At 35.7% G+C, this 131995-nt stretch overlaps 4 protein-coding genes and 1 long non-coding RNA gene across 8 annotated transcripts; 3 read left to right on the forward strand and 2 right to left on the reverse strand.

Annotated features, from left to right (window-relative positions):
• The first annotated feature begins 10032 nt into the window (after positions 1 to 10032).
• LOC129271782 (VWFA and cache domain-containing protein 1-like) lies at positions 10033 to 53117 on the forward strand. The gene is made up of 27 exons (XM_064106781.1): positions 10033 to 10098; positions 11965 to 12113; positions 12724 to 12830; positions 18271 to 18415; positions 22123 to 22267; positions 23115 to 23250; positions 25801 to 25890; positions 26831 to 26965; positions 27306 to 27412; positions 29362 to 29497; positions 30005 to 30154; positions 30784 to 30907; positions 31301 to 31373; positions 31934 to 32012; positions 32958 to 33047; positions 33491 to 33633; positions 35125 to 35222; positions 36637 to 36720; positions 37284 to 37394; positions 37896 to 38018; positions 43205 to 43304; positions 44260 to 44514; positions 45120 to 45238; positions 45564 to 45680; positions 46481 to 46623; positions 47105 to 47386; positions 47813 to 53117. The coding sequence occupies exons 2-27, from the start codon at positions 11971 to 11973 to the stop codon at positions 48244 to 48246; spliced, it is 3669 nt and encodes a 1222-aa protein (XP_063962851.1). The 5' UTR covers positions 10033 to 10098; positions 11965 to 11970; the 3' UTR covers positions 48247 to 53117.
• Positions 53118 to 53840: 723 nt separating this feature from the next.
• Positions 53841 to 85209, reverse strand: LOC129270828 (general transcription factor 3C polypeptide 3-like). Of its 4 annotated transcripts, XR_010295130.1 has the most exons (20): positions 85021 to 85207; positions 83041 to 83200; positions 82229 to 82303; positions 81396 to 81676; positions 80498 to 80612; positions 79021 to 79187; positions 78288 to 78375; positions 73962 to 74085; positions 73593 to 73786; positions 72003 to 72064; positions 71172 to 71352; positions 70128 to 70289; positions 68993 to 69153; positions 67895 to 67987; positions 66657 to 66755; positions 64534 to 64612; positions 62964 to 63088; positions 56224 to 56311; positions 54337 to 55354; positions 53841 to 54274 (listed from the first exon to the last, which is right to left on the reverse strand). XR_010295130.1 is itself a non-coding variant. In XM_064106782.1 (19 exons), exons 1-19 carry the CDS (start codon positions 85105 to 85107, stop codon positions 55176 to 55178), a joined length of 2520 nt encoding a protein of 839 aa, XP_063962852.1. In that variant the 5' UTR covers positions 85108 to 85209; the 3' UTR covers positions 53841 to 55175. The 4 variants fall into 4 exon arrangements, 3 of the variants coding, with proteins under 3 accessions (XP_063962852.1, XP_063962853.1, XP_063962854.1); XM_064106782.1 differs by having other exon boundaries at positions 53841 to 55354; positions 85021 to 85209; XM_064106783.1 differs by having other exon boundaries at positions 53841 to 55354; positions 81396 to 81673.
• Positions 57042 to 62233, reverse strand: LOC135155999 (uncharacterized protein K02A2.6-like). The gene has a single exon (XM_064106780.1). It carries the CDS (start codon positions 61989 to 61991, stop codon positions 57948 to 57950), a length of 4044 nt encoding a protein of 1347 aa, XP_063962850.1. The 5' UTR covers positions 61992 to 62233; the 3' UTR covers positions 57042 to 57947.
• Positions 85210 to 88157: 2948 nt separating the features above from the next.
• On the forward strand, positions 88158 to 89527 carry LOC135155895 (uncharacterized). The gene is made up of 3 exons (XR_010295012.1): positions 88158 to 88339; positions 88477 to 88651; positions 88904 to 89527. It is a non-coding gene; the product is annotated as an uncharacterized LOC135155895 (long non-coding RNA).
• Positions 89528 to 93577: 4050 nt separating this feature from the next.
• Positions 93578 to 113957, forward strand: LOC129270829 (EF-hand calcium-binding domain-containing protein 7-like). The gene is made up of 14 exons (XM_054908161.2): positions 93578 to 93669; positions 95042 to 95241; positions 96012 to 96077; positions 97068 to 97213; positions 98121 to 98207; positions 98710 to 98827; positions 100126 to 100377; positions 101930 to 102036; positions 102569 to 102726; positions 103291 to 103463; positions 104272 to 104390; positions 104628 to 104837; positions 110287 to 110394; positions 110954 to 113957. Exons 2-14 carry the CDS (start codon positions 95079 to 95081, stop codon positions 111029 to 111031), a joined length of 1785 nt encoding a protein of 594 aa, XP_054764136.2. The 5' UTR covers positions 93578 to 93669; positions 95042 to 95078; the 3' UTR covers positions 111032 to 113957.
• The last annotated feature ends 18038 nt before the right edge of the window (positions 113958 to 131995 follow it).

Raw genomic sequence — 131995 nt, forward strand, 5'->3', positions numbered from 1 at the left:
ATTAGCAAAATAAGCATGAAATTCTCGTGATTTGTCAGGTCTTTTTTCAATTAATAATAATACAATGTCCCACATGTACTTATCTGTGTTGGAGATCTCCTGTGTGATTGGTTTTCACGTTAGATTTCACGATTTCATAAAGATTTAGATCTATGATGATAATAGTTATGATTTTCCTTGGTTGTACAGACTTTCTCATAAAATCAGTGTTAACTGCATTGTCTGCATAGAGCTACTTTCATTTATCTTTTAACTCTGGTTTATTTGTTGTGGTTTATGGATAGCCAATTAAATTATTTATAATTGTCCAGAAATAATTAGTAAAATAGTTGTCTTTACCATTTACATGTAGGCATAAGGAGAAAGCATGACAGTAAACGTAAGAAACCTTCAGTGTTATTAATATTTTTGACATTAAAAAAAATATTAATAGTCAATAGTGTGTACACCCCATGCTGTTATCTTCTACCCAAAGTTATTAATCTTCATTTCAGTGCGTGACCGATCATTAGCAAAATTAACATTGACTTATAATTGGGGCAGTTATTGACTTTCTAGCGCTTAATGGCATGACTCTAATGATTAACCCTGCAATTCTGCTACACAAACACCTCCAAGTCAATAAATGGTTTAGTTGGAGCAAGAAAGGCATTAGGTCATATTTGTTGATAGAAATGTTGCAACCTTCTAGCGTTAAATAGTCAATATCATCAAGGCGATTATGAAGCATATAGTGTTCACCCTGTTGCAAGCTCTGTGTCAAGGACCATTTTATATTGCTGGAGGTTAATATACAAATATACAATGACACTCGAGGATCTGGCTAAAACTATTCGCATCTGAAGGAACATCACATAGTACTATTCTCCCGAGGGCCATCGGCCTGAGGGAGAATAGTTCTATGTGATGTTCCTGAGTGCGAATAGTTTTAGCCTGTTCCGAGAATGGGTCATTGTATATTTTTTTTATATCCCTTCGGCTTCCACTCATACCATTTTACAGCGAAACGATTTTTAATAAGTCGATATAGAACAATCGTTGAGAAGTTGAGAAAAGAATGGGTCATTGTATATTTGTTTTATATCCCTTCCACTCATACCATTTTACAGCGAAACAATTTTTTATAATAATAAGTCGATATAGAACAATCGTTGAGAAGTTGAGAAAATAATAAGTCTTGCCGTATGGATCGTCTGTTCAGCGAGCGCACCTGGTTAGTGCAGCTCGCCGAAAGTTTCCCGTGGCATGCAGTGGAGAGTGCCATTTGGCTGAGCAGCGCTCTGCTCGCATCGCGCCGCACAGCTCGCGAATCGCGAGGTAGGGGGGGGGGTCAAAAAACGTATAGTACACTTTTTCCCTAGGGAAAAAATGGACTATGCGTGACGTCAGCAAGGAAAATGAACTATTTCACGGCAAACGTTTTCCGTAGTAAAGCTATTCTTTTTATCCTTGTGTACACTCTCAATACAACAATCTTAAGTAAGGGATATAAATCTTACTATGCACTTGATATAGAAATTGATATTGAAAGAGTCCCGATATATTCGTTTATTTTCGATTGGTCTTATGCCAATTCGTCCAATTATTATAAACTCGCCTACTATCATTCGGTCTACCATCAGTTCATCCACTATCCACATGGTCTAATTGCCATTTCGTCCACTCACCATTTCGTCAAATAACCAGTTGGTCCAATAGCCATAGTCCATATACCATTTGGTCTAATTGGACTAAGTGTTAATTTGGCAAAATGAATGAAAATAAAATGGATATTACATGTACATGTACATGTAGTCCATTTGACTATGAGACGAATGTTCATAGACCAACTGGTGATTAGACAAAGTGAGGATTGGACCAAATGGTTGTTAGAAGAAATGTTGATGGACAGAATGGCATTAGACTAAATGAAGGTAGACCATGTGGTGAGTGGACGAGTTGGCAGAAGACGAATTGGCAATTTACCCTATACTCTACCTCATTAACCTCAGCACTCATGTCCTTTGGCATTGCATTCATCTACAATTTACCACTCTCTACCCAGGTGTAGTATAATAGGTACCCAGTATGAAGTAACTCTTGATTGCTTGAGCACCTCAATATTAAAGTCATCAAGGAAGCCATGTTGAAGCTGGGGTAATGACATGCAGCACTTCGCTATACATGTTGCATATTATTATTACTTTTTTTTTATATTTTATTTATTTATTTACCACTTGTGGGATGGAACACCCTATCAGCAAATGCTGTTTTTCGTAGGGGTCCATACACACAACAATAAAAAATGTACAATATACAATCAATACTGTATACAGTATGTGGTTTTGCTACCATGGTATTTATAAAAGAAATTCTTAATTTCAATCAACTGCCTAGTCACGTTGTTATTAAAGTATAATTACATGTACAGTATGATTGCAAAGTTTTGAAAGTTTTTATGTGACAATGCCAGCAAGTCACATTTATATAGTTAGAATATTGTGCAGCTATAATACATGTCTGTTATTGAGATGTGCTTTTATATATTTTCACTTTTTGTAATACATGTAGTTTTACAACATTGTAACATACAGTACATACCCCTGGAGGTGGCCTTGGTTCCTGGCATGTTAAAAGTAACTGAAATACTGCAATTTAATTGGTCAAGAGCACCTGCAGAATTTCAGCATTTCTTAAAGGAGAATGAAACTCTTGGAGCAAGTTAGCATGTGTGAAAGCAGAAAAATCAAAGAATAAGATCAACAAAAGTTTGAGTAAAATAGGACTAGCAATAGAAGAGTTATGCGCATTTGAATGTCGAGATCACTAATGCTATGGAGATCCTCCCATTGGCAATGCGACCAAGATCGATGATGTCACAGATGAACAACTCTCCCCTTTTGGACACTGAAAATACATGTATACCCCAAAACATCTCTTTTTGCTCATTCTAATCATATGACAAACGATTCATCAATGATATAATGTTGTGAAACCTCTGTACTTGTCCTCTCATAAAGAGAACACCTCACCTTGTGATAGACTCTATAAAAGTGAGAATATAAGTGAAATAAGTACTAAAGTAATGAGGGAGTTGTACGTGTGTGACTGACATCACAGATCTTTGTCGCATTGCCAATGGGAGGATCTACATGTACATGGCATTAGTGATCTCAATATTCAAATGCTCATAACTTTCTTATTATTATTCATTCAATCTTCCTCAAACTTTCAACAATATGTTTCTTTGATTGTTCTCTTTGATATGGATTCAGCTGGTTTCAAGGGTTTCATTCTCCTTTAATAGTCATGGCAATTTTCATAACACATGATCATGGAGGAAGACGTTCCCATGAAACAAACTATTTTACTATGTTATTTGGTGTGATCGTGCACAGTTAATGTGCAATATCAAATGTTCAATAGCCCCACTTCACATGTATGTTGTATGCATAACCTTGTATATGGATTCATACTTTTATTACATTGCATTTGTTATTTTATCCTGATAAAGCAGTCTCTCTAGCTTGTTACACGCTAGAAGGCCATGCGACTGAATAAAACGACACAAATTGAAATGGCCTTTCCTTCATATTACCTACATCGATCCTACAGAATTACTACCGGTTCCCACTGCATTTCCACTTAATACATCTCTCAATGTTATAAAAACAAATTGTGTACATTTTTATGCATGCACTTGTTGAAGGACAGGCATTAAATCCTCGAAGTGTACTGCATTACAGTGTGATTACAGAGTCAGTAAAATACACTTTATTAAAATGTGATTAAAGAGGGGGTGGGGAAGGAATAATAATTTCGAAAATTTGAATATGTATAAAATATTCAAGGGCGAAGCACCGAGATGAAAGAAATAAAGCCACCAATGAAATTTTAATACATCATGGACACCTTGAACATGACATGGCCCCCAAGGTTGGGTCATATGAACAAAAAAAAAAAGGCCATTAAATTATACAATTTTGTTGTCATTTTGAAATACAGGAGAGGACAGTTGTACATGAGGCTGTTCTCATTACGCTTTCTAAAACTAGTTTACTGGAAACCCGATTCAGGAAACCAGTTTGGAAGATCATTTTGCTAGCGTTCCCACTTGATCACACGAAAGTGGTTATCAAAATCACTTCACGTTAAGCGCTCTTGTTGCTATGGAAACCCTTTCAGTGGGGTGACAGGTTTCGCGCGAAATTCGAAACCGCAGCATAGGCATTCTACACCTGTCATGTGGAGTAGCGCGCTTTTCCAACTTAAATTCCAAGTGTGCTTTATATCCCTGTTGGGAAGAACACTGTGTCACACAGTAGCACATACATGTAGTGTGTTAACTGTGCTTATGAATCAAAACATGCACTCATCAATGTTAAAAAAAGTTTAACACTGTATCACAAATTCTTAGGCCCTTATTGTGAAGTCAGGTTTAACCTAGACCACATTCTAACTCTCTGCTAAAATTATGGGGAGCCAAAAATTCAAAATTTCTGTTTATATTGTATATTTTTTATGTTTACTATTTTGGTTCCTTTTGCTTTCATAATTGAAAAAATACTTCAACATACTTCAGTTATCATTCCCAGACAATTACGAACTATTTGAGTGTCAAATGAGTGTATAAATTGGATGTGCACCGTTAGGGATTTGTGCCCAATTGGCTCTCCATAGTTAAACCACAACTTTAAACCAGGGCACAATTTAAACCCGAGTTCAGAATACAGGCCTTAGAGTCCATTACATGAGCACAACGAACATTCACACTAGAGTTATCCACAGTGTAAAAATTATCTTCACATAGTTGAATTTGATCGTTATCATTGTGAATCACACCACCACATAGTCCACAGTGAGCACACTTTGTTGCACTGTTCTGTCAAGAAGGAAAAGTCTCGAGATGTATCGCAGTAATTTCATGTGCTAAAACTAAGAGAAATCAAAAGTAGTTCTTTTATACTTCATGCATTTCACAAGATGATAGTGCAAAGCAAATATTAGCTTGTTTTTATTTCAAGAGCAATTAATCAATAACAAAGACACAGACAAACAAAATCAGGGACAGTCGCTGAATAAATAACAAGACACTGCGGCTTTAGTTGTGACACCCTGCTATGTGTACTTATCGTTATTAAATTCTCATTATTGATTCAGTATGACATTTGTGAATCCCGGGCTCTCGCATGATTGATTTCGATTAGAGAGCGAGCTTTCCAAACGTGACTTCTCCTCATCTCAATATTTATTTCATTTGGGTACATGCATGCATGCATCTCAGTAGGTTGCTTTGATATTCAAGTAATGCAATGAAGAGGAACGAACAGTCATGAATTATTCTTCAAAACTTTCTTGGTATATTTCCAGAGAAAGGCATCATATTTTTTATTTTCAGAAATCAAAGCAAAATAGAGGTTGCATACTCTAAAAGGAACTTTATATAAAAGGAAAAAATAAAATTGTAAAAAAAACAAAACATGTTTGAATTTAAGAAAGATTAAAGTGAAATCTTAATCCAGAGTTGGCTGGATTGTTTTAAATCCATAGAATTTAGAGGTTAATGCAATGTAGCAGGATTTATACGTCTGATTTTATTTTCTCTTGTGTAAATATCGTCATGACAAGAATCTACAATGTTGTGCACACAATGGATGTTTGCAAAGAAACAAATATCACTGTCATATTACAGGAATATTACTGCCATTTTCACTTGGTTATTCAGAAATTGAAACTGACATTACCTGGGACTCTGGGAGTGTTTCATGAAACATCTTTCCATTGATTTTCACTGACAAAGTGCTTTGAGCCAATCAGATGCAAGGATTTCAGTAGCTTATAACAGTTGTCAATGAAAATCACTGACTATATATTCATGAAATTCTCCCCTGTTGTGGACCATTCTTTATCTGTCATACAAGGAAGATTTTTTTTCTTCATATTATAGGTAAATGCTTTATCGTCTTCTGCAGTGCATTTTTTTGCCAATTGGATAAGGAAAGCTTGGTCATTTTGTTTTTTGTTATCCAGTGACCAAGTCTAATAAAGGATTGATTTGGAACAAGATGCCCTTTGGAGAACTCAATTGCTGCCCTATGTATAAGGCTGCTTGTTAGAAGACTGTTCATTATTAAACTTCATTGGATTAAAAATCAGCCAATTACTGCTCATTAAAGGAAAATGAAACCAGCTGAATCCATATCAAAGAGAAAAATCAAAGAAACATATTGTTGAAAGTTTGAGGAAGATTGAATGAATAATAAAAAGTTATGAGCATTTGAATATTGAGATCACTAATCCCATGTAGATCCTCCAATTGGCAATGCGACCAAGATCTGTGATGTCACACACGTACAACTCCCTCATTACTTTAGTTCTTATTTCACTTATATTCTCACTTTTATAGAGTCTATCACAAGGTGAGGTGTTCTCTTTATGAGAGGACAAGTACAGAGGTTTCACAACATTATATCATTGATGAATCGTTTGTCATATGATTAGAATGAGCAAAAAGAGATGTTTTGGGGTATATTTTCAGTGTCCAAAAAAGGAGAGTTGTTCATCTGTGACATCATAGATCTTGGTCGCATTGCCAATGGGAGGATCTCCATAGCATTAGTGATCTCGACATTCAAATGCGCATAACTCTTGTATTGCTAGTCCTATTTTACTCAAACTTTTGTTGATCTTATTCTTTGATTTTTCTGCTTTCACAAAAGCTAACTTGCTCCAAGAGTTTCATTCTCCTTTAAAAAGTCTATTAGATGGGTGAAAGCATATTAAAGCAAATGTTACTGTAAGGTTCTCCTCAACTTCAATAGTACATGTAGCTCTTCTATTTTGGTGAAGAAGTTGTGTCACAGATATAAAGTTGCCTTATACAGGCATTTGGCACAAAGGGTTTTACTTGTTCAAACAGTTACCATTGCTGTAAAGTACTTTCAAAGACTAGATTTGTTGATTTCAATATCCAGTTGATTTGATAGTTGATACCATAATCTTCCCTGAATCGCATCCATCCATCGCCACAACACGGGATTCTACAAATTGAAATTGTCCGAATGCTTTGCTGGAAAGGAAAGAAAATGTATTATTCATCTTTTGATCCTCTGAGGTGATAGAAGCATGTGAGATTCATCATCATCGTTCATAGGTTGGCAAAGGGATACTTCGAGAGTCATTCTGAATACTCCTCATGTGTAATTATGTTCACATTCCACATCAGGGGAAAAACTTAGAGGCCGTTCTCATTACGCTTTCTAAAACTAGTTTACTGGAAACCGATTCAGGAAACCACTTTGGAAAATCGCTTTGCTAGCGTTCCCACTTGATCACACGAAAGTGGTTTTCAAAATCACTTCACGTAAAGCGCTCTTGTTGCTGTGGAAACGCTCTCAGTGGGTTGACACGTTTTGCGCGAAACTCGAAACCGCAGCATAGGCATTCTACACCTGTCGTGTGGAGTAGCGCGCTCAAAATGTGCAAAGATTGCTTCCCGAAGAACTGTTGTGTCCTCACTTACGCTAAGACCAGTTTAACGAGGCAAAGTGATCTTGAAAACTACATCGCGGGGTGGTTTTCCAAACTGGTTTGGAAGATCGCTTCCAAGATCGCTTCGACCGTTCTCCCTACACGTTAAACTAGTTTCCACTAAACTAGTTTCCAGTAAACTAGTTTTAGGAACGTAGTGAGAACAGCCTCTTACACAGGGGGCTAGGGGCGATATAGCCCCGGAGTCCTGGAAACTAAAAAAAAAAGGAGCCTCCAAAATCCCCATTCACCGCAATATTAAAGCTTATCCAATGTTGCAGTTTTAGGCAGTAAGTGAAAAGTAGCCTCCAATATTTTTTTCAAAAAATTGCCTGTTCCACGTGCATGAGTTTTGAAATTAATACCGAGTTGAATGCTGTCTTGGAAGACTACGTCCATATGAGGGCATTTCATTAAAGCTTTGATAGCTCTGCTGGGGTTAGTTTATTTGACTGATGATCACATCTTATCCGGCCGAGGCTTAGCTCATCTTCACACCTCCGGGGTGACAACAACCAACCATTCCATCAAGCCATTTCCCATTCGCTGCGTTTATAAGCTACTGAAATCCTTGCATCTGATTGGCTGAGGGGAGATTTGTTAGTGACAAGGTGGTTCATGAAAGACTGTCCTGAAATCTTTTCTTCAGGGTTTAGACTGATGACGGTGGAGCCTCTGTTTCTCACACCTTCTAAAAACCATATTTATGATTGGAAAATCAAAGTAATGCCCGACAAGGGAAATGATATAGTTAACCCAAACGTGACTGCATTGCTAATGAAGATATTCTGGTCAAGGATCGTGGTCCAATGGTTTATTTAGTAATCATTTTGATGATAGCTATTTAAGTAAAGTGTGTTTATTTTGGATTTCTTTTTCCATATCATGTGGAAGGAACCTGTTTTTCAAATTTCATATTTTATTGTACGTGTAGATTCACATTATGAATATATTCCAAAATGGTCATTATCAATAATGGACTTCAAATCCCTCACTCTGCATTTGAAATTCAAAAACGCTATATACTCAAATGGTTGTTATATATACTAAATGCAGATATATTTATTGAATAATCCAAAAACGGTTAATCACTGGGGTTTTTGCACTACATGTATCTTTAAATGTAATGAAATCATATACATGTAGTTGATGCTGCCATACCATCAATCATGACTTGGATAGCATTAAAAATGTACTTTATGTGAATTATATGAATAATAATTTTTTGTTGGGGGGATTTTGAGCTTTTGATATTCACCTCATTTTCAGCTCTTTAATTTTGGTCAGTCAAATTAATCAGATTTTCTCAGAAAAGGTTATTTCCTATATAGAAAGATGAAACTTATAAGCGCAACATGACTTCCAGGTATTGTATAAATGATTAAATGCATGATAAGATTCTGATCATAAAGTTGTTAATTTCCTATTTCAAAGCGAAATCAGGAAATGTTTTGTACACCCATATGCAAAATATATGTAAGAAGAATACATGTTTGGGAATGGACTCAATAGAGAGATGAACATTAATAGCAAAATAGCTCCAGGAAAACAAGGAAAAAAGAGGAACGGAGGAGGAGTTAGTCACATGTCGGAAGGAAGGGAGGAAGAGAGAGGTAGATTGCCATAATGCAGGACCATGCTATACCACGGGATGTGGAATAGTAAATTACTATCGCACCGTGCAGTGCTGTCAGCGGTAGATAGTAAGATATATTCTGATGATATAGCCAGGGGATGTATCTTCATGGGTTGCATCTGGGAATCAAGGGAAGATAAATTGGATAATGCTGACAGAAAAGAAAACAGGGTTTTAATAACACTCAGCTTTAGATCCCCCGGAACCCGTCACTGTCGTGAAGAACGAACGTGAATGTTCTCCGAGAGTCGATCCTCTGATTAAGAGAACATTAATAATTCGCACACGTCATGCAACATATAATGCTTTAATACCTTGTTGTTTGTTTTTCCATGTTACAGTGAAATGTCTTGTAAAGACATTTGCCCAGTGCATAACCAGTCATGCATGTTTATAGGGAATTGAAAAGTACTGTACATGTATGTATTAAACAACATTTTCATGTAGTTTGGCTTAATTACAATTTAATTGGCTTTCACTGATTTGCGTCATGTTCCATAGTTTTATATGCCTTTTGGGTCTTATTATTAAAAATCTCTATTTTGTTTTTGTATCTGATCTGTGTTGCAAAATTTTGTTGGTTCAGGTATGAACTTTGAAGTACATTTATAATTGTATTTTGAAGTATATTAATTATTATACTTCCTGTACATGTATGGTGAATTTAGTTTTCATTTCATCGGATCATGGGTTGAGTGCCATTCATTTAAAATTGTGTTCATCAAAACTTTTATCCACTGGTGCAAATGTGTATGTATCGCATACCTTGTTCAATTTGAAAGATTAAACAAATAAGGAAAACCAAACAATTCTATCATATCTGAAGGAGATTAGATATAAATTGTTAACAATTTGCTTTGTCTCATTTTTATTTCTCCAAACAGAAACTGTTGGACTCGCAGAATTACCAACAAGCTGAGCAGACATCCAGTGACGATTATCAAGTTCAAAGGGTAAGTTGATATGAGTAGTCATTTGTCAAGAAATTATTCCTTTCATTTTCCTTCGTCTGTGATGGAGAGAGAGAGAGAAAAGAACAGTAATAACAGAAGGGATTGCATGGCAAATCTACTGTATGTCTGAGGAATAGTAGTAGTAGTAGTAGAAGAAGAAGAAGTAGTAGTAGTAGTAGTAGTAGTAGTAGTAGAAGTAGTAGAAGAAGTAGTAGTGGTAGTCGTCATTGTGGTCGTCGTTGTAGTAATAGTAGTATGGTAGTAGTAGCAGTAGTATCAGCAGCAGCAGCAGCAGCAGCAGTAGTAGTAGAAGTAGTAGTAGTAGTAGTAAGTGGTAGTAGTAGTAGTAGCTGTAGTAGAAGTAGTAGTAGTAGTTTTGGTGTTAGTTATAGTAGTGGTAGTAGTGCTAGCAGTGTTAGCAGTGGTAGCAGTGGTAGCAATGGTAGCAGTGGTAGTAGTGGTAGTAGTAGTAGTAGTAGTAGTAGTAGTAATTGTAGTAGCAGTAGAAGAAGAAAAAGAAATAGTATAGCAGCAGCAGCAGTAGCAGCAGTAGTAGTTGTAGTAGTAGTAGTATAAAGAGGTTGTGGGAGAAGGAGAGAGAAGAACAAGTAATGATATAGGGAACAGGACGATAGTCAGGAGGTCCTTGTAGTGTAGTAAAAAGAACATTAATCGCATGTTCCTCATTATGGTTATCACCCTTATGCCCTTCTGCCTCTCAGATAGACCTGTTATGCCAATGACTTAGTGAGTGTATGATGTCAAGGGGAAGCATTAGATGATAGACAGAAGATGGTAGAGATGAGAGGATAGACTATTAGTGAGGAGGCTTGAATGCTTCCGAGGGTTATTAGGCTCGCATGTCAGAATGGATATCTACTTGATGGTGATAGTCGTTTCCCATTAATAACATTGTGCAGATCTTGGAGATTTAGGCCTGTCTATTTGAGATTGTACATACTATTGCATATCTTCTGAGAACAGTTTGCTATAATGCACTTAGTTAATGGCATTACAAGGTCCGATTCATTCTCTGGTCGGAAGGAAAGGACATAACATCTTTATGACGACAGAGGACATATGATTCTCTGACAGTTGCAATCAGATGTGGGAAGTAGTCCTGAAGTAATCAGTGTAGTCATATTAACATTCTGAAAATCAAGTGCTCTAGCCTAAAGTACAAGAAAAACCAGTGGGGCAAAATTACTCCTTAGAAGACATAAAAATAAGGGGACTACCTTTTACGCGCGTAATTCTGGTGCACAATGAAACTAATTCTGGATGTTTTTCTTTCAGTGTTCTCAATTGTAATTAATATCAAATATATTATGCTGGTCACAGCTTCTCTGTACCCTTAAAGCAAGAATTTCCACATTATTTGGAATTGATGATGATTATAATGATGATCATCATGATGATCATGAAGAAGAAGAAAATGATGATGATAATGATGATGATGATGATGGTAATGATGATGATGATGATGATGATGATGATGATGATATTGATTACTGATGATAGTAATGTTAGTGATGATGGTGGTAATGATGATGATGATGAGGATGATGATGTTGATGATGATGATGATGATGTTGATGATGATGATGATGAAAATGATGATGATGATGATGGTGGTAATAATGATGATGAGATGATGATGATGATGATGATGAAAATGATGATGTGATGAAACTGGTGGTAATAATGATGAGATGACGTTGATGATAGTAATGATGATGATGATAAAAATCATAATAATAGGATAATATCATGTACATGTTTATGAGGCTTTGTAATTATTCTCAACTTCACTGTTATTCAAAGTTCTACATTTTTTGTTATTTTTAAAAATCTTTTTCTTCCTAGATATCAATGAAGATCAGATTAAAATTCAGGAAGTTTCAGAATGTCCTCAATACAAACCGTCGCACTATAGAATCCTTGTACAGACAGCACAGGACATCACCTATTTCATCCAGCGTAGATTGTTGTACGCTTTCAAAGTCTAAACACAGGTAAGCAGTTGGTGAAGACATTCTGCTGACAGCTTAATAGTCAAAATGTTTAAATGGCGTTCAAACGACTGTTAAAAGCATTAACATATTCCTATTTTGACAAATATTTGACCATTTAAAAAAAAACCTCCCCCAAAAGTTGTTGATACTTCACATTTCACATCTTTACATCCATAAAATGACAATTTACTTTCAATATTTCCTTGGAATTGTTTTGATTTAGCTGGAAACCATCAAGAAAATATTGAATATTCCCTGCTTTTTCAGTTGATGTCATGCCAGATCTACTAACATGAAAGTCTAGATGTGGGACTGCAATTATGTAGTCTTACATGTTTTTACCATCTTATGTTCTCTATCTTGTTGTGTCATTGTATTTTTCATCAAATCAAATTGGAATCCTTAATCGTTGATTTCTCATCTTATCCAAATGGAGGGGAACATTGCATTTATTAGTTTTATCTGACAGTTTTCTGGTAACAGTCAAAACTTCTGTGCTTCTCAGCCAATCAGAATGAAGAAAAGTGACCAGATCAGACAACTCTTTATTTTGATGAAATGCTTGCAAGTTTTGTAATGATTGTTGAAATTTGATTGTGAATTCTTTCAGGTACAACTCGAATTTTGGTGCGAATATCTCCCGGGATACTGCGTGTGAAATCTCCTCTCTATCGACTCCCCCAGGGGCTTTCATACCTACAAAGAACCTAACACAAGGTAAATATCTCATCATATTATGGATATCATGTAGCCCGACCATCAAGGTCTTTCAAGGATATATGCAGTAGGCACCATCCCGCTCCCTGGGGAATATTGCAAGGGGAAAATTACAGATATCATGCTCTGTCCCCGAGGGGAATATTACAGATATAATGTTGTCTAATCAGTCTTTCAAGCATGTATGAAGTATGCACCATCACACTCCCTAGGGATTATTAAATATATGTAGTACACACCATTTCACCCCCTGGGGAAAAGGAGATACCATAAAGTCTGATCAGTAGAGTCTGTCAAGTGTGCATGTGGTGTGGACCATCCCACTCCCTGGGGAATATTAAGAATATCATGTAGTCTGATCATCAGGTATTCAAGCAAACATTCCGTATGCACATTCCACTCCCTCGGGCATATTACAGATACATGTATGTAGTTTGATCATTAGTCATGCAAGCATACATAAAGTTTGCACCATTTCACTCCCTTGGGCATATTACAGATACATGTATGCAGTCTGATCATCAGTCATGCAAGCATACATGAAGTGTGCACCATTTCACTCCCTGGGGTATATTCAAGATACACTTATGTTGTCTGATCATCAGTCATGCAAGCATATATGAAGTACGCACCACCCCCAATTCTAGAGAAATACTACATACATGTATATCATGTATCATGATCACCAGAGTCTTCAAAGTATATATGTAGTATGCACCATCCCACTCCCTGGGGAATATTTTATTTACCATATATTTCACATACAGATATTTCTGCTATGATTAGAAAATTGTGCACGGAGTCAATAATAGGATATCTATAAAGTTATTAAGGGCATTATAAATATGCATTCCACATTTTGTTAAGGTGACAAAATTCTACTTCATTTGTTTCTACATCCTATTAAACATATAGGCCCGTATCATGAAGCCGGGTTTAACTTAAACTCAGGTTAAAGTTGTGGTTTAATTATGGATAGCCAATTGTTGCATAAATCACTAACAGTAGAGATATCATATTTCAGCTCATTTGGCTCTCAAATCATTCATAATTGTCTATGAAGTATAAATATATGATTGTCTTCACCATTGATGAATCAGGAAAGAGCACAGTAAACATAAGAAACATACAACTTAGTAAAATTGTTGTCACTTTTGTCTTCCCCTAATTTTAGCACAGAGTTAGACCATAGTCTAAGTTTAACCTGACTTCAGAATACGGGCCACAAAGTTTTACACTGTACTGGGTCTACATTTTGCTGGAAAACTGAATGAATACGAAATAACTTAACTTTCCCCCATGCGATGCATATGTTTGTTTTCCAAACATCAAATGGCGCATATTTCGTGCATGCTTGAATGACTAGTATAATTCAAAATAATGATCATGGTTCTGTCTCTTTAATTTTCAATCTGTTATTGAAACCAATATCACAACATACATGTACACTCTAGCAAGATACAATATTGGAACACACCACAAGATACAATATCCTCCTTACACACATTTGCCACCATGAAATAATCTTGTAATGAAAAGCTGTCCGCCATATTGTGTCTGAGGGTAATAAATGTTACCTCATTGGGTAGAGGCCCATTCATTCTAATTTTACAAATGACAAACAGAAAGAAACTCACTCCCTTGCCTGCAGTCTGGATGAATGGTTTTGAAAAACCACAAAGACTTTTATGTTCCTGTTTATCCCTCAACCATTCAAAATCTTTACTTTTATATTTTGTTTTTTTCTCAATTTTCTCGTAACCACGTAAAGTGCATTAATCAAATATACAGTGCGTGTAATTACCTAGAATTAAGGGGATACTTGCTGGTGTTTTTCATATTTGTAGAATTAAAAGTTCATTTTACAGGCCTATTATCTTACTTTTTGTTAGCAAATATCATTCAGACAAATCCAGTGAATAAACCCCACTCTACCTTGATTTGAAAAATAATCCAGATAGGCTATGGGTGGTGAATAGGTCAAACTGTAGATGCAGATTTGAATGTTGTAAGATTTGAATTCATATTATTTGACGCTTAAAAATTTAATCTAGGATATAACTCAACTCTAAATCCTCGGATTGACTGGTCACTATCGACAGCAGAGTTTGATTGATTAAAATCAATTTTAGAGTGATAGATGATTTACCAAGGGATGACGAGTGACAAGACAAGTCTAGTTTCTTTGAAAATTATATATCCTGGGCCGTTTTTCTTGTCTAACATGTAGGCATACGCTCTTGGAAAGATTTTAAAAAATATATATTTTTTAACATGCAGCAACATGAGATGAATGTATTCCCACATGCACAATTAACACTTAGTCCAATTAGAAAAAATGATATATGGACTAGATGGCTATTGGACCAACTGGTTATTAGGTGAAATGGTGAGTGGACGAATTGGCAATTAGACCATGTGGATAGTGGACGAACCGATGGTAGACCAAATGATAGTAGACGAGTTGGCAATTGGACAAATTGGCATTAGATGAATTGGAAATAAACCTTCATAAATCCATTATTCTATAGTGGATTTTCATCAAACCTTCACCACTATCTTTTTTTCCTGCCTTTTCTAAAACCAACTATAATTATCAGGTTTAACTTCACCTTTAAAGCCCAACAAATTTGCCCTTAATCTAAATTCTTCCTGAATTGCTTTTTAAGAAGCTGTGTTGAAGCAGCTAGGTTAAAAGACTTGGCAGTATACATGTAGTTCAAGAGATAGGAAGAAGGGTATACTCTTGTAGTATAAAGGGGAAGCTTTATTTATCTTGCCGAAAGGGAAAGGACGAAAGGGAAAGGACGTTCATTCTTGACATCTTACTCCCAGTCTTGGTTATTCATGAGAGGCCTGTACAGTGATAGGGGGGTCGCTGTATCTAGGTAGTTGAGATGGAATCTTCTTCATTGACGGAGGTATCTATAGGTCGATATCTTGTTCAGTAGGCCCCTCTTCATCAACCCAAGTTTGCAAACTAGCACCTTGTTATTTTTGTTGCGCAAACAGAGTTGCCAACTTGTACTGATTTTCAGTATTTAGTACTGGAAAATTCGAAGAAAACTGATGGTTTCATGCAAAAAATTGATTTCCAAAGTTTCAATGCTATGTGTTCTACAATATTTCTTTGACAATACTGATTTTAAGTTTTTAAAATACTGAAATGTTCTTGTTGAGCAGGGAATAATTTTCCTGGTATCGCATCACAATTTGCTCCACATTTTTGAAAGACTGCTACGCATAAAGTCTTTTGTATAGCATATTTTTACATAGGACTGTACATTACTTAGTTGAGAGCTTTTCACTTATGACCAAAAATGCTATTCAAATTTGTAAAGCAAAATTATTCCCTGTTGAGGCTGCCAGCCATGTTTAAATACCAAAGAGCTATATGCTATTACTCAAAGATAATTCCTTGTCAGTATGTAATTCCGATTTTTGTAAAGCCATTTCTCATACAATAAAGAATGCAAGAAGTTTGCCAATTAAATAACTTCTAGTACATTACCAATTCTTTTGTTGTGTAGTAAGGGAAACGATGAAAAGATCATATGTATGGATTGTCAAATGCACTGTATTTCCAGAATAAAAGACACTTAGTTTTACTTGTAGGAAACACAAAACAGTCCGCCATCATTTTTATCCTGTTTAATCCATTCAATAAAATAGCACTTCTGTATCAGAGCGATTGGTGGATTGCTCTCTATTGAATATGATGTGCGGATAGATTTGTGCTATTCAAGCGTAATTAATTGAAATGGTACAAGAGTAATGATTTTAAGATAAGTGAGTTGAGTAAAGGCAGCGATCAGTATGATTTGAGAATGCAGATATGACCAGAAAAATCAATTAATTCAATAATCCTCTTATTGACAACATATATTGCTCACTCCAAAGTGAAATATTATATATTGTCTCATTTTCATTTCATACATGTTTCAGAAGTATTGGCGTACTATTTGCCTTTGAAGTAGCAAATAGGATTCATTCAAGGTGTATGTGAATAATGAAATTCTAAGACATATTTTTTAAAGCGGAATATTGTTGACAAAATTGTCAATGTTTGTTTTGTATTTTATAAACGACATCTCTGAAAAACGGCCATTGGCTGATCAAGGTTCATTTTACCAAGATTAAATGGAATTAAATTAATCAAATCAAATCAAATGATTTTAAATAAAATACATGTACATGTAAATCAAATTAAATGTTTTCATGAATGTCATGACAAATATACATTTTGAAAATTATGTTAACCATTTACATCCATCCAATGTACTCTTGTATGTTTGCTGATAGATACATTTTGTTTGCAAATATTTGTGGTTTGTAAATATTTAACCATGAATGATAAAATAATAGTCATCTCCTGTTTAAACAACATTCCTTTTTTTACTGCACTGCTAATCATCACTTTAAAATACAACCCTTCACCCAATTATGGACCCTCTTTGTATACCAAATACCCACAATCCTCGGCTGGGGTGTGAAAATATTGGTTTGTTTGAAAGGCGGTGGGATGATTGATGCATAAACACAGAGGAACAGTGACCATGTGAAATACAGCATGTCAGTGTAAATAAACATGCATCTCGTACATCATGTTTAAATTGGGTGATGTAGTCTTCATGCCTCTGGTATTACCTTTTTGTTTCTCGTTTTGAACCACATAGTTTTAGCTTATGATATAAACGTTGCCTTGGTTTAATAGCTGACACTTATATGCTTGTGTAATTTTTTTTTCTGTAATTAATCGAAGTTCACATGATCATCCTTATACAAATAAGACCATAAAGCTGACTGGTTTCAAACAATATGATATTTGAACCCCTATTAATTCACAATTATTAGAATTACATGGATCATATTCATAATTACAATATTGGGGGAATAGGGGGGGGGGTGCCCCTTCAATTTCAGAATTTCATACTGTCCTGAGCCTACATGTATTGGAGAAGCTCATCTTGCCCTTCGAAATGACCAAACATCTCATATGATAGCTGCCTAGGATTACAATTCTTTCCTGTTGACTTTAATTTGTTTCACTAGTTTAGTGTATTTTCTGCCACAGAAAATAAAACATAATTCTTCATCGCTATTTCCATTTTCTTGAATTTATTGAACATTAGAATATTGCATGCATTTTGTATGTATACAATGCTACCCATATCAAGAGATTTAATTTTTGTTTTGTTGACAATATATGTTTTATTATTAATTTCATTGATTACAAACTAACAAACTTACAAAAGATAACCAAAATAAACATCAAGCATAAGTTGTTAAGTTGTTCAAAAAGTTGCTGTTCAAAACAAGTTGAAGCGTGTTTTCTAATGATATTTGTTCACTTATTTGTGCTAGATTTTTATTTTGTGAAAAGAAAGTGTGTGAATGTGCTATTGACCCTTTGTTTTTGTATGATTTATCCTCTCCGAAGCCTTCAAGCGCCAGCTGCTGAGCAACCCGACCCTCAAATGGCAGTATTTCAGTTCGGAGGCCGGCATCCACGCCATCTTCCCCGCTACACCGTACCTGGAAACACACAAGTACGCCGATCAGTGCACGGTGGATGTCCGCAGCAAGTAAGTGACATGTAACGTGAGAAGGGGGGTATCCTAGAGGGTGGAAGGCATCAAGATGGACAGGTTACTCTTAACTTTGAAGAGGAACGGGGGTGGAAGATGAGGATAGAGAGAGATAGGGAGGGCAAAGAGAGGGGAAGAAGATGGGAGGCAAAGAGAAATAGTATGTTTGGGAGAGAAGGGGAGGGAGGGGGAAGGGGATGGTGAAAATAGAAAACATAGATGTGATAACTTCTCATTTTTGGTCAGGAACATAAAAAAAAATTATTTACATTTTTCTTTTAACTTGAGAAAAGGGGATGGTTAAAATAGAAAACACTTGATGTGATAACTTCTCATTATTTTTGTCAGGAACATTAAAAAAGAAATTATTTACATTTTTCTTTTAACTTGAGAATCCTCGAAAAGGGGTGGGCGAATTGAGAATAAGATAAAAGGAAGTTGAAAGATGGTTAGCTAGATGGATATATACATGTATATATAGCTAGTTACATGTAGCTGTGTTGAAAGAAAGGGGGAATAGAAAGTTATCATATGGAGAGAGAGATACAGCCTGACTGACACGCATTTAAAGAGAGATAAAAAAATAAAGCAAGGAAACTGCTAAATGACAGACTGAGAGAATCGTTGATAAATGATAACAGGGCAGACTTGTATTAACAAAGAAAAGAGAGAAAGGGAAAGTCCGTGTAGGAAGGAGAGAGACGGAGTGATAAAGGTGACACTGAAGGATATATATAGCTGTATTCCTATCTTGGTTAGATATGAATACACTAGTCTAAACTTGTCAGGAACATGAAAAGAAAAAAAAAAGCTTTGATTTTCCATTAACATTTTTCAGTCAATTACTCTTTTAATGTGAGAATCCCCAAGGGAGGGGGTATTGAGAAAGATTAATGAAATAAAATTGATACAGTGTGCTTTTAAGCTTCTTGAAAATTTGAAAATAGTTAAGTCCTACCAACAAAATATTGAAACAATTGATGTTTAAATCCCCCCATGAGCCCGAAATCAAAGAGTGATATGCTCTCACCAGTCTCTACCCATACAATGTATGCTCATTAAATATTCATCACAGGTGTATCGCACCTCCACCCCCGTACATGTCACCGTCGTCGTCGTACCGGTGATAGAAAGGTTTGCTAGGTACAAGAAAAGCCCTGTTTACGCTTGAGGAGTAGCATTCCTGATGTAGTATCCTGTCGTACCTGATGGTTTTTCCAGGCCCCCTGACGTTTTTTGCTAATTTGAGGATCATTCGCTCTGTGCCCTGCCAGAGCTCTTGATGCAGGGCACAGAGTAACGTTCCCACTGCCGACAGTATAGTTGGTTCTTGTTTTTAAGAGTGTGAATGACGTCTCATATTGAGATGCTGTCTCTTTTTCATAATACAACATTAAAAAGTTTAGTTTAATCAAATAACAGAAATAGTTTGCAATTGATTTGAGGATTATGAATTACTTAAAGTTGTTCAGAGATCAAAAATTGCTTCTAATTCATTCGAAAATAAAAATGACCTATAGGCTATAGTTGGTTTGTGGATCAAAAATGAATCTGCAATTGATTTTAGGGTCAGGAATGACCCTAATTCATTTGGGGATTTAAAGAATAAGCTGCAATTGATTTAAGAATTAAAAAAATTACTATAATTGATTTGGGGATAAAAATTACCTGCAATAGATTTGAGTAAAAAAAAAAGACCTATTATTGATTTGAGGACAATTGATTCGAGGATCAGAAATGACCAGCATTACATGTTTTACATGTAGATTTGAATCTATAATAATAATAATAATTGGGGTAAAAAAATGACCTGCAATTGATTTGAGTTAACACAAGATTTGATTAATTTTGGGACCAGAAATTATTTGCAATTGATTTGGGAATTAAAAAAAAAAATTACCCGCAATTCATTTTAGGACAAAAATAACATGCGATCGATTTGTGGGATCAGAAATGACTTGCATTTGATTCAGATATCAAAACTGACCTGCAAATGCTTCGAGAATCAGAAATGGCTTGCGATCGATTGAAAATGCGTTTCGCTGCCCCCCCTAGAGTCCTGTCAGTGTGAAGTGAGTCTGATGTTGAGCTAATCAAGCTGAGTAGCAGCAGACTGTGTTTCACATCACCTACTCACACGCAAACAAGAAATGGAACAGGGTAATATACATGTAGGATACTTGGCTGCTAGGATGGGAGACATGTAGCAGTACTTGTTTGTTTGTTCGTTTTATTTCAGTCATAAAAATATACATAATATATATACATGTAAAGAGATACAAGGAGTAACATATACATACATAATGAAATAAATTCTAAACATTGGTTAAAAAAGAAAATAAAAATTAATTATTGAAACATGTTAAGAAAGTTAAAAAGATCAAACTTAAGACGAAAAAGACGGTTGGATAACCCATATTCAGCTGCACCAATTATATGTGCGGCTGGTCTTCCATGGGGACCAAGTAAAAAGAGAGTCATAGGGAGCGGAAAATGAGAACAGAAAAGAAAAGACAAAAGAGGGAAAGGAAGGAAGAAAGAAAAGGTAGAAAAAAATGAGAGAAAGAAGGAAAGGAGAAAAAAATCACTATCAGTTTGCTTACTCCTACCCTACTACCCCCTCCCCCCAAAAAAAAAGTTTTAGAGACGAAGGCAATAGCCCGTATTCTGAAGTCAGGTTTAACTTAGACTATGGTCTAACTCTGCGAAAATTATTGGGAGCCAAAAACTCAAAAAATTCTGCTTCTATTTTCTATTTCTGATATTTACTATTTGGTTTCCTTTTTGCTTTCATAATGAAGAAAATTTTCAGTTATCATTCCGTGACAGTTAAAAATGATTTGAGTGTCATAATAGTTAATAAATTGAACATGTACTAATAGAGATTTGTGCCCCAATTGGCTCTCCATAGTTAAACAACAACTTTAAACCAGGGCTTTATTGAGTTCAGAATACGGGCCTTTGAGTAGAGTAGAGATAGAAGGCAGGTATAATAAATGTGACTTATAAAGCACCAAATCCTCTCTGTAGAGTGCTCAAGGCGCATAAAAGAAATTAAGAACTAACAAGAAAGGTTTTTAAGAACATGTTTTTTAAAGACTCAACAGAGATACAATTTTTGATGTTTTAAGAAAGTCTGTTCCGTAGTATGGGGCATGCATGAGCAAAGGATCCCCCCCCCCCCCCCGATAGATGGCTCAAAGGGTCAACTACTTTTTTTCAACACACTTGTACAAACACGTAAAAATTACCATTTTGATTGTATTTTCCTATTAATGCTTGCAAATCCAAAGAAATAGAGAAATTTACTTTCTTGCAAATCTAAAGAAATAGAGAAATTTACTTTCAAGTAAGTACATGTACCAATTTCCAGCAAATCAGTTATTTGCTTTCTATTTTCTTCACTTCATTATTTCAGATATGAATATGGTTATTGAAAATGAATAAATAAATAATTAATTCTTAACTTAAAAAAAAAATAATCACCATCACTGAGCACTATTTTTTTTCATTACATAATGCAAGACATCTTGCATGGATCATGCGAGAAAATAGAATATAAATACAGACACAAAAAAAAATGAAATCAGTAAATGCAAAAATAATAGACTGAAGAGGGAAAGTGATTTATTTTGAAACTTCTTCTTTGTTAATTTGAGGTATTTGCATCATTCGATAATTTATTTTATTATCATTTCTTTCAGGAATCTGTATGCGTCAACTGTTAGACCAGCGTCTATAAATGTCGTAATCATCTTAGATCACGGTTCATCAATCAGTCCCGTATCACTTGACATAGCACAGAAAGCTGCCAAGACTGCCCTTGGAGCACTCTCACGCAAAGATAAGGTAAGAATTTTTCTTCAAGTCCATTCATTTCCAGTTTATTGTGTGAAAGGCAATGTAAAATAGTCCGGAGACTGACACATACCAAGTTTCTAGAGGACAGAAAAATCCATAAATTAATAAGTACTTGCGAATTCACAAAGTAAAATCATATAAGAGCTATAAAAATTATGAAAAAAAATATTGCACTTCAAGTTTATATACCATAACATAAAAATTCACCCCCAAAATAAAGTTAATCATTTAACATCTTGGGTGGAGAGTGGCAACGTATGGACTGATGCCTTGCCAAAGGACGCTAGGCCATGGTGGGATTCGAACACAAGACCAACTGATTTGAAGTTGTATAAGATACCGTTCTCACTACCTTCCTAAAACTAGTTTACTGGAAACTAGTTTAACGTGTAATGAGAACCGTCGAAGCGAACTTAGAAGCGATCTTCCGAACCGGTTCAGAAAACCACCTCGCGATGTAGTTTTCAAGATCGCTTTGCCTCGTCAAAGTGGATTTAGCGTAAGTGAGGACACAACTTTTCTTCGGGAAGCGATCTTTGCACGTTTTGAGTGCGCTACTCCACACGACAGGTGTAGAGTGCCTACGCTGCGGTTTCAAATTTTGCATGGAATGTGTCGCCCCACTGAGAATGTTTCCATAGTAACAAGATCGCTTTACATGAAGTGATTTTTAAAACCACTGTCGTGTGATCAAATGGGAACGCTAGCAAAGCGATCTTCTAAACTTGTTTCCCGAACCAGTTTCCAGTAAACTAGTTTTAGAAAGCGTAATGAGAACGGTGTCTGAGAAGATGTTTGCTGTCGGTATTAGTAATATCATCTTTCTCTCATGAAGGTTGGTGTCCTGAGCATGGGCTCTGAAGTTACAATCAGCCAACCTGGGAGTTGCTATGACGACATACTGGCTCCGGCCTCGGCGGAAGTCAAAGAGCATTTGATCAAGTTTATTAATGGCATCAAGGCTATAAATGGTAAGTGGTTTATGCTTCGCTTCGTTGGCTTCCCCCCCCCCCCCTCTGCCAACACTTCTCCATGACTTGTGTATTTCATTTCCACTTTCATATTTCTTTCCTGAGGTGAGGGGCTTCGTCTGTTTTCCTTAAGAGAGGGTTTAACTCATGAACTAGATTGATTTTTACTCATATTGAAATTCGGTGTGCCCTATGTCATTTATGTCGCCCCTCTTTTGTTAAACAATAGCAATACCCTTAATTTGAGTCTCTTTAAAAGATTGGTGTATCAATTTTTGCTTGCCACTTTACATGGTCATGTGCACGTTTCAATTCAGTTGAATTGATAAAGCTATAAAACTAAGTGGCTATATGATTGTTTTGTATTGTATGTATATTTTCATGCTCTCGTTTTCTTGCTTTCAGCTTTTTGGGGTGTTTTTCCCCTTCAATATTTATCTCTTCTTTCCCAAATTTCTGAAGTGTCATCTTCCCATCTTTCTGCTTCATTTTCTCATTTTCTTTCATCCTGTCATTTAATTCAATATACCAGGCCTGCAATATACTGTTTGCCGTGATCACATACATATTCACTTGCATTGTATGATGGCAAATATTTGCCTTCTGTTATTTCCTTGTTTGGAGAAGTGGTGATACATTGTGGTCCAAATCGCCTTTGAAATGTTGAAACTTTTTATCTTATTTGCTAGGGATTTTTATGGTACTGCATTTCCATTCACGCACTCAGTTCTGTGCATTATCTGTATACGGGTATTATCTCTTCAACAATGGTGTTTTTTTTTTTGCAAATGAACTTACCCATGGTGTTGTACATGAGTATCATATCAGAGAGTTTCATTTTGAAAATTAAATTTTTTACTTCTTTTATATCAGATGGAAGGAAATGAATGATTTTCATCTTAAGTGAACATTTCTCATGGCATATTCATAGAAACTCGTTTTAACAAACTTTTCTCTACATATGAATAAAACGATTTCAATAGCTTATAACATATTTGGCAGTTTTCCTATGAGGCCCTGAAATAGCACAAACCATTTTGCATCAAAAAATCTCAATTTGTTCTGGACAACCCTCAATAAAAAGTGTCTGCATCATGACCATTTTTTTTTTATTGTATGTTGAACATTCCCTTTTGGCTCATGTCATTTCGTTAAATTGGCCAGGCTCCTGGTTTCTCAGCCTCTATTTATACTGAACTCACATACAACTCGAGGTTATTTTGAGAGTGAATTTGTTTCATTTCGAAAGAATGAGCACAGCGCAGGAATATGGCAAGATCCCCTTCATTGGGAGCTAAACAGTGAATTCTATTCCTCCAACCATATGGGCGTATGAAACAGTATAAAATACAGTGATTTTGTGTTTTTAATTTGCTTTATGTATATAGAATATTGCATAGTATGCTAACAAACAAAGCAATATTAATAGATTATGAAACACTTAGCTTCATCTAGTTTCCCCCAACATGTTGCCATTTCATTTTAAAAATCTACATATTGTCCTGCTCCTTTGCTTGTCTATCCTTCTCCTCTTCCTCTCTCTCTCCTTTTCTCTCTATCCTTTTTCGTTCCCTGCGTCTAACCCTATTTCCTCCCAAGCCCTCTCTTTCCTGGTTTAATTTAGGAATTAAGCAGTATATTATTGAATAAAAAATGGGACAAGATTTCTATTGTATACATCAATTTAAAAAGATAAAACAGTTTAAACTCAACTTTAAATACTACCATTTAAAGCTTTCATGGGCATGCCTCATACAGTGTGTATTCAACTGAATTTAAAAAGTAGCTTTTAAAAGAAGCTTTTACATGAATTGAAAGATTCTGTAATTTCCTCAAACATCTTATAACCTCTGACCATGACATGCCCACAAAGGCTATACACCTCAGTATTTCATTTTGAGTAACTGTTCTATATCTTTTTAAATTGATGTATACATTAAATCTTTTCAAATGAAGATACATGTTTTTTAGATTCTTTCACATGATAATATAACCTTTGAAATATTGGACTCTGTGAAATATGTTCACTCTTGGGTGGTTTGGGTATGACACATCATTGAAAATCAATGTCATGAGGCCTTCTACATCTACTGAACCATGTGAGCTAATCACTTCGAGTTACCGGGGGGGGGGGGGGGGTGGGGGGAGAGAAACAGGAACATAACTGTCATTTGAGTTGTCTTTTTGAAGAATGTGACTCATTTTTAATATAGATGCCTTTCCCATTTTGCTTTTATGTATCCTTGAATTTATTTGAAATGGTAGAAAGAGAAGTGGTAATCTTTTGGCATAGTTTTATTGTGTTTTTTGTCTTCGCTAAGAAGCTACACGTCCACTTAAGTGATATATATGTCACAATTGGCAATCCATAGTTTAACCACAACTTTAGACCAGAGTTTAAATCAAACCCGACTTAAGAATACAGACCATAGATCTATATCATTGAAGTAATTAAATGTTTCAGCTCCAGTTATTCAGCATTTTGGGTTATTACATGTACATGTATTAATCAAATCATGATATGTCTTCATATTTCTTGTCTTTCATTAGGTCCTTCCAATCACACCTCAGCTCTCAGGATAGCATTTGATCTGATACAAAGAACAACGTCTCCTGTACCGGTCAATGAATCTAAACCAGGTAAGTTAACCCATAATCTCAGTCACTGGTTATAGATGGAGGGGGGGGGGGGGGGTCATTGTCCCCCCAAAAAAAGATACATGATAGTAATCTTAATAATATAATAATAGTCTGTTTTATATACCGTTGAATACATGTACATTGAAACATAAAGTGCTTTCAATAAAGATATATAATCACCCCAGTCATCAATTTTTTTTAATAACTGGGTCTGGAATAAAGTCTGCATGTTATACTCATGTTTATTTCAGGGTTGCAGCTTTGAACAAATTCAACAAAATATCCCTTCAATTTTTTTGTAATTTGTGGGAACAGTCATTAATTAGGACATTTGTTGGTGATCATTTTTTTAAATTTACATTTGTGGGTGTGATAGGGTTTGGTCTGAGGAATTGAGACTAATAACATTTTCTGTGCTATACATGTATACTGTGCTATTCCATAAGAATCTGCGTCCAACCCCTTTTGTATCGGAACTTCAGAAAAAAAATTGTTTCTGTTTCCTTATGAAAATGAAAAATTGTAATGCTCTTTATTTAGTATGGCTTGAGCATTTCATGAAGTGAAGTTAGAATTGAGAGAATAGGAGTCTGGTATACAAGTAGGTCGATTATTTCATGGAATTGAACTGGGCATGGTGGCTCAGTGGTAGAGCATCCGCTTCATGAACGGTAGGTCGTGGGTTCGATACTCGGCCGAGTCATACCAAAGATTTATAAAAATGGGACCTTCTGCCTTCTCAAAAGGCACTCGGCATTTAGATTGGAGAAGGGTAGTAGTAACATAATATGTTATGCAGGGCCCACTGGTAGAGCAGTTTCCTAACTGAAGTGGCTACCCTGGGTGAATAAAAAGTTATGATTGTTATTATCATTATTATTATTATTACTTGATAATTGATGAATTTTCTCTTTTCTCTTTTTCTCCTTTCTAATCATAGACTCGGTAATCCTGTACATAAGTACCGGCCATGCTAGCAATCAGGAGGAGGTCAAAACAGCCATTAATATCGCCATCTCAGAGAATAGGAGATTTAATAACAGAGTGGCCATCATGACATATGCCTTGGTAGAAGGTAAGAATCATTCCAGGGGGCGGTTTCATTAAGCTATTTGTATGTTATGTATGATTTTCTGAATGATTTGTGATCCTTTCCTGTTCTAAATAAGAGTCCAATATTTCTTGTTTTAATCAAATTTTGAAAAAACATCTATACTCTATAATATGAGCTGGAGAAGTCCACCCCTACAAAAACTTGAGTTTAATGAAAAGTAAAGTCAATCCAGAACAACACTGAAAATTATATCAATTTGATGTAACAAAGATAGTTTTAGCATTTTGAAATTTCACTTATTTTTCACAAAGCTGTTAATGCACAATACAATGATATGCAAATTCCTTTATTTCTTGAACAGAGGGTAGAACTGGTTTGGAAGAGCTGGCCTTCTTACGTGACCTAGCTGAACAAGACAACGGAACCTACCGAGCTGTGTCTAGTGATTCCGATCTCCCACCTGTACAGGTAGGCAAACCTTGGCATCATTGGGTTTACTGGTGGGATTCCAGGACATTTGCTCTGGCGACAATTGCTCGGCTCTAAATTCCACACATTCATAGAATGACTAGTTAACTTCAACCCTGGATTTAGGCCGTTACCCTACCCTAAACGTAACATAAGTATATTGCAACTCTAACCCTATATCTTACACAGAATAAAGCCTAGAGCAATTATTGCAGGTGCAAATGTCTTGTCACTACTGATAGGCTACATAGCCTCCCTACATAGAACCATAAAACCCTGACACATTTACTATATTATCTATATGGCAGGGTTGAAAATATTTTAATTTTTAGGGGCAATTTTCATTTTCCACATTGTGGCGATTGCTTAAATTTAAGGGCTATTTTAATGGCTATGTTGTAAAATCATATCTCATTATTCTACTGTATGTCGAGAATTTATTTTCTAAACTCTCTTGAATATTATTCGTGATAAATCTTTGGGCGAGTTAAGAAAGATGGTCACCCCAATGCATTCAATTTCGGGAATTTCATGGGAAATTTGGGTTGTCACAAGGGCGAAATCGACTGTTGCCCTCATTTTTGTCTCACCTGCATAGCAGAGTGAGACTATAGGCGCCGCTTTTCCGACGGCGACGGCGGCGGCGACGGCGGCGGCGTCAACACCAAATCTTAACCTGAGGTTAAGTTTTTGAAATGACAGCATAACTTAGAAAGTATATGGACCTAGTTCATGAAACTTGGCCATAAGGTTAATCAAGTATTACTGAACATCCTACCTGAGTTTCATGTCACATGACCAAGGTCAAAGGTCATTTAGGGTCAATGAACTTAGACCATGTTGGGGGAATCAACATCAAAATCTTAACCTAAGGTTAAGTTTTTGAAATGTCATCATAACTTAGAAAATATATGGACCTAGTTCATGAAACTTATACATAAGGTTAATCAAGTATCACTGAACATCCTGCATGAGTTTCACATCACATGACCAAGGTCAAAGGTCATTTAGGGTCAATGAACTTTGGCCGAATTGGGGGTATCTGTTGAATTACCATCATAACTTTGAAAGTTTATGGATCTGATTCGTGAAACTTGGACATAATAGTAATCAAGTATTACTGAACATCTGTGCAAGTTTCAGGTCACATGATCAAGGTCAAAGGTCATTTAGGGTCAATGAACTTTGGCCAAATTGGGGTATTTGTTGAATTACAGCCATAAATTTGAAAGTGTGTTGGTCTAGTTCATAAAACTTGGACATAATAGTAATCAAGTATCACTGAACATCCTGTGCGAGTTTCAGGTCACATGATCAAGGTCAAAGGTCATGTAAGGTCAAAGAACTTTGGCCACGTTGGGGGTATTTGTTGAATTGCCATCATATCTCTATAAGTGTATTGGTCTAGTTCATAAAACGTGGAAATAAGAGTAACCAAGTATCACTGAACATCTTGTGCGAGTTATAGTAGTTTTCAAAATCAGCACTGCTGCTATATTGAATCGCGTGATGCAGGTGAGACGGCCAGAGGCATTCCACTTGTTATCTTACGCAGCTATGTGGAAATGGCAGTGTGACATGAAAAATAAAATATGTAATAATTAAAATGATGAAAAAAATAAAAAGATTAATACAACATACTTAGGAACATCTACATGATCCAGGTCAGTTATAATGATATTGATTGAGACTGAAACAAATGACTATATTATGAGTAGGATTCACAGTTATCACAAGAAAATGATGAAATTACAAGGTGATAATATATGCCTTATGTAAGTTTTGAATGAAGAGACAGAGGAACCCTAGCAGAGAGGGGGTGGTGTGGGGAAAGCCATGCTAAGACAAGAGTACTGGGATCTCGTGTCTTTGACTTGTGAAGAGTGTAACTATCATAGTTGGTAAGCTACTTGTACTAACATTTATTTTGTATGATTCTTACATTTTAGATTGGCATGATGACGGTCCTGAACCAACTGAGTCACCTAGCGTCTACTGTTGGTAGATTCTATACAGTACTACCAGAGGAACCTTCTCAAGCACCGGTATCATTCTCTCTACCTTACATGGATTCCACAGGAACAGGTGAGGCCATCTCTCAACACATCTAAGTCATAAATATGATGATCTTGTGAGAAATGCAAGGATTCATCATTTACAAGTGGAGTGTATAGTAAAAATGTTAAGAGGAATAGGGAAATTAGTTTTTAACAAAATAATTTTTATTGGTTAAAATTCAACATTGAGGCTAGTTTAGAGGTTTGGGTGAGATGATCTTTGAAGTTTGTCTTGGTGGTACTGAGAAAATTTATGTAGGGTATCTGTATCTTCAATTGTTATTTTCCTCACCCTTAAGAACTACATTCCAGCTCGCAAAAATAGTTCATGGTTGTGTGATATATTGTTATCACATGAACTTCAATTAGATAATGAGTGTCCTTTGAAGGGCTTAAAACCCTCAATTTTATCTAACGCTCTTGAATTTAATTCCATTGTACTAGCATGATTATACTGGTTTGAATATTTTCATCTCTATATTTACATTTCAATCTCATTTAGCTTCATGATCTATTTTCTTCTCTTTTCATTTAGGATTGATAATGAGTCTGACAAGACCATGCTATGCCAATGATCAGGTCCTGGGTATTGTTGGCCTGGATATCAACATGGCTGACATCTTAGAAGACGTAACATACTTTGAAGAGGGAGATCGCTCTTATGCCTTCCTGATAGACCATAATGGTAAGAATCTGTCATATGCATTCCTTATGGGCCATAACGGTGAGAATTAATCATATGCATTTCTTAAAGACCATAGTGGTAAGAATTGGTCATATGCATTCCATATAGATCATAACGGTGAGAATTAATCATATGCATTCCTTATAAACCATAATGGTAAGAATCGGATCATATTCATTCCCAATGGACCATAATGGTAATAATTGATCATAAGCATTACTTATTGACCAAGAATTGATCATAAGCATTCCGTATTGACTATAAGGGTAAGGATTGGTCGTATGCATTTCTTATTGACCACAACCGTAAGCATCACTCAAACATCTTTTATTTCATTGTTTCTCATGACAACTTTCCTGCTTAAAATTAAACCAAATGGAATATATTTTATACACTTGCAAATAACAAGACTTACCTTTAGACAGAGATGAAAATAAACCCTTACTTCTATAGTAAGTTCTTTTGAAACTGTTTCTTTGATTTTTACTTATTTGTTTTTAAGAAATAAGCTACATGTATTTATAATTCATATAATTTTTTAATTTTTTTTATACTGATAAGGGGCAATATATTTGTATGTTTATACAGAAATTTGAAATATTTTTTCATTGTTTCCCTTTTTCTTGCAGGTCTTGCCGTCATGCATCCATCACTACCAAAGCCCTCTCTTGTCACAGAACAACCAATCTTTACCAGCATCAAACATTTTGAACAATCTGTTGGGTTTGACAAGCTCCAAGAAGTCATGCTCAGGTGTGTAGCTTCTCTTAAGTGTCATGTACCATATATATTATTTATTTATGCAAATTTTGTATGTTTTATATTCTATCCTAATGCATGGTCCAGTAAAGTATGTACAAAAAAAATTATAGTCATCAATATCATGATCATTTTAGATGATGATAGTTGAGTAAATATATAACGATGGTGATGTCTTATGTTGAAAATGGTTGAATGTTCAATTTTTTTTTTAGATCATTCCATCTATTACATTAAAGTACATTTACAAATCTTTTGATACAAGACATGATATAATTCATGAATAGGGAGACAACGTAATGAGGTATAAGATATGAAGAGAAAATGTGATCAATCCCTTTTAAGTTTTATTGTCATATAATTCTTTCATATTTTATATTTTCACAGGGAGGAAACAGGAAGCGCCGTCCTTCCCATCTCAGAGAATTGCACAACACAAGCCAAGTATTCCTGGAAACATGTAAGTGCATCATAGATGTAGTGTCAATTGAGTATGGGTTTTTTCAAGTGTGATATAATTGTGATTATTATTGCTGATGTTTCTCATGGCAGCCTGTCTCTCATATGCAATTAATAGGCTTATTCCAAAGAATATGTAGAAATATATAATGTAATGTACATTTAAATAGCGCTCATTACATTCTGTTTCTAAGCGCTTTGAATTGCAATTATCATGACTCTGGTCATTGGATCCTGGCATGTACGCAAACAATGTATGCACTTTCTCCACTCCCTGGGGAGCATTCCAACAAGAGTTCTAACACTTGTTTTTCTAGTAGACGATTATGCTTTCTGATTATTGTATTATGATATGAAAAATTATGATAGTAATATTTGTTGTTTGTTTAGATAAAGCAATCCATTAATTACCAAAATATTAGGTATATTTCCACTGTAATGCATACTGCATCTATGGCAACATAGTAAATTTTGTATTATAGTAATTTTATCTTCTTTGTAAACACTCAGTCTGCTCTAAATCCAAATTGATCATTTTCTTATCCTTTTTTTTCCGTACAGATTGAAGGAACTCCATTTACAGTGTGTACTGTGATCTTATCACAGTACAAAGATATACTCAACCTCAGGCATACTAATGGTAAGATATAAATCTAAAATAGTTTTCTTAATTTTTAGTGATTTCCTATGATCGTTCCAGAAGATAGTGTAATCATGACAATGCTGATAAAAGATGTTGTATTTAATTTCTATTTGTAAAGGATAGGAACTGTTCAACAATGTCCTGAACAATATTATTATTGGGTAAATGACCTTTTCAGGTGGTAATATTGATTGGTTTTATAAAGCGCCTTTTCCTGAGGAGATTTATATTAATGTTGAGGGCTCAAAAAGACGAAACGTGAAATTGTAGGTCTACTTGTTATAGGAACATTTATTAGTCAAATCAAAGCTGCCCCGAGAATTTAGTGTATACAGTCCTGAAACAATCTGGAACTAAGTCTAATCTATCGGTGACGATACTTTTGGCAAACAAGCAGTCAGTAAGCCGTTGTAAAACTGTCTTTTTCCAACATAACAATTCAAATAATATTCAGATGATAAATGGTCGTTGATCAGCACAAGAAAATAAGTTACACCTGCTTTCGAGAGGAAATCTATTTCTCTGACAAAACAAACTTGAAAAAGAAAATATGTTGACATCGCAACGCATCTAACAGGTTGATGCAAAATGCGCGCAACTCTATGCAACCAGCGAAGTTACGTAACAATCGCATTACCACATTAACAAATACTATGGAGAGAATCCCCACTGAGAAACCATGACAATATAATGTTATCCTGCAAAGAAGCATTGATAAAAAGAATTATCAGTGAAATTGCTCTGGATCCAAACCTTACCCACAAAATTGTTTGATCCTTTGTTTTTTATTTTACAATGCCTCAATTAAACACGACTTTAATACACACATTCCGAATGATCTGCCTTATCTTTTTTAACATTAATAAAGTGGGTAACATTGTTATATATTGTTCTGCAATGATATGGTGCATCATATATTTTTCATTAATTATTTTGAAACAGTGCCCTCTGGAGACAGTCTGATGTATCATCGTTTAGATCTGCTGCCCTCTTCCAATATGTGTATGCACCTCAAACAACTTGCTACAATGGGTAAGTTTTACGAGTCATATTCCTTTATATTTTTTTGTGTGTTGGCCTCAGTGTATATAGCATGTTCCTCCTTATTGAGGTCAGAGCTTTCATATTGTAGTATGTTTCTTATTATAAAGAGTAGGTACCTTATGAAATGATCTTTGCAGAGTAATTTTCAAAGAATGGTTTGTTATCAGGAAACTATCATAATTGAATTAAAACTAAAATACATATTAAACGAACACAGGGTGACTTGGGTAATGTATGCTGTAAATTATTTGCTATTTCTTAAACATGTAATTCTGTTGTTCGATTTTGAATGTTTTGGCCTGATCCGACCAAATGAAATCTTAGAGATGGATAAATGCTCCATAATATTGGGTATTATCTTGATTTTGATTTCTTCGCTTCTACAAATGACATTCAAGGAATTGTGTTATTTGTCTGTCCATGTTTTCTAGATGGCACAAGTCTATTGCTATCAGCTGGCAGCTTTGCCTCTCCCTATGAACACTTGAGTCAAGAAGAAACAAAGCTAGTAGTCCAGGCCTACGTGGCCTACCTCAGTGATAACACAAGACTCATTGCTAATCCTGGTCTAAAGGTAAGAGAGATATATATGCCACTTGCTTTTTTGTCAATCATTTGTCTAATTAATAACGTTTGTCTGCCACAAAGTGGATGATTTAGATAGAGAAAACCTAAAGGTAGGTGAAGAAAACGTCCTTCCAAGTTAATCTCACATTTCAAGTGTAGACATGGGAGTAATTCTCGCTACCCCAAATAGCGATTTCGCCGAGATCCGGGAAAATCCCTGTAACGCGCATTGCATTATGGGATAGCTTTTCGGTATTACAACTTCCTGTTCGGAAGTCCAATGCACTGTTTTGCCATTCAGATCAACAGTGCTGTCATGCACAACAACACAACGTCGCTTTCGCTCGGAAAGTTCGTGATCACAACCCTCTCTTTCACGATTCAGTTTAACGGCCTTTTCTGCTTAAGTCACTAATTCTGGCCGACGCTTTCCATTGCACGGTATTCCTCTGTCAGTTAAGATTTTTTTAAGTTTCGAAACTGATTTCTTATCCATTTTGTGGTCGACGAAAAATTGAACGGAATGAATGCTGTATATATTTAGCGTCTAGTCGAATAAGATCGTGATGTCAGGCCGGTCGCTAAATGCAAAATTTTAAGATATTCATTTTTTGTTTACTTTTTTTATAACCAAATAAAACATGAATAAAAATTATTTTCACGTGAAATATATTTTTTATTTTTATTTATAATTCAAATGGAATCAAAACTGACCAAATTAAATAAAAAGTATTATAATCTGTACATATTACGCTGATTGGCATCGATTTCAGCGTGGTGGAAAACTCAGTATCGCGAACCTCGCGCGAGCATGACTCTGAACCGGAAGTGGTGATGATGACCCGACGGAGTGAAAATTATCTCGTCTCGCGCATTATGAGATTTTTGTTCCTATTTGGGGTAGCGAGAATTGTCTTCTGTCCATGAAACAAACACTAAATTCTAAATAATTATGGAATTGTAGGTTAGAAAATAGAAGGTCGATGCATTAGAGAAACTTTTTAAGATATACCTGTTCCATTGCATTGTAACACATCAAAGCCGTAAAGCAAATATGAATATTTGGAGCAAAGGTTGTACTTGTTTTGACACATGTGATGGTATTCTTGCATCGATACAGACAACTGCAAATCATTCTTCATTCAAGTTAGTGACACGAAAAGGTAGATAATACCAACCATGGTACGTGTATACCCTCATGGATGTGTTGATCAATAAGCTTAACTTGGTATACAGCTTCCTGAGGAACAAACGCTTGGTGGTCATGATAAATCAGATATATCGTGATGTCTTATCTATTCTTTGATTATTGTTTGAGTTCTAGAAAATGTTTTTGGTGAAGAGCTGCTCTGAAAAGTGGATGACTTGTGATCAGTGTACTCACTCCTGTTGGATACCGCTTGTTAGAACATGAAGATCATTCTGTATAAATGGTGCCTAAAGTTGCTGGTAGTTTATGTGGAACACTGACATTTCTTTTGTGATCTTCTTATTACAGCCGACAATAAAGAATGATGTAGCAGCGACCAGAGCCATAGAGAAGACCTGGCTGAAACAGATCCTAAAGAGTGACATCAATGAATACATTATAAGACGGTATGATAACAACTGACATTTATGTCCTGCCCCCTTTCTGTTTCTCTTGATCCCTTCTAGATTATGATACCATGAAATATCTTAATAAAATATGTGTACACAATGTAGCAAATGAAAGGGAATTAAGCCTTTGGAACAAGTGTGCTTGTGTGGAAACAGAAATATCAAAGAATAAGATCAAAGAAAGTTTGAAAAAATTGGACAAATAATGAGAAAGTTATGAGCATTTGAATGTTGCGAACTTGCGATCACTAATGCTATGGAGATCCTCCTACTGGCAATGCGACAAAGATTTGTGATTTCACATGTGAACAACTTTTCCTTTGATGGACTATAAAACACCCGCAAAATGTCTCTTTTTGCTTGCTCTTATACAAACTCTTCATCCATAATATATTCTTTGAAAATCTACATTGCATGTCCTCTTATAGAAAGAAAACATAGTCTACTGATAGATGTGATATAAGAGGCAGATTAAGTGAAATATATTGAAAAGTAATGGGAAAGTTGATCACATGTGACATCACACATCTTTGTCGCATTGCCAATGGGAGGATCTACATTACAATAATGGCCTAAACTTCAAATGCTCGTAACTTTCTTATTATCTATTCAATTTTTCTCAAACTTTCGTGGATCTGTTTCTTTGATTTTTCTGTTTTTGCCCAAGCTATCTTGTTCCAGAGACTTTATTTTCTTTTAAGAAGTGCTTATACACAACAAATTACATCCCATTTCATGTTTATAAATGACTTTGTGTTGTACGGATTAGCAGGGGATCATTCACTTTAAATTCATACTGTGCTCAATACAATGTTCCTTAGCACTGTACTCTATTACCCAGCTTTAGCTTGGCTACCCTGATTTTAGCACCAAGGCATTGAAGGAATTCCATCCTACCGGGAGCCCATTTAGTACACCTGGGCCTCGTCTTACAAAGAGTTGCGATTTATCCAATCAATCGCAACTATGGAAAGCCAGCAAAGTCAACATATAAAATGCATCTTTATTTGAAAAAAATACTAGATATAAATTCCATAAATTCATTGATTTCTTGACAATTTGGTGTGATCTCCTTTGTTTGCAAAGGACATTTTGCAAATTTCCTGTAGAAAAAATTATGACACTGATGGATTTCTATAGAGTTACGATGGGGCCCTGGGGCCTGTTGGGTAATACTATTGACACAAAAAAAACTCTTGCAAACAAAATTATGCCATTGACACTTAACACATTGGAAAACTCTGGCAAGCCACCGTTTTTCTTTAAAGCAACAGGCCTCTGGGTGGAAGTGGGAAAATGTAAATAAATGTCTTGCCAAAGGACGTGAGTGAATTCTATGGGATTTGAACTCCAGACCTTGTGGTTCTTAGTTCTTAGTATCTATACACTTTTTCAATCTTTTCAATTACAGGTATGTTGCTACTACAAGTGGTGCTGTCTGGATATATCCGGGTACATTGATGCCTAAGACCTTTGACCCTGCTCGAAAACCATGGTGAGTTAGTCTTTCTACAAGGTTTCCAGTGATTTTGTCTGGATTAAAATGAGTAGTTTTATCTGAGATTTTCATTTGGTTGGATGTTTCAAAGGTGTAGGGTTGACCACTATGCTAAATCAAAACCAGAATCATAATTAAATAATTTGTGTATGATGATGAGTAGGTTTCTAAAAAGAATATTTAGAAAAATCTGTATGCAATTTTAGGAAATGATAGACAGGACTACTTTAAAACATAAAACTAAAGTAGTGAATTTGATAGATCATTATTTGTTAGATGTTTAATAGAATGAATGACTGATTGAATCTGATGCCCGAGGTAATAATATATCTGTAAAGCGCTTAGACATGTCGTTCAGATGTATTAAGCGCTTTATAAAAGCGGATTATTTTTATTATTATTAGATTATTTTTTAATTGACTTTGTCATTTGAAAAAGGTCTTTCAAATAAATGAGTATTATAAGCATGTACGTAATTTGTTGTAATTTCATCATTTTCATTATAGATTATCCTTTTCTCATGTATTCAACTGCAATATAAATCCTGTTCACTTTACTAGGTATAAGAGAGCCCTTGAGAACCCAGGTCGCATCACGCTATCCTCACCATACCTTGACAATGGGGGCGCTGGTTACATTGTCACACTCAGTCGAGTCATCTTCGAAGGAAGGTCAGTGATTGTGACACTGGATGATACCTTTGATCTGGATAGTAGTACAGTAGTTGAACTACATAATGACTAACATGTTCTTGAATGTTCTGAAATAAGATAATGTAGTTCTTTCAAGAAGCAGCATTGACCCAATAAAGACATTTGTCATTTAACTTTGAACTAATATAAATACATGTTCAAGGTAGAGATGAAAACTGTTCATGAATATTCATAATTGTGTGGCCAGAATACATGAAGTATAGTCAATGTATTTTCTTACGTTTGAATTTGTATAAGAGTATTATTAATGATGCAGATAATATGATATTAGTTGGAAGTTTTTTTGGTAGATAGATTAAGGATGTTAAACATTGAGTTAGAATACATACTTGACAGAGTGGTTTGGAAAACTTTTTATTCTCCATAATGTAGGGTGTAAGCATTGGTGAATTGATCCACTTCAAACATTTTACTCTTCTGCACTTGTTTCAAGACCAAGTTGATATTTTTTCCCCACAGGTCCAGCGGTTACCACACTGAGACTGATCATGTTGTAGCCGTCATGGGTATTGATATCACCTTGCCGTATTTCTATCAGCTTCTACTGGATACTTTACCTGTTTGTGAAGAGGAACATATCAGGTAATGATTGCAAGCACGTACTGTACAATGGTGACCAATTCATCTAACTATCTAGACTACAGATTATTATGTGTTCAAAATTAACCATGTATCATGAGATAGCCTGTATCCCCTGGTTAATTGTAGAAAGAAGTAATGCACATTATTTTCTCAATTTGGTACTACATGTAAAACATGGATTGTGAATCTGTTAATCTGTATTCTATTTTTTTAATCAATTAATTTACTTATTTGTTCATGACTTATTAATGTATTTATTTATTTTATTTATATATCTATATATTTATTCAGGGTTTTTTCTGTTTATTTCTTTACAATTTTTTCTCTGTTTATTTTTTGTGATTGTTGTAGTCTGTATTTTTGCATAAAACTATGTTGGAACACTAATTTCATTTATGATCTTAGTGATGATTTCATTTCCTTCTGTGGCTTTTCTGTATAATATTTCTCACATCTGTCATTTGATTTAATTCATTTGCATCTGCAGGGATGCCACTTTTCCGTATTTATACGGAATTCCGGCTTTTTTCCTGCTATCTGTCTTATTTCCGTATTTCCGACTTTTCCTGTTTTCTGTGTATTAAAAAAAACCGGAAAGTCCTCCTTTCTTTCCCCCTATTTCTTCCGATTGTGATGCATGTCGATCGACCGAGTGAGAGATATTTCCCCGAGATATTTGCTTTTATACAGTACATAAATTATAAACGCGCGCACTGCCTACTACGTTCATTGAGTTATGCTTTTATCAAGGCTTTCTGATTAGAATTATCGATATCCTGGCCAATCAATGCGAGCGACAAGTTCCAAACGCACGCACATAGACAAGCGCAAAGCAGCGGCACGAATCGCGGTATAATAGCGACTGGTAAATACGTCTGTACAGATGATGACGTCATCCAAGATGGCAACTTACGATGACCAACGAAGGAATCGAGGATGACTAAGTTTTGATCATCATTTGAAAGGAATTAGCGGTAACTGCGGTCCAAGGTACAATGTTTCTTAATTTTATATATTTTCTCGTAAGTTTGGATGTAATTATTTTTTTATAATGTGACATTTTATGTACCAAAAACGATCCGAAAATCGGGTTTCCGCCGAATGTTAATCTAACGTTACTGCTGCATGCTGATACGGAGCTCCTTGGGTTACGTATCAGCTAGCTCCGGCCCGCGCGTTTCCGTTTTACACCCTGGCGAAGGCATTTTCCGGAAAAATAGCCACAAAGCGACTAGTGAAGAGTCTACGTCTACGTTTGTTTACATAATCAGCTGGGCGCGCGATCCAAAAGTCCGCACCGAAGATATCCGCAGAACATACGTGCAAATGCAGCTGAGCAGACCAAAAGCTTCAGTCTCTGTATTTTGGTTGTTCCGCTGAACTATATACGTTGGCTTCATGATTTTTTTTACTTTATCGCACATGATCGTTTATATGAATGAAAACGAATAATAGCTAAAATGTTGAAAAATAAAACACATAATTACTTTTTTTCATATTATATCTATCCTTATATCTATCATATCTGTCTATCCACTATCTATGTTATAAATCAATCTATGGTACTACATGATATATCTATCTGTTAATTTGTCTATCTACTCTGTCTCTCTCATTCTCTATCTACCTATCTATCTGTCTATCTATCTATCCATCTAACATCTATCTCTCAAATTCTCTATCTATCCATCTGTCTCTCTTTTATTTCTCTCTATCCATCTGTTAATCTACTCATGTGCAATATCAACACTGCTTCGACTTCCTTCGGGAGTCTATTTCCTCAGCTCTACTTTTCCCTTTTTTGTGCTCGATTTGATTCAATTACTACTTTATTTACTTGTTACCATTGTTAAATGTCTTGTATTGCATAATGAGTTTTTTTCTTCTGAAGGTTGCCTCCTATTCTCTTTCAAATTCCACCTCTTGCTTTCCCTTATTTTTGTCTTATCCCAATTTCTTTCCCTTTTCTCATCTTTTTCTTCTTAATCTTTCATTCCGCTTTTTTCTTCTTTGGTGACACTTTACTTTTAGCCTTTTGTAATTATTTATGATACATTTCTTTTTTATCTGTATGAATTTGTATTGTATTTGATATTTATTTATAATGTTTACTTTATATTTTGTTATGATTCTATTTGTATGTAAACATTCACTTATTTCAGTCTTTGACTGCTTGTGATTGTATTTTGATAGTTTTTATTGCAATAAAATCCAATACACATATATATATATATATATATATATATATCAAATTCTCTCTATCTATCCATCTGTCTGTCTTTTTCTCTCTCTCTGTTTCTCTCTATCCGTCTATCTATCTCTCGAATTCTCTCTATCCATCTGTCTGTCTGTCTCTCAAATTCTCTCTCCCTATCTATCTATCCATCTGTCTGTCTTTTTCTCTCTATCCGTCTATGTATCCATCTCTCAAATTATATATCTATCTATCTATGTATTAACTACAGTATCTATCTATTAATCTTCTCTTTCTCTCTCTCTCTATCTATCAATCTGTCTTTCTCTAGTTCTCTCTCTCTCTCTATCAATCTATCTATCTATCTTCTATCTATCTATCTATATGTAACTGCAGTATCTATCGATCTGTTAATTTGTCGCTCTTCTCTGTCTCTCTCATTCTTTATCTATCTAACATCTATCTATCTCTCAAATTCTCTCTCTCTCTCTCCCCCTCTCTCTATCTATCTATCCATCTTTCTGTCTTTCTCTCTCTATCTATCTTCTATCTATTTATTAAAGGAGAATGAAACTCTTGGAGCAAGTTAGCTTTTGTGAAAGCAGAAAAATCAAAGAATAAGATCAACAAAAGTTTGAGTAAAATAGGACTAGCAATAGAAGAGTTATGAGCATTTGAATGTCGAGATCACTAATGCTATGGAGATCCTCCCATTGGCAATGCGACCAAGATCTGTGATGTCACACACGTACAACTCTCCCATTTGGACACTGAAAATATACCCCAAAACATCTCTTTTTGCTCATTCTAATCATATGACAAACGATTCATCAATGATATAATGTTGTGAAACCTCTGTACTTGTCATCTCATAAAGAGAACACCTCACCTTGTGATAGACTCTATAAAAGTGAGAATATAAGTGAAATAAGTACTAAAGTAATGAGGGAGTTGTACGTGTGTGATATCACAGATCTTGGTCGCATTGCCGTTGGGAGGATCTACATGGCACTAGTGATCTCAATATTCAAATGCTCATAACTTTCTTATTATTCATTCAATCTTCCTCAAACTTTCAACAATATGTTTCTTTGATTTTTCTCTTTGATATGGATTCAGCTGGTTTCAAGGGTTTCATTCTCCTTTAATCTATCTCTATCTATCTATGTAACTACAGTATCTATCTATCTGTTATTCTTCTCTGTCTCTCTCATTCTTTATCTATCTAACATCTATATATCTCTCTCTATCTCTCTCCCTCTATCTATCTGTCTATCTATCTATCCATCTGTCTTGTTTTCTCTCTTTCTCTTTTTCCGTCCATATATATCTATCTATCTATAACATCTCTCCCTCTCTCAAGTTCTCTCCCCCATCTATCTATCTATCTTTTATCTATGTATCTATCTATGTAACTACAGTATCTATCTATCTGTTAATTTATCTATCTTCTCTGTCTCTCTCATTCTTTATCTATCTATCTATCTATATAACATGAACCTATCTCTCAAATTCTCTATCTCTCTCTCCCCCCTCTATCTATCTATTCATCTGGCTGTCTTTCTCTATTTCTCTATTTCTCTCTATCTTCTATCTATCAATTTATCTAGCTATCTATGTAACTACAGTTTCTATTTATCTGTTAATTTGTCTATCTTCTCTGTCTCTCTCATTCTTTATCTATCTATCTAACATATATCTATCTCTCAGATTCTCTATCTCTCTCTCTCTCTTTCTCTCTCTATCTATCCATCTGTCTGTCTTTTTTTCTCTCTCTCTATTTTTCTTTATCCGTCCATATATCTATCTATCTATCTATAACATCTCTCCATCTCTCAAGTTCTCTCCCCCATCTATCTATCTATCTATCTATCTATCCATCTCTCTGTCTTTTTCTCTCTCTCTCTCTACTTCTATCTATCTATTTATCTATCTATCTATCTATCTATCTATCTATGTCTCTATCTATTTATCAGTCTTCTATATCTATCTTTCGGCATCTAAGTGTATCAATCCATCAAACTTCAATTTTCTTTCTATTATATGTATCTGTTTATTTTTATTTTGTCTGTCATTCTATTCATTTAGTTAATAATTTATATTTAGAAAAAAAACTTTTTCATAACTATTCATAAAAAAAACGTAACTGCAAAAGCATGTTCGGATTTCACCCATATGACTGCTCTCTGTACATGAAGTGCCGAGGAACTCTATGCTCTGATCAGTAACTGTCCAGATTGCATGCGGTGGTGTGGGACTCGGCTGTGTCGCACGCTGCAACCAGCGACGTGTATAGACTCTTCACTAGTCGCTTTGTGGCTATTTTTGCGGAAAATGCCTTCGCCAGGGTGTAAAACGGAAACGCGCCTCCGGCCCGCTTTGCGTGCCGGAGCTCCCTGGGTTAGCTGATACGTTGTCTTTATTGTACGGGCCAACAACTCTTCAGTCTATGTATTGGTGAGTGGAGCCAACGCGGTTCAGCTGAACAACCAAAATACAGAGACTGAAGCTTTTGGTCTAGCGTTCTATGAGAAACATACAACTAACTACCGTCAGTTTTTCAAACCTAATTGACTTCAAAGTCATCGATCACAACAAGGTAAGAAACCACTTGGTCCTCCCCCCCTCCCCTAAATTTGAGGTGGGGGCGGACCCCCCCCCCCTATTTTTTTTTTTTTTTTTTTTTTTTTTTGCTTGTCCAATTTTTTACCTGTGAGTGTGACATGTGTCCATCCCAAAATTAAAGGTGGACCCCCCCCTAAAAAAAAAATTCTTGGACACTATCCCGGCCCGCGATAAGTTTCAGTATTTTTGGAGGACACCTAGTGGCATCCCTGCATCTGAGATAACTTGAAAACATTCTAAAAAAATGTCTTTTGAAAGATGTTTGTATAAGATTTAAATCTGAAATCAAAATACTTGAAAGTGTGAGCAATGCATTTCATCCTATTTTCTGAATTAAAATTAAATGTATTATTTGTTTTATTTTCAGATGTTTTGTGATGGATGAAAGGGGATACCTAGTTGCCCATCCTTACTTCGTTGAACCTCTAGGAAGAGGGCCTATGGAGAAACAACACATAACACATCAGGTAGGAATGGTTGGATGGAAACTGAAATTAAAGGAAATTCAAACCGGCAGGCTTGCATAGCAACACCAAAGTCCTCAATTAATCAAATCTGGCCAGGCTGGTAACCCATAATGCAACATTCTCATCAATGTAATATTGAATCTTGATAATTTTCTCAATCTTAAAGGGGGAGTGAACTGTGTGTGGTCTCTCATTGACTGTGTGTTATAAATACATAGTCTTAAAATATACATAATCAGATATCTACTATTACTACAGAGAATAAATTGACCTATAATTGTATTTGTATAGAGAAACAAAAATGTTTTTAAAGGAAAAGAAATTGTTTTGCTACTTGGTAACATAATTATTGCGGTATAAAAATATTGATTTGTTAATTCGCATGTTATCATTCAAGTGGGTCTATATTACTAGACTACACTAGCATTATGAGTCAGGAAACTGGCCAGGTATGAGTAGTTGAGGACTCGAGATGGCGCTATTGGTTTGTATCTGCTTTAATAATTTGATATACAATCGCCTGGTGTGGTTATGCCATTCATTTCAGGCAGCAAATGCATGAAAGTTGAAAGTATACTTCAATTTATTAGAGTCTTTTCCTTGGAATTCTTGGTATTGACATCAGGAACATGTTTATTTTGTTTTATGCATTAAGGAGGAAAAACATTGGGGCAATTCCATAAAATATGTACGTCCGACCCCCTATATGTGGGACCTTCATGCATGACATTTTTCTGTCTCCGATTTCTAGTTATTTTGACAGTCTGTAATGTTTTCAAATGACCAATACTTGGTCAGGTTATGAAGTGAAGTAAAACTTGAGAAAATTGGGGGTCGGATGTACAAAAGGTTGATCATTTTAGGGAATTGCCAATTTATATCTTTCTTTGAAGTCCAAATTTAGAAATATAATGATTCCTGACCCTCCAGTCCTCATTTTTCCTCACCCAAACAGGAGATCCTGATATCCAACGATGTCCTCTACCACACCGACTTTGTCCAGAAGCTACGTTGCAACCGCTTCGGCAACCGCACCGTCCAGCGCTACTACTCCTTCAACACCAGCTACCAGGACGGTGTGGTGGCCAATAAGTTCCACTCGGAGCATTGCATCCAGTATAAGATGACCCCTATACCGTTCAGCAACACCTTTGTGGGTGTGGTCAACGAGACATGTGACTTTGTGACTGCGTTCTGCCCTTGTAGCATGGTGAGAATATATTTTAGCTGTCATTTAGTCCCTGAAATCAAATGTATTATTCAATCATTCAGTTAAAGTCATTTTGATGTAATAATGATATTAGCTGTATGTATAAAGCATTTTTTCCAGAGGATATTTTATTGTGTAAAATCTGTAGCTAGGCTTTTAAGGAACATTCGGTCTGAATTGGGAGATGAGCTGATTATTATATTCACCAAGGTGGTAATATGTGCCACCCTGCAAAAATATCAGAAATAGATAGATATATAGATAGCTTTAATTCCATTCTGTGTTATTTCATAAATGATCAATTAAGTAGAATTGTTTTACTACTATCTTAATTTTTCAGTGATTTTTTACTGACATATTTCTTCATGAAATGCTATACCCACGTATTTACTCCTGTGCTATCATATGAGTATTTATACGTTTTAGAAATTGAAAGCCAAAACAAAGCACATGGAGAGCAAGTAATGATTGTAAATGAATATTGATCCTTTTCCATTTCCCTTTAAAAAAATAATTATATTTCTCTGTCAATTCATTACAATCATAACACTTGGTATGTTGCTTAACGTATGCTTATAGTATGATTTATTATTATTTTATTTCAGACTGATAGGCTTTGTCTAAACTGTCATCGAATGGAGCAAGAGGAATGTGAATGCCCGTGCGAATGTGCACTCGGTTTGGATGCGTGCACAGGAGATATACTGAACAAAGAAGATGATAGGTAAGATGGTCTACATGCTTTCACTTTGGTAGTACTAATAATGATGACAGTGATCAAATAAGTGCTTTTGCTTTTGCCCTTGTTGCTCGACTACTCTGCAGAAAAATGTATCAGTTGAAATATTGGGCAGCTGCATAGATATCACAGATATTGAGTTTACTTAACACCCCTCAGACTCGGTTGGTAAAGGGAAGTGTTTCTAAAACGATTTAATGAAATGAATTATAATTAGGTTCTAACAGTTTGGGTGAAAATCAAGAAAGTCATTTAAAAATACTAACCTTTCATTCAATAATTACTCTTTTCTTATTCTTTGTTTTTTCAGTAACCCAAGTTGCCCAGGAATGGAAGAGAATTCAGGATTACCAGAGCTAGATGAAGACATGACCAAAGACCTTCCTCAGTGCTTGGACTTCCAGTGTGGCCTGAGAACTACCTTAGGGTAAGTTGGTTTTCTCATCATGAATGCATCCCTTGAAAACTAAGACTGTCATTTGAAGTCATTTTCAGGTATTTCGGCTTTCGAAATCACCGTGATCTCTTGAGGACTATTCCTCAAGATAGGATTTCTCCCCAGAGCATGGGGTGTCTTGAGAACAGCTACATGTACTATGACATCAAACTCTTTCCTGAATGAAAAGTTCACTTGTCCCAGGAGGAGTTGTCCTCGGAGAGTTGTGCATGAATCGGTTCACGTTTTACAAATAGGATCATTGATTTTTTTATTTTTTTTATTCGTTGTTTATAACAGACATTAATATGCAGTAGAGAAGCGAAAATGGTACAATAGGTATTCTTTTGTGGACATGAATTTGCTCCTGAAAAGGACCACCCGGACTTGACGTTTCAATATGTATATTCTATTCATCTTCAGGAGAAGACTGATGTAATAATAATAATACCAACATGCTTATATAGTGCATATCACTGCCAAATGCGTCCCGATGCGCTTCATTGGATATTATTACCCTGGCTTTAGCCCCGCAGCCATTTACAGCGCGGTGTTACAGCCGAAGGAAATTATGCCATGGCTGGGATTCGAACCCACGACCCTCTGTTTCAAAGTCCATGTATGCCTAAATTTGTTTGTAGTTAAGTAGATTACGTTTTCACTTCTTTGTGTTCAGGTAGAAAAAATGAAGAAAAAATAAGGCAGATCTTAACACTATCGGTCTTTACCAGGAACAAAGTTTCCTTCATGAAGTCTATATTATCTTTTTTGTTTGTTTTGATTGATTGCAGGACATGCCGTGGAGTGTTAGATTGTGAATGGTGTGAGTACAGTCAAGATGGGAGTTCACTTCTCAAAGATCCATACTGCGCTACTCAAAGAGAGTGTTTCGGTGGAGTGCTAGGTGCTCCTACACCGTATGGTGATCAGATTGGTAAGTGTTGGTCTAGGAGTACAATACGGTGGCGTAACAAATAAAGAAAAGAAGCAAGTTCATTCCAGTTAAAGTCCATTGTATTTAATCAAATAAATAACATCTCTCTAAATCGTTGATATATCAGTGTTCAGTTGAATATCGGAAATAAAGCTTGAGAAGATATATCTTTTTAAGAAGGAGGCTTGGCGAGCCATGGATTTAAAACTAGAAAGCGCACATAAAATAGTCGCCCACTTAGGAAAAGACAACATCCCCTTTAACATTAACCAATGAGCGTAATTTAGATCCAAGAAAAAGAGGCGGAGCTAAGGACCCCGAAAGAATGTTGTAGAGCCCTGGTGAATTGCAGATGCATAGTTCAGGACATTCAGGTGTACATTGCCATAAGTGTATTTTGGTGGAGTGTTAGGTGTTTGTTGTAAATTAATCTTGTGGAATTCTAGCCACCACTGTGATTTTGATTTGATCTCGAATCCAGTGGTTGCACGTCGTTCCTACACCTTCGAGACCAACGCCAATGCCCACGTGGGTCCCGTCGCCGGAGCCCTCCTAGCCGTCATCCTCTCCTTGGCCCTTGTCATCTACATTTACCGGCATCACGTTCACAATCAGGAGAGAAGGAGACGTGAGATGGCCCAGCAAGGATCCGATACCTCCGTCAGGATGACTCAGGGGGATGGAGATGGAGCTGATGGGGTGGAGCCGGATGCAGGAGCTGGAGGGAGCAATTCACCTGATAATCAGCCTCCTCCAGGAGCATGTGAGTTGCCATTCCATTCTACCTCTGGTTTTTATTTGATAAACCAAAGATTATTGCCAATATAAGCAATATTTGTGTCATGAGTTTCCTAATCTTAATGGTTGTCCAGACAGATTTGGAAGTGTTTCATTCGATTGATAGTTATGAGGATTAGTCCTTGAGGATCCCTGTTTGGAACTCAATTTTCCATGTTTTTTTTTTTTTTAGATGGAATGAATTGATGTCTATGTGTGACATCAAAATCTACCTAGGCACTTATCAGAGGAAGAAGTATTAATAATGGAAACGTTAAAGAAGTGCTATTAACAAATTATTAAGCATCTTGTTTTAAAAGTTTCATTCAGATCTCTCCAGGAAAGAGTTAGTGCCATGAAAAAATTATGCAAAACAAATCAATTGATATCATTATTTTTACCCAATTTTCAGATGGCCAGGGTAATATCATACTTGCTGCCTTGCATCACCCAAGCCCGTACCATCAGCGGATACGCCATGGCATCCGTATCTGGCGCCGACAAGGTCAAGCACCAAGTGAAAGTGACCACGGGTACAGCACCATGACGCCGCACGAGGACAGTGAATACCAGTACGTGGAACCGGATCCCGTGGTGGCATCGCCGGAAAGAAACATTGTGGATCCTCCTCCGGGAATGTTGCACGTGGATAGGTCGTCCGAACTTCCCAGTGTCACTTGTAGAACTGCGCTTCTAGAGCGGGATTGCAGCCCGCCCTCCTGTGACAACCCCCTGTCGCAATCAATAGTGCCAAAGATCGAACCTCCCCCTCAAACAGTATTACCGCGGAGATCTCATCACATGCGCACGAGAGCACAGGTCCATTCTGTCGATACGACCTGTTAGCGGTGACTCCGAAAGCATCGACTTCTTGAAGACTTGTAAAATCTAGAAGAGTATAAGCGTTATTGTATATTTATCTTGTATTTTGTAAATACAAACCCACCCCGTGTGAGGAGGAGGAGGTGATTGCCAAAGTATTATCTCGTGAGAGACTTGGATGGATCATATTGACTGGATTAGACCATTGTTGGATCATTGTTATAGCGTCGTAGCTTGCTGACATAGCATCATCTGTTGTTACGGCTCGAGAAGCAGCAGTGTGTTGACAATTTCGACAGTGACTTCAGTAGCATTGACGTGAATCCTGAAAGTTTATAAATAATAGGAATTGTGGAGTTTATATTTATGCAGTCATACCGGTGCTTGCTAGACCTACGTAATTTTAGTATGCAGCATGGGCGAAATCAACAGGACATTGTGACTTGATGCTTTTAGGATTGTCTGTCATTTGTTTGATGCCATGTTTTTTTCTATTTCTGCCATACAAATGCTTTGTTTCATCATTTTTGTTATTGTCATTGCCATTTTCATCATCGTCATCCTCGCCATTGTCATAATCATCAACATCATCATTGTCATCAACATCGTCATCAACATCAAATTCATCATGGTCATCATCATCACTATCATCGTCATCAACATCATCAACATCGTCATCAACATCGTCAACATCATCATCATTGTCATCATAATCATGGACATCATCATTGCCATTGACATCACCATTGTCTAATTGGGATTTCCTTTGAAAGTATCTTGATGCTCTTGTTTGTAGACCACCTTGCAAATTGGAAATAACCTACAACCAAAGTAGATTGTAGAATTTAGAATCCTTTTTAAAAATAATACTTTGATTAAACTAGAGGCAACATCAATTTGAAAATCATGTTACTTCATATTAATGTATTCATTCATATTTCTTAATTCAGCCATGAAATCGTATCAAAATATTTAATGATTTTTTTTTTCAATTCTAATTTATACCGTACGTTTGGGATGTTGGTGATTGGTGGATGTGTTCCAAGCTTGGGTAAATTTGGAATGAGATATGGCCAAATAACATCCACCTTGCAGTATATAACAGATGAACTATGAAAGAACGTTTGAAATTTAGGTTTAGCCTCAGCGTTTCCTTTAATAATTTACTGACCAAATGATCCATCTCATTTCATAATAGCCATGTAATAACAGTGTACGTGTAGATAGTTGCCAAAAAGGACCAAATCTTTTATTCATCATTTTTTTTTATATCTTCAAATTGCCAACTGTGAATTGCAAAAGGGAAGGAGATGCACATATAATAATAAAAGGAAATTAAGTGGGGTGTGTCAGGTACTCGAGTGCATGAATTCCTGCCATTAGAATACTACCGTGTCAAACCTCACAAGCATAATCTATTTGATCATAAACCTAATGGAATTTGGTTAAGATATTCATTGGTTCCAGCCAATTGGCTTGTATTTATTGAAAGAACTTATGAATTAGATTGCTTATTATCAATAAAAGGCGTAGGATCGTTTTTTAACCGGTTTGATCTATATTGTTTTTAGTGGGGAGAAAGAAATTATCCAGGCTTCCAAAAGCAAATAATTAGTGAGGTGATAAGAACTTGTATCTCATTGAAATAAAAGAAGTTAGTGTTTGTTCTTGAATAGGCAATATGTCAGGCAATGTCATGTTATTGGCAAAAATCCTGGCTGTCTAGATCCAAGAGAAAGCCATTTTGCCACGCTTTAGGGGAGACGATGTCGTTTATTGTACGAGTGTTAGAACAACCATACTTTTTCACTCTCCTAAAAAGAAGAATTATTTCGAGATACAAGATCTTATTACCTCAGTTTCCAGACTGCTTGATACGTTCTCAAAACTGTTCACAAAGATCAGGGTCCCGTAACACAAAGGTTGGCGATTGATCGTACGCTTGATTTTTACGATTGATTGATTGTACATTGTTGCTAAAATCAATCGTAGAAAAATTGTTCTACGATCATTGCTAAGTTTTGTGTTACGGGCCCCAGCACAGCCCAGTTACTTGGTTTTCTTGTAATGAAATATATTTTTAAGTCGAAACTTGTTCAGTGCTCATAATAACAGATAATTTGAAATATGTAATCTCATGTATCTCCATTCTTCCATATTGCTATGCATTTTTTGTTTGCAATATTTGTTTTCACTCACTCTCAAAATAGTCATCAAACCTGCCAAAATAAGCAGTTATTCTTTTTTGCTATTTTTGTACAGTTTATTTAATACATGTCTATATTTTGTATATTTTTTTTGTCTTTGGTCATTTTGAAAATCGCATGCTGTTGAGCAGTACGGTGATTTTTCAGTCGCTCCATGTACTATCTACCTAATACAATGCTATGTACGTGCTAGATCATAGAAACTTATTTTGCCAAATTTGTGTCATGTTTTTGTATGTTAAATTATGGTTGTACATAATATTTGTATAAAAAAAAGGGAGATAGAAAATAGAAATTTCTCATAGTTATGTAATCCCACCGTGAGATGAGTAGTAAAGTTTGTAATTCTATTGATTATACTTTGCCAAATACTTGTACTGTTTATGGAATGTAACCAACATTGACATGTGATAAATACAAACTCATCCTAACAAAGAAATATAAACTGGGTTCCAAAAGAAACTTATCGAACTTCACAAGCGCACTACACAAATTCCACTGAGTCAAAATGAACAAAATTTTTACACAGGCTAGCTTCAATAATCTTTACTAAGCCCATGTCTATAATCAAGAGATTGGTTTAATAACAGGCTGTAGCCCCTCAAATCAATTGGTTCCGGAATCCAAAGTCACAAAATGGCAAAAGAAAGACCAATGAAAATGAGATGGGATTAAACCGAATGGTCATTCTTTGCTTGACTGCTATTCATGCAATATGCTACCCCAAAAGGTGGGTTTAAAATGTTAATTTTAACTTTGTGTAACTTCTTAGTTATTGAGGTAATCAATTAAACATGCTGATGGTCATACTGTGAACTTTCATAAACTGGTAATTTTGATAATTTTCTTTTGGAACCCAATTTAGTTATGAACTGCACTGTTAAATATCTTTACATTGATTTTGCTCTCTCTTCATGTACCCAGTCAAGATTTGTCCTTGCTTCAGTATTTTGTCGCCATGATGATTCTACATCTAACAAAAAATTCCAGTAAAACAACTAGTCCAGTTAAAATATGAAAAATAGTGGGTAAACCCAAAACAAATTCCAACAGAAACAATTTTTTCGGCATTGATCTATTAAAGTTTCTGAAAAAAATTGTGTTGCAATTTGTTTTGGGTTATTTCATATTTTTACTGGACTTATAGAGGGCTCATACAATACCTGGAAAGCCCAAAGTCTTTGTAAAGATAGTTAGAAACCTTTGGTAGTATAAATTGAACAAATTGTAAAAATATGAATGTAGTCCCATGTACCCAACTTGATGATGTTACTAAAAACAGTTATTTCAATCTCTCTCTTAAACCTGAACATTTGTATTATTAATGCAAGAATTCTAAAATGTGGTTTTGTATTGAAAAAAAAAACGAAATAGAAAATGTCCAGCTTACTACCTTGAATTGAAACTAATTGTACTCTTTTTGAAAGAAATATACTTCTGCCATATTTTTCATTAAAAAATCCTGTATTCAAAATATCCAAGTGCTTGATGCTAGGCAGAATAGTCGGTCTCAATGTTCTGAGATTTTTAAAAATTGTATTTTACTCTCCAAGACAGTACTACTTTTGTCCAATTTCACAGAACTACAATTGAAATTAGTTACTAATTTGTTGCATCAATTGTATTTTAATGAAATGTTCCACATTCTGTTGTAATAGTGTGTATTCTTACTCATTTTGGAACAATTTGGCACATTGACCCGACTAATATTCTTATTCATTTTGATGATTTCTTGTTGAATTTGTTAAATCAAATGAAATTTAATTTGACGTTGATGAACAAAAAAATGATTTTATGAGAAATTCATGTTCTTTCATTGTTAATTTGAAATATCTTTTAGTGCCAACAAGTACCAATCAAAATGAAGAGTTTTGTAGATTTGTGTGAGAAATTTCTCGCAGAATATAAACAGGATAGTTCGAAATATGTAAGAATCATCGGCAGTAAATGAGGTAGATAATTCAGAAAGGAAAGAAATAATCCACTAGGAGGTTCTCATATCACATTGAATGGATTTGTATTTTGATATATGAGATCTTAGCACAATTAAACTAAACAGTAAACAAAGAAGGTTTTTAATGTTATGGTACCTTAGAATAATTCTGGTTAATCTCAATGAATATGCATGGATTCAATAAAAACTGTTACAAGCCACTGAAATCCTAGTATCTGATTGGTTGAAAGCAAGAATATCAGTAAAGAAGTAATCGCTTGCAAAGTATTTCATTAAACTCTCGCCAAATGGCACAAGGAAAAATATAATCTCATCACACCCAGTTATAACAGCTGAAAGCAACATTGATTTTATTGAAGATTTGAAGTTGTGTTTTATGGACACTCTAATTATGGTATTCATACCATGTATGCCTGAATCCTTCCATATATCCTCTCTAAAAACCCTCTCACAGTCAATCAAAAATAGGCTTTCAGTGGCTTACTATAATTCATAAACCATATTACTGATAACGAGTTTTGTGAAGCTTGACCCATGCCTGTGATCAGTGTAACGAGATCTTGGTTCCAGATGGAAGGTGTTCATATTTTGTTTGCATTCAATCGGTCCTTGGGGTGTGTAGATGCCTGATATTGGTCTACGCCTACCATTAGATTTAGAGTGACATTAACTGTCAGTTCATATTATTGTATACAAGAATAATGAATAAATGCAACGGCTATTTCATGATTGGATGAGATGTTCTTAAGTGTCTTGCTTCAATGGCAGTGATGCTGTATCAAAGTTTGATTCCCGGCGCATACTAGTCTGCTGTGCAAACTCTTCACTGGAGTTAAGGGTCTGAATGTGCAGCCTACTCATGCCTTGTGTACTGAAGGCCCTCTCGTCTGTATTGGAACAGCAAGTTTTGTATGTGCTAGTCTTTGCGTGGAGGCACACTTGTTGATCAAAGTTCCAATCAGGGTCTGTGCCTGCAGACTAGCGCATACTACATGATACGTTGCTACACAATTTTCAAAGAATTTGTGAGCATTCTGATCTAAAGCAATTTTACTTCTAGGCACTTACAAATTTAATGCAGAATGCAATTCGTTAGAAAATTGCTTTGTATCGGAACGTGTTGTGCGGAGGGCTTAAGCGGTTATGTTGTATGTGAGAATTCTGTTACCCATTCACCATACACACATTACGTGCTCTCTGAAATAGAAAAATTTGGGGAAAATGCTTCATATACATTTCACACAAAAACATTCAACATGATTCAATTCCAGGCAAGCTCATTACTGTATAAACAACACATATTGCTGCAAAAGGGATTTACAGGTAAAAGGGAACTTCAGAAAGTTTCAAAGCAAAACATGTCAAAATGTATAGTATTTAATATTCAAGCAGCTCTTGCTGAATTTATCAGACACATTTAACAGTCATTAAAAATTAATTGAACAGATGTAAAAAAAAAAGCACTCATTCTGAAGGTAAGAAACAACATTACATGTCGTGTCCGTAATGCTCATTTTTCCTGGAACTATCCAATGAAATTTTGTAAAATTAATTATGTATGCATTGAATGTTAAGTATGTCTGATAAAATCAACAAGAAATGCGTGAATAATGTAGGTTTATAAGTGTGCTTTGAAACTGTTTGAAATTAAATGTCCACTTCATGGAATCGCCATAGGCAGAGAAAAAGGTGGATCCAAAAGCAAAGACTGACATAAGATATAACATAGTATTCTCTATCAATTCCAGGGCCATTTTACTGTTCCCATTGGCCTTGTAGTAGACATGCCTTGATCTCAGCCTTTTTTCTGCCAATTGATCAACGCAGTGCTGGTCATATTTATCCAACAACTCCAGGGGCTCATTTCATAAAGGAATTACAACTATTGTAACTTTGCCATTATGGCAACTACCATGGTAACCTGGATTATGATTGGCTGCTGAGCCCTGTTACCATGGTAGTTGCCATTATGGCAAAGTTACAACAGTTGCAAGTCCTTTATGAAACGGGCCCCAGAGCCATTTTAATGGCCCCACTGGTCTTGTAGATGACGTTCCTAGATGCGAGCCTCTTTCCTCATCAAGAACATCGACATGACTTTGTTCATGTAAAACAGTAGGTCTGCATAACGCCAGAGCCATTTTATCAGTGCTGCCATTACCCTTATCGATACAGTAAAATTTTACTGAGATTTGAGCCAGTTTCCTCATCAAGACAAAGCATGACCTCGCTCATATAACACAGCAAGTCTCTAGTAATTTTAGGGCCATGTCAAGGCTGCCATTAGCCTTGCAGATTACCAAGATTTGTGCCTTTCCTCTTCAAGACAACATTATCTCGCTCATATAACAGAGTAAGTCTCTAGTAACTCCAGAGCCATTCCAGTGCTGCAATTAGCAATGTAGATGACGTCCCTTTCCTGTTCCAGATGATCAACATAATCTAGCTCATACATCACAGAGCAATTTCATCGCTGCCATTATCTTTGTCAGTCAGGTAAAACTCTACTGAGATTTGAGCCTTTTTCCTCATAGAGACAAAAACATGACCTCGCTCATCATATAACACAGTAAGTCTCTATCAATTCCATGGCCATTTTATTGTTCCCATTGGTCTTGTGGATGACGTCCCTAGATTCTGAGCCTTTTTCCTCATAAAGAACATCGACATGACCTTGCTCATGTAACACAGTAGATCTGCAGTAACTTCAGAGCCATTATAGCGCTGCCATCATCCTTGTTGATAGGGTCAATCTCTGAGATCTGAGCCTATTTCCTCTTCAAGAAACTTGCTCATATAACACAGTAAGTCTCAAGTAGTTCCAGGGCCATTTCAGTGTTCCCATTGGCCCGGTAGATAAGGGAAAGGTTAAAGGCTATCTGAGGTCGAAGATCATATCTATCATCGTAAGGAATGATGGGAGGCAGACCAAGAGCCTTGTGGTAGTAGTGCACTGCAAGGTGATCGATAGCTGAAACAAAATCAAACATGAAGAATGATTAAATACTTAGGATAACTATAAGAGTGCTTGACAGATAAACTTCAAACTTGACTTGCATGTATAGGTGTGCCAATGAAGAAGAGCAAACATCAATGAGCTGATTGAAAATATGAAAACAATAGCTCTTCTTAAGGAGCAAACTTACAAACATACGGTAGGCAATGCTATAAAATATATAAAAATAATAATAATGCAACTTATAAAGCGCCAAATCCACTCTGTAGAGTGCTCAAGGCGCATAAAGAGCTAAGAGTTCAATAAAAGAGTTTTGAGAAGATTTTTAAAAGTCTCGACTGAGGTACATTTTTTGATGTCTTCAGGAAGGCTATTCCACAAAGTGGGGCATGCATAAGCAAATGATCTTTCCCCCCAAGTTTTTGAAACTTTTGGAATAACAAGGTAGCCAGAAGTGGATGAGCGCAAAGACCTACTTGGTCTGTAGTAATTGATAAAGGAAATACTGTATTGTGGTGCTGATCCATAAGCTATGAAAAGCACGCAACAAAATCTTATTGCATCCGAACCCCTTTATGTGGCACCTATCTAAGATAATTTCTCTAAATTTTGTACTCACATTATCATGGCTTGAGTATTTCATACAGTGAATGAAGAGTGGAGAAAAATAAGGGTCAGACGTACCGCAAGGTTGATGATTTCATGGAAATTGTCATATTAAGCAATTTGCAATTTATCATTATCAATAGAGGTGATTTTTCAAGTAGTCTTTTCTTAAACATACAGTTTGATTGTCATAATGTTGGATTCTTTTTTTTTTCCCCAATGCCAATTTCTTTTTAAACATGAATATTAATATTCTACGTTAGCATCACTATACTCACCAACTTGTTGTAGTGCTCTTCCGATATTGTAATTGGTTTCTTGTGTATCTCCCCTCAGCTTCTGGTATAACCGAAGGCATGCATACCCCTGAGTGAAAAATACATTATCACAGAAATAAATACAAGGTGTAGATTTACTACTCAAAGCTCTATGGAATGATTATAACCGAAGGCATGCATACCCCTGAGCGAAAGATACATTATCACAGAAATAAATACAAGGTGTAGATTTACTACTCAAAGGTCTATGGAATGAATATGACCGAAGGCATGCATACCCCTGAGTGAAAGATACATTATCACAGAAATAAATACAAGGTGTAAATTTACTACTCAAAGGTCTATGGAATGAATATGACCGAAGGCATGCATACCCCTGAGTGAAAGATACATTATCACAGAAATAGATACAAGGTGTAGATTTACTACTCAAAGGTCTATGGAATGAATATGACCGAAGGCATGCATACCCCCGAGTGAAAAATACATTATCACAGAAATAAATACAAGGTGTAGATTTACTACTCAAAGCTCTATGGAATGATTATAACCGAAGGCATGCATACCCCTGAGCGAAAGATACATTATCACAGAAATAAATACAAGGTGTAGATTTACTACTCAAAGGTCTATGGAATGAATATGACCGAAGGCATGCATACCCCTGAGTGAAAGATACATTATCACAGAAATAAATACAAGGTGTAGATTTACTACTCAACTCTATGGAATGATTATGACCGAAGGCATGCATACCCCTGTGTAGCGTTGACACTCCATACAACAAGTAATCAGGATCGAGTCCAATGTTTGTGGGTTCTCATGTCTTTATTCAAAAAGATATTTGCCAGATATTAGATCGTTCACAACTGTGATGACTACCCCACGACGTCCATATTTGCCAGCCTCTTTCCAGCCTAATACCATAATCCATAGTCTTATCTCAAGACACTACATCTCCTCCCTTTCTAAGATCTAAACATCCACGAAGTGAAAACTTATTTTGAAGTTGTTCACAATGTCATATAGTATTCCAACCCAACTGTATATACATTTTTTTTTTTAAAGACAAACACTATTTTAACTTTGAACTAACTAAACACCTGTTTGTAAGCAAAGTGTTATCAACTACATATCAGTTTATGTACATCTATATACAAAATAATATCCAAGGCCTCTGTCATTAGAAACCTGTTTGCAACTGCGACCAATACCAAAACATAGTACAAGAGTCTAGGAATATGTTTTGAATGAAACGAATTTACTGCTTTTGTTTGAAGAATGTAATAGTGAATGAATAGTAATATCCAGTACTAATTTACTTTCACCTTAATGTAAATGTGTAAAAACTTCCAGGTTTTTTCGAGTAATCATTGAAAATACTGTTTTTGCTCGTGAGTTTTGTTTAGAAACTCATACATATACCCATTTATAACTCAATTAACACTTAAATGACTGAAACATTTATGCTTCAACTTCATGTTTCTTTCAACAGAAGATTGTATGTATCTATTATAACATAATAAAACCTTTTTATGTCAAACTGTTACTTAGCAGTATAACATTACATAACCATACATAATTGTACACAGGTGATGAAGATACATACCCAAACTTCAACTCTTCAAAATTTGCAATTTCTCCTTTGTTTGATTTCTTTTGCTTGAATTGACAACTATAAAGCTAAACAAATCATGACAATGCATGAATCTGCATTAAAGACATTAACGGTATAACACAAAATCATCTAGCCTTTTGGGGCACCTTTTCTCTCGCACTGGCCTACTGATAGCTACAGAAGCATTACCTACTTCTTTGTCTTGTGTCATTTCTGTTGGTGTTTTTGAGTTGTCTTCATGTTCATCTTTCTCTGAATCAGGTCTGTTGTATTTTTGAATGTGCGTGCTGTTCCTTTTGTACCTTACCCCCTCTGAGGATTCTACCACTACACTGTTCCCACTTTTCTCTATCAGTTTGTACGGTTCTGTGTGGAATGGTGTACTAGTTTTGTCAATCTTTGTCTGTTTCAACAACACTTCTTCTCCCACATGAAATTCTCTCTCTTTTGCACCTCTCTTCTGGTCAATGTACACTTTATTCCTTTGCTTTCCTGTTGCATCCCTGTCTCTGACTTCTTCATCCAACCTCACTTTCTCTTCCATTTCAGGTAGTCTGGTTCTCAATTTACGCTGAAACATCATTTCCGCTGGTGTAACTCCAGTTACACTATGTGGTGTAGTGCGGTACGCGAACATGTACTGTCTGACCTCTCTTTTCCAGTCCTTTTTCTCAGCTTGTGCAATGCGAACTCTCTTCATGATTGACCTATTCTGCCTCTCAACTTCTCCGTTAGCTGCTGGATGTAGAGGCGTAACCTTCCTATGCTCTACTCCATTCTTGCAGAGAAATTCTTCGAACTTCTGGGAAATGAACTGAGGTCCATTGTCAGAAGTGATACTGATAGGGAGACCATGCTGTAAGAACATCTTCTCTAACGACTCAATGATCCTATCACTTGAGGTATCTTTCATGATATCAATCTCATAATAGCGACTATAATAGTCCACCACAACAAAGATATAATCCTTCGATGGCAACGGACCCAACAGATCAATAGCAACAGCTTGCCAAGGTCCCGTTGGCAATGGCGTAGGGCAAAGTGGCTCTGGAGAAGGCATCGCTGCTGTTATTTGGCATCCATGGCATGCCTTGACATAGCGTTCTACTTCCTTCTCCATCTGTGGCCACCAAACCTTTGTACGAAGCCTTTGCTTCGTCCCTACCACGCCTAAGTGACCTTGGTGTGCTAAAGCTACGCACTGCTTACGTAACTTCTTCGGAATGACAATCCTGGTTCCTCTGAGCAAGAGGTATCCTATGCAACTGAATTCATTCCTGAACGCAGCAAATGGAACCACTTCTTTTCCCCACTCATTGTTCTCCAAGCTTTCTCGGACCAACTTCAGTTCCTCATCGTCCTTGGAGGCTTCTTCAACTTCCCGAGTTGACAAAGCATTGGGTGTAGCTTCCTCTGCCAGCCATCTGACGTACATGTCTGCATCTCTTTGAAGACTAGAAATTCTAGATTCGTCACCCTGTGACATCACAGGTTGCCGCGACAAAATGTCAGCAATATTCTGTCTACCAGGCAAATACTTCACAGAGAACGTGTAAGACATCAACTTCGTAACCCAACGTTCAATCCTAGCGTTAGGTCGAGACTTCGGTCCATACAGAACTTCCAAAGGTTTGTGATCCGTTAACAGCTCAAAGTGTACTCCATACAGGTAGTTATGAAATTTCTGGCATGCCCAGACAACTCCAAGAGCCTCCTTCTCGGTAGTAGAATACCGTTTCTCAGCATCCGTGAGGGATCTACTTGCGTAACTGATGACTCGAGTTTCATTTTGATAGGTTTGCAACAACACGGCCCCAAGACCAACGTTACTGGCATCCGTCACCAACTGAGTATTGTCCGCATCAAGTCGGAAATAGCCTAATGCCTCTCCCTCAGTCAAGGCCATGGTCAACTGAGTGAAGCTCTCATCTTGTTCTGGTCCCCAAACAAAAGGCTCATTCTTCCTGACTAATCTGCGCAAAGGTTCAGCAATTGTTGCCAAGTTAGCAATGTATCTAGCAGAAAAGTTCACTAGCCCAAGAAAACTTCGAACCTCAGCAGACGTCTTCGGCTTTCCGGCATTCCTCAATGCGTCAACTCTGTCATGGGTTGGCTGGACTCCCTTAGCACTCAGAGTGTGACCCATGAAGGTAATCCTCTCCGACCCAAATGTACACTTTTCCTTATTCAAGGTCAAATTCTTCTCTCTCAGCCGTGACAATACCTGATGAAGCCTCAAATCATGCTCTTCTCTGGTGCGACCATACACGACTATATCATCTGAGATATTGGCCACGCCATCACAACCGCTCAGCACATGACTCATAACATTCTGATACTTCTCAGGAGCAGCATTGATGCCAAACATCAACCTCTTGTATCTATATAGCCCTTTATGTGTGACAAATGTAGTTATCTCACGTGACTGACTATCAAGCTCTATCTGGTGATACCCATATTTCAGATCTAACTTCGAAAAGACTGTACTACCATTCATCTGATAAAGAACCTCATCTACTGTAGGAATCGGGTGACGTTCCCTCTGGATTGCGCGATTCGCCTGCCGCATATCCACGCAGAGACGAATATCTCCATTTGGCTTGGGTACTACTATGACCGGACTCACCCACTCACTCGGGCTCTCTACTCTCTCAATAATATCAAGAGACTCTAACTCGTCTAACTTCTCACTCACTTTGTCTCTAAGACTGTAGGGAATACGATACATGTTCTGTGTCACAGGTTCTACTTCTGTATCTATGTGTAGGTGCAGCTTGTATTCCTTCAACTTACCTATTCCCTCAAACAGGTTACCATAATTATCAAGTTCTACCATACCAACATTCTGACTTGGTATCTGAAATTTGAGAATACCCAGCTTTTCTGCTGTTTGCTTGCTAAGCAAACAATGACCTGTACCATCTAACACATAGAAGTTTGTGTCATGCACCTCCATACCTGTAACAGCGACATTAGCTACGAACTTCCCTTTTAACTTCAAGGGCACCTCTGAACCATAGGCATATAACTTTTGAGAGGTTAATTCCGATCTACATTCAACATTATTTTTTTTCATATTCTCCCATGTACCAGAATCAATGATATTCACCTCTGTCCCACTGTCAATAATCATATTCTTGACCACAACACCTCCTATGTTTACATCTACCTTTGCACATTTACTTGCATTGATACTATTGACATAAAATGCATAAACATCATCAGAATCTTCCTCATTCCTTGACCTACCAGTATTGTTACATGTACCATGATTACAGGAACACTGTTTCTTTTCAACATTACGAATGTGTCCTTTAGATTTCTTTGATTTCTTCTTGAAATGTCCAGTTTTCCCATCATTCTTCCTTCTATCTTGTGCTTCCGTATCTGCAACTGACTTACAGCAAATAGCGAAATGTCCAGTTTTACCACATTTATTGCATTGCTGTTTCCTCGCTGGGCAATTGTCGTCTTTCGCGAAGTGTCCTGTTTTCCCGCATCGGTAACATGACTTCCCCGTCTTACTCGATGGACGATCACTTGCAGCATGTCGCGCCCGACCTAGACCTCCAGCCTGAACAGCCCGGACCTCAGCTGATGCTCTACTGGTACTGCGATCCATCATGTGTTGGCTTTGCGTCTGGGTTGCTTCAAATGTAGATGCAATCACTCTTAACTCTCGTAGAGATAAACCAGCACCTCTCTCCAATAATTTTGTTCTGAGTTTATGTGAACTGCATTTTTCCACCACTTGATCCCTGATTTGTTCGTCCGAATCATGGAACTCGCACAACATTGCCTGCTGCCTCAACCTCACAACAAACTCATCTACAGTTTCATTGGCATCTTGCTTCAGTTGCCGAAAGCAATATCTCTCATAAGGCACATTCACCTGTCTCTTAAAATGATTATCAAGCGTTTTCTTTGTTTGCTCATACTCATCAGCTCCCTGTTGTAGTTCTAGCGTGAAGAAAATGTCTTGCACTGCTGGCCCTGCACTGTGCAACAACAGAGCCCTTTTTTGCCCCACATCAGTAATTCCTTTCCCCGCAACGTACAGCTCAAACCCACGGATCCATTTACGCCACTGCGTACTCGCTGCCGTCCCATGCGGGTCGAATTGCGACACTGGAGCAATTTCATGAGCCATACTCACAATCGACGTCTTTTCTGACCTGGCTTCCACTATCTCGTCGCCAAATGTAGCGTTGACACTCCATACAACAAGTAATCAGGATCGAGTCCAATGTTTGTGGGTTCTCATGTCTTTATTCAAAAAGATATTTGCCAGATATTAGATCGTTCACAACTGTGATGACTACCCCACGACGTCCATATTTGCCAGCCTCTTTCCAGCCTAATACCATAATCCATAGTCTTATCTCAAGACACTACACCCTGAGTGAAAGATACATTATCACAGAAATAAATACAAGGTGTAAATTTACTACTCAAACTCTATGGAATGATGATGAACGAAGGCATGCATACCCCTGAGTGAAAGATACATTATCACAGAAATAAATACAAGGAGTAGATTTACTACTCAAAGGTCTATGGAATGATTATGACCGAAGGCATGCATACCCCTGAGTGAAAAATACATTATCACAGAAATAAATACAAGGTGTAGATTTACTACTCAAAGGTCTATGGAATGATTATTAACGAAGGCATGCATACCCCTGAGTGAAAGATACATTATCACAGAAATAAATACAAGGTGTAAATCTACTACTCAAACTCTATGGAATGATTATGACCGAAGGCATGCATACCCCTGAGTGAAAAATACATTATCACAGAAATTACCCCTGAGTGAAAGATACATTATCACACAAATAAATACAAGTTGTAAATTTACTACTCAAACTCTATGGAATGATTATGACAGAAGGCATGCATACCCCCCCCCTCAAAGATGAAATAATACAGCAATGAATAAAAAATGTTAATTTAATCAAATTGAGTGCCTCCAAGCTTAAGTGGCTTCTGACTTGCCTAGGCTGTCGAACCACTTTAGTGGCTCAATGACAAACAAATTCACTCATATACATAGCAGAAGAAATGGATTAGAATTGAAAAAGTTGGTAGTCAGTGAGTTAACCAGAGCTCTTCTTACCTGCGTTATGATGGAGTCTTTATTGACCGTGAATCTCTGTGCAGCCAGTGCAAATAAACTCACACCAATACAAAGCGGTAGGAATGGGTTTGAAAGATCGTGATGGTATGCCCTCACATACTCTCCTAGGAATACGAACATTCAAAGAAAAGAATTAATATCACGTAAGATCTAAAACTTGACACAATCAATGTCCTTGAAGTGATCCAGACACATCAGGCAGAAATCACTGGAGCTTAGTAAATAGTTTAATAATGTTATCAATATGTAAACTACTGTATTTAAAAAATGAGACTAGTTATATAATTCAAATCCAATGCAACCAAACCTTTTCTTATAATGCATTAAATACATTTCTCCACACATTTGGGCCACTTCAAACAACCATAAATCCATTCTTAAAAAATAGGGAAAAACCGAGATTGTTCCATTTATCTGAGTGTACATTTCAGTGTATCTCAGAATCCAATACACTCAACAAGTCTTTCATTTGCACTTTAAGATCAACAAACCAATGCCTGCCAATAGCTGCTGAATAGAGTAGTCACGGTTTTTTATTAAATTGAAGAAAAAAAATCAAATAATATCAATTTTTACCACTGTCCTTGACTTTATTACTGACAATTGACTAGTGCACTTATTCAATGAAGTGATTTCTGTAGAACAATACATCAGGGCCCCATCTCACCAAGAGTTGCGATTAATGTGGGCGCTTCGTGGTCTAGTGGTTCTGACTCTTGTCTTTCAAACAGAGGGTCGTGGGTTCAAATGCTAGCCATGGCGTGTTTTCCTTCGGCAAGGAATTTATCCACCCTGTGCTGCACTCGACCCAGGTGAGGTGAATGGGTACCCAGCAGGATTAATTCCTTGAATGCTCGAGCGCCTAGGCAGCCCAGCTAAAGCTGGGGTAATAATAGCAGGGCCCGCTGGGAGAACAGTTTTCGGAACTGAAGTGGCTACTCTGGGTAAATATACCGCTATTATTATTATTATTATTATTATTATTATTATTATTAATGCAATCAATCATAACTATGGCAAGCCAGGAACACCACTACCTAAAATGCATACATGTATGTCCATTCAAATTATTTTATGAATATGATGTACAGTCATGCATGCATCACTGTCTGGGCAATTCAGAGTGTTCCTTGCGTTTTCAGAGGTGTGTAGCAAGAAATTTGCTATCAATCACAGACTAATTTTAGGTCCCAAAATCAATCATAAGTCTTGCAATTAACTGCAAATTTGCAACTGATCAATAGTTTGCTTCTTGTATCAACAACTATAAACTGATTTGCTTCAGTTAAAATCGTTCTATCACTTGTAAATTTGCACGTGAAATTTACCATTGATTGCAAATATTTTATTTGGCTACCCCCCCCCCCCCCCGCCCTTCCTCCCAGAGGGAAGGTGCATATATTTGCTACATTAAGAATTATTACATTGATGAATTTCCATAGTTGATCTTGATCAGAACAATCACAAGATTATGTACATGTAAGATGGGGCCTACTATGAAGAGAATAATAAGGAATCAAATAATTTTCAATACAAATGATATCCTTACCTATGGCATGTTTATAGCTGCTTGTTTGTAATGCATTGTGGCCATTGATGATAGACAGAGCAGTACTATCAGGATAAAACTGTCAAGAAAAATAAACACATTTCACTTCAATTTCATTTGCTTTGAGTTCAATTAATTCAATTCAATTCACTTTGATTTGGTTATATAAAACAAAATTCAATTCAACTCAATTTGAGTTCAATTCAATTCAATATGACTTGGTTCAATTTCATGCAAATCACCTAGACATGGTTCAATTCCATTCACTTTCATTTCTTCAATTCAATTTTATTCACTTTGATTCCTTCAATTCAATTCACTTTCATTTCTTCAATTCAATTTTATTCACTTTGATTCCTTCAATTCAATTCACTTTCATTTCTTCAATTCAATTTTATTCACTTTGATTCCTTCAATTCAATTCACTTTCATTTCTTCAATTCAATTTTATTCACTTTCATTCCTTCAATTCAATTCACTTTCATTTCTTCAATTCAATTTTATTCACTTTGATTCCTTCAATTCAATTCACTTTCATTTCTTCAATTCAATTTTATTCACTTTCATTCCTTCAATTCAATTCACTTTCATTTCTTCAATTCAATTTTATTCACTTTCATTCCTTCAATTCAATTCACTTTGATTTCTTCAATTCAATTTTATTCACTTTCATTCCTTCAATTCAATTCACTTTCATTTCTTTAATTCAATTTTATTCACTTTCATTCCTTCAATTCAATTCACTTTGATTTCTTCAATTCAATTTTATTCACTTTGATTCCTTCAATTCAATTCACTTTCATTTCTTCAATTCAATTTTATTCACTTTGATTCCTTCAATTCAATTCACTTTCATTTCTTCAATTCAATTTTATTCACTTTCATTCCTTCAATTCAATTTGATTCACTTTGATTTCTTCAATTCAATTTTATTCACTTTGATTTCTTCAATTCAATTTACTTTAATTTGGTTGATTAAAATAAAATGTGATTCAACTCATTTTAAGTTCGATTCAGTTCAATTTGATTTGGTTCATTTCAATGCAAAACACATTGATTTGGTTCAATAAAATAAAATTCAATCCAACTCACTTTGAGTTAATTCAATTCCATTCACTTTGATTTGGTTTAATGAAATAAAATTCAATTCAACTCACTTTAGTTCAATTCGAGTTGGTTCAATTCACTTACCAGTATACTTGGTTCAATGCACTTCTCTTCATTTTGATTTTAGTTCAATTCAATTCAACTCAATTTAATTTGATTTGGTTCAAATAAATTTAATTCAACTAATCAATTCAGTTCAGTTCCTTTTGATTTGGTTCACTTCAATTCAATTAACTTTAATTTGATTCAATTCAATCGATTACTCTGCATGTGAGGGGAATCTGATCACCCCAATCAAACAGGGACAAAACCAGATTTAAGGGTCTGTGGACTTACCACTGACTGACTGAAATTAATTTTTTAAACATAGCAGCATAAAGTAAAATGATACATGTATGCTTAAAGGACAAGTCCACCCCAACGAAAAGTGGATTAGAATAAAAAGAAAAAAAATCCAACAAGCACAACACTAAAAATTCCATCAAAATTAGTTGTGAAATAAGAAAGTTATGACAATTTTAAGTTTCGCTTAATTTCACAAAATAGTTATATTCACATCCTGGTCGGTATGCAAATGAGGGAACTGATGACATCACTCACTCACTATTTCTTTTGTATTTTATTATGTAGAATATTCTACTTTCTCCTCATTGTCCTGTGAAACAAAGTTTTATTTCGCCCTGAACATATGGAATTACCATTGTTTAACATTTTATGTTTCAGTCAAGTTGGTCTTTATTGTCAAATCTGTAATAATTTAAACATTGTATAATCCAAACAATAAAAAACAAAAGAAATAAAGTGAGTGAGGGACATCATCGATTCTCTCATTTGCATGTGATTAAATTGTGAATATAACTATTTTGTGAAAAATAAGCAAAACTTTAAAATTCAGCATTATGCTTGTCTGATTTTTCTCTATTGATTCAAATCAACATTTTTCTGAGGTGGACTTGGCCTTTAAAGAAAGATGTTACTGTAAAACTTGAGAAGTAGAAGACATTAAAGTAACTGACCTTTATAGTAAGTCTCATGCAGTACTTGTGATGTCTTGATCCCAGAGTGTTGTTTACTATCAAGCTAAATAGGTTCATCAGATTAATCTTCTCTCCCCACTGACAAGAAATTAAAAAGAACATTAATCAGCGGAGCAATTCAGGAAACACATAGGCCCATATACTGAAGTTGGGTTTAACTTAAACTCAGATTTAAAGTTGTGGTTTAAGTATGGATAGCCAATTCTTGCATAAATCACTAATAGTAGAGATATCATATTTCATCTCATTTGGCTCTCAAATCATTCATAATTGTCTAGGAAGTATAAATAGATGATTGTCTTCACCATTGAAGAATCAGGAAAGAGCACAGCAGATATAAGAAACGTATAACTTAATAAAAATTTTGACACTTTTGGCTTCCGATAATTTTAGCACAGAGTTAGACCGTGGTCTAAGTTAAACCTGACTTCAGTATACGGGCCATAAATATTAATTTTCACAGACTATCGTTGTAGGCTACTGCAAATCCTTGCATCGAAGCAGCTGAGAGCAAATTAGTTCTATGTAATTTTTTGTATTAAAACTTTTTCATAAAAGCTCCCCAAGTATTAAAGCAAACATACTAAGAGCCTTTTCTAGTAATACTGTTATATGATTTACTACTTAATTGGACAATGGTTGCAAAACTAGCAGAAATCTAAAATATGCACATGGTTATCACATATCATTTAACATAATCATAATTTTATATATCATTTTGATATGAAACGACATTCATAATACATCAAGAATGAATTTAGGCATTTCAAATTATATATTCCATCATGCTTAGATATGAAATCATATATATATTTCTATTAAAATAAATCCAAGAAACTGTAAAGAATTTATAATTAATCCTAGAAACTGATTAATTCAAAATCAAATGTGGAAAATGTGAAGAATTAAAAATATATCCTTGTCAACTTTGAGAATTAAAAATCAATCCCAGAAACTGTGAAGAATTCAAAATCGATTGAATCCTAGAAAATGGGAGGAATTTAAAATCAATCCTATAAACTATGAAGAATTGAAAATCAATCCTATAAACTATGAAGAATTGAAAATCAATCCTATAAACTATGAAGAATTTAAAATCAATCCTATAAACTATGAAGAATTTAAAATCAATCCTCCAAATTGTGAAGAATCCAAACTCAACACTAGAAACTGGGAAGAATTTAAGATCAATCCTAAAAAATGTGAAATATGGATACCTGATTGACAAACTCCCTGATAGATGAAAAAGCATCGTCATAATTCTCATGATGATAAGATGCGCAGACCAACATGAATTTCAGCTTCTGTATCTATACAACAAACGGCAATTAACAATATAATATCATGAATGTTTCCATAAAGATTTTCTTTGGCACAAAGCAACTCAAAGTATACACTGTGTCATCAAGAATTGACACTGGGTATACTTACAGCTCATTAAACAGGCAATTTCAGTGACAACTTCTGCCATATTCATCTTTTCAAAAATCTCATGACGTCAGAATTTGCACGCAGTCAAACTTGCTAAGTTGAATGCTTGGGGGATTCAGCTCTATTCGCGGCGGATTTATCCCGAAGAATGTTGAGGTGGGGCTGAATCAGCCCCCCCAATTTTATTAGAGTTTAAAAGCACTTAATGGGGAAGTTCACCCTGAAGAAAAGTTTGTTGTAAAAATAGCAGAAAAAAATTATAGAAAAAAATGGTGAAGGTTTGAGAAATATCCATTGAAGATTTAAAAAGTTATTAGAAATTACAGTTTTGGATTTGTGACGTCATTAACAAGCAAATGCCCCATATGTTATGTAATATAAAATGCATGAATTTCTATTTTTCAATGGTTCATGATGACTTATTTTTGTTTTCTTTTTAGGAATGGGTGTGAAATGATTTGTCTATTGATATACTATAAAAGGTACAGTAAAAACCATTTTCAATTTTCTAAAAAAATGACATCTTTAATTTATTTTTTACCATACAATACGTAGGAAAGCTGCTCGCACATGACGTTACAAATCAAATAATTAAAATTCTAATAACTTTTTTATTCTTTGATGGATTTTTTTCAAGCCTTTGGCATTATTTTTTCTACTATTTTTACTATAAAACTCTCTGTGAGGGTGAACTTCCCCTTAAAAATTTTGACTGGATAAATAAATCATCCCATTCATGATTTTCTTTGTGAAGCAGCAGCAAAGGTATTTAAAAAAAATCAACAGTCCGACTGAACCAACTTTCTGATTTTCGGCTCATGAGGGCAACATGACAATTTTGGGGGGCCTAACTACTGGAACAAATATATATACATAATACGTACCCATGGTTTATCGATGTCTCTGTCATATATATTGTAATTAAGAGCGTCTTTGATGAGATTGCACGCCTGACCGTATCGCTTCATCTTCCCATATGATACGCACATTTTCTGAATCAAACTTAACCATTCCCCTTTGGTAATTACGTTGTAATCTGCGTGATCTGTAGAAAAAAAAAGAAAATATCATCACCTTCACTTACTAGTAAATACTGCATGTTTCTTTTCAATGGAATGGAAGAGACAAACGTTAATATACTCAATTGATTTGAATATCTATGGGCAATACCATCAAATATGTACTGTGGAGTGTTGTGGTCTGGTGGTTCCGACTCTTGCCTTGGAATACTTTTCTTCAGCACAAACCAGTTTCGCCAAGCAAATAACAACTAAATAACAATTAAATTCTTTTAGACTTTAAAGAATACATTTTAGGCTAATGAATAGGCCATTAATAAGTTATTCATATTATATATGCCTTTGGGGCTTCTTTCCTTAACTTCAAAGAAAATTCATCACCTTCATTCAAGATGAAGGAAGTCATAAGTCAGATCAATGAACTTTTGCTCTACCCATAATCAGAGCTGCCAAGTTGTATTTTGCATTTTCAGTATTCTTATCCCCCAAAATCAGTATTTTGACCCAAAAATCAGTATTTTTACCGTGTGCGATAAATATTTTGTATTTTTCCCCAAAAAAGTGTATTTCATAATAAAATGCTTGGCGCACTCGTCCATCACGGCGCTCAAGCTGCATGCAAGCTAATATGTGCACTGCACTTGCAGATGAAAAAAAAACAACATTGAAACTTGTGTATATCTCACCCTGGTTTTTACAAAATGATTGAAAAAAAAAAACAAGTTACCTGAAATTATATTGATCTAATAACCATATTTGTGTACGTTTTATGAAATAGAGACATATAGAGATGATTTTTCTCAATAAATTTCGATTTTGTAAAAAAAAAAACACATATTTTTTAAAGAAAAAACGTACTGCCGTATGTTGGTTGCAAAAACGTTCTAAATACGGAAAAATCGTACTACTTGGCAGCTCTGCATAATGCACTACAAATCCATCTTGAAGGGGATATATTTCTTTATTTCATCCTCATCTTCCTTTGCTGATATTGTTTTACCTTCATTATCCTTATGGATGAACTTTGAGAGGAGATAGTTTCCTTTCTCCAGAAACTCATCAAAGTGGCCTTGGGTGTACATCAATATGCCCTGTCTGTATAGAATCTGAATGTCTTGCTTGGATAGAATGTAATCGCCATCATCGTCATCATCTAATGGATCTATTGCATAAATAAGAAAAGATAATTTTCACTGGTTTGCGTGATCATCGTGATCATCATCGCAATCACCATTATCATTATAACTATTATCATTAATATCATTTTTATCGGTATTACCATTATGAGTATTATTATTATTGTCGACTCCGTCGTCATTATCAACATCGTCAACATCACATCATCACCATCGTATCTTCATCATCTTTATTATTATTATTATAACTATTATCATTAATATCATTATCAATATCATTATTATCAGTACTATTATCATTGTCATTGTCAATGTTATCCTCATCGTCGTCACCATCGTCATTGCCGCCATTATCATCGCCCTCCTCCTTCATCATCACCATAATCATTATCATCATCATCAGCAGCAGCAGCAGCAGCATCATCATGTTATCATCAACACCAACATTAGTATCATCATTATCATCATCACCACCATCACTATCATAATTTTATTATCATCATTACCACCACCACCATCATCATCATCATCATGCTTACTCCTCCTCCTTCATCACCATAATCATTATCATCATAATCTTCATCATCATCATCAGCAGCAGCATCATCATGTTATCATCAACACCAACATTAGTATCATCATCATCATCATCACCACCATCACTATCATAATTTTATTATCATCATTACCACCACCACCATCATCATCATCATCATGCTTACTCCTCCTCCTTCATCATCACCATAATCATTACCATCATAATCTTCATCATCAGCAGCAGCAGCATCATCATGTTATCATCAACACCAACATAAGTATCATCATTATCATCATCACCACCATCACTATCATAATTTCATTATCATCATCATTACCACCACCACCACCATCATCATCATCATGCTTACCCAGAGAAAGTGTTTGTAATGCTGATTCGGCCCTTCCTAGCTGTTGTTCAATGGCTGCTAGGGCAAGCCTTGCATCAAGATGTCTAGGAGCCTGTTTGAGTACCTCGCTGTATGCTTTGCTGGAAGCTGCTAGCTCGCCCAAAGAGCTCAAGCATTCTGCATACCTCAGCCACACTGCGGGCTGGAAATACAAAGGGAATTTTCAAAGTAGAATGTTTTTTTTCGCAAACACCATGGTCCGTACTCTAAAGTCAGGTTTATTTTGGACCATGGTCTAACTCTGTGCTAAAAGTATGGGAAGCCAAAAGAGTCAAAATTTGTATTAAGTTGTATGTTTCTTATGTTTACTGTGCTCTTTCCTGATTCATCAATGGTGAAGACAATCATCTATTTATACTTCCTAGACAATTATGAATAATTTGAAAGTCAAATGAGTTGAAATATTATATCTCTACTGTTAGTGATTTATGTAACAATTGGCTTTCCATACTTAAACCACAACTTTAAACCTGAGTTTAAGTTAAACCCAACTTCAGAATACGGGCCCATGTCATCATCTGAATTTAAACCAATCATGTTTAAGTTGTAGTTTAGCCCTGTAAGGAAGTATTCAATGTTAGCAACCTTTTACTATAAAAAAAAATCAAAGTTTCCGAACTAAAGCACTACTCCTACCAAAAAGAAAAATAAATTATACCCTCATATTGATGGCCTACTTTTCCATGATGAATTCTCTATATCAGTATTTGACTGCAATTTGGTAAACAATAGTAGAAAGTAAAATCATAATCTATTATTCAAATCATAATTGTAATGTCATACAATCCTTACCAGATTATAGTTCTTAGCTTTAAGAAGAGCTGCTAATATCGGCTTTGCTGACTGGTGATCATCTAAAAAGAAACAAGAAAAGCAATTCAATTTCAATTCAATTCAAAGTTTATTTCAATCAATCAATCAATCATCAAAATACAAATATATACAAATTTTGATAAAAACATGGGATTCAGAGCCCCTGGAAGTTTAAAAAAAGTGGGAGGGGCACCACCATGATACAAGTAAATACAAATCAATATAAACATACAGAATATAGTAAACAACAAATAGAAACATTGAAATACAGTACAAAGACACTGGACTAATTAAAGGAAATGAACAATCAAACAAACAAGAAATAATAATTTAAATTCATAGGGACCTACAGTGTGCTATTCATTACCTAATTTTGCAAGATTTTCATATTGAGAGAACATTTAATTCATCTCTCAGAAGTTTTTTTTTTTAATCCATGAAGAGTTTTGCTTTGTTTAATATCCTTATTCAAATCGTTCCATAGCTTGATTACTCTACAACGTACAGAATTTGGGGTAATTTTAGTTTTAGGAAGATATTGGTGAAGATCTGCTGAATGATTCGTGAAATATGAGTGGTAAGAGGCATTTGTGTTGAAAAGACTATTAAAAATATTTGGATTTGAATGGTAATTTTACATAAATATATAAGTATACTTTGGAGATTGAACACACTAACCTCTATTCTAAAACTGGTTTTTATTTAAACTGAGGTGTAAAGTTGTGGTTAAAACTATGGAAAGCCAATAGTGACATAAATCTCTGTCTGGACAGGTTCGAGTTATTACACGTAACTCATCTGTTAATCAGATCATTCATAACTGTCGGGGAATAATAACTGAATTAGCTTTCATCGCCATTATAGCAAGATGAAAAGAGCAAAGTGAACACAAGAAAGATACAATGTTAACAAAACTTTTCAACATGTTTGGCTTCCCATAATTTTAGCACACTCTCAGGGGGTGTTGCAAGAAAATATTTGCAATCAATCGCAAATATTCTGTTGCAATTTCACAATTGATTGACCAATTGTAGCTATAGCAGATCAGGGCCCCGTCTTACAAAGAGTTACGATTGATCCAATCAATCGCAACTATGGAAGGCCAGCAATGTCAACATATAAAATACATGTCTGCTCAAAATTATTACTAGAAATGATGTATACTCATATATTATCTGATTTCTTGACAATTCAGTATGCTTCTTTTTGTTTTCAAAGGACATCAAACAAATCTCAGAAAGAAAAAAATTATGACATTGTTGGATTTCCATAGAGTTACGATTGATTGGATCAACCGTAACTCTTTGTAAGACGGGGCCCAGATTACACTCCTTGTTTCATGGAGCAGATTAGCAGCAATCAATCGCAAATTTACAATTAATTGCAGGGCATATGCTTGATTTTGGGAACAAAAATAGACTTGCAATTGATCGCAAGTTTCTTGCAAGGCCCCATTAGACCATGTCCTAAATTAAAATCAAAATGGACTTCAGAATACATGGCCACGTGTGAAATGCCTAAGTATATAGATCGTTAGATTACAACTCTATACAATCCACATATACTTACTGATATCTATGTATGCTTCCGCTACGTCGAGGTAGAGGTCACCAAAGTCTTCTGGGTCCTCGGAGAAGAGTGGTTTGGTTACCATGGGAACAGGAGTGAGATGTTTGGAATGGATGAGGCAGATTGCTAGCTTGACCCTCAGGTCAATGGGAAGTCCGTCGGGAATAACGACATTCACTGCTTCTGAATCTCCTCTAATGACAAAAAAAAAACATAGAGCAGAATTAAGAACTGCCAAATGGCTTTGAATGAATTATTTCATAAAAGCTATATTACAAGAATAGAGGGAAGTGCATACAAATACCTGCTAACACTGACATCAATGACATTGGAACAAATTACAAGTTACAAATCACAAGTAGTTCTTACCCTTGAAACGTTGAAAGGTCCATCTCATTGTATTCAACTATCACTCCGCAATGACGAGACATCACCTGTATAGCCTTCTCGTACTGTAAACTGGAGATATACAACTCAGCCAGGTTATTCACCTCTGAACGAATGAAGTAGAGATAAAAGATATATATCAGATAAATAGTCTTGAGATACATTACCTAGCTAAGTTATTCACCTCTGAACAAATGAAGTAGAAATAGAAGATACATAGCAGATAGTCAGTTTTGAGATACATTACTTAATAGCCAAGTTATTCACCTCTGAACGAATGAAGTAGAAATAAAAGATTTAAAACAGATAAACAGTATTGAGATGTAGGCTAGTAGCCCATTTTTACTGACCACTTGAGATGTATTACTCGGCCAATTAATTCATTTCTGAGCAAAGGAAATAGAAATGAAAGATACATAACAGATAAACTGTAAACAGTATTGAGATGTAACCCATTTGTACTGACCACTCAAGATATATTACTCGGCTGAGTTATTCAGAACTGAGCACAGGAAGTAGAAACAGAAGATATATTACAGCTAGAAATATAATTGAAATATGGCTTGTTTGTAACGGCCTCTTGAGATGTATAAATCAGTCAAGTTATTCATCTCTAAGCAAAGGAAGTGGAAACAGAAGATGCATTGTTGAGATATAGCTTGCTTGTACTGGCTACTTGAGAAAAACACAATACACACAAACAACAACATTGTGCATTACTAAAATGATACCTCATTCAAATTGTAAAGCTTTTTCCCATGCACAATGTCCTCAACATGACAAAAAAAATTCATGATTGTCGAATCATGATGATATTCCAAAAGCCTCAAAATCTGTAGGAGTTTCTATCTATCATTATAAAATCTGTTCATGAAAAGCCCTTAAATAGAATGCAGGCACTTTGAATAAAGACGTTTGCCCTGATTTTGTTATGTCTGGGATTCTACTCCGTTAGCCTAATTGTTCAGAATCGTGTATGGGTTGCACAGCTGGTACTAATCAAAACGCCACAAATCATCATCATCTGGTACGGGATGAAGGCGCGAGCCTGTAACTCCCGGCCGCTTCTTGTAGGATTAATATTGCTGAAAACTACTACTTCATGAGCTGCGTGCGGAGTCATGGAAGCTCAAAGTGCTTACTTTGCCAATATGTATATATACCGTATATCTATCTATCAATACTTCTTTCAATTTGTCTGTTGCTGGCATTTGTATGAAGTCTTTAGAAAGACTATTCCAGTCATTGATTACTCTTCTACTAAAAGACTTATTTCTCACATCCAGTTTGCTATGGGATTTCAATATTTTCAAGGAGTGACCTCTTGTAGAGTTACTACCAGACATGGAGAAGAAATGGTGTGGAGAAATATTGACCAATCCTAAAAAGCATGATGCCTCCAGCAACCACATATGGTGGATGGAAGCACATAAAAGTGGATGTATGAAGTACTCCACCCAAAGCAACAAAATCTAAATGCAATTTCGCACCACCATGAGAAGCACGCTAATTCACCAATGTACTTCTGCGTGCAGATCGATGCCAAGCTTTACGATGCCGAACCTTTCTCAGGAACTTTTTAAATTGTTCAATGGGCCCTGCCCTTTGCTGAGTACGGAGCTATCTGCTGCTCAACCACAGCAAGAAGCCCTGTGTATGGTAACCAAGCCCCCCCCCCCCCCGACACTGCCCCGTCAGGTGCCTGGGAAGCAGAAAAAGATGCCAACAATACGCCTAGCATCATGCAGCTAGCCGAGGAGGTCTCGACCAGGTAGTGGACCGTGCTTTCCCTAATTCAATCAGCAGGGAAATGTGCACGATGACAATGAGAGGATCGTCTCCAAGCAGTCCTCAATATAGGACCCTGGCCCGGTGTCTTTAGGGGAATTCTGTTTAGTCGGTGGAGAAGGCAAATGGGGTGGTTGCTGCTCATATGTCTTGAGAAACTAACCAAAGAGGACAATATAAATTGATGCATACAGGCCTAAAGGAAGACATACTAAAAAGAAAGCTAGAGGCATTCTCCCAGCCTGAAAACTGCAAGAATTGGTTTGGTATATTTGCCACAAAAAAGGAAAAATTAATATCTGTGCGATGTAAAATATATCTTCTGTGAAATAGACATGAACAATTGAGTGGTATTGATTGTGGGAGATTTCAAGTATAACATTTCATGTGATAGTGATAAATACAAAATAGATGACTTGTGTTGTGAATATCAGCTCTCTCAATGGTAAATTCACACACCAGTCACTGGTGGATTGAGCACTTGTATTTGTACGGTATTGGTGTCCTGTCCAGAATGTGTGATATTAGTTCCTTATAATGGTTATGGTGTCATTGATCATTTTAAAGTATTCTTGAATAGGAAAATGTAAAATAGAATGGCAAGGATGCTCCTGGGGACCATCCCTTGAACTCACATCTGTGACTTATTTTCTGCCCTAAAATGGAAACATCTCATTTTCCGAAGGGATTTTGACAGGATGTATGTTTTTTGTATTGCTCCCTCTTATGTAAGTTATTGATTTGATAAACTACAATAAGACAGAGACAAGATCAAAGTCCAATGCCTCGCTGCGGGTAAGCAGAGCTCCTCTATATCATGATATATTGTGTTGATATAATGATATATACGTATAAATAATATACTATTATAATAAATTTAATGACCTATAATGCACCTCGATCATCTTACTTTATCCGATTCAATGACCAAGTCACGCTCAATGACACTTACAGTATCTCACAAAAGACACCTAACACACAACAAAGAATACACACACCAGCCTGGGAGACCCATGTAAAATTACTTCAAATTGAGATATATATATATATATATATATATATATATTATATACCACATTTTTATGTCTGTTATCATATCTGTACATACACATAATCCTATCTGCTGTTCCCTTTGGACTATTTATATGTTTCAATTGATTTGTTTGTATAGAACCAATGAAGGCTTGAAGCCGAAAGCTTGGGATAAATTGTGGTCTACAATTATCAGCAACGTCCAATCGTCTTGTCATTTTTTTTTCCACGTATTTGGTACAAGTCACAGAGTCATGTTAAGGAGTAGGTGCCTGTTGACATAAAATGTATTATAAAAAATATATAAATGATATACATATATATATATATATATATATATATGTATATCACGACAAAGGAATGGAATAATCTCAGGCAAAATCAAGCCAGACAATGTCCCTAAATTCATTTCAGGCTTAGGCTTTTACTTTTAGAGGTTGAACATTGATTTATTTATACTTTGTCTTATCATTACAACATTTGATTTTTAACAAATTTGAACAATAATTGAACAATGTGCAGTTCCCTGATATTCTTTGTCTTTTATTACATTGTAAATTCTTTGTTTTATGTCTTATTTCTTAGTTTTTAATTGCATCAACCCTTGACTTCTTGTTGTATATCATCATACATTTTCTCTTTTCTTTGTTAAGGGAATGTATTTAAGGGACAGTATTTAAATTTGAAATATAGCGACTTTACAAACCTTGCCTCTCAGCTCAATGATTTTGGGCCAGTCGCGCATACCGCTCGATCATCATGAAATGGTTTGAAAGACTCGCGATGCAATATCTCCTCCCATCAGTACCAGTCTTCTTGATGTCTTCATGTATATAGTTTTATATCAACACAATAAATTCTCAGTGTTATGGTGGTAGAGGGGGTCAGTTTCAGTAGTTTAAGTTGTTAGTGAAGCAGATGACAGCAAGGTCACCAGACAACTCTCGCGGGAACTGCACTTGACACAAGCATAAAGACGTCACGTAGCTGATACTAAGATTCTATACACAACCTCCGGTGGTGGTGGACGTGTGCAAGTGAGGAAGAGCTGCAGCTGGTAACCAGTACAAGTGTTTAAGGTACGATATATTTGATGTGTATATGACTGCATGCCAGTGTATGATTGAATCGGCCTCTCCACAATAGTGTAAACAACTTTCCAGTGCCCTTGTAAAGAGTGTTTTTTTTTTTAAAGAAGCATGTGTAATGATATATTTTTTTATGTATTTTTATTGACCAAGCCGCATTTTCATGTCATTATGGATGGATAAATAAAGCAATTGAATTGAATTGAAGTGTGCTCAGTAATCCAACAACTTTTTTATCATTGAATTCAAATCATAGACATACTGTATACCTCTTTGCATATTTTTTTAAATGTTTTCAGATGTTGTATTTGCCATTATTCATCTGTGTCACATTCAACCCAACACAACCGGATGGTAAAAAAAGAGAGTTTATTTTAATACAGATTTTGCTTTTACTCACCTTCTGAGCTGATGTGTTCAGGATACCTTTTAACTAACGTCTCCATTGCCTCAATAGCAAGATTCACTTCTCCCAGCTTATGACATCTCTGATTGGAAAATAAATTGAACAAGAAAATTCATAAAGGAAATTGATTTCATTCAGTGGGTGATTTTAAAGACAGAAATGTATAATATTCACTCACCTCTAAGAGTAAAGAACAACAAACACAACTTTTGGGCTGTTAATGATTGAATATTGAATGGAATTGAAATAGAGAACTTGCAGAACATAAAAACAAATTATTAAAAAAAAATGAATTGCATTGAATTTAGTAGGTGAAGGTCATGAGGCCATTCACCTGGACAAAGTCTCTAGCTACATGTAGCTGATGACCTTGCTGCCATTCATCTTGAGGTGGCTGCTTGATGATAGTATGGTGGGATTTAGTAGGTGAAGGTCATGAGAATGTTACTCACCTGGACAAGTTCTCTAGCTAGCTTAATAACTTGCTGCCATTCATCTTAAGGTAGATGCTTGATGATAGTACGATAGGATTAAGAAAGTTAAGGTCTTGAGAATGTTACTCACCTGGACAAGTTCTCCACCAAGAAGACCTTGCGACCACTCCTCTTGAGGTAGATGTTTGATGATAGTATAATAATAGGCATTCATATAGCACCATCTATCTAGAAATATTATATTCCGAGTATGAAAGGGTTTAGAAGGCGAAGGTCAAAAGAACGTTACTCACCTGGACAAGTTCTCTAGCAAGAAGAACACCTTGAGACCACTCATCTTGAGGTAGATGCTTGATGATAGTATGGTAGGATTCCATTGCCTTCTTGTTCTCCCCGAGTCTGATGTACAGCCTAGCACGTGCATGGAGGGTTGGTATGTGATGGCTATTGGTCCTCAGTACTGTAAGAGGAATTGCACGAAAGCTCATCTCATGAAGCAAACAATGATTTTTATTTGCAAGAAGTTGCAAGCGGTTAAATTTACAAACGGCTGGTGGCCCTTTGATAAATAATATTCACCAGATTTTCATTGGTGTAGTAGTCAGGGTTCCCACAGAAATTTGAAAACAGAATTCCATGACTTTTCCAGGACAAAATTGCTGCTTTCCAGGGCTTCCCGTGACGTCGCGGGAGTTATGTAGAATTTGGGATGTCACAAATTTGGGAAAAATGGAAATCATGAACACCAATTATAATAGCAGAGTATGAGAGTTGTTAGACACACAAAAATGGAAAGCTGCCATAGCCAAGAGGTAAATGCAATTCCATGACTTTTCACAAATTTTCCTAATTCCCTGACTACAAATTTTGCCAGGATTTTCCATGACTGTGGTAACCCTGAGTAGTTCCTAAGAAAGGATCACCAGTCATTCGTGAAGTCAGTTGCAACTTACAAACAACTTTATGAAACACCACCCTGAAACAGTTACATAAGCTTAAGCTGAAAATGATTGCACTAAGATAGCCATGACAGATAAAGCAGTGAGTTATCATTGCTTGGAAAATTATCCTTCACAGAACTGGAATGCCATTTTTATTTTGCTAACTGCTCACTAATGACACATTTTCTAATGGAATTCATTCATTGGCACATATTGCTTATCTATACATCCAAATATATGGGCGGTCATTTTATCTGATTCTGTTCTGACTCATTTTGAGATCATGACCAAATCTATCATTAATGTTCAAGATTTTATTCAGGCTACCATTCTGAAATAAATGGTTTATCTCTCAGAGAGATGGATCACAATTAAAATCAAAGAGCAAAAATTGTTTTGTTTTTCCATCAAGATTTGTAAACAGTTTCACAGAGGTTCACTTTTTGTTTCATTTATCGCAAAAACAAACATATCCTTTAATGCCAAGAAATATCAAGGCTTCAACAGTTGAGGATTGTAATCCCTTTACATAGGGATGCATGCTATGCTGGCTAGATCAGTGAAAGCAAAATCAGTTCATAACAAGTCCAGTTTTCAGCCCTATCACATGGAAACCTGTAAAGACATTGGACTCGGGTTAAGGGTATGAATGGAGTTATCTTTCTCTTTCTATTTTATATTTTGTATAAGGTTTCACCCATCAGTAGTAAGGAACTGGTTTTCTTGAAGGTAAAGTATGATCCACATATATGATAATTAAGTTTGTCTTCAGGCATTTTCGTATTTAAATAAACCCTACACAATGTCAGAGTTATCTTAAAGCAATCACCTTTAGAATAGCAATAAATGGCCTTCTCCAAGTCATTTCTCTCCAAGCACACCTCAGCAAGCTGGTGCCATTGTTCTGTATCCCTCGGGGAAAGATGAGCTGCTATCAGTTGAAACTAACAAGAAAACCATAAGATACATCATCAAATGGGATATCTACATGGGGTGCCACTTAAAGTGTGATAAAAAGCCTGAAAATCATCTAAAACTAACCCTCTCCTTCATGAAAAAGGTGCTTTCTATGGCCGAAAGTCTGAACTCAGACTTAGGTCTGAAGAGTGGCATCCCCGTATCTAAAAAGATGCTTCAGTGAAACAATGATTTTTCTAATGAAACTCACTTACTTGAATCATGTACACTAAAAGAACGATGCTTTTAGATCAAACAGAGCAATAGAGTTAGTTTCTTCCCAACATTTTGTTTTTCCAGTTATGTTGAAACAAGCATGTAAAGACTATTTGATTGAAATAAAAGATCTACTTCATAAAAATATAAAACACATCATTTTGCTTTGGCATTAAAATCATTACCCATCCAAAATGGCCTTGGCTATTAACTGTTCCAATGGTACCTCATGCGTATAATTCTAACTATTGCCAGCAATCACCGACTACTAGGCCCTGTCTTACAAAGAGTTACGATTGATCCAATCAATCGTAACTCTGTGGATATCCATCAGTGTCATAATTTTTTCTACAGGAAATTTGCAAAATGTCCTTTGTAAACAAAGGAGAACACACCAAATTGTCAAGAAATCAATGAATTTATGGATATTCATTCATATCTAGAATTTTTTTAACAAACATGCATTTATATGCTTGCTTTGCTGGCTTTCCATAGTTGTGATTGATTAATATCATCAATCGCAACTCTTTGTAAGACGGACCCCCTGTTCTCACCTGCATAGATTTCTCCATATCACCCAGGTCCTCATAGATCATACCAAGTAACTGAAAGGGTTCTACACCCTTCGGAGCTTGGCGAATGATCTCCATACACATCTTTGTGGCTTGATCATGTTCCCTACGGGCAAAGCAGAGATGGGCTTGACCCATTAAACCTCGTAGACGCTTCGGAACCCTGTTACGACGCCGACGACGGCTGCGGAACTCAGGCGGATCAACGGGACCTCTCCGTCTACCACGTTTTACCTGCATCTCGATATTCAATGCACTATCTTCTGTACGGAAATCAAGCAGTACATGTAGGGAAAGAATATTCAACATCATTCATTACTAAAATGGTGAAATGGAGAATTGTTCATCTAGGACACTTTTCCTTTCAAATTTCAAAGTTCAACAGGGTTTTCAACTTCCAATTTGGGAAGGTTAAGACTGGACACAGTAGGTAGACACTTGCATTGCCTTTAGATGAGCTATCTAGTTTATATCATGCTGAACACAGATTCATTATAAATGCCAACAATTAAATTCCTAAGGAAATGCAATGGAGAATGGAAAGCTAGCATTCTAAATAGTCATATAACAGGATATCAATAATGAAAGAATCTTGTTAAAATACATGGAATTCTGATCAAGTTGGTATTTCCATGAAAATATTTCGTCACTTTTTCTGGTGCGGAAGAATGAAAAGGTTTGTGACCAATTGCAAATTTGAAAAAAAAAAACTTAACTGATAGGTTTTTATCTGTCCTTTTAAAAAAATGGCCATAACAACGATCTTTATTTTTCATGGGTATTGATTGCAGGCATTTATATAACAAGATTCTTACCTGCTGTGTTTTGTAAATCTTCATCTCCAGCATTGCTCTCTATCTCCATCTCATGGATCGGAGAATAACCTTGACCTAGAAAAAATAAAACATTATCAAAAGCATATGTAATCAATCATGGATTTTTAATTGGAATAAGTATATTCAATTCAGGAGTCACCAAGGTATCAGAAGAAGTGGTGTTGAATGCAACTCAAGAAATAATATCAAAGTCCAAAATATCTACCTCAGATCGATTGAAACTTGAAAGGGGCAAAAAAAGTTTTGATTTACGTTTGATTGACAACTCTTTCTTCAATAGCCCAAGATTTGTACAATTTACTTGGCAATCAGGCAAGGCATCTCTGATAAAAATCAGAGGGCTTTCAAAGGTAATTTGTTCCTATTTGATTGTGACCAAGCCATGAACCAGTAATGATCTGATGTTAGTGTTGCTGCCCAAAAAGCAGTAGATGAATGATTCAAATGACGCTGCTTCCAAGATTTTTTTTTCTAAAATACACATATTTTTTAAATTTTGAACATTTAGTCTAATTCACTTGGATAACAGCCAGAAATGTCTCAACATTTTTTTCTACTATTCATAAAAAATGTTGATGTTGGTATTAAAATGTTTAAAAATACTAGTCTGAATTAAAAATTACTTAGGAAGAATATACAGTACAAGATAAATACCTGAGATTTCTTTTCTAAAATACATATATTTCGAACATATAGTCTAATTCACTTGGATAACAGCCAGAAATGTCTTAACATTTTTTTCTACTATTCATAAAAAGTGTTGATGTTGGTATCAAAATGTTTGAAAATACCTGAGTATGTGCTAGGTCCTGCTTCTTCTTCTCCTTTGCCTCCTTCATCCTCCTCCTCATCATCGTCATCATCTTCGTCTTCATCATCCTGCCTCTCTTGTGGTTGAGATGGTAGGGGCAAATCAGTGTTCAAAGCAAACTGATGGCTTTGTTCATATATCTGGAAAAAAAACAATACACATCAATTCAGGTTTATTCTTGTTCTGTGAAAGAGCATCATTTGAAAGAGATCATTTTAGGTGTGAGAAACATAGCCCCCCCCCTCTCCCATTTTATATTGCATTGACATTGTTTTTTAAAAGTGCATTATCGCCAATGTGCATTGAGGAGGAAGCTCTGTCAATCCAGAATACGGAAATGCTCCTGCTTTTTGTAAAGCATGATCCAGAGAGTATTTCTAGACTCAATTTTATCATTTATAAATTAAATGGCATTGATAGAGTTTATTCTGTAGTGTGTATCAAAAAGGTTCACACTTTCAATGAAGCAGTTTAACTTTACAAGAACTTAAGCATTGTCTTGTCATTGCAAAAGTCATCTTTTGCTTTCTTCATTGATCAAGAACTGTCAAGATGCTGAAGAATGGGCTGAGGAAATACGAGAGTGAGTCATCTTGGAGAAGAAGAACCTAAAGTTATAGCTGAATATAATACAGAGGCATGTGTTCACAATCTTCTCCAAATTAAAACTTGGGAGTCGGGCATCTTCCATAAATTTATGGTGGTGTGACCTTAATTTGCTGGGGTGACTTTGGACACAACAGAGAGGAGTGTTGTTTCGTCTAATTAATGGTGGTGATAGTTACATTTATATAGCACTTCATATGTTGGTTTCTAAGCACTATATAAATGTAACTATCACCACCATTACTATATTTAACGAAACAGCACCCCTCTCTGTTGTGTCCAAAGTCACCCCAGTTTACGGTACCTTATTTTACGAACGGTCGAATATCTCTAGATCTAATTAATATCTTGAAAAACTGATATCACCAACAGAAAAAGCGACCCGAAATTACTCAGTATGGTAATTTTCTTGAAGGTAAGGTTTAAATTTGTGAAAATATTGGCAAAACATTTGCAAATTTTGTTACCTTCGGTGTCCGCTTCGAGAAAATCCAATCTTCTCAACAGACGACAAGCATCAAGTAATCGCCAGTCTGCAAGCAGAGGTCTCCAAATAAATAAGTAAAACGTGATACCAACCTAATTTATGGCATTTAAACTCCATCTGATAGAATTATCTTAGCTTTGTCTACTTCATACTTGATTTTGTTTCTAAGGCTAAGCTTTGCAAAAGATCATGTGCAAATTAAGGTCACACTTTTTTATGACACTTTTTCAGCCGAGTGCACACTAGTCGATCGCCATGGACTTTTAAGATCGCGATACCAGCGAAACCCTTGACCTAATTTATAATTCCGACAAGCGAATTTGACTTTGGGACGTTGCCCTTCCGTCTGGTATTTAGGATTTTGATTTAATTTGTGTGAACTGTGACCGAGTCTTAGTTATTGAAAATCAACTTCACGATAATTTTTAAAATGTGCCCAAATTATGGTCACCCCATAGTTACCATCGCCATCGGCGCTAACGAAATATAAAAGTAAACTTTTTTAGTTTAAGTTAGACTGAAAAATCTGCTGTTTCGCATTGTTTTTTTTCTGATTTTTTTTTGTCATAAACAGCTGGGGCTGGGCTGGCTGCTACACAAAGCCAAAGGGGGATAGCGCTGAGCCAGACGAAATCTCGGCGGAGCATATCCCTGACAGTGAAATAAATACACAGATTTTTCGGTCTACATCGGCGCTAACGTGCTAGTGCACTTTCGCACCACCACCAATGTTCCACAACCCGCTCACCGGTGAGGCTGTCGCGGGGCCGCCCAGGCTGCCCCGGCACCAGTTGAGCCAAATTACACTGAGCAGGGCACGGCTGCAAAAGCGCACTAGCACCGAAATATCTCGATTTCCTTCCTCACCTGTTGGCCCTGAACCCACTGCTCAAATGGAATTTCTCCACGAAGATACCGAAGTAACTGTTCTTTGTCTATCTCTTCTTGATTCATTTTCCAAAGTTAAGAATTGAGATGAAAAAAGATCAAAACCTGCTCCGTCTCGTCTTCAGCGCAGAAAATATTCAACCGGATAACCGTAACCCATTCTTCTGAAATCACGATCCGGATCGACTGGTCGCGCCTCGGGAATCCAGGGGCCGATTGCACGAAAGGGTCTTTCCAAGGACCGTCTTTCGTGTCGCCCATCTTTTATGATGCGCTATAAGCGGGGTGTTTCTGAAATTTATGATAAACAAATAAAATTCGTAAGCTTGCTTTTTAATCAAATTTTATACGATTTCATGAAATATCACATCATTTTATAAAAAAATATTTTGTTTATTTTAACGGACAAATAAAATATATTTGCAGATAATTTATTTGAAATGCGTTTCACATGGCGTATCATAAAAGATGGGCGACACGAAAGATGGTCCTTGGAAAGACCCTTTCGTGCAATCAGCCCCAGTACGTAAGGGGGGGGGGGGAAAGGGGGGGGGGTAGGGGGAACAGATACTACATAGTCTGCTCAAATATCCTCGACCAAGAAATTTGCTTCCTTCAGTTCCTTGCATGCGACATGAGTGGGAAAATGAAATTAAATGACATTTTTTAAAAACTTATATGGAGTGTTGCGCTTTTGCAATTATTCATCCCAGTACAGTTAGCTTCTGTACTATGAGCTGCCAAAGGGATTACTACATCAAGTATCAAGTTGCAATCATTTGCGATCGATTGCAAGTCAATCATGGGCGGAAATCCCAGGGGGGGGGGCAGGGGGACGTGCCCCCCCCCCATACTCAAAATAGTAGGGGGACACAATATCAAATGTCCCCCTACTATTTGTGGTCTAGTATGATGGTAAGAAATACATCATACAAAATCGTAATAAAACATGTATTAGGACGAGATGACCTTACTTTTGGGATGATAACCCTCTTTTTTTTTTTGGGGGGGGGGGGGGGGGGCTTGTCAAATTTTCCAGCCCCTTGTCCCCCTACCTTTTGGGAGAGATTTCCGCCCAATATTGGGTTCCAAAATTTATTGAAACTCATTGCAAATTTGCAAATGATTTATGGTCTGTTTCTTATTGCATCAACGAATATAATTTGGATTTATTGATCTATCACGTGTAAATTTGCATCTGAAATTTGCAATTGATCGCAAATATTTTCTTGCAACATGCATCCCCTTAGAGTTTAACTTCTCATTATCTTATAAACAGGATAAAGTAGATCGACTTAGCTTACCGTCTAATCTGTTTGGAGGATAAACATTTTTTAAATACTTTTTTTTTACTAACAGTCACAGACGGTAGTGTACAGATCAGTGACTATTTCACACAGTAGCTGTGAGGAACCTATGCCCCGCAATTGATTATTCCCCTCAAAACTGGAGGCCGGCGGGGGGGGGGGGGGGCGGGCAATGACTTTCAAAAAGTGTTAAACTTTTCTCAGCTAGACAACCGTTAAACCACCAGCGATATAGCAGGGACGGCGATCCTATGGGGCGGGGCACAGTGCCCTCCCCCATTTTTTGAAGCACTGAAAAATTGCCCTTTTTATCCAAGAAAAATGCCCCCTCACTAACGTTTACTGTGCCCCTTTCATCGGAAAAGGATCCGTTTTATGTGTTAGCAATATCTCAAATCATGCAGTGCCCCCTTTTACCCAAGAAAAGTACCCCTCATGTACGAACATGTCCTGTGCCCCTTTCACCTGAGAAGGATCCGTTTTATGCCGTTAGCAAGTGCCCTTTTGCCATCTTGTTGGTGCCCTTTCTCGTATCAGTGGCCCTTTTTACCTAAAAAGTGACCCCAAGAACGTCTTCTGTGCCCCTTTCGCCTGAGAATTAAGGACTTGTTATGTGTTAACGATAGCCCCTCTGCCTTCTCATATAGGTGCCTGTTCTTCATATCAGATAAGCGGGGGGGGGGGGTAGGTGATCAACAGCCCGCCCCCCCCCCCGACATTTTGAAAACTCAAATTTTTCTACTCAGTGCAGATTTTCACAAAATTCACCAAAAGTAAATTCATAAATTTCATTAAACCAAATGCAAAAGCGCCTCAATGATAAGCTTCGTTGCTTCGCTCCTCACTTTCGAGTTTTCCCAAAAAGTTTGTGCATGCTGCCGCCACCCCCCCCCCCCCCAGCGAAACATTTCTGCATCCGGCCATGTTTAAGAAAGCGCCCTTTTCGAAAGAAAAGGTCCCCCTTTTCCCTTGTGCCCCCACTCTCAACTTCGCTCCGCCACCCCTGAGTGATAGGCCTCATTGTAAAGAGTGAGAGGTAAAGGGGTTGAAAAAGGAAGCACATTGTAATATATAAGAGTTATAAATGATTATTACATCACGGAGGATTAAATATTTCCATATTCAATTTATTACATCTATTTTGACGTAAAATATCATCCATCGCTAAAACGTAATCATATTTGTGACAGGTGAAGTATGGGTGTTCACTTTTTTTTTTTTTGGGGGGGGGGTAGGTCCATCCCAAGATCTTGGCCGATGTTTGACACTCTTTCATCAGCATATAGCTACTTTAACCTAACTTTTATAAGAGTATAACCGTATTAAATCAAATTCAATGAAGAAACCCCAAACTTTCGGGAGCTTTAATAGAATCGGTATTTGGCAACATGGGAATTAATTATGAAGAAATATTTGAACGAGGTGAACATTGCATAACTTAAAATACGTCGGTTGAATTTGGGATCATTAATCTAATGAGCATTTATTGAAAACATACACTCTCATGAAAAAAAAACATCAACCTCATGCGATGAAAATCGCTTCCAGATTCACCCAACATTATAGTTCCGGGTCGTCGAAACCACGCTTAATCTGTTACGTAATTCTATAGCGTTGACCACTCACATCCAATGATCTGTTAATATTATTCAGATCAGTGCTCACATTATGACCATGCAATTGGAGACAACCAATTATTCATCAGGCCAATCATTTATTGAGCCCGAATGGCCCGAAGATCCGAAGATACACGCGAAGAGGATAGGTACTCACACAAACTGCATTTCAATGTTGTCGTCTCAATTTCACACATCCATTCGAATCGTTATCGCAATCTCATCGTTCGCATCACTCAATATACTCCAATAATATTCCATGACTGACGTAATGACCAGCGGGATGACCAGCAGTTCATCACCAACCGTGCCAACTGGACCGCCCAAGCCCAGGAAAAAGGGGATGATGAGCAACGAACGAAAAGCATATACAAGGTCATTATATCTCGTACGTAGTTTTCCTTAGATATACAAGATACTATCATGTCAGAATTTTTATTATTTGTATCATTATTTAAAATCCCCCCCCCGTAAGTTAAATAAAACATCTTTCTCTCTATGTATTACAACAGTATACCTGCGTGACGTCATAAGGTCAAAGGAGTTGAAGAGCCTCAGGGACGCCAGACTCCACAGTGTCGTCAAAGATGTCATCCAGATGGAGGGGATTGAGAACAACCAAGAAAACTACGACGCCATCCGGTTAGATATCAGGAACGTCTTGTTCAACAAGAACAGGAAACCAAGGTGGTTTTAATTTACTTTATGCATTTATTAAAAAAAAAATTAAAAAAATGTCTTTCATCGGAGTCATTTTGATCAAATCAATAAAAATTCCAAACATTAGCAATGTATTTTATTAAAATCAGAAAAAGATGGACTTTACTGACTTGCATATTTATGTGGGTATCTCATATTCCAGAAAATATTTGAAAGCCTATTTTATTTCCCTGGTGCTGTTAACGTTGTATAACCCGTTTGTTTCTTCTTTTTTTACAGAGTCCCCAAAGTGCCCAAACGACAAGTCGCGGAGTTGAAGCCTGTAATCAATCAAGCACCTGCACCAACCATGGCACCTACGGCCAATTCATCATCCCTCATCGCCCCGTGTCCACGGTCACGTGTGTGTGTGTATTTGAGTTTTGTCAGACGTGTATCAATCAGATATGATTATTTACGTCTAGGACCGACCTTTAACGTCACCATCCGAAAGACGTGACCGGGGCTCGAACCTCGAACCTCTGCATCAATTTGTAACTTCACCACATAGCTTGGATTACATGCGCACGCCACAACGCCCACCTTCGTCAACGGCCGGCCCACCAGCAACAAGTGCACGGCCCCAATACGTCATCACACCCATTATCATACCCATCATCACCTCACCCGTCTTCAGTGACTTCAGTCAGCCCGTGGCAGCAAGAATTAAGTCAGAAGGCATCCACTAGATCAATGAGCACAGGGGCCGCGGAACGGTTTTTAAAGAAGGGGGTGGGCTGAGTCGAAAGTTTGGGGCTGACCATGCATAAAATCATAATCAGATGGACATTTTTTTTACGTTTTTGAACATTTTTTAAAGAAAAAAAGTGTGGGGGCTGAAGCTTTCGCAGCCCCCCCCCCCATTTCCGCGGCCCTTGGAGCAGAAGTCAGGTCAAGGTGCCCACGAAGTTTTGTTGATGCTTGTGTATTTTAATGTTCATTGTAATATATTTTATAGAATATGTGATTATTAAATGTTATTATTTTTTTCAAAATTTATAAAAATAACTGTTTTTGTTTAAGAGGTTTCGTGATTTAACCTTGAAAAGAGTTGAGTACGCCTATAGGAGTGAGCGTATTTATTCTTGATGCACTAACGGGCTGATGGCCTGCCATCCCCCCTCCCCAGGGTGGGGGGGGGCTTTAAATTAAGTATAATAAGTACATTTTCAAATCGGAATATAAGAAAATTCATCTCGCGCGCTTCACGAGTACCTATCAATTTTACATTACTCATCCTGCTCATGGTTTCAATAGCGCTTAGCATGTATAGTGTTTACGTCGGAATGCAAAAAAAAGAAGGAAAATATCCACTCGCACTTCGCACTATTTGTTTCGTTAGAAGGCCCCTTTCAGGTCAGTAAAACTTAGTCACGCTTTGCGCATGTATTGGTTTAGATCTACGAGATACCTAATCTTACTTGTAAGAATAAACCTAATGTTCACATACCTTCAGTCTTTTGTTTGGGCTAACTCCTAAAAAACAAAACAGGAATCTACTTTTATAGCGGTCGATCGGGGAGAAATGTGGATGAAAATACCCCCCCCCCCCCCCGAGCTTGTAGGTGAAGTCTGGGGAGCGTTTCATGAAAGAACACGAGACGTTTTATCCGACAAGTCCCATTTTATCCGACAGTTACCATATATAGTAACAGTCCTTCTGAACAATCAGAATCGAGGAAAGATGTCAGATCTGAAAACATGTCGGACAAAAATGTTCATGAAACGGCCTGGATCCGTCCCTGGTAATTTGAGCCCTCGATCGCTCTGCGTGTTCTGAGTAAAATGAATGATTTCATAAGCTATGATTGTATAGTCCTTCGCAGTGAATTTTTACTGTGATCAGTGGCGTACATGTGGGTCACGGCATTGGGGGAGGGGCACAAGCAGAAAAAAAATCGAGTTAGTGGGCGCGCAAAGCGCGCTCAATTACCAGGTATAGGGAAAAAGAGACATTTTAAGGACTGTAGGCCTAGTTTCTCACTGATCAAAAATGCGAGCGCGGAGCGCGAGCTGAAAATATTTGATATTCAGACGTAAAAAGGGATATTATAATGATTTTTGTAATCATGATAAGTACCTGTCTCACTAAACAATGCGAGCGCGAAGCGCGAGATCAATTTTTTTGTATATATTGACCCCAAGAAGAGCATACGTATCTCACCATAGTCATCTAATGTGGGCGCCAAGCACTTGCTGATTTGTTAGAATTACACCTTAACACATGAAGCCCTTTTTTATTTTTTTGCATTCATGAACATGATACGTATTTTACTAACCAAATGATGCGAGCGCGAAGCGTGAGCTTAAAATTTTGTATATTCTGACCAGACAAGGACATAAAGTTTTAAAGACTGTTTTCAGGAATTCATGAAGAGCAGACATATCTCACCAACTTACTAATCCGAACGTATAAGCACGGACTGGGAATATGCTTTACATTCAGACCTTTCAGTATAGTCATGAAAAAGAAGCATGTCACTACATAAAACAAGAAGAACTCGCAGTGCGAGGAAATATACTTTGGTGTATTGACTTGAACACGGGATGTTTCAGTACAACAGGATTATATATCTCATTAAACAGACAATGCGAGCACCAGGATAGGCCCATATTCTGAAGCCGGGTTTAATCTAAACCCTGGTCTAAAGTTGTGGTTTAACTATGGATGGCCAATTGAGACATAAATCTCCAGGCGCGATAGCTCAGTCGGCCGGGTAGAGCGGGGGTTTTGGATTCCGGTGACCCGGGTTCGATTCCCAAGTGGTGCGCGTGTGCCCTTTAGTAAGATATTTATCCCCATTACCAGGCCTCCTCGGAGAGGACCTTAAGCCGTTGGTCCCCTGGTTGCTTGCCCACAGGCATTCGTGCTTTCTTAGCAGTCAGGTAAAAACACCTCGGTATCTATATATAGCAATAGTAGAGGTTCATACTATCGCCTCATTTGACTCTCAAATCATTAGCTGTCTGGTAAGGATAAATAAGATAATTGTGTTCACCATTGAAGAATTAGGAAAGAGCTCAGTAAAAATAAGAAGCATACCACGTGAATAAATTTAGACATGCTTGGCTTTCCAAGCAAAGAGTCGGACCACGGTCAGAGTTCAGAATACGGGCAAAAGGCCCTAAGCAAATTATGTTTCATAAAGTCATGAAAAAAAATATTTATTACGTAATATGATATAATATAAATAATATACAATTTCTTCCACTACTTTTTTCTTGTTTTTTCTCTCTTTTCTCATTTTCCCTCTTTTTTTTGTGCCAGCCGATGGGGAGGGGGGCACGTGCCCCCCCCCCCGTAGTTGCGCCACTGACTGTGATTAATTGATCCAATTCCCTAGAAAAGTCTGAATGCGACTTACACCTTATTTTTTACACAAAGCAGCAGCTAGCGGATCTAGCTTTCAGTGCTATTGGAGGGAATTAACATGTTGGCAGACCCCCTCCCGTAGATCCGCTACTGTTCTGTCTGCGTCACCCTCGTAAGCAGGAAGGGGGTGTTGGAGAGTTTGAATCCCTCTCCTTTTTTTAGAAATTAAATTTACATTTAAGTTAGAGAGCCGGCCGGCCGGGGGGGGGGCTTCCCACTAGATCCACCACTGCAGTCCCTACTTCCCCTCTCGGTCGCTTCGCTCCCTCTCACCGAGTATTTCACTATGTCACAAATTATTGTGTTCCTTCATGCCCCGCCTCCCCCAAAACAACTAAAGGTGTTCCGGTGCCCCTGTTCAAGTGTTCTTGTAGGCGAATACATTTTTGAGCAAGCTATCTGAAACTATGCCGCATAAAGATACCTCTGTCGGAGAGGATATTTTCTTAAAAGATTATTGGTATTACCAAAACATCAAATTATCTGTATCTTCTGGGGTTTTCAGTAAAAAAAAAAGGAATATGTAGCTTACTTTCGAAGATTTTGTATCATTGCACATAAATATTTTGTTTATGATAGGCCTATATACTAAGTAAAAAAACCTTAGTGAGATGAGTGACATGTATTGATAGACCCTATGTTCACATCTGTTAGCAAATATTTCTTTAAAATGTCTGATTTTCCGTGGTAAAAAAAAATCAGCTCACGATCGCATTAATGATTTTACGAGATACGTCTGGGAGATATGTTTAATGTTCATGATTATTGTGGATGAATGAATGCATCTTTTCAGATCAATATACCACGAAGTCCAGCTCTGGCATACCTTGCACATTATATATTTTGTTTAATGCGACATAATTTTGGTTCATGGGTGTCGATCGGTGTTTACTGGTTGGAGGATGACTGACAGAAATATGGTTTCGGTAAGGGATTTTTTTATTTACGGGAGGGGGGGGGGGGGGTTAGTAGTGAAATTTTGAACCATTTTAATTGAAAAGCCTATTTTTTAGGATAGATTTTGCATCATCGCATGAATTAAAAAAATATATATATCACATTAAAATATATACATATTTTTTTCAAATTGATTGATTTTTTTTTATTGTCAACATTTTCGGGAGACGAAAATTTCCTTCATTTTAGCTCCTGGCTACAATAATCCCCTTGAAATCCTGCCTACTCTTTCACCCATCATTGTGGATTAGAAAAGACCCAAGTATTGTACGATAAACCGCTGGTTTACAGTGGGGGGGGGGGACTTGGGGCAATTGAACTCCCCCCACAAAAAAAATCATGGTCAAGATCAAGAAAAAAGAGAAAGGAAAAGTGTTAATATGACATAAATTATATCCATCACATTAACCTGATGACAAACAAAAAGGTCTCTTTTTTTGCTCGCTCACTTTGGTTTCTTGCGGCGTTTTACTGCGATTAACCTTTTAGACGTATCGGACAAATTATACAAAAATTATGCAAATTAGCAGTTGATGATAATTATAATCTTATCTCTGTGGCTGAGCCAAATTAGCCTGCCGCCTGCGGTATACGGTTCCGATAGATGGCGCTCTGCCCCTCGACTTGATAACGCCTAACAGTGACAGTAACACAGTAAACAGTAAACGGTCTCTCGGTAAGTCTTTTTAAAATTAGATTTTGTACATAAATTTGTTGATAATATTCTAATGTTTGGATTTATTCAATTGTTTCCATGTGCATTATATATGAAAATGATAAAAAGTTACATTTAGACCTATTCAGCGCTTAAATCCGACGGATCTGGTCAGAGCCCAATATTTAACATGTCCCACCTGTTGTTATTTGCGTTAGTTTTATCTGAATTCTGGTAGCAAAAAATGGAATAATGAATAGTTCCAACTTAAAGATAGAGACCATATCGACTTATCAGCGCTCCATAATTGGACTTAAGATTATAATTATTCTATGAAAGTATCAGTTAATGATAGGTTACCTTTAATTAGACCCTACTTGGGCTTGATGACGATGTGGCAAAAATCTCATCAAATTTCAAAAATCACTCGCACGTATTGCGAGGTTAGTATTACTTAGTTAGTATACTAACCTCGCACCACGAACCGCGTTTGGCAGTGAATTTCTAACTAGTGGGTCGTGCGTGCTGGGATCCCACTTCTGGTGTCCACAACACACAACTTCTATGGCTTGATTTTTCTGTGCGCGGCGGCATGTAATGAACCCTTGCCCTTGGCTTGCCTTGGGTGATAAAAAATCACACGTATTGCGAGGACCGAGGTTAGTATTCTATACTAACTTGGCACTACGGACGTGGGTGATTAAAAATAAGATTTAAAAGACTAATGAGTTATAGATCTAGTATCTACTTAAAAAGTTTTAAGGCATTCGGTATGCCACCACCACTTAGAGTTAGACTGATAAATCTGCTGTTTCGGAAGAGTTTTTCAACATTTTCTGATTTCTTTGTCCTCCAATACACAAAATGGATGACGGCCATTGGACTCTTAATGGTGGAGCGAACAGCCGCCGCTTAACTACAGCGTCTATGGAGAAAGGGTGCGCTTTTGCACCCTCCTCGATTACTCCTAAATTTTGCTTTTTGACGGGTGAAAAAGGAAGAAATAAAGATAAATTTCTATCAAATACAATCAGCTGACCACCTTTCTGAAAAATGTATGGACTTTACCCACACCCTGGGGAGCATTCCAACAAGTTTGTAGACTAGCGAGTAATTACAAATAATTATTTGACATTACTGACCAGCTAGGTATAGGCCTACTCGATAGATTTTTCACATCCTTCCACTAGTACTGGTCAGGTAACCATTGAACACCCGGATAGAGAATTGCAAAGTGTGGATTAACGCCTTGCCAAAGGATGTTAGGTTGCAGAATTTTTTAACACACGACCCTTTGATTACAAGGCAAGGGTCAGAATCGCTACACCAGGATGCTTCCGCAAGTAATGTCTCAATGGCACGATCTCTTTCCTTTATCTGTTGTTTTCTTTAGGACTGTATTATATGGGTGAGCCCTCACTGAATCTCCAATGAGTAGAAAGGGTTCAGCAGCAAGCGTCAGTGCAAAGTCTGTCAAGGGCAAACACAATGAAACCGGTAACGATCCTGTAACGGCTGAAATCAAGGCAGCATACATCGCTGTCCTGAACCAGACAGACAAGGACATCTCTTCAAAAGATGAGCTGGAAAAAGGTGAATGGATGATGTCTCTTTTGTACTTTTTTTTGTCTGCAGAAACAGAGAGAGAAAAAATGAGTCTGTTTTCACTTCCAATAACTTAATGGAATGTATATTCTTTTATGAATAAATGTATAATTTTTTTAAAATCAAATTTCATGTTGACAAAAAAAAATTATCAACCAAGCTCATTGAAAAATGTTTTCTGATATAGGTTGTGTGAGTGCAAAGAGAATAAGTTCATGATATTGCTCATTTTTTGTAATTACTCACCATTTTACTTGGTAAATTGCCAATTTGTCTACTGCCAACTCGTTCACTCACCACATGGTCTACTTTCATTTAGTCAAATGCCTTTCCGTCCATCAACATTTTGTCTAACAACCATTTGGTCCATTAACCATTTGGTCCAATCATCACTTCGTCTAATAACCATTTTGTCTATGACCATTTCATCTCATAACCAGTTGGTCTAATTAATATCCATTTGATTTTCATTCATTTTGCACAATTTAACACTTAGTCCAATTAGACCAACTGGTATATGGACTAAATGGTGATTGGACCAACTGGTTATTAGACGGAATGGCATTGGACTAAATAAAAGTAGACCATATGGTGAGTGGACAAACTGATGGTAGACCAAATGATAGTAGATGAGTTGGCAATTGGACGAATTGGAAATAAATTTAATACCCGTTTTCTTCTTCACTCCTATGCCTTTACCCTTGTTCATGTTTCCTTTTGCTTCTTGCTCATTCTAATTGTTCCATTTCCATCAACAGTCCTCCAGCAAGCAGGCAGAAATCCTTCACAGAAGACCATTGACAGATACTGGACCAAAAACACAAGTTAGATTTCTTCCTACATCAAATATATATTTTTTAAATTTCAGTGATTGTCATGAGAGCCATGTCTGTCCAGATCTTATTATACAAATAATGAATGTTTATGAGTGCAATGGACAGAATACTTCATAAGGTGAAAGTTGAAATGATCCATTCAACGAGGCGTAGCCGAGTTTAATGGATCATTCATTTCATCTTTCACTGAATGAAGTGTTTTGTCCATTGCACTCATAAACATTCATTATTTGGTTTATATGACACCTAATTTTTTTTTTCATATGAAATTCATGAATTTCGATGTAAAATAATCATGTTCATGCAGTGCGAGCTCAGTCTGTTGATTGTTGCGTACATACAACATGCGCGCTGCAAACACGAGTGGTTTTTACTGCAGGCTGGGTGCGCGTGCAATGGACAAAATCATATGGATCCAACCCAGGTTGAAAGTTGTGGTTTAAGTATGGATAGCCAATTGTTACATAAATCACTAACGGTAGAGATATCATATTTCTGCTCTTTTGCCTCTCAAGTCATTCATAATTGTCTAGGAAGTATAAAAAGATGATTGTCTTCACCATCGATGAATCAGGAAAGAGCACAGTAAACATAAGAAACATACAATTTAATGAAAATTTTGACACTTTTGGCTTCCCATAATTTTTAGCACAGAGTTAGACCATAGTCTATAAAGTTAAACCTGACTTCAGAATACGGGCCATTATGTGTAGCTTTGTTTGTCAAGGGGATGATTTTGAACTTAACAATTTAGAAAAAGATTGACATCTCTCAGATCTATTTATTGATTTCCATCTATACAAACACCTGAATTATCATATTTTGTTTAATGAGAAGCACTTCCTGATTTCTCAGTAAGTTTACCTCAAAGAATAAAAAAAACATATAGAAAAAGTCTTGATGACCTGCTGCTTATTTCGTGATGTATGAATTTATTTACAATAATTCAATGTTATTAAATGCTGTTTGATTTCATAGAGAAACTATCATTCAAGGAGGTATCCGAGATCATCAAGGAGTTGAAACCAACCACCGAAGTCGATTTACTTACAGCTTTCAAAAAGATAGATGTCAATGGCGATGGATATATTACACAGAAAGAACTCTCTCGCATTCTCACACAGGTTAGGCCTTTTCTCATTTGAAGATGAATTAACTTCATGTAATCAAGAAATGTTATGTTTTTTTATTATGCACTGCTGTTCACTTTATTTTTGGTGCCAGAGCTTTTTTTTAGACTATTTTCTTTTTTGCTCCTCACAATGATATACATTTCTTTTGATTATGTTTAAACTGATTCTGTTCATTTTCTTTTATATTTTGTCTATATTTGTAATTTTGTGGAAATAATGATTGATTTTGATTTGATTGATTCGATTTGATTTGATTGATTTAAACCATGCAGTCATTATCATCACATAATCAGAGGGCAGTGCAAAAGTAGTTGCATTCGGTCACAACTGAGACAAACCAAGTGCAGGTCTCAAATATAAGTTTGTGATTGGTTAGATATCAGGGCCCGTCTTACAAAGAGTTACGATTAATCTGATCAATCACAACTATGGAAGGCCAGCAACGACTGAAATACATGTTCCAAAATATTTTCTAGATATGATGTATATTTATACATTCATCGTTTCCTTGATAATTCAGAGTGCTTCTCTTTGTCGACAAAGGATGGTCAAATTTCCTGTAGGAAAAATTATGACATCGATGGATTTCCATATACTTGATTTTGATCAGATCAATAGCAACTCTTTGTAAAATGGGACCCTGGAATTTTCCATTTGACCAATTTGTTTGATTGCAACCATTTATGCAATGCTCCAGCTTGCACTTTCATATTTGGTTGTTCAAGTCTATTTTCGTCTTTTACAAAGTTTGTACTTAACATGAACATGTTGCATATGTTCAAACAGAATCATGTAATCACTCAGATGTTCTTTATTTGTATGCTCCAGATGCGTAATTGTAGTCATGTCTTATATCATTTTTCAATCGAATTTTATCAATTATTTCTCCTTTTTTCAGAGAGGTGATAGAATGAGTGAGAAGGAAGTCGATGATATGATTGCAGAAGCTGATTCAGATGGTGATAAGAAATTGAATTATAAAGAAGTAAGTTTCACTTCACGTTCAAATTTGGAAGACAAAATAAGGGAATTTCAAAAGAGGTATATGTGAAAATTTATGACCGTTTGAAAAGATAATAGTTGGGAGTGCATTTTATTTGAGACTGAAGAAAGTGGAGATATTATGAAGCACCTAAAAACATTAATATTATGTACTGAATGTGCAAATGCATATCTATTTACCCTGTTTGTTGGGGTTCTTTTTCATGTTTCTTTTATTTGTAGCGAGATGGAGTTGTCAATATTTTAAAAATATGTATATAGAGGGTGGCAGGACTAGGAATTTTCTGAAAATTTGTGAATTTATAAACTGATTTTGAAATTTAAAAATTAAGGGAAACTTCATCAATTCATCAATATATTTTAGATGAGATGAGGGGGAAAGAATAACAACAATATTTTAGAAGTGATTTGAAATAGAGCTAATGGCATTTAAAGAATGGTTTGTGATGTATACCAGTGTATTACAAATTTATTCATTTCAACAGTTTTGTCAGATGGTAATGTCAACAACCAGTCGTTGTCAAGAGAGTAGTTTGAAACGATTAGAAAGAAAAGAGAGAAAACAGAAGAGAGCACTCAAATCTGCTGCATCAAGCAAGAAAAGTAAGTGGATATGATAATGTGTGTAAAAAGGACACTAATTTTTTACAAAATTAATGGATTGAACAGGCATGATATTCTCCCGACTAAAATCGGAATTCCGAATTTATTTTTTTTCATTAAATTTTTTTTTTTCATTTTTTTTTCCCATTTTTTTTTCTTTGCCCAAGAACATTCTCATGCTGTTTTTTACTGTTTTTAAAGTCAAATGATAAAACTATCATGCAGGACTCACTTTGAAAAATCATATTTGATTTCTTTACTATGCAAGAGCTTGTAACCCTGACTGGGGCACCTTGGACTCCGGCGGTGACTTAGCGACCCTTGGCTATTTTTCAGATTTTTTTTTCAGAGGGGAATATCATGCCTGATTGAAGGCCCCTTTGGCATAACTCTCCAAATGGTTAAAGCAATATTCTATGATCAGTATCAATTTATTCATCAGCATTTATTTAGCATTAATCCTATTGTCTGTAATGAGCCAAAAGGACATTGACACTTTGTTCATGGAATTAAGGCCCTTGTGGAATTAACTTTTCAAAACTGTTACAGTATATGATTCTATATTCAGTTCACTTTACTAAGCAAGTAGAAATATTTATTTATAACCTTTTTAAAGTATTTTTCAAATAAATATAGAGTTTATTACTGTGTAATAAATACACAATACATTAGTATAAGCCATTATAAATATTCATCTACAACTTTTATTATAACTTTTCGAATGGCTACAGTATATTATTCTCTAATTAGTATGGAATATACTGTTACAAGCAATTATAAATATCAATCAGTATGGAGTTTGCATTTAGCATTGCACCTCTTTTTCCATCTATTGGTCTATTCGTTTATTGCCTTTTGTATTTAACTTCAATAATACTGTAAAGATTTTCATACTTCTTTGTGTTAAGGTACTTCATATGAATTAATTTTCTCACTAATCCCCTTTTCAAATGTTAAATGCACTTGAAGTTCAAGATTATACTTTATTCTTAATTTATGTATTGTAAACAATTTTGGCATGTTATAATGGAAAAGAATTGCATAAGTGCCAAAACATGAATTAAACTAGTTTCCATTTTGAAGCTTGGTTATACAGATACATCAAAATCATATCTATTAAGATCACAGAAATATATGTGACTTATTAAAAGAAATTTGACATGTTTTGCATAATTTATCTTAAAAAAATTGCCTTGACTTGGGCGAATATTCCACTTACGAAAGGTTGATTTATACAAGTGTACCTGTACATGTATCCATGCTAGTTTCTGCATATCTTTTCTTCTCTTCACCAAAAGATTCCAGTCTAGCATCCGAAAGTAAGAAGAAAGAAGAGATGGGTATTGAGATGAGCCTCCCACCGGTCAGCAAACAGCAACCATCGATAAAGGAGCCTCTTAACATCACCGATTGGTACCATACACACACCAAGGGATCCTTCCATCTTGACGATGAACAGAAGATACTCTCTCATCAGTACGTGCTGCAGGTGGATGTCAAGACCAAGCTCTGGTTGACTGTCAAACCTATCAATGTAGGAGTGGTGAAAGGTGAGACTTCATATGAAATATTGGAGTTCTTTCTTAAGAAACTTAAGCAACTGACAAGAATTAGAAGATGGATTTTTCCTCATAACAATAATTGAAATTTGTGTAGTACTCAAGCATAACAAATAAGCAAGAAACCATGGGGAGAATGGGTCTTTGCTCATGCAGGGTTGACTCTGTGGAATTCTCTTCCACAGAGTTTGAAAACCTACTGTAGATATCAGCGACCACCTTCGGGGGCTGCCCGAAGACTTACCTGTATAACCATGCTTTTTGTCTCACCTGCATAGCAGAGTGAGACTATAGGCGCCGCTTTTCCGACGGCGGCGGCGGCGGCGACGGCGGCGTCAACACCAAATCTTAACCTGAGGTTAAGTTTTTGAAATGACAGCATAACTTAGAAAGTATATGGACCTAGTTCATGAAACTTGGCCATAAGGTTAATCAAGTATTACTGAACATCCTGCCTGAGTTTCATGTCACATGACCAAGGTCAAAGGTCATTTAGGGTCAATGAACTTAGACCATGTTGGGGGAATCAACATCAAAATCTTAACCTAAGGTTAAGTTTTTGAAATGTCATCATAACTTAGAAAATATATGGACCTAGTTCATGAAACTTATACATAAGATTAATCAAGTATCACTGAACATCCTGCATGAGTTTCACATCACATGACCAAGGTCAAAGGTCATTTAGGGTCAATGAACTTTGGCCGAATTGGGGGTATCTGTTGAATTACCATCATAACTTTGAAAGTTTATGGATCTGATTCATGAAACTTAGACATAATAGTAATCAAGTATTACTGAACATCCTGTGCAAGTTTCAGGTCACATGATCAAGGTCAAAGGTCATTTAGGGTCAATGAACTTTGGCCAAATTGGGGTATTTGTTGAATTACAGCCATAAATTTGAAAGTGTGTTGGTCTAGTTCATAAAACTTGGACATAATAGTAATCAAGTATCACTGAACATCCTGTGCGAGTTTCAGGTCACATGATCAAGGTCAAAGGTCATGTAAGGTCAAAGAACTTTGTCCACGTTGGGGGTATTTGTTGAATTGCCATCATATCTCTATAAGTGTATTGGTCTAGTTCATAAAACGTGGAAATAAGAGTAACCAAGTATCACTGAACATCTTGTGCGAGTTATAGTAGTTTTCAAAATCAGCACTGCTGCTATATTGAATCGCGTGATGCAGGTGAGACGGCCAGAGGCATTCCACTTGTTGTTTAATAGACTACCATTTATTTTTTTCATTGTTGAAGTTTGAACCTGTAATATGTTTTCTTGTCTCATTGCAATGAAGCGCCTTCAACATCTAATTAAGATGAAAAATATATATGAATTATATGTATTATTGTTATCATTATTATTTGTATTATTATCATTATTATTGTTGTTGTTATAAGTAAGTTGTTTATTTTATCTTTACCACCATGCAAACTTTCCAAGATCATCATTATATATATTGTTACTTCTTTCTTTTAGATTTCAGCATGTTTCCTCACCCCTTTTCTGTCTTCTTCTTTTTCCAAATTATTTCTTCAGCTTCTACCAAAGTTCCTAAGACAGACGTTAATATATTCATTGTGAAACAAAACGATCACGGGATTCTTGGTGATGTTGTCTGCTTTACAAACGTCAAGAACAGAGAGGTGAGTGGCACAGAGACTTTTCATCAGTTGGGATTGATCATATAGTATGATATTTAAGCTTGTACCACCCTTGGATTCTGTAGGGAAGCATTCATCCACCCCTTTGGTCTTCTCTCTCCAGCCAAGTGATTAGTCTCATAATTGTAAAATTAATGTGTTACTTTTTTATTTGACCTAGATAGTAATATTTTATATTGAATAGGTCTCAAAGTGGAAGGTTCACTTTTGGGGCATAGACTTGGAAAAAACAGGAATATGCTTGTCAATTGGTTGAGTTTGGTTGGTTCTTTTCAGGACCAAACATATGCCCACAAATGATTAGAAGTTCATTTGAACAGGTCTGTGACAATGCTGAAATATTGTTTAAGATAATATCTGATTTTACATAGATGCTTGAAAATCACCAAAAAGAAAACTATCAGCTTTGACCTTTTTTTAAAATCTATTTTTGTATAATATTTCCTGCAAAGTGATAAATGAGTTTATATATGAAACAATAAATTAAACAAAGATGTTTTTTATTTTTCTTCAGAAATACTGTGTCCAGTGTGAGTTGCCACCTGGTTCATACCGTCTTCTTCCCATGACCACAGGATGTCATTTTAAGCCGAGAACAAGAACCGTTCGAGAGAAGACTAAACTCATCCAACCTAAAGGAGATGATGAATGTGAACTCACCAAAGAATTCAAGTAAGTTTCCTTCTTCTGTCACCTATATAGTCTTATTAACATCAGTGTTCATATCAGAGATTTATTTTTGTTCTTTGGATGAAACCAATTCTAAACAAGTCTTCATATTTTTTATGCTTTTGGTAAAAAAAATGGTTGGTTGAGACAGCTATGATTCATTGAGTAGGGATGCATTCGACATGAAAATGATGTTATTTTATGATTGCTACTCTTTGTTTTCAGGAATGCATTAAATAGTATCTATGAGTTGATTTGGACAGCAATGGTTCTTTGAGTAGGAATGAATTCAACATGATAATGATGTTTTATGATTGCTACTCTTTGCTTTCAGGAATGCATTGAATAGAATCTATGAGATGGTTGATTTGGACAGCAATGGTTCTTTGAGTAGGAATGCATTCAAAATGATACTGATGTTATGTTATGATTGCTACTCTTTTGTTTTCAGGAATGCATTCAAGAGTATCTATGAGATGGTTGATTTGGACAGTAATAGTTCTTTGAATAGAAATGAATTCAAACTGAAAATGATGTTATTTTATGATTGCTACTCTTTGTTTTCAGGAATGCATTGAATAGTATTTATGAGATGGTTGATATAGACAGCAACGGTACGCTGAGTAGGAATGAATTCAACATGTTTCAGTTAAGGACCGGAGGAGAATCGGTTGATGATGATGCGTGGGAGGTGGTGGAAGAAAACTTTGAACTCAAGAAAGGAGAACTCACAAGAAAAGGTTAAGATCCTCTTTCTTAAAGACTTGTTCCTATGAAAAATAAATGATTTCTGTAACATTTTTACTATTACCCAATCAAATTAAATGATATTAGTAGCTAAATGTTACAGTAAATTTGTTATTTTAACAAGTTTTTTGAAGGCATGAACATATTTTTATAAGCATTTATAAGTTGCAGATTATCGAGTTGCCTTTATATTACCCCAGTTTAAGCTTCAGCTGCTTTAAGGCGCCTGGTGCTCTTAAGAAATTAGTGCACCGGGTACCCATTCACCTCACCTGGGTTTGAGTGCAGCACAATGTGGATCAATTTCTTTTGCTGAAAGAAATGCACCATACCAGGGCCCCGTCTTACATAGAGTTACAATTGATTCAATCAATCGTATCTCTATGGAAATCCATCAGGGTCAAAAAAATTTCTACAGAAAATGTGCACAATGTCCTTTGTAAACAAAGAGAAGCACAGTGAATTTTCAAGACAACGATGAATGCATGAATATACATCATAGCTAGAAAATATTTTGAACAAACATGCATAATAGATGTTGACATTGCTGGCTGTCTATAGTTGCGATCGATCGGATCAATCTCAACTCTTTGTAAGACGGGGTCCTGGAATTTGAACACACAACCCTTTGGCTGTGGAGCATTGTTACCACAGTATTTACCATTGGATGACAAAGTTACCACAGTAGTAGTAACTTTTATGCATCATGGCCATGATTCTATTTAATATTAATGACAGTTGTCCCTGATTGTTGTGTGAAATTTAGTATATGAACAAACATTATTTTGTATTTTTTTGCAGGGTTCTTGGATCTGAATGAGATGGAAGCAAACGATGGATACGCTGAAGGTGGAGAGGTTGATGACCTCTGGGTAACACTATCTTCCATGGGATTCGCAGATGATCTTATACTTGATGAGGTAAGTCATGATAATTGACCCCCCCTTCGTGCGCGCTTCGTATATGCTATATTATTATTACTATCATTCTTGGATTTGTATTTGTTAGAGTCTTGTCATAATTTATCAAGGATGCAACTTTGCCAAAAAAAGTAAGAAGGAATTTCAACTTATCAACATTTTTTGCTATAGTAAACACCTTCTTGGAGTGCACAGAAGCAAATCTTAAAATGATACTATCTTTCCTTCCAACCATAGGCATGTCCATTCCGGGTTGATATCTACACCGAGCACTGCCCAGCAGTGGTCAGAGCCCAACCTCTCCAGCGCGGTGGACCGACGTTACAGAAGATCGTCGGTCAATCGGTCATCCATGCTGCAGGCTTCACTCGGGTCAAGACCATTGGACAGGTCAAGCTACATACGTACATGGGAGACGGAAGAGTTACATTCGTCTTAGAGAACACTGTAAGAACCAATCATTCTTGATGATTCTACTCGTCTTGTAAGATAAGATAAGATATTTATTCGTCTTTCTTTCTGCACATACATTTTATCTTACAAGTATGATTTCACATTCTACAAATGAAAAAAATCAATTAACCATAAATCATTGTTACAGTAGAAAAAAAGAAACATAGCAAATAACTAAACATATTGAGAGAAAGACAAGGAGAACCCCTGAAAAAGCAAGGCTTGTAAGGCTAGGGTCTCCTTTGTTTCAAGTACATGACTGAATAGTATTCAGTGTTGACATGTAATATCTTTAAAAATACAAAAGAAAAAAAATGCAACAATAAAACAAAAAAGACAAACTAAAACTAATCAATGACAAAAAACACACACTAATAGAATACATTGTTTAAATGTACAGTTATGAAGTCTAATAAACTAACAACAATATGATATAATTAAGTGATATATGATGGAAGAGGAAATAAGTATGGATAACATGGCATGAAAAAAAGAGGACGATCGTATGTATAAATAATAATAGTAAAGTAAAAAAACAAAACATGACAAAGGTAAAAGAAACACAAGAAAAGAATACAAAAGGAAAAAAACATGGGCTGACCCTCTGCAGAAGAATCCAGTTAGACAAGATACAAGATAAATATATATTGATATATCATAACATTCTCCAGTCTTATATACAGTTTTTTAGGCTCCAAAATTAAAAATAACATAGTATATAAAAGCATATCTTAACCTAGAGCAACTCACAAATAACAATTAAGAAGATAACCTTTAAGTACACGCTGAAAAGTATAAATGCTTACCGATTTTTTTATATTTGAATTGAGAGAGTTCCAGAACCTGGGTCCTGTATTTACAACTGTCCTAAAAGCAGAACTTGTATGTAACTTGGGTAAGTGGAATGCAGAAGCATTTCGTGTATAATAGTTATGTATGTCACTATTTTTCATGAACATTGTGACCAGAGCTGGTGGCATGATGCCTGCATTGTATGCATACATTAGAGTACCAAGTTGAAAATCATAGATATCTTGTAATTTTAGAATTCTATGCTCATAAAAAAGTGGGGTAGTATGCGAGCGATAGTTATCATTACAAACAATTCTTAAAACTCTTTTCTGAATCAAGTACACCCTTTCTAGATTGGTTTTAAGAGAATTACCCCATGCAAGAACACCGTAATTGAGATACGGGAGAATTAGTGTTGAATACATCATACAAAGAATATCAGTAGAGAAAAAGGATTTTAATTTGTATATTACACCACTATTTTTTGATAATGTCTTACATAGATGATTTATATGGGTTTTCCAAATCAGTTTTTCATCTATATGCAACCCCAGAAATTTGGTCGTCTTTACTCTATCTATTAACACATCATTAAATATAACATCACCTGGAACTTCTCTTATCGTGTTGCTAAAGAGCATATAATTTGTTTTCTGCATATTTAGAGATAATTTATTTGCTTGAATCCACAAAGTGACTTTCCTCAGTTCACTATTAACTGTTTTTAAAAGGGTCTCAGGATTTCTGTGGGAATGATACAAACTTGAATCATCTGCAAATAAAATGAACGATAAAATATCAGAGGAATAGTGAAAATCATTAATATACACAATAAATAATAACGGACCAAGGAGGGATCCCTGGGGAACACCACAAGTGACATTCTGTAAACCTGACTCGGCATCCTTTATTGAGACAAATTGTTTCCTGTCAGCTAAGTAACTCTTGAACCAGTCCAATGCTGTACCCCTGATACCATAATGTGATAACTTGCCAGTCAAAATATCATGATCTACTGTGTCAAAAGCTTTCGAATAATCAAGAAATATACCAATTGTATGCATCTTTTTGTCTATGGATTGTGATACTTTATCAATAAAATGTAGCAAGGCATGGGTGGTGGTATGTTTCTCGCGAAAGCCAAACTGAAATTTAGAAAAAATATTACTCTTGTTGAAAAATTTCAAAGTTCTAACATAGATCACTTTCTCAAGAATCTTTGAGAATGCAGTCAATAGAGAAATAGGTCTGTAATTATTCAGACATTGAGGGTCTCCTTTCTTAAAAATGGGTACGACCTTCGCAATTTTCATGTCAGTAGGAACTTTCCCACATGACATTGATAGATTAAAGACATGAAGTAGGGGTTGAATAATTCCTAAGATAATTTCTTTAATTAAGTTGTTAGAAACCCCATCATAACCAGGACTTTTCCCGTTTTTAAGAGATTTCACAATGGTAAGCAGTTCTTCCCGAACTACTGGTAAGAAAAATAAACTTTTACTATTTTGCTCTTTCATAAAATCTCTGTAAGTCTGCTGAGAAAGTGGCACTGCCCGTGCAAGTTTTGGACCAATGCTGCAAAAGTAATCGTTAAAGTTGTCTGCTATAATATTCCTTTCTTCCACCACATGACCGTTAATTTCAATACTCTTTACATGAGATATCTTTTCCTTTGACTTGAATACTTTCTTAATCACTTTCCAAGTTCCCTTGATATCGTTTCTTGTTGCCTGAAATTGAGTGCGATAATATGATTTCTTTGCAGTACGAAGGACTGAAGTAAGCGTATTTTTATAATTTACATAACGTTTACGTGAAGATTCGGTACCACGCACTTTATACGAATAATACAGCTTGTTTTTCTTGTTAATGGATCTCAACAAAGAAGCACTAACCCATGGCATAATAGGAACATTTTTACGATTTCTTCTACTTTGCTTTACAACTGGTACATTTTTATTATACAGAGACATGAATTTTTGTAAGAACCTTTTAAACGATATGTTCACATCATTTTCTTTAAGAACTTCACTCCAGTCCGTTTCTATCAAGGCTGCCCGCAGCTTTGCAATATTAGCCGAAGTGTTTTTCCGAATTGATTTGGATTCTTGTTTACAGACTTTACCCAAGCTTAGACGAGCGAAGATTGGGAAATGATCTGAAATATCTGATACAATAATCCCTGAGGATGGAAAAGGTTGTTTATTACAGAAAATGTTATCTATGAGCGTAGATGAAGTTTCAGTTACCCTTGTTGGTTTAATAATTAATGGCATTAAGGAAAAGGACAGCATCATATTAAGAAACGCATCATAATGATAGTTTTCATCACACTGAAGGAGGTTTATGTTATAATCACCCATTGTGAAAATTGTTTTGTTTACGAAAAGTGGGTTTGAAAGAATACTATGCATTTCGTTCACAAAACTCTCTAAGTTACTCTGAGGGGGTCTATACACAACTCCAAATAAAACATTTCTTTTTCCTGGAATGAAGCACTCTGCGAATATTGATTCCATATGCTCAGCCATCATATTTAGCTCATCCCTTAATTGAAAGTCCACTGAATCTGGAATATATAAAGCAACTCCACCTCCTTTTTTAGCATATCTATGATTAGACACAAGATTATGACCAGGAATATGATAAAGATTTAAGTCATTCTCACTCGAGAACCAGGTCTCAGTGACTCCAATCACTGCTTTACTATCTTCAAATTTTTCAATTAGTGTACTAAATGCATCAAAGTTCCTAGGCATACTTCTCATATTTAAATGCAAGACAGTAGCAATTTCAAGATTGTCTCGAAAACTATTAATAAACTGATTTTCTGAATAGTATTGACAATTAATTGCAGAAGCATGTCCTAAATCATCAGTATCACTAAGCTCTAGTATTCTTGAATTATTTTCTAAGGAGCTACAAATGGCTTCTTCTATACTAATCATTTGGATGTTGAGTATACAATTTCAAGTGAAATCTAACTGTTTGCGCCATAAAGAACATGTCAGCATGAAAAGGAAGATTGTCAAGATACACACATACTATATAAGAGAAAAACATACAATAATGTATATCAAATAAGATGAACATATTATATAAATTACAAATGCAAATGAAAAAAAGAAAAAGATGATTAGAGATTGCAATAGAAATAACAATGAAAGAAAAAAAACACAAATGAAAATTAAAAGGAAAGTTGAATGGAAAAAAGAAGAAGTAACTTTGGGTAGTCATGGGATTTGGCTTGCAAGGAAATAACCTTTTTTTTTTTTTCAAAGTGGGAATATAGGTCAGCATGATATTCTACAATAGACATTAATTACAATTCAAAGCTTCAAAATATCATCATCACATGTGATGAGTTTTTTCGTAAGTCCGCCTCCCGTGTTCTTAAGTCCAGCGAAAATTTTTCCATCGTTGCTCCAAGACCGCTCATCTTTCGGTGAGTGACGAACATTGAAAAGAAGCTTCTGTCTTGTGGTGGTGTAATTTGCTAATAGACCCACCAAAATTCTACAAAATTGATCAGGGCCCCATCTTCCAAAGAGTTATGATTGATCTAATCACTCGTAAATCTATGGAAATCCATCAGTGTCATAATTTTTTCTACAGAAAATTTTAACAAAGTCCTTTGTAAACAAAGAGAAGCACAGTGAATTTTCAAGAAAACAATGAATGCTTGAATATACATCATAGTTAGAAAATATTTTGAACAAACTCGCATAATAGATGTTGACATTGCTGGGCATCCATAGTTGTGATTGATCGGATCAATCGCAACTCTTTGTAAGACGGGGCCCTTGGGTGTATTTCACAAAGAAATGTGTCTGACGTAAAATCATGATTGCCAACACACTAATGATATGTAATGGGCGATCTCAGTAACGATTACATGGTGGCTTGCTTGCATACTCTGAGAACGATCTAATCGATGTTGTGATACGTTATACCACACACAACTGGAAATTTAAGTGTGATTTTAGTGAAACAATGTTGTAATTCCTGAAATTGATGTAATGTTGTAAAGGTATATGATTCTAGAAAATTTGCATCTCATCAGAGCTTACTGATCTGTGAAATACATGTAACTAATAACACAGATATTAAATAAAATATATTGAAAATCTGTAAAAGCAATGACTTATATCAGCTATTTGCACTGAGTGCAAGTCTTCAGTATATCCTTTTTTCAATATTATACTCTGACAAAGATTTGTGATACATCTCTGGAGCAACAATATAGCATGTTTATTGTTATTATTATCATTATTATTATTAACATTGCTTTGATGCCTATATGTAGATTTTCAAAGATCTGAACTCTATTCAATTTTGTATTGAAGTCTATTCAATTCTATACTGGATCCATGTCAAATGAAAGATACTCATTATGTACCAAGCTCCATTCAATGTGTTTTATCAAAGTTTATTCAATTGCACTCATGCCGATTCCATATTGATCTCTATTCAATTGAACTCGACTTCATTCTGTATTGATCCCTATTCTTTTGAACTCTTTTCAGTTTTCGTATTAAACATTATTCGATCTACCCTGAAGTCAATGCAATTCAATTTTCTATTAAACTCTATTCAATTTTGTATCGATTCCTATTCAATTGAACTGTATTCATTATCATTTGTACAGGGTTCAAAGAGATGTAGCCTGAAGCTGGACTGTAGTAAGAGTGAGAACTGTCTCGCCAATCATGATGATAAGATAAAGACTGTACAGTGCCTTGCTGGATCTGTGACAGTAAGTACAAGTACATCAATTAACCCGTTGGCCACCGAATTCACTATTTCCAAATAGGCTTTAAACAGGAATCACCTGGTTCCAGTAGGCAATGGGTTAAGAATTGTGTCTTGTTCAATGTACTGGCCAATTTGTTGCTGATTTTACGGACAATCAAACCTAATTTACTCAATTTTTACCTAAATTACCTAATTTTTGAAATTGAGTTTTTTGCATATTCTGAAAGCATGTCTTCAACTCTATTGTCTCACCAATTTTCAGATTGAAATTTTCATTATTTAAAGAATATTGAAATTTAGTTTGAACTGTCATATCCCCCTCCTTTGATTTTATGAAGTGTCCTTAACCATTGTTTCTACACTATAGCCCTCTCCGGAGTGGCTCACAGGGGTCAAAACCTATCCTAGATGAGTGCATATGCATTGAGTGATTTTACCAACAGTTATAAACAGTGGTTTATGATGCTTTAAACTTTTCGCATGATACGAATGGTTTTACGAAATGACCTGAACCCACAGTGTATCTGAAATGCCTATTTCCCCCCTTTTTTTCGTTCTAGATTGGTTTTCATCTAGTTCCCAAAGATGAGAACAAAGAATGGATAATTAACTGCCAGGAGACGTTACTGACCTCATGATGACGGTAGCTGATCATCCTCTCGACCAGGACACCACAATGATAGCTGACCTCTCATCCTTGCTTAATGGCCTGTATTGTGAACTCCAGTATAATTTAAACTCTGGTGTATAGTTGTGGTTTAGCCAATTGTGACACAAATTTCTAAAAACACAAGTTTGATTCATCAACTCATATGACCCTCAAATCATTCATAACTGTTTGGGAATGTTGACAAGCAAGGAAAAGAAGAAAGTAATATTAGAGAACGTACACATTTACAATGTAAACAATATTTAACATTTTTCAGCTTACCATAATTTCAGCACAGAGTTAGCCACGGTCGTAGTTGAACTCGACTTCAGAATACAGCCCAATAGTCTACATATATCTCAATTTAACTCTCCAAAAATCATTGTCTTGTCTTCTAAGGTTGCTTTGAAAGACTTCGTTTGTGCAAATAGTTAATAAGGCAAAATTAAAATAACGATAAATATTTAACAGGTGGTTCTTGAAACTTTGAATCAAAAGTGCAGTGATAACTGGATTTAAGAGTTGCTTTCAGGGATAGATTGTTAGACAAAGTACACTTTCCTCTTTTACCTCATTTCATAAAATATTATATCTATATGATTATGGGTACTCATAGTGTCTTATGGAGCATTGCAAGGAACTTGCGATCAATTGCAAGCCTATCTTGGGTCTCAAAATCAGTCATATATCTTGCGATTAATTACGAATTTGCAACTGATTGCTACTCTGCTTCCTGCAACAAGGTTTGTGTTTTAGGAAAATCAGTTGTTGATCTATCGGTTGTAATATTCCAACAAAAATTTTCAATTGATCGCAAATGGGCAATTTCATAAAATATGTACGTCCGACCCCCTATGTATGGGACCTTCATGAAATTTTTCTGTCTCTGAATTCTTGTTCTATTGACATTCGCTAATGTTCTCAAAGGACCATGACTTGTTCAGTTTATGAAGTAGAGTAAGACTGGGGGTTGGACGTACAAAAAGATTTATCATTTTATGGAATAGCCCAAATATTTTCTTGCATCATGATCCCCTTAGCTTCAATATTGAAATATTAGATAATCACCATCAGTGGCTGTGATCAAATTGAATTAGCATGTGAAAATGTAAGTTTTCTGAATATGCTCTGTCATCAGTGCATTTGCTTGTCTTCAAATGAATTAATTTTGTATGAATTGTTCAAATTCTCATAATGGAACTATAATTTGATTTTAATGAATTACTAAATGTAGGGAGTTTGATGGTGACCGAATTGTAATTTTTAATTACCTTTTTTAATTTGTGAAGACCCGTTTTATTTCACCATATTAAAATTATTGTCATGTACCATTATTTTAATTTTTTCTTCAGTAGACACATGTATATTACAGATATTTGCAGCCATAAGATTGACCTCTGTGTACATTTCATTAGATAGATTTTTAAAAACTCATGGCATATCACAGTATGTTTGAAGGATATTAAAAAATTATTCATTCATCATTCGTTTTGCTTCTTTTCTCTAGAAGAGTTTGAATAGTGGGATGTTATGCTTAAATCCCTTTTAAAAAGACATGACAATATAAAAATGATATTCTTACATTTAACTGAGCTTCAAAATAGAAACGGGAGAAAAAAAAATTAATTGAAATATTTATGGAGAATATGTTATACTCCAGAGCTTAACCTTGTTTTATGTGTGTGATTGTCTTTGCCAGTATTCATTTGTGTATAACTTTTGTGATTATGGTATGATTTATCTAATATTATTGTTTCTCTAAACCTTGATAAGTTATAGTTTCTTCATGTAATTGATCACCTTGACCATACTTTCCAACTACAAAACCAGTGCTCTGTCTGATAGAGAATTGTGATTGATTCAATCAAACTTAACTATGAATAGCCGGTGACATTGTCGTCTGAAGTGCATATGTCTGTTCATCAAATGTTCATCAGATATGATGAGCAGTTGTGTGTCATTCTGCCCAAATTTGGCAAAAGGAAGCAAGTGACACATCAGTCAAACTTGAGTTATTGTTGTTTTTGAAACACCCTTTGTATGTTGCACGTTCAGGCAAAATTTGGGCAAGAAATGATCGTTCTATGGAAAGATATTGAAGAAAATATGCTGTTCAATTGCATTGACGCCTATGTAAATGACAAACACACATTGCTCATTTACAACAAATGATACTTTTGTAGCTTGCTTCCTTTTGCCAAAGTACGGCAGCATTGTTTCCACCAATTAGATTGCTTTTTGTTTACAAAGATACAGTACATATCCATGCCTATTACAACATGCAATGGATGATAGTTTTTTCATTTATATCACTGTGTGATAAAAGAGCATTGCTCAAAGACATGGGTATTAAAGGGATCCTACCCCGATCTTTCTTTCGGCCCATTGCAGGAAGAGTTGCGAACACAACTAAAAAAATCAAGCGCAAGTCAATAATACATACTTTTGATTGGTTGAAAACCAAGTTGCGATTGAGTTATTGAGTTGTGTTTGATTGCAACTCTTTCAACAGCGATCCTCTACTAGTACCTTGTTCCACTTAACACATGAATCATGACATTGATTGCTTTTCATATTTGAGATTGATTGGATCAATCACAACCATTTGTTGGATTAGGCATTGGTGTAACAATGTTCCCAATATGATGAGTCTATAAGAGAATCATTCCAGCTCTTACATTAAAGCTAAATGACAGTAGTTGCAGTAAAATACTGATTTCGTGAGAAAGTCTGTAAAACCAAGGTTAAGTATTACTGTATCATCGTGGATCTAGATCTGGTACAGTACATAAACTGAACTTTGTGAAATCATAATATCTAAGCTAAAAAACGATCACACTGAAGATCGCCAACACAGATAGGCACACGTGGGACAGTGTATTATTATTGCTGGAATAAAGACCGACGGAAGTGACAGAATCCGCGCTTATTTTGCTTATTTCGCTTATTTCTCAGCAATTACACAATTTCTTCCAGAATCCTTTGGCACATATTTTTTCTTCATACAAACAGACACTTTGGTGATCATTATATTAAATTCTGTAAAAAGTCATTTTGAGATCGTCCCCAAAACTGGAATTTATCTTTAATTTTTTTTCTGTCAGAAAAGACCAATTTGGTGTGGGTGCTCTTTGTAACAGTAATTTCTAATTGGGGGTTTCAAGTATGCCTGGCAAAAGACAATATGCACTGACATATCAACATGCCTGGTTCATTGCATAATGATTCCTTTATAATCAATTTTTATCTTCTATGTGATGTCCTTGATTGATTTCACCTGTCGTCTCATCACTGCCAACCTTTCATAATCAAAAGGGGCAGTCCCTTTCGATTAAAGATTGCTCCTTACACAGAGAGGGAGATAGAAAGAGAAATTTCCCTTGGGTTGGGGATGTATAATTATTTTTTTTTCATAATGTATATTTAGAAAATTAAGGATGTTTCTTTTTAAATTGTTGAAATTATTTATCCCAATATGTTTGATTACAGTTTTTGTACCTTTGGATGACTGTTTATTGTTTCTATTTGTGCAACAGCATCCATACTTAAATGATTTTTATAATTAATAATTTATTTATACATTTTTTTAAACTAATTGATTGGAATCTAATTAGCCTCAAATAAGATGGCATTTCATTCTCCTTACTATAGCATAAACTGAAGAAGGTTTATGAACCTATGAAGAATGATTTTTCTTTCTTTTTTTATACATATTTCTCCCATCATTTTATTTTTCTTTCTAAAATCTTGTTCTATGAACAGTGCCAAAGAAGTTCAAGAAAACATCAGGTTTATGAAATAATAGAAGAGCTAACAGTTGTTCAAAATGATTTCTTAGGCTTTTAATTTTGATATTGTGGTATTTTCCTGTTTGATTTGAAGTGGAGTAGGTTCATTTTATAATGAGGATTCTTTAACTCAGTTCATTGAATATCATTAGGTGTTTAGTGGTAATGATGAATAATTAACTTCTCTTAGTTTATGTTCATTTAAGGGGTGGGTCGTCGTGGTCTAGTGGTTACGACGCTTGTCTTTCAATCAGAGGGATGTGGGTTTGAACGAGGTGTTTTCCTTCAGCAAGAAATTTACCCACATTTTGCTGCACTCAATCCAGGTGAGGTGAATGGGTACCAAGCATTCCTTGAATGCACCAAGTGCCTTTGGCAGTTGGAGCTCAAGCTGGGCTAATATATAGTGCGCCATTGAATAGGCAACTGGGTAATTGGCACCTCATAAATGCTTTATATCATTATTATTAAGAAATTAATCATTGAAAATAGGACTGAATAATTAAGCTTTTATTAACACTTTTTTATCTGTATTTGTTTGATCTGTTTGTTTTTATCTGTAGTACAATGTGTGTATAACTATTGTGTTAATCATTGCAAGGACATTACTTGATATTTTATGTATTCAGTAAAATATTTTCACAAAAAATGGGATACAAGGTTTTGAAACTTTCAGACCAGTATTTCTAAAGTGCAACTCTATTATCTGTACCATTTTCAAGCATGAAAATGAGGGGGTTTTAAAGCACACTAAGTTAAGATTTGCCTTTAATATACTGTATTTCTGTTTGTAATTATATTTCTAGTCGTCACATGTATGTGTAATGCGTGTATGTATTATTTTGATGTATTTTCCTGTATTACTACTGTACACGTATAACTGATCACATTCCATATCATTAAGTACTCATTTACAAAGTTCCAAATGTCACTCATAGTATAGTCTTTGGTACAACCTGGATCTATCTATTTTCATAAATATTGTTCATGATAATCTGTCGAATTTGCAATGTTTTACGCATATTGTCTAGCTAGCTTGAATTTTTTTATATATTGCATTTACAAAAAAAGTATAATGATTATTGTGATTTTGATGATGTTAAAATTCATCTTCATTTTTCACGAAGTATCTCAAAAAGATTTCAGCAGAAAGAAGACAAATTTTGAGATAAATATGAGTAAGTATTGCAAATATGTGACTGTTTTGGAGGTCTAAATTTCATGGTTGAATTTATTTTTTTATCTAAGGAATCAAGTGAAATTTTTGGAAGACTCAGTTTAAAAAAAAAAAAAAAAAAATCAATTTTGGCCACTCAGGACACTTCATGAAAATTGTTGAATTAAGTGACTGGTTATCTAAATGTGCTATTGTTGAATTCAGGACAATATTTAACCCCCCAAAAATCGAAAGGGGTGGTCCTTTTTTTTAATACATTTTTCATGTGTGTCTTTAGTGCTCACAAGATGTCGCTTGTTTTTTTAAATAAATTTTGCTGTGACTTTAGCTAATATAGCAATTGCCAAAAATTGTTTTTATATATTCCCTGTATGCTTTAAATGTAGGCTCATCCCAAACTATCATGAGTAGAATAAGATAACCAGCTTGAAGGCATAATTTCAATCTTCTTGAAATCATTGTTCATTTTACAAATATTTATGAATAAACATATAATCATATGAATACATGTGTTAATGAGTGATATTTCTCAAACAATTATATATTTCATGTATTAAAAAAAAACAGCCAAACAACTCTGCAAATAACTTTTTTTTAAATTAACTCTTGGACAAAAATAGATCAGTGCAAGTGTCTTTATTTGAAGATTTTGTAGATATATCAATTCACTTTGAAAATTAAAATGTGTCAATCCTGATTTCCATAATATTTCAAGTCCAATGACAATATAGATGTTTTGGTATTTTTGTTTTGCTAATTGTAATAAAAGAGAATATGCTTTTTTTTTAAATAAAGTACAGGGTGTAATCGATCCATGACATTTGCTCTGGCGACAATTGCTCTGATGTAAATAAAATCTGCATATTAAGCCAGACAAAAAACCTAACCTCTATAACAAAATACACTCATTTTTATCTTTACATTATTCTGGACTAACAACTCGACTACGATCCTAACTCTGACCCTATGCCATCTGACATGTCAAAAACAGAGCAATTGTCGCAGGAGCAAATGTCTTGTCACCGTTCAATCACATGACAAAGAAGATATGAACAATAGATTTACAGGTATGTTTGTCAAGGGGGGTGGGGAGACAAAGAAAAAGTTCTGTTTGAGGGTAATGTGTGTGTGAGGGTGTGTGTGTTAATGGAGGTGCTGTGGCCGAGTGGTCTGAGGCACCTGGCTATACATAGAAAGTCTGGGGTTTGATCCTTGGCCGTGGCACCTATGCCCGTGAGCAAGGCATTTAATTTACAATGCTCTTATCCTGCTTTCAAATAAATAGAAATGCTATAGTATAGGCATTATTGGTAACTTGGTGTGCACTTGTTTTTTTTTTTTTAAAGAGTGTTTGTGTGTGTGTGTGTGTGTGAGAGAGAGAGAGAGATTGGTGCATGTCAGGAACTCTAGCACGGAACACTAAGCATTAAATCGAGAAGAAAAGATTGGATTTATTATTTTACAGGAAGAGTCAAAAAGAAAGAGACAGGAAAAACAGCCAGAGGGTACTTTGTGGAAACAGAGAACAATGAAACTAAGAAGTAATTATATCTATAGAGGGCTGACTTAAAAGAGGATGATAACAAAAAGTAATATAGAATAAAGGAATATCAAAGAAGGGATAAATAATAGGGTTATCAAGGAAGTGAGATAACAGTTCAGCAATAATATATATAAAGAAGATAGGTGATGAGAAAGAAAGAAAATAAGGAGAAAGAAAATTATTGATAAACATTTAAAAATTGACAGAGAAGTCAGAATTAGAGATAGAGGATTAGACTTGGGAGAGAAAGAAACAGAGGGCGCAGGTGAATTTTTGGATAGAGAAGGGAGAAAAAGATCTCGAGGGTGATCAAACTGGAAACTTCTGGTAAAAAAAAACAGAACAAAGCAAAAGTCTGAGATAATTAAAAAGAGACAATTCACTGCGGTTAGGGTTTATAGTGAAGTAATAAATATTCAGGTTCATCTATATTTAAGACCAACCATTATCCTCTTTGTCTCTTGATAAATCGATTAAGCATATTACGTAATAGACAGAATAACTGTTGGGTCATAAACAGCTGCGGCGTGTGCGCCTAAAGAGCGATGCAGAATGATCGTCAAGCTCTCTAGTATTTTTAATCTTGTCCCAGACCTTTAATTGATTCTATATTCTATTCACAATGAAGTTTTTCTGCATTTGTCTATTTCTCCCCTATATTTTGGGCCTATATTCCCATCATTTTCCGTTATTCCCTTAAAACAAGTCACTTTTTGCATATATCTTAATATCAACCAATCTTCTCGTTTTATTATTTTGATATGTCATCTCTCCCTCTCTATGCTTTCGGTCTTTCCATCTAAATAAGTATCTTCAATTACAGAAAGAATTAACTTTTATGAAAACAATCATACACGATCAAACACGTTACATGCAACGAATGTAATAAAAGAATCCTAAATGAATTAATGTTCTGAAGAAAATGGATGATCAGAAAATAAATTAGTTTTACAAGGTTTTGAAAACGAATCATTTTTTTTTCATGATCTGAGGACATGACAGCACGTTGAAGTTGAGATTACTTTGACACACTCACGCCTTCTCACCAAGACTAACATACAGGGCACAGCCCCGCCCACACATGCAACCCGACAATCGGCCACTTTGCATGTGAACGAAATAGAAGGCGAAGCAGTCCTAGAATACCGGCAAAACGTACTCTTCTAATAAATCATCTTTACATCATTCTCAAAGGTATGTATCGTTTAATATTAACAATGTCTCACATGTTTATTACAATGTATCTGATCATATAAAAAGTATGTAATTATGTATGATTTTTATCGGAGTACATTTGAAGAGAGCGGTGGAAACATCGCGAGTCGTGCGCCAGACATTGCATTCTCCACACGCGATACCAGCTGTGTTTAGCCCCCCAATGCCACCTGTATGAGACGCCATGGGGATCCCTAGCTGGGTTTGGTATCTGCGTGGCGCCGCGTCTCCTGTGCAATGGTATATACACACACACAAAATGAATCATATGATTGCAAAATGTTCTGTGTTTCATTCTGATTTCCAGTGCAATTCTTTATAATCTACTTGTGTGTGTGTGATATCGACACATCAGTATTTTGTTGCATACAGTATAGATTTTAAATCGGATGTAATCTGGACTCGAGTAAGAAAATGATGGGGGGAAAAAAGAGAAAATTGGAAGAGAGAGAGAGAGTGTGTGTGCAAGAGAAAAAAGATTTATTGAGAGGAATTGAAAAGAGAAAGCAAAAAACAAAAAACAAATTAATGAATAAAAAACTGAGTGGTGGGGAGACGGATATATTGAAGAATCTTGTGCCAAACTGTCATACCTACATGTAATTGTTTTTTATTTATTTCTGCTCAAATTAAGTTTTGGGTAAGCCTTTAGAAAATCATTTGAATTTTGATATTATTTAGCATAACTATTTAAAGATTTTAAGATTTTATGCCATGGTATTGTTGACAATCATGACAATGTGTGTTGTTTCTCTCATAAAGGCGTGTATTCGATTGTACTACCCTGACGTAAATAAAGAATGAACTTTTACATGAAAAAGTTTGATATTGGATTGATTTTATCCACATTAGATTGATTGAGCAGTGCGGAAAAACATAAGATTCTAAAACAAAATGTATTCAAAAGTAGTAGCCAATGTGAAGTGATCACATTTACATATAACATAATTATAGGCCTATAGATTTCATATTGTTTTCGAAGTGATATACAATCAGATTATTTATTTACAAAAGATTCTAAAACAAAATGTATTCGAAAGAAGTAGCCAATGTGTAGTGGTCACATTTGCATATCACACAATCATAGGCCTATAGAATTCATATTGTTTTCATAGGCAGATATACAATTAGATTAATTAATTGTTGATCACAAAATATGGTAGACATGTGTGGATATTCTTGAAGACATTTGATATAAAATACATTTTGATTATCTTTTCAGTTAAAGGGGAATCCAACCTAAATAAAAACTTGTTTTCAGAGGAAAAAGAAAAATCAGACAAGTTGATAGGTGAAAGTTTGAACAATATCGGCCAAACAATAAGAAAGTTATGAATTTTTAAAAGTTGTAAATATTGGTAATCACTACACCCATGGAGACTTCAAATTGTCCACATATGAGATGTCATAGTGATGTAAGGCAAGGACTACTCTTCCATGTACTCCAATACATAAAATGTTTAAAATGTCATTGTTTCAAAAGTTTTACTTTGAATTATTTTTTTTCTTTCATGAGGACATATAACAATATGCTACCTGGGTTATATTTTGATTACTGCCCCAGGGGAATGGGTACTTAGATGAAAACCACAAATCCCTGATAATAAAGTACATGGCCTATGGGAAAGTTGTCCTTGCCCCTTGTCATAATTTACTTACCCAGTTGCCAATTTGAAATCTACATAGTCTTAGGGACTTCAATTTTAAAGCAGCCATAACTTTTTTATTGCTGGTCCAATTTCTTTCAAACTTTCACCATTCTGTTTTATTTATTTTTCTCCTTTCGACACAACATTTTATGACCAAGGCAGGATTCCCCTTTAAGTGTTGAGTTCGTGATGGTTACTTTCATAGTCAAAAGTTTGTATTTTATATTTAATGTAGATGATGTTTGCATCCTATCTATATTAAACTGAAATAATCTGAAAAAGTGACCTTTTGAATCTGAACCAAATTTAATATTACCCCACTTTTAGCTCACTGAGTCAATATTTTCATTGTAGATAAAGTAAATATACCAACCCCTGACATTTCTAAAGTTTACTAAAAAACTCAAGTTAATTTGTTTAGTGATACTAATGAAGGGAATTGGCTGTAGTTAAGTGATGGCCATGATTTGATATGATAGTTATTATATGAATTCATTGAGCCCACACCTATATTGAAATATAACATAAACATACTTAATTTGAGATTGTCATAGCAAAAACCAATTTCTTTGTGAAGGACTGGAGTTAGTAATATATGCTCTTATTTTTCATATTTGTTTTATTATCCATAAATTCTTTCAACAGTTTTCATCATTTGATTTACAATTACATGTACAATGACTCATCTCTTTGTATGTGTGAGGAAATAAGCTAACCTTTTCTAATTTCATTTAATCATGTAAACTACTTACAAGAATTTGGTAATTTGCCTGATATTATAATTACCAGTACATGTTGAAGTTTAGGCATGCAGTCTCGTATGTCCATTGTGTACATACAAACTATACTTCATATACATGTACTGGTACACATGTTTCATTGCATATGGTGTGGTATATAATAGATATACATTGTAAGGGTAGTCGTATGGATTAGATATTGTAAGATTATATGTCTCAAAGATTATATGGGAACGAAAAGCGTGACTAAGCACAAATATACCCATGGACCTAGGTCCATGGTATACCACGGAACCCCCATTTTTATTTTTTATTGAAAAGGACCAATTTGTGCAGCTGTTAAATTTCATTCGTAAAGTAAACACCCCTGATTAAGTTATAAAATGATTTGTAAGCAAATAATAAAGACTGGAATGCATAACTACATAAAAAGAGTCATTGGATTTATATATGTTTTAATATTATGGTTCCCAAAGCACAGCTGGGCAATTCCATAAAATAATATCAACCTTTTAGTACGTCAGACCCCCATTTTTCTCACATCTTACCTCACTTCATAAACTGACCAAGTCATGGTCTTTTGAGAACATTACAGACTGTCAAAAGAGCAAGAAATCAGAGACAGAACATTTCATGAAGGTCCCACATATAAGGGGTCGAACGTACATATATTATGGAATACCCGGCCCATGCAGCTTAAAGTAAGGAGTAATGCTAACAGAAAGGCTGAAATTGATCAGCAAATAAATAAACATAATATATATGACAAATATAAATAATGGACCAATGATGTTTGGGGCCAAAACAAATTTTTGACTTATGTTAATGATCACTTGCATGTAATGTTCACATCTGTGTGTTATTGCGCCAAGTGCACAAGTGTTTATGCTTGAGGAATGGCTCCCCAGTGTCCCACACAACTATATTTGCCTGTGATCAATTATGCATGTCGTTGTCTGTACCGTGTGGCATTATTGAGAGAGATAGAGTGTGAGAGGGAGAGAGAGAGAGAAGAGATATTATCATATGGGAGAGGTGACACCTGTCATGTATACTTGATGTATTACTAATAACAACAATGTATTATTTAGTCACTGGAACAGATTGGAATGAGGAAAACATAATGAATCCTCATGAACTGTTTGCGTTTTTATTCATCTTTACATCACCATTTTTTCTGTAATTTCGGCTCATGAAACAACATCAAAATCTTGAATAAAATTCAATTCAATTTAATTTATTTTCCACATATTGAGTGAAAAACACACTATATCAGTGCAATCAAAATACATACATAGATAATTACAATACAAATATAAATAGTTACATTATATTACATTAGAAGACATAAAAAATAAATATGTGGAGGGGATTGACAAAGGCCAATATTGATCTATCAAGGTCAATCCCCAATGAGAAAATGAATGGAAAATGAACGAAACAACAGTGTATAGAGCATACCAGAAAAAGAAACCTGTTTCAAAGATATATCACGATCATCAAGCATACAAAATCAAATTTGGCACCAAAAGTGAGAATGGAATTTCACCTTTGGTTACACACCAGGTACTATTAGTGAATCATTCATGCATGATAGATACCGGACAATAAGCACCCAGGCCATTCAGAAATAAATTGTGTAGAAACTCATTTTTGAATGAGATCTGTGTCCAATCTAATTCAGGGTTAAACTTTCAATAAAGTCACAAAAACACCAAGAAGGCTGTCAAGAAATGCTAATAAGCCACCCAATTCTTACGTGCAAGGTCATCAAATTGTAGTGAATTTTGCTGCATATTTTACTCAACTTTAATTCTGAAATTTCATGTCCAATTATGCTTAATCCTTTGTTATATTACTGTACCTCTCGTTATCAGAAAAACTGAAAATTAAATCCGACTGATGTTAAGAAAATACAAATCCTTTATCTACGGGAAGAATTACTGAGAACCACTAATTTCCTATTTTTCCTGGAATGCACATTATCAGGTTTTCAAATTTAAAAGATTTGTAATTACTTGCATTCACCTAAAACACTGTATACTGCTTTATGAAGATGAAATAAAATCAGTTTAAGGTAATGTATTGGATATACTCCTCGATGAAGAGTTTTTCCCTTGTTATATTCTTGTATTATTCCCTGTAAAAATGTATAAGTAACAAACATTAAAGATGTGAAATAATTCTTTATCTTTTTTTTAACTTGCGATGACCTTTGAATGATTCATTTCTCACATTAAAACGCAGACAGCCATTCTCAATCTTCATGAAAGAGTGATGCTGGAATGCAATTAATATTTTAATTTAGTCTATTTTCAGAATTCTATGGTTATTTATTGACTTAAATGAGTAAGATGATAAGATCTAGGAGTATTGGTCATATGAGACATCAAGACCCCTCGGAGCAAAAGATGAAATGTCAGGTTCGTGACCAAGTCTGATACACGATGCAGTTTTGATCTTACAAATGATGCGCACCCTGACAGATTCCCAAAAGAGAGAGCGCATTTTCTTCCATTTCTTTATATTTTTCAAACAATGTTTCATGCCTAGATTAAATTTGACACTACAGCTTTCACAAACGATTTGTGGCGGTAAGATGTTCATAAACAGTTGAATTGAATGTGTATTGCATTAAACTATAACCCAGCCTTTGGCTGATGAAGAATTAGCTTGCCCCATTATCACAGGCAAAGGACCTGGGGAAAATTGTACCTTCTCTATTCGATTATGAAATAAAGATGATGTATATCTAAACTGAATTTAGCTAAATAATAATTAAAAAAAATAAAATTAATAAGATATCTGGTGACTTTCCATGGTTCATTCATTTGTAAATTTCTCCTTAACTATGTGAATAGGTTTGTGAATAGCTTCTTAAAACACCCCCACCCGCTTCCCCACCACACGAAAGGAAAGAAAGGAGTGGAGCAAGGATATCCTATTCATTGCAGAAATTTTACATCTCGTGACAGTGAATACCTTATTCATTCATACAAATCGCAGTAGATTGGAGTGGCATATTTAAAAGAAAACCTATTCTACTGAATTTCTATGTCTGCTACCTGGAATTTTTTATTATTAGATTGCCAACTTTCAGTACCATTGCAGTCATAAATCTATTTCACTTATTACTCTTTACTTCAAACTTATGATATTAATCAATTATATATAATATATATTGATTATGTAATTGAAATATTCTTTATCAGAACATATTTTTTTCTTAGTTTTTATGTCAATTTTGGGGACTGATCATAATTCTTGCAGATTACAGACAAAAAGTCAGTAAAATCTTGTAATTTTACATTTAAATGTGAGATTCTTACTGTGGAATCAAGATGTATTATAATCCTCACATTCCTATGTGCATAGTGCATGACCTGTGATGGAGCGATACAAAGTAAACCAACCACGCAAAATTGCTTCCATTTATTTGTTTCATCTGTCAAAATGTTGAATCCATTGTTTTTGGTATGCACATCATCGAGTAGAAATTTTGCATATCAGTGATGCATGTCTTACAAATATTTCAAGCAGTAGCATAGTCATTGTCAAAAATTTTGCTGTTTAAATATTTTCATTGTTAGATATCTTGCTTTCTCTTTTTTTTTTTTTTCAAAATCCTCTCGTACTATTGAACATTCATGAAAACATTGCATGGTATTTAAATAAATATGCATTGCGTTTTTTCTATTTTGAATAGAATTCACCCTTTGTTTTTTTTTGTCATTGACATTTTATTTTGAATACAATCTAGACTTCCATTTTAAAGTTAAATAATATGCTGGATGGTTTTGTGGATGATTTTTTGTTTCGATCCCTCCATCTTGCTGTCACGCATTCTCTCTCTGCGATGATATAGTGTTAGCTGGGAGATGGGATTTTAGTGTATGTGTATCTGTGCTTGAGTCATCTTCTTTGGATCAATGATTCCGATGATAATGAGATTTCCCATAAACCACCTTGCCTAAGAGATAGCTAGGCATCCATAGCACACAGCCAGGCAGGCAAGCAAGCAGGCAGGCAGGCAGGCGAGCTAGATGAATGATGAATCAATGTTTATTAAGCATGCCAATTCAGACCATGCATTAGTGCGACCGCATAGGTGTGTGGACTGTGGGTGCAGTTAAGAGAGAGTGTGTGTGTATCTCGGAATAAATCCAACATACATGTACTGGTAGCTGTATGGTGGTTAGCGGTGGGCGCACACACACACACACACACATGCTAACTCCTCCGGTTGCTTCGATCCACCGCTCACCATCTATTTTAGTACACAGCTCTTTGAGAATCGGTGAACTGCTAAAAAGGAACCTAGCTGAATGCATTAATACCGGATTATTGATGTCCAGGCGTGGGCCATCCATGCCTTATAACACTCCCCATTACCGCCCAGTATAAGTGCTAATAGACTAGACTTATATTCTTCAAAGTACATCAACCGATTTTGGAAGAGCTCACTAAATTTTGACTCTATTCTCTGATATATAAACAAGTGGATGTGGTTTATCTGATCTAGATCTTAATCAAATCGAGTTCAGGATCAACCTTTTCTAGCAGAAGTGACTCTTGTCAGAGCATATATATACACCTGTGCTACAGAGGATATATTGAAAGGATTTTAGGAAACCATTTCGTCTGATCAAAGCTGAAAAGAAGCCCCTTCTTCTTCGGTTTTTTTTCTGGAGGATGAGACACGAAGCAGGAGTGCAGGTACCTCTCTCTCTCTCAAAAAAAGTTTGTCTGTGTGTGTGCATGTGTTCCTGGTATTTGTTTCTTCTGTACATTGTACGATGTGACACGGAAACATTTTCAAGAAGTTGTGCTTCATTTTATTGTAAATTCTGAATGTCTGGTTAAATATAATGGTATCTTTCTGCAATGTTTTACTTTGTTAGGTATGTTTGGAAATGCGTGACTTCTCGGAGCAATTGATTGTCTGCACAAGTTCCATTACCCTTTTTTTTAATCTTTCACTGAAAAGGAACTGATCTATGATAACTTTTTATAAATGGTTTTGTAGAATATGTGATCTGAATTTCAAAATTGATTGTAGCAGTATCAAACGTGTTGACTGGTATGTCAAGCCTTATGAACCAACCAATGGTAATTATAATGATTTTAAAACAACACATGTTTCCTGTTTGGTGTCAAACCAGGTTTGCTGGTATAAATAAATAAAGCAAAACACAAGATGAGTAGGCCTATACTACAATACATAAGCAATATTACTGGGATTAAGCTCATATATACTTAACACTTCTTTTTCCATAGTACATGTACACTAAGATCTAATGTATACCTGTGTATTGACAGTTGAAGTGTGTTGAAATATGTGTATCTTTATCAGCAATTTGGAAGCTATTATTTACATTACCTTGAATTATCAGAGCTTAGCTACTGCACGTACCAAACATTATTCTGAATCGAATTCTTTCAGTTCTATTATACTCTACAATGGTAACAATGTCTGGCCCCTTGTTTGCACCCTACAAGAATGTTTTCATCTATTATACTGATGCATACATACATGTAGCTCTTGTACAGGACTATGAAGTGTGAGCACGACGGTCTGCTTAACAAACCGCATGTCTAAAAATTATTTTCAGCAAATCAACCACATCAGTGCAGTATATATATAGTTTGAATTCAATATTGTTTCTTTTCTTCTATATTTCAAGAAATGAGAGTAAATACTTCACCAAACCCAGGACAGTATTTATGAAAGATCATGCAGTTTTTGCATATTTCGAATGAACAACATGTATTCCTCAATATACTCTTTATCATTTTCTCAGTTTAATACTAAAGCATTATGCATTTCATCTTCATCAATATCTGCTTTTGTGCAGTATTTGATATTTGAGAGAAGTTTGAGACTTGAACTCTAGACTATGAAGCACCTTACTTGAGGGTATTGAGATATGAAAGGAAGCCTAAATGTAATGGTAGCTTGACTTGAACAAATTCAATCAAATAGGAGATGTCTCCTGGCTGCAAAATATCCAATATCAGCGTATATGAAGTCCAGGGAATATAACAATAGTGACCCCAGTATAGTAATATACCACGCTTGGAGGGGGAGATATATTTGGATATTGAATTGAAAATCATCATCCAAGACAAGATGATTAAATTTCTGACATTGTGTAATTACTTGCATTATGAAATATTGGAAAGAGTTTTAAAATACGTCATGAGAAAAGAAAAGGGCACGCAAAATAATTTCATTTGTTTTTCTTTCTAATTCTCAGTGCTTTTTAGTGGGAATTTTTCTACTCTTTGCCACTCTCCACCCAGGTGTTAAATGGCTATCAGAAAGGAAGCAAAATTCAATGTAGTCTGCCTAGTATTTGAGTGTGGAAGCTCTTCATGTAAATGACATGCTCCCCAGCGAGTGGAGAAGCAGCAAGCCAATATACAATAACTAGCATGATGGTATATCTGTAAAACGCTTAGAGACATTTTCATATGTTAAGTCAAGTGCTTTATAGAAGATATTATTGATTGTCCTTGTAAATTGTAATAGCTTGGATGACAAATGATTGCAAACTTGTCTTTTTATTACCGTTTCAAACATCCATGGAAATCATTATGAAGTTAAGCTCTTGACTTTTGAGGAAAACTCTCCTGAACTCCTTTCGATTCTTTGAGACAATATGGCTCTTTTGGGGAGGAGCTGTAGTATCTATCCACTTGCCTTTATACTGTAAGAAGAAATCCAGGCACTCATATTAGCTGTGCTTGTAAAGATTTATTGATGAATGTTAAAAACCCTTGAACAAAGAAGGAAGACTCTTGCTGTCATCTTACACACAATTTTCGCTCTAGATGCACTTTGATATTTCTGATGACTGATGTATGTCAGAGCATTATTCCTGTAATGATATCTTTAGTCTTGGAAAAGGGGACCTGGCATGATTGGAAAACAAGTTTCATGTTTCGGCCATTTGCCTTTGTAGTACCTATTCTTTCGTATTTTTTAAGATTTAAGTTAATCCCATAGCACATATGGATACAAGTTATATGATTATGTGTTTTTTCATACTTGAACAATTCATTTTTTTAATCTGTCAACACATAATGATATTTAATAACTTTTACTTGGAATTCAAAACCCTTTTTGCCTATTCATGAGAACTTGACTTCTTCATTTAGAATAATTGTGTTGAATAGTTTGAAGAGTACATCTTACATGCAGGTATATAGGGATACAGCGAGCTACAAGTTTGTAATTGAACGAAATTCAGACTTTTTCTTCTATGAGTATTTCATATTATCCTAAATTTTAAAGGGAATAATAGAAATTTTAAGAGAAATTCCATTTGTCTAGTGATAGGTATTTTTATCCTTTTTTAATTACTATTATGAAGAAGAGCATGAAAAATAGGTTTGCTGCACTTTTCTCTAATTTCTAGAGAGAGTATAGATCGAGGCCTCCTGCTAGTTGTAATAATGAATTAATAATGAACACGCACTCAGAATTTAATCAGTTTATGGCCACAAAGCATGAATATGCATGGTAATTAATATTGTTGTATAGTGAAGCTCATTATGTTTAGATAGATCTATATATGCCATTCATTCACGGTTGTTTTCTGCTCCATTTAGTGCAGTAAATGAAATACTAAGGATTAACCTGCATGGGGCCGGCAACATAAGGCCATGCGATTGATCATAGGGCTGATCTTTACGATTGATCACACACAAAAATCAATGCAAACAATCATAAAAATCGGCCCCTTAATCAATTCCTAAGCATCATGTTACAGGGCCCTGGGCCCTGTCTTACAAAGAGTTACAATTGATCCAATCAATCTCAAGTATATGGAAACCCATCAGTGTCGTAATTTTTTCTTCAGGAAATTTGCTCAATGCCCTTTGAAAACAAAGAGAAGCATACTGAGTTGTCAAGAGAACAGTGAATGTATGAATATACATCTTTTCTTGAAAATATTTTGAATAAACATGTATTTTGGATGTTGACATTGCTGGCTTTCCATAGTTACGATCGATTGGATCAATTGTAACGCTTTGTAAGATTTGACCCTGGTATAGTTGAGTGAAAGTAAACACCGTGCTCGGAGGATGAAGTGCATTGAGGAATGATGCGATCTAAACATCCATCTCATTTGATTTAGAGCTAATCATGCAAGATGGATGGATGGATGGATGGATGCTGGCTCTTAACCCCTCAAATACTAAAACCAGCCAGCCCCAGTATTAAACCTTCTGTAATTGAGACAACCCAGTAACAAATGGCTTCTAAAGTTATCTATCCTTAGATACGTTGGCAGTCTCTTTATTCTAAGACTCATTAGGACGCTTTTATCTAGTTATTCGAATGATATCAAATTAAGGCCAAGATACTATAGTGCTGAAGTAGATAGAGGTTATAGATATATCTATTACCGCTGGGGTCCGTCTTACAAAGAGTTGCAATTGATCCGATCAATCGTAACTCTATGGAAATCCATCACTGTCATAATTCTTTCTCCAGGATATTTGCACAATGTCCTTTGTAAACAAAGAGAAGCACAGTGAATTTTCAAGAAAACTATGAATGCCTGGAACATGCATCATACTTTTCTGAGTTAGAAAATATTTTGAACAAACATGCATAATAGATGTTGACGTTGCTGGCCGTCCATAGTTGTGATTGATCGGATCTATCGCAACTCTTTGTAAGATGGGGCCCAGGCGTAAATTCAGACAGCAAACCCATTCAGGAGAGGGGGTGTGGGTGAAATATTGTCTCATCTCATGAAATATTTCTCATATTGTCTCAACCACTTGAATAGCATGATGTCGTGTATTTATAACAGTATCAAGAACTAATACTGAGAGAAGATATATGCCCTTGCCCCCCCCCCATTTTCTTTTGCCCTCCACTTGCCCCCCTTAAAAATAGTCCTGATGCCGCCACTGCTAATACCCCTCTCAACCATTGTAGGGAAAACTATTATAGATGATAGGGTATCAGTGGCAGAAAAGGCTGCAATCAAAAAGATACAAAATGTGTTCTAGGAATACAACCCAATTGAATTACCTCACCAAACCAAATTAGCGGTTACCCATAACAACCGAGCAAACAAAAGACCTTAATGCTTGCATATTTTTGGTACATTAGACTTCTGGGATTTAGTGTTGCATGGAGAAAAGGTCAACGATGGGAAGAGAGAGAGAGAGAGAGAGATAACTCATACCAGACCTAATTTGTTCAATACTCATAACATCATTATGTATTAATGCCAGTAAATCATTAAACATGCAAAGTTGTATCGATAACAAATACGAGTCTTATTTCAAATTACTAGTTCATGTATGTACAAATAATTATAACCACTCTGTGTAAGCGGCAAGCGCCAATATTCAGAACAAGAATTTTGATAACTTATCTTTGTTCTTAGACTTACAGTGTATTGATTACATTCAGCGACCAAGCCTTATTTAATTGAGTAAATTGACAAGGATACAATGCACTACCAGCAAATGAGAGCTAAGGATTGATTTTCAAGCTAGCTACAGAATTCAATGTACGATTAGTCTACACTTCGTGCCTTTCATTAAGTTGTCTTTAGTTATTTCAGAAGTGTTTGATCATTTTTATATCTGTCATGCTCTTATATAGAGGAAAATTAAATGAATAAATATGACTTCATCTAGGTTATTCCAATGAAATGAAATAAGAGCTTTGTTAACATCTATTTTGAAAAATAGAGTATATATGTATCCCATTTTTCAAAATCTTTCAATTTTAAGAAATATAATATGAATTCCTGATATTAAATACTGCATTTGAAAATGATTGATGTCTAGAATAATGGAGCATTGACCCTTTCTTCTTTACTTGAATATGACCATGAATAAAGTGATAGATACATAAAAATATTCAAACATGAAGAAAAATATATATGAATTCCTGATATTCAAAACTGCAATGATACTGGAGTGTTATCCATTTAAAGGTGATAAAGATTATTGATCTTCTTTGGTTGAATACGACCATGAAAAAGTAAACAAATTTAAAAGAAAGGATAATGAGATCTAAAGGTCCAATCTCAGTTTGCTTTGGCCATTCAAAGAGCTTTTCCATATGAATTCATTGAAATGTCTCACTTGCTGGCATTGGCGGCGGAAGCCAAAAAATTTAGGGGGGGTCCACCTGAAATTGTGGGATGGACACAGGTAAAAAATTTGACAAGGAAAAAAAAAAGAGGTTATCAACCAAAATTTTAGGGGGGACCACACAAATTTTAGTGGTGGTCCACCTGAATTTAGTTTAGGGGGGGGGGGGGGGCGCATCAAACAAACTTGACAAGCAAAAAAAAAAGGTTATCAACAAATTTTTTTGGGGGGGATTGTCCCCCCACTTCCTTCGCCTATGCTTACTGGTATGTGGATTCAATGAAAATAATTATCAAACAGCTTGGGGATTGAAGGAACAACAAGGGTGCCTTGCAGATTTTGCACTGGTTGTCACATTCGGGGGGGGGGGGGTGGGGCAACAGAGAAAGGGGAAAGAATTAAAGAAAATGAAGTAAAGAGAAGAAGAAACCCTTAACAATAATAATGAAAATAATAAACATTTATAAAGCGCTTATATTTTGTGTAGCCTACAACTTCTCCCTGGTGTTGGAATGGGCAATATTTTCCTGTGGGTGGTGATTTTCACCTAAATCCCACTGCTACCAAACCAATTCACTCCTTTTCATGGATACCTTATATTTGCTACCTCGGGTACAACACTTTCAATGAATGAGTTTCATTGATTACATGTCATTGTTTTTGTGATTGATGATTGCATATCATTAATGGGTAAAATGTTGGAGCATTCA

This window comes from Lytechinus pictus, chromosome 11, assembly GCF_037042905.1.
Source record: "Lytechinus pictus isolate F3 Inbred chromosome 11, Lp3.0, whole genome shotgun sequence".
In the NCBI taxonomy this organism is placed as follows: Eukaryota; Metazoa; Echinodermata; class Echinoidea; order Temnopleuroida; family Toxopneustidae; genus Lytechinus; species Lytechinus pictus.

Excerpts from the sequence above, each read along its gene's own strand:
- LOC129271782 (XM_064106781.1), top strand. The coding sequence starts at position 11,971 with ATGAAGATCAGATTAAAATTCAGGAAGTTTCAGAATGTCCTCAATACA. Across the intron at positions 22,268-23,114 it reads CACTCTCACGCAAAGATAAG|GTTGGTGTCCTGAGCATGGG; the intron begins GTAAGAATTTTT and ends TCTCTCATGAAG. Across the intron at positions 29,498-30,004 it reads CATGGATTCCACAGGAACAG|GATTGATAATGAGTCTGACA; the intron begins GTGAGGCCATCT and ends CTTTTCATTTAG.
- LOC129270828 (XM_064106782.1), bottom strand. The coding sequence starts at position 85,107 with ATGAATCAAGAAGAGATAGACAAAGAACAGTTACTTCGGTATCTTCGT. Across the intron at positions 70,290-71,171 it reads ATTACAAACACTTTCTCTGG|ATCCATTAGATGATGACGAT; the intron begins GTAAGCATGATG and ends TTTATGCAATAG. Across the intron at positions 63,089-64,533 it reads CAGCTATAAACATGCCATAG|GAGAGTATGTGAGGGCATAC; the intron begins GTAAGGATATCA and ends TCGTATTCCTAG.
- LOC129270829 (XM_054908161.2), top strand. The coding sequence starts at position 95,079 with ATGAGTAGAAAGGGTTCAGCAGCAAGCGTCAGTGCAAAGTCTGTCAAG. Across the intron at positions 100,378-101,929 it reads CAATGTAGGAGTGGTGAAAG|CTTCTACCAAAGTTCCTAAG; the intron begins GTGAGACTTCAT and ends TTATTTCTTCAG. Across the intron at positions 104,838-110,286 it reads CATTCGTCTTAGAGAACACT|GGTTCAAAGAGATGTAGCCT; the intron begins GTAAGAACCAAT and ends TCATTTGTACAG.
- LOC135155999 (XM_064106780.1), bottom strand. The coding sequence starts at position 61,991 with ATGGCTCATGAAATTGCTCCAGTGTCGCAATTCGACCCGCATGGGACG.